The 144,179-nt window shown below is 42.8% G+C and overlaps 1 protein-coding gene across 1 annotated transcript; it reads right to left on the bottom strand.

Annotated features, from left to right (window-relative positions):
* Window positions 1–33,463: 33,463 nt before the first annotated feature.
* On the bottom strand, window positions 33,464–99,582 carry LOC133969518 (cadherin-22-like). The gene is made up of 12 exons (XM_062406055.1): window positions 99,190–99,582; window positions 90,283–90,577; window positions 77,379–77,498; window positions 73,935–74,102; window positions 71,834–72,015; window positions 70,646–70,902; window positions 67,673–67,809; window positions 57,961–58,082; window positions 44,175–44,292; window positions 41,118–41,267; window positions 40,650–40,751; window positions 33,464–35,110 (listed from the first exon to the last, which is right to left on the bottom strand). Exons 1-12 carry the CDS (start codon window positions 99,424–99,426, stop codon window positions 34,569–34,571), a joined length of 2,430 nt encoding a protein of 809 aa, XP_062262039.1. The 5' UTR covers window positions 99,427–99,582; the 3' UTR covers window positions 33,464–34,568.
* Window positions 99,583–144,179: the final 44,597 nt, after the last annotated feature.

Genomic DNA, 144,179 nt, shown 5'->3' with positions numbered 1-144,179 from the left:
CTGGGTAAAACTGCTTTAGCTGAAGGAATAAGATGGAATGGTGTCCCTCATCTATTTCACGGCTGGATAGTATGACAGGTAACTAGTGAATGGTATGATTGATTGCCACTTTGTTAAACATAGAAATTAAGCAGGAGAGTAGAGAAGTTGTTGCTGTGGAACGCAGACTGGCTTAAATAACAGCAACCACTGGAAAGACCTGAAACAGGCACTAATTAAAATGGATGATGGAAGAATTTGTCTCAAAGATTTTGACTTGTATAATGCTTGCATGCAATATGCACAAAAGGTATTTGTAGACAAAGGAGGCAGCGTTATATACCTTGGTGCACGCTATTTGAAACATATTTTAACAGAAAACGATATGTAGAATATAAGAGTCAGTGTTTGTAGTTTTTAACCTCCCTATTTCCCGTCAATTAATTTCATTCACCCGAGAGGTACTCTGAAATGAGCTCTGTAATTCGTTCTCTTCAGTAATGTGTAAGGGGACTAAAGCGAAGCCAACTAATTGGGCCAGGGCACCGAGGGGGAGGAACAAAAGCATCATGAGGTCACTAGTTCGTGCTGAGGTGGACACATGGAACCTTTTCTTTTGTTGTCAACATTGACACAAACAAAAGCCACGGCACTGAAAGAGCACATAACCTTCAATCAGGACAAGCTTACACGCTAAACAAAAGCTCTACCATAAAAAAAAGACCACCTACATCCCACTGTAAATGGGTTGTTATTCAATACTGTGGTCTAATCACTGTAGCCACAGCCGGCTGCACTGCACTGCACTTATTTTTACAATTGCAACATGGTTTTAATAGAGTTCAGAAGCTGTCGCTTAATGTGGAGTTTGGCTTCAAAGGAAACAAATGAAATCTGATCAATCATAGGGGGTGATGTCCAAAAGCCTGCGACCACTTCAAATACAGGAGGTGGGTGGTCGCTATGAATCAGACACTCAACTGAAACCTTCAAATGGAGACCTGTGCGGTTATTGTTACAAAAACAAAAGTGTGTTGGCAGGCTAATCATGGCCGCTGTCATACGATAATACACAGGTGGTTAAAGTTATGGATGGTTTTAGGTTTTAGACACCAAAACTATCTGAGTTAGGAAAAGTAAATGGCCATTCAAAGCGCTTTAAAGTACAGTTTTACATTCACCCATTCACGAACACATTCATACAGTGCATCTATTAGTAGCACTTTGTTATTCTATGGGGGGCCATTCTGGGTTCAGCATCTTGCCTAAGGACACTTCGGCATGCAGATGGGTCAGACTGGGGATCGAACTGTCGACCTTCAGTTTGGAGGACGACCACTCTGCCCCTCAGCCACAGCCACCCCTAGTGGAGGGGTTTGGTTAAATAAATACAAATCTTTGAGGTTAGAGGACTTAAAAGTAATCCACAGAAGTCTCTGTCACTTTGCACATGTGTTGTAGACCAAGTAGGTGCAGTGCTGAATTTGTTGTGACGTTTATATGCAAGTGGAGACCGGGACTCATCAATGTGAGTGACGTAGATCACAACAGCAGCATGTTCGCAACAACTAGTTCTCCGGTTCGGGTTCTGTGTTCTGAGTCGAGCTTCACTGAGCTTTGAATTGAAGGGAGAACAGCTTTTTGTGCAGCAGCGGTGAAGCAGCTTCAGGTTTCTGTCGACCCAGTCTTTATTTGCCGCGGTTCAATTACCGCAGGTCACTTCTGCAGTTTCAGAAAGAAAAGCTGCAACCAGCATCACCACAGGTCAAAAAGAATAAACCATTCCAAACAAACAGGTTTATCACGGGCAATACAGTAGTTACTAAGAATGACAGCTATTTATATCAAACAGGAACCACCTCAACCTCCTCCGCCTCTGAACGCAGACAGTCGCTATCAACTACATCCCCTTACCTCCTCTTTTCTCCCCTTTCTCCCCCGATCCACCACCTGACAATAGAATCTAGCTATGGATTCGCTTTAACTATGTCGATAATGTGTTTTTTTGGTTTCACAGGACGGTCTCTAAAGAGGCTGAGCCGAAGGTCCGCTGGTGATTGGAAACTACAGAAATGTGGTTTTATGAATGGGAAATATTCTTGAGTCTTGTTTGACTCCTGCAAAACTCTTAGGTGACAAAATCAGTGCAGTTTTGAATTTGAACATGTAATTCTTGGGAGGGGTCTTAACCTATGGGAAGTTTAAAGTAGATCAACTCACCACACACAGACACACACACACACTAACACACACACACACACACACACACACACATGCACAAGGTGAGAGAGGGGAAGTACCACTCCATTAGACACGTGATAGACTAATAGTGAGAACCATCACGTTTGTCCCCTGACATTACTTGAGCACAACACTAGATAGACCTTGTTAGCTCCCCTCGCTTGAAGGTATTGATTTGATTTTACCTTTGGGTCCCCCCCACCCTCCTCCCCCTCTGCACACACCCAGCTAGCCTAGTGCTCTTGTAGTAAGTGACATAGAAATTGCATAATGGAGGGAGTTTAATGAAGGCTCCCAGTCGACTTCCGAGGCTGACGTTACTTAATTAAACAGACAGGGTTAGGGTGTCCGCAGAGACAATGGGAATACAGGAAGATAAAAATGACAAACTATAAGAGGTTCCCCCGTTGAGATGACGGGATCTGATTTCGACGAGTTAAGAAAGGGTGAGAATTTATGTGCTGCTATTAAGGCCTAAGTGCGGAATGTATAACTGAAGATAAGAAATTATCTACGTAATATTCCATGCTGCTGAAACACGACACAAAAAAGCATGATGTATTGGGAATCCTTTCCGGGCCTACATGTAGAGGTATCTGGATTATTTTTGGAAATCCCTATTCCCTCCCCATTCACATGCTCTTACCAGGTGTTTTTTTACATGTAGTATCTGTACAGCAGGAAATGTGCAGTATTTATACTTATAATTGGTCTTTCATATTGACTTTTCTGAAGTTGTGGGAGGCAGAGATTACAGGCTTAGCAAGGTCTCAAACCTTTCCAGGAGCACAGGGGATTATGAAGCAAAGATTTGTCTTGTCTTAAATAAAAATCGCCTCCCTTCTTCCTATTTTTACATCTGCAGGGTGAAATTGGTCGACTTTTCAGGACAGCTTTGCTGGGTTTAATGAATAACATGCGCCGCAGAGTGGATGAAATGCAAATGAAAATTCACCAAAAAACCTCATCCAAGTGTTGCAATGATTTATTGGAGGTCAAAAATAATTATGCCTTGGAAGTATATGACTCTGTCAAACAGAGGACCTGATAAACTGTTGAAGCAAATATTTAGAATTTTTAAAATGACATTAAAAATGCAGATGATAAATATATCATCTCTTATCCGTCTCTACCATATTTGTCAGTCTGTGGAATTTGAGAAGCTATTTTATTTTCCAGTATTTTCCATGTTTTAAGGATTTCACTGTGGGCGTGAAAGAAGCTGTGATCATTCAAGGTATTGATATCGTTCACAGGTTATTATGTTTTAATGATATTAAAGGGGAAATTATGTACTGGGAATAATAAAACGAAATGTATTTGTTCTACTTTACCGCATTAATCCAACAGAATTTGTTCAGGTCAAACTCAAACGCTTCAGTGCCTAAATCTGCAGAGTAACGTTCTGCAAAAACAATCTTTGAAATTCAATGGTGGACATTTCACCAAAAAAAAAACCCTGGTCAGTGCACATATCACCCTGATTCACCCAAATAATATTCTGTGGAAAAATGCTTGGAGAGATTCAGTCATTCCGAATCAAAACCTCATTAAATACGGCTGCTGATGGATTTGCATTGCCATGTGAGGGGCACACATGTCATGAAGAGGCTCATATTAAAAAGGGAATTTTTTTATGCATTACAATGCCTCTGACATGGTAACCTTCTGCAGCTCACCACCCACAGCCCGAAGCCCAAAGCCAGTGATTCAGACTTGGCTGTTTCATCAGTCATCGTGTCCAACAGCCCCATTGTAAGGGGGCCCACGCTGTCACAGGAAATATTGTGTGGAAGCAGAAGCGAGGGTGAGGGCAGGAATACCATTGTGCCCTTAATGCATTTCTTTGATAAGACAAGAAAAACAGACGGGGGGGGGGGGAGCTCCACAGACCCATCCATGTCCCCGTAGGAGCTGGTTTAAACACGGAGAGGAAAATACGACGAAAAGGGTTGATGAGGAAAAAAACGTACAACCCACGGACAGAGACAGAAGACAGAGGTTCGTCCTCAAAGTCATTAATTGCCTGTGTGGATGGCTGCAGCCAAACGCACACTCCCCCCCCCCCCTTGTTCTCACCCATCCTTCTCTGAAAACACTTAGCCAAAGGTTTAGCTGGAATCTAAAAACTATTACAACTGCGAGGACGTCAGCGAGTAGCCAGACTAAAGACAAGTGACAACACTGTCTCCGGGGAAGGTTGACAACAGAGGACAAAGGGAGTTAGAGAGACGGGGAGAGAAACGCAGAAAAAGAAAAAAGATGAGAGAGAGAGGATAGAAAAAAAAAGCAGATGGAATATAGCAAGATGGAAGGAGGGATTAAAGTGACATGAGATGGAGAAGATTGTGAAATAAGACTACAGGAGAGATAACACAGATGCGTGGTTGGGGGTTAGGGCAGCAGACAAATGCTAAAGGGATGGCCACTTATTGCTTTCCTTCCCTGTGGTCATACACGCTATTTAGGAGACTTAAATCTCTTCTCCTGGAGATGTTTCATCCCTTTTTATCCCCGCTGTTACTGAGGCTACTGAGCGCTGCCTACGGCACATCGCCCTGAAAAACTCATGTTACTCAAATCAACAAGTCGTCCAAATTACATAAAACAATCATTCTTGGTCTATTCTCTCCAGAAGTACACATGTGTCTCTGCTGAAAAAATAAATCAGTTCAATTATATGATACTGTCTAGGGTTGCAAAGGGGTGGACAATTTCCGGTAAATGTCCGGAAACTTTTCTGAAACTTTCCATGGGAATTTTGAGCTCGGGAATTTGGGGAATTTTGAAAAAAAGCAATAAAACCATAATTCAAAACTCTATTTTAAAGATGAATGGAGTGCCGCACACGCTGCCTATTGAATTTCACAATACAGCAGGGCTATTGAGGCCTGTTGTAGTGTGCAGGACTAGTCTGTTCATCTAGCCCATTGGTGGGCAAACTTTTTGACTTGCGGGCCACAATGGGTTCTAAAATTTGACAGAGTGGCCGGGCCAGTACCAGATGGATGGAGTGTTTTTGTGAACTAATATAGATGAAATGGAAAAACCCTTGCATGAAATGATTTGGCCTTTAACAAGTAGCAAAGCATTTATTTGCAAGGCAATTTAACATAACCCGCCTTGGTAGTTGACTCTTGAATCGCAGTTTGTCAGTGAAAAAAAATGTTGCTGATTCTGTAAACTAGCCGCCAACCTCTGAGGCGTAGCCGCCCGTTTCTCGGCATATCAGGCATACAGCCTTCGATTGGACTTCAGTGAAAAAGTATTTTGTTGTCCACTCCGTGTTAAACACTCGGCACTCATTGTCCACTTTCCGCTCATTTTACAGAAGGGCTCACAGGGCAACGCGATAAAGTGAAGGGAGATCATGTGCCCTTTCGAGCCCTATACACAACACTCCCGGTCAAATTGAATTTAGCTGACGCTTTTATCCAAAGCAACTTACAATAAGTGCATTCAACAGCGAGGGTACAAACCCAGAACCACAAGAAATAAGAAAGTACGATTTCCTCAAAAATTAAGTAAAACTACAAAGTGCTATAAGTAAGTGCCATTTACGTGCTACTAAATTGTTAGTATTTTTTTTTTTTTTTTTTTTATTTCTCATGTGTGGAGACATTTCACCCCAGCCAATGTAGAAGGAAAGGCTGTGTACATTTGCAAATACTGTGCAAAGACCTATGTTAAGAATGACACAAGGATGCAGAAGCATATAGTCAAGTGCCCAAAGTTTCCTCAGGGCTCAAATGAGCCTATTGCAAAACAAAATGTTTATATATATGTCTGTATATTCAAGGTAAATACAGTTAGTATAAATTACCCACAAAATATCCAGTTTATTTCCGTTAATTCCCGTTAATTCCCGTAATTTTGCAACCCTAATACTGTCTGAGGGTTAAAAAAAGTCTAGCTGAAAGAATTAACTGACACTGTTTTTAAAGTTGTTTTTTATGCCCATTGTATAACTTTCCGAACTTCGGATGTATTTGTTAAGCCACAGTCAGTGTCAACTCTGCTGCACGGATTGCTGCATATTCTTAGTTTTCTCACCACCAAAATACCTTGTTATGCAAAAGGTGTTCGTCAGACCTTTCATCTGGCACATAATGAAATAAGATGTTTTCCTTGAGTTGCGTTGCTTTAGTGCTTTTTTTTACCCAGAGCCTCAAAATAAATTAAATTAAACAATAAAACACGCTGTTTATCCATAACGTAACAGAGCTTATTTTTTTCTGATCGCACTTTCTGCAGGACATCATGTCTTCCTTGGTATAAGGCTTGGGGATGATTAATTGCATTTTATTTATTTATCCTCTATAACCAGAAAGCACACACCTCTTTTGTCAGGCAGTCCTGGTGAAATAAAAGTGAAATAAAAAAAGGTTTCATACGTAATTATCATTGAGTAATAACACACAAAACACACCTAAACACAGACAATAGGCACACAAACTTATGGGAATTGATCAAAAAAATCTAAGTTCCTAAAAAAATATTGTTGCCATGATCAAAGAATCCACAGTTTTGGAACTGGAAATAATGAATTATTGATAAAAAAAACAGCAACAATTGTGAACTTTATTTCCAATAACTCACCTGATTACATCTGAAATTAAATTATGTATAATCTCTATATAATAACATTTATTAATCTGGCAACGGACAAGTTTTTACTTTAAATTATCATTGATGTTGATATCACATTTCACCATGCATTTCTCAAAAAAAAAGAAAAGATGGTAGATATTTGCCCCAAAGGAAGTGTGTCTGCTGTAGTGCACCCAGAGCAGGAAGAGGAGAGGACTTTTGTTTTAACTGGTAGTAGTTAGTTATTGGTCAATGGTTATTGATAGCTTTCCCCAGGTAGTAGAAACAATGGTGGAACAACTGGAGTAACTCTACCTGACAAAAGAAAACGTTGAGTAGCCCTCAGGTATAGGTTGTTGGTAGCTTTAGCAGAAACAAGAGTGGAACAACTGTAGAAACTCAAAAAGAAAAAAAGGGTCCTGTTGTCCCAGAGCTCCGGGACTTGAGTGGGCTCAGAACCAGCATTCAGTCGGCATTAGAACTGACATAAAACCGACATTTAGTTGGCAGTTTTCTCTCCCCTTACAAAATCGGACAACTTCCAACCAGGTGTTTGCACTCTGTTTCTATCACAGCACTGAGAACTGAAGGTGATCCGGTCTCTGCCGCTGCATCGGCAACAAATGTACCACTTAGAAACACTCAGGGAGAAAAGGTTGAAGAGTTTTCTGTGGGTTGCGTTCATGAGAAATGCGTTTTGTGTTTGTCTCTGCAGGCGAATCCTTGGAGATGTAGAGTTGGGTCACGATTATGCAGAACGAGACGCCTGATGGCTCTGAGATCACACCTGCAAAGTGTTTTCATGTTCTACACTACTCTATTAATGTGTATTAAAACCATCACACAACAGCACCTGTGCACACTTCAGCAACACACTCTCCTCCGCTCACACACAAAGCCAAACACTACAATTCACCAGGCCTGCACGGTAGCTCAACAGTTTGTCTCTTCCAAAGTTAGTGCAGGTCTGCTAGGCATTATGGAGAGTGTTCGTTATGAACTCTTCCAACCTGTCATCCTGATATGAGCTAAGGATCTCGTTGTGGAAGATCGGACGGACCCATGTTCAGACACGGCTCTCGATTGTTTTCAGAATCACCTCGAGCTTGCAGCCATGTGCAGTTAGACATTGGATACATGTTGGCTGTTTTCATAGCTAAAACAAAAAGCATCATCTTCGGGTTTCAATGTCGTTATCTTTGTCAGGTGCCATGAGAATCTCATTCTTTGTTGCCACAAACAAAACACAGCGGAAATATGATATTTCCAAGGGACAATCAGATGGTCCTGATATGGTCTGGGTGACAATCTGAGGTGGTGAACTGCGACGTGAAGAAATAAAAGACTTTGGAAACAGGTCGTTTTATATCAGTTTGATTTTAGAGGGAAAAGAGGGAAATTATGGTATCCCAAGGGCTTTTACTTTGAAATTCTACATCAGAATTGCCTGAGACTCTTTGGTGGTGAACTGTCGGTGGGAACTGAAATTGGTCTGCGGAAACAGGTAGTTTCTCAAAGACAGTCTGTTATTTTGTTGCTTTTATTAAAAACTTTTTAATTCTATTATAAAGTTTTACCAATTATTCACACAGTGGTAATGAGAAATCCAAAATGTTTTTGTTCCCTCGATTTTTCTCTGAAAGTTTCACGGTTACCTCGGTTGCCAGATAAGGGGATTTGAAAGGTCCGTCTACTAATTGCTGCTCAATTTATCAGTTCAAGCCCGAAAAGAGCATCAGGCCAGAGGGAAATGTCGCGGCGCTCCAGATGTGCAGAGCCGCCGCTGCTGCACTCATCACATCACCTGAACAATCCCTCCCACAGACACAACAATGATCCTTTGCTGTTTACAAGCACGTCTCATTAAATTGACACGACCTTGCCCTCTGCAAAGTAATTGCAGCGAAGATTAATGTAACCCACAAGGTGCCGTATCTGGTCCGCAGACGGATGACTCGAATCCTATCAATCACTCCTGAAAGTGGCGTGAAGCAGGGAGAGGTGTGAGATTGGCAGACAGTTAACCATGAAATTCACTTTGGCGGACATTTAGAGGGATGCAATTTTCCAGGGGGGGGGGAATTGAGTTGAATCCTTAACACTCATGTCACATACAGTCTGTATGAGTTTTCTCTCTTTTTAATCCGAGTGTGCAAACTTTCCCTGTAACAAAATTTGTTTGCCTTGTGTAGGAGCATGATCACACACAAACACACACACACATACACACACGTACGAGAAGTGATGTTTAAAAATTTGCACTTCGTCAGTTTTTGGGCTCTGAAGTGAAAAAAAAAGAGCAAGTTTTGCCCAGAGTACATTTTACCTCCGCAGTATTTGACTTGGTAAATAGAAACATAATGTCACACTGCTAATGAGTAGAATGTCCCACTGGCTCGTGGCGCAGCTCACGGCAGCAGAACCACACTGTCACACATCGTGGTGATAACAAGCTTTACAAAAGTCCATATCAGTATTTCATTTTTTTTTCTTCTGTTCCCAATTAGGATGTTTCCCTCTGCATATTAATGACTTTTGACAACCGCCGCCTGAATCTCCGGAACCCTCTCATCGGCCAAAAGGTTGTGTCATTAGCTGGTGCGGAGTTTGGATATGTTCAGTAAATCATATGGGGATTTTCATTGATGTCAACTGGGAGCGCTTCGAGGGGTTCTGGGTCATCAGTCTGGCCGGCAGTCAGGGAGGAGGGGAGCGGATCGGGCGGGGGCGGCCTCCGAGCAAACAGGAAACGCATCAGACAGGGATAAAGAACATAAACTACCATGATAGGAGAGCAACGAGTCACTTATGACTCGTTGGGAGAGAGACATGGCGATGAAATAAGAGAGCGAGTGAGTGAGAGAGAGAGAGATGATGGTAATAGCATTGCTCTTTTACCCAGTTCTAGATTCCCTGCAGCATGAATTAACATTTTATATTCAGCGCAGAATGTGAGTCGCTCTGGCCCTGCTGAGGGCTCAGTGAACTCTCATAAACTTGGCAAGCTCTGTGGGCTTCTACACTGGCATTTATAATTAGCCATCCACATCCACACACAGCCTGTGGGACGCTGACTATCTATTTTATCATTATCCTCCATCAAGACATCCATCCCTTTCTCTTTCTCACTGTGTACGTTTTTATTTGGAATAATGACTGGGATGTGAGTGTGTGTGTGTGAGCGTGTATGAAGATGGGATATGAAGGAGGAATACATGTGTAAACATTCATGACTCTTATCGAAGCTTCTTATCGAAGTGTTTTTATATTAATTTTATTAATATTTTTTTCAATATCCCGTTATTGAATTATCCTTACATGTCAAGCACAGCAGATGTGTGAGCGAAAAAACAATTATTTGTCCCTGTTATTCACGTTATTCCTTGAAATTGGTAAGTAACAAGTTTTCACATGGAGGCCGACTTTCAAACGGTCCCTCGTGAAGCCTCATTATTTTTGCACTGAATTACCATGTGTGGAGCGTTATGTCTTTTGACCGAGAGTTAATTGATACTGTGCGTTGATAGCAGAGTGTGCATGCGGTTGTTGAAGTGCCTGAGGTTAAAGCAGTGGGTTGGTTCTGCAAAGCAGGGAGCGGGGGGAGGGGTTGGGGGGTGGGGGGGGGCACAGAGGTGACGAAAGGGTGTGTTCACTCGCTCAATATCGCAAAACAATGTCGTCGGGAACAAACAAGTCCTGCCTCCTCCATCATTGATGGGGGAGATAATTGTTCCCCGATTTGCATAAGAACCGATTGGTGTCTCGAGCAAATACGCGTGAACATAATGCCACTGATGCGTGATTAAAGGTGAAGAGTTACCGATAATGAACCAATGACCTTCTCAAAATGTCAATCAAAGTGGTATCTTCTGATCAGGGAGCAAAGGGGACGGAGGCGACAGGGACAGAGCGGTTAAGGAACCTCATCCCTGTACGATCTAATGTGTTACCCCCTTCAACGATTCATATTATCATTAGTGAGTAGGTAAATAGATCAGGGGCTCTTTAAAGATGCAGCGACTTCCAATGAGATGGAGCAGTGACCTTTGGAATGCATATTTTGTTGTGTCGCGGCAAAGTCAAGCAAATACAATCGGTTCTCGCCCGCCAGGTCTCCGGGTTCGAGGGTGAACACAGGTTCGATCGAATTACCAGTAAAAATTTAAAAAAAAAAGACCCCCCCCCCCCGTGTTTTTAACTCTTTTCAATTTCATGAACTCACCTTAATTGATTCAGGACTGCCTCTCTCCAGCTGGCATCAATCCATCAGCAGTGCTGCCAGCGCGGAATGTAATACAGCCACCAGTTAGGCCGGCTGCATACCTGCTCCCCCCCGCTCCCCTCCCCGTGTCATTTCCTGTTTGAAAGACAGATTATATTGGCCTTCTCTCCACACACAGAGCCCCACACCCCTGCGCCGCATCATTACAAGCTGTAAATGAACTCAAACGCTGCCGTCAACCGAAGAGCAAACTGGAAACGGACATGGGCGGGTTCCCTCTGTCTTCCCCTGTCTTTTTTTTTTTTTTTTTCCTTCCACCACGGGCGAATAGTTGGATTTACTGTTTTAATAAAAGTGCCATAATTCTTCTTTCTCTATATCCACCAGGCACACATTTATGGCACCATGAATTATTCTACCAAACATTGTGCCAGTACGGCCAGAGTTATGGGGACATCATCTCACATCACCGCGGATGTATCAGTGTAATGAGAAATGGCCACGGCTTGGATAAAGTGTCGGCGGCTCGCAGTACAGAGATCGGGGAGCTCTTTCTGCTCATTGCTGTACATACAACAGCAGACTCCCACATCCGTCATCGCTGTTGTAGCTTCCTCTCTTCAGCCTCCCAGAGGCGGCAACAGGTCCTCAATAACAACAAATGCCTAAAGCAGGTGGTTTTACAATGGCTCATTTCAAAGAAAAGTCGATCGCCATTTCCTTGTCCTCGTGTCATCTGGCCGAACAGGACCTTTAAAACAAAGGTCCAGCGGCAGCCTCGTGTCTGATTAAGCCTCTGTCAGAGCCGCGGCCATTAGGAGTCCAAAGAGAAAGGTATTCTTTTATAGAGGATACGCTGCAGTGAAATCCCAGCGTTGTGGAGATCTGGGTTTTTCAACACCCAGGAAGGCATAAACACGAGAGTTATCTAAACACATTTACATTGCATCTCAGGGGAGAGTCTGCCCAGCTGCTTCCGGGGAACTCGAGAACCAACGTGCGTTTTTCCTGCAGGAAATCAGCCATTGTAGCCTTTTCTAAAAGAGTATTGTCAATATTGAATAGAAGAAAGATAATCTATTTTGCCGAAGCAATTCTTTAGAGCCATCCCAAGACATCTTAGAGCCCTTTTATATATTTTCATCTGTGCTTTTCCCTGAAGTAAATTGCTGCTTTGCACTGCTCTTACAAACAGGGTGATAAAGGACGGCATGATGACCCCATTGGATACACACAAACGCAACATTGCTGCATTTTTCATGATTAATATTTTTTTCATCGATGCTTTGTCTTCATCTGCTGGTGTTTGTGATCACATCTGACATTAAATACATGTTCTGTGTGTCTAATTCAAAATATGCAAAGAAGGAGATAATAGGTAACAGTCTCCTTCTCTGTAAAAATGTTTTATCTTCATTAGACATACATGCACCTGTACCTGCATACTTGTACCTTTATACCTGTATCCCCTATTTCTCTTCTTCTGCTCTGGTCATCCTTCATTCGCACAAAGGGAGAAGGTTGGATGTGTTCTTGAAGATGATGTGTCTACGAAACATGACGTCTGGTTTGGAGCTGCACAAAAGAAGACTTACCTTGGTCCATTTTCATTTATAAACACTGCCACTTGGTGTCATTTAAAAAAAAGTGCAAGGGAATAAATTGTACATCTCTGCTGAGCTAAGTGATGCTGCAGCCATGATCAGAATTGCAGTCTTTTGGTAATTAATGCTCTGATAGATGTTTTTATAAATGTGGCTTAATAATCTGTTGCACATGTAAAAGGTGGTGAGAGAGTCATTTAACCACAACCAAAAGGAGAGAACACATTCATTTTAGTTGCTCTACATTAGCTCTTTGTACAATTGTAAATCAACTTTAAGATTCTCCTCCTTAAAAATAATATAAAATATAATATGATATAAAAAGCTCTTAATGAGGGAGAAATGGTAAACTACATTAACTCCCAGCTGCCAAAAGAAAATCGTTGATGAAGCCTTTCTATGCCCCAAAGCTATGGAACTAACTATTTGTATATCATGTATATCAGGAAAGACAGTTCACCAAATATTTAATATATCTAAATAAAAAAACTAACATATTTTCATCCTTGTGAAGTGAGCAGATGAGGTTTTTAAATAATTCATATGGCTAAACTACCAGATTTTCCTGATGCAAGCTTCACTTTGGAATTATGCTGCACTTGTATTTTATACTTTTTATTATTAACATTATTGTCATTCAGAGTATTATATTACTTGTGTTTTATCTATATTACTCAGTTTCATTTTCTGTTGTCATTCATCAGCTTTTTTGATTTAGGGGGATTTATTTTCCATCTTAAGTCACATAAATGATGGTGTTTTATCCCTGATTTTATATTCATTCTATTTCTATTTCCATCTGAATATCTCGCTGCCTGTTGTTCCTCCAGCGCTTAACAAATGGTTAGTTAGTAACAGAAAACACTCAGACAGCTTTTGGATACTGTGCCTGGAGGCTTTTTTTTTTAATAAGCCTATGCTGGTGTTCTTAAATATTTTTACACCGTTTATTTGTGATTCAACAAAAACAGTAAAGCTCTGGGATTAAGAAGCATTCACACAGCTTTTGTTGTGTTTTGTTGTGATTTTGAAATACAGTTTATTTTTCAATCTCGCTTTTAAAGAGAGACACATTTCTTCCTCTGTGCCACGACTCAAAGCCATGAATATAATCCAGTGCATAGTCAGAAGATGACGCATCATACAAACTGTACATCACATCCCGAATTTCCCTCTAAGCTGTTTGACATACAGATGATCTGTGGCTCCGCAGCCAACAGAATGACCAGACAGCTGAGGGATCACTGTTCACCCGGTGAACCTTTCAGCCTCATCTTTCTTGGCGGTGGCATTTCTCCCAGCTTTCGCTCCTTACTCACTCCATCATAATGCTAGACATGTCAATCAGAGCTCAGAGACAGACCACTCATCTCCCAGGGAGATTATATGTCATCAGAGGATGGAGGAACTTGCAAATCCCCCCTTCCTTTCATTGCTCCTGCAGAGGGCCCGAGGAGTAGCCTGCCTCCTCCTCGGTGATTAAAGTGGGAGCTGGAGTGGATTTGCGCTGCACAGAGAGAGGCTCATTACGATGCACTAGCATGTTGTTGGAAATAGCCCTGGCCAGAAGCTGTAATCCAGAATGTGCTTAATGAGGGGCCACCCAGCCTCTTCATGGGCCCAAGGAGTCAGTCAGACCTGGAGGGGAGAATAAGAAGGAGCAGGGAGAGACAGAAGCAGCTTCTCCACACACATATCAATCATCACTGATTGAAAAATTATAATAATAGAGCTCAGTGATGATATTTCAGCCTCTCTGTCCTACGCCGCCTGTGCTTTAATGAGATTCATGTCAGATGGCTGTTCAAGGGAGAAAATGAAAAAGTGCAGAGAGTGATGCAGGAGTGTCCCGGCCACTTGTAAACAAAGACAATGCAGGAGGAGGTCTGATGAGATCTTCTGTTGATTAAGTGAATATCGAAGAGGCAATTGGAATCATTACGCCTGTGTCAAGCACCATACATGGGGCGGATTCTTTATGTCTGTGTGAAATAGAAGTACTTTTTCTTTTATTTCAAAACACAATAAAAAAAGTTCACTTTCTTGTACATCTCTGGAACCCCCCCTCCACCCAAACCATACTCCATCAGCACTCAGACAAATAACAGCTGACAAGGATTGACGTCTGTGAAAGGGGACGTTCGTTTTAGCCGTGAATGCAGCTGCTCACAACGAAGGTCACGGTTCCGGTGGTAGAAAGTAGCCGTCAGGAAACTCGCTCTTATAAACCAAGAAAGCTATGTGCATGATTTTATTTACCTTGAGGCAGGAAAGCGTGTCTTCCAACTCAGATTTTTGCTATAGTCGACCTCAAGACGTCTATTTGTCTGATCAATTTGTCATTTTTTGTTCAACTTCACTGCTGTTGCTGCTGTTTCCACACTCCATACTGGCCTCACTGTGATTGGTGCAACCCAACTCGCTGGCCCCGGCCCACTGAACATCTGCCCACAATAATCAGCATGCAACAAATCACCCTTTTTCATTATTGATAAGCCACTTTCAAAGTAAAAGCGGAATTGAGGCCCGCTCATAGGTCTGCAGAGAGACACAGCCTGACATAACAATGCATCTAATGCAATTATTCCAGCTGGAATGTCCAATAAGTGGTAGTGGTGCCGCTTGAACTATTGGAAACAGTATGAGCATAATGGACCAGTCGGTTGTATTGTACATCCAACAAGGTATAACACTCCTTGGTGGCCGGGCTACATTAAGAATGTTATACATTATTGATTGCCGATTATTAATTAACTATTACCCATACTATATATAATGTATTTGGAGGTGTTCTAATGTAGTTTGAAATAAAATAATAATAACGATCATGACGATAATAATAATATACCCCACCAAAACGAAATTGTCTTTCAGTGCGACATTAATGAGCAGAATAATACTTTCAGTCAAACAAGCCTGATTTAAAGAGATTCCACGAATAAGCGAGTCCCAAGCTCCCGATGTTACATGAAACTGCTTGGAACAATGGCCTGATACATAATTGAGAGAAAATTAGTTTTTCCTGTCCCTTGTTTTCTCGATGCATCTCCCCACAGGAGGGCCTGCACACATATCTCACAATCCGGTGTTTTTTGGGGTCTTTTCAATTCATTTACTTAATATATTTCCCTCCCTCGGCTTCCGTCTAGTCAAAGGGAGCTGCCTGCCTGCTTGATGCCGGGAGACCGGCTGTATTATCTCGGTCATTCATCCTCGCTGAGCTCTCCTGGGTCAGTATGTGACCAGAGTACTGTGGATGGAGCTTGTTGAGTAGCGACATGCAGTTTGTCCTTTTCGAGTCCCAAATTACCCGAATCATTTTATCCAAATAAATACAGCTTTTTACAAAGAATCAGAACGTGAAAGACGATTTGCAGCTGGAAAGGTTTGGTGTATGTGCATCTGTTTTTAAACCTCAGCAAGTCGTTACCACATTCATCTTGAGTCAAGGGGGTTCAGCAATCAACAGGAGCAGGAGTCTTGCCGTGTTTGCCGGGCTCCACCGCTCCTGTTGCTCCCGCTGCTCTCAGGGGGAAATCACCTCCAGCATGGGTGTTCTATCCTGTTGAACAAGGAGGGGGGGGGGGGGGGGTGAACTATCACACCTGTGAGGAGGTGGTAGTAGGAGCTGAAACATGCGTGTGCACATGTGTGTATCCACTCTACACATGTGCTGATGTGTTACTTTGCTCAGTGCTGATGAAATTCTGGAAGAGACAGAGAATAATCCAACCTGATGTCAAACTTGATGTCAGGATATTGAATGACATTTGATTTCACATCTGCGAGTTGTAGCTAATGCTCCCTGTGACTGTTGTGTTCTGTTGGAGCAGAGGCCGAGTTCAGCATCATCAGTCACTTACAATTAGATGTGTTTTCTGTGTATAAAAAAAAATCAGGTTTCAGATTTCGAGAGACACTAAACCAGGTTTGCACACATGTTACAATAAGTCCATATAGTCCCGGTGCAAGTTTTAATATTTCAACTTGAATGGAAATTTGCGTGACGTGATGTTGCCAAAGCCAATCAGTGTTGAGAATAAAACTTGCCACGGACAAGTCCAGGCGATGGCCCATGTTGCAGGTCATCAAACCAGCCAATGGTAGCACTGGACATGGCAGTCATCCAGTGGGAGCTCTGGGAGAACACTTGTTGTTGACCCACACACAAGGACGCTGCCTCCTCCAGTGTTTCCACGACAGGTACGATGGAGCAACTGCAGTCTCTTCATCCAGATCCTCTCCTCTCTCCCGGAGGAGAACGGGGGAATATTTGTTACCTCGAAAAACTCTGCTTTTAAACAGTTCAATTTTTGTTCTTTCAACTTCTGCTCCCTTAGTTAAATCAATTATTATTATAAGTACTTAATTACTTATATATTTGCATTAATTGTCACTTCCATAATAAATAACTCTTATTTAAGCCAACCTCTGATTTGTTTTATTTATTTATTTATTTTGTCTGTTAAAAACTAAGATTATCACAGGGTTTGACAAATCAGTCCCATCTTTCTATCACACGTCCTGACTCGCTCTATTAAATTCACGATTTGTGTCACGATATTTGAGACGAGTTGCGTTTTCATTTCCACGTCTTTTGCACGTCATCAGCATCATTCTGGGTAATTTCCACATTATAAACCTCATCGTATGATGGATGTCGTGTGGGATGAACGTGTCAAACCCTTTCCTGCCTGTCTTCTCGTCTCAATGAGCTCGCTGGCTGAACGACAGGTCGCTCAGTCGCGCGGCGTCTTCTCTGAAGCTGTTGTGCTGTTTTCTCCGAAATGCTCAGAAATCTGTCTCGGTCCCTTTGGGTCAATCGCAGCTACAGTAACATTTTCTTTTTCTCTTGCTGCTCATTCATGAAGGAACATCTATGAAATTCCATGCAATCCCATACAAAACCAATGCAATTTAAACCTTGGACTTAATACAGTTTTTTTTTACTTTTGATAGTGTTGCACTTGTTGCACTGGATTGCAAAGTCTGATTTTTCAATATTTGTACACAAGGCTTTTTATAGTTCAAAATTAATAAACTGTGGATTGAAGAAGCTAATATATTTGAAGACATATTAGTCAACAGCTTCCTACTGATCATTTCCAGTTTGACACTTTAGTAATTACTTAACAAACATAGTGTTAAATCTTGTTTGCTGACATAATGGAAACCGGAGCGTTGGAGTATTTGTTGCCACACACGGTAAATCAGTAAAACACAATCACCTAGGATAACATCCCCTCAACCACAAACTTCATTCCTCATGACCCCTTCGGAGGCCCGCCCCACAGTATAACACAGTGCTGCTTTAGAGACGGACAGAGATTATCTCTGCGCCACAGAATAATAAAAACCCAGCGAGGGGGGGAGGGAGACGCAAAGTTGCTGGTGGCCGGATGCCAGGTGAGGCTCTCCAGAGAGGACCATGGGCACGGCGGCAGAAAGACCCAGCCAAAGAGCTTTGTTGTGATAAATCAGATTCACAACACTATTTTTACTCTTCCATAAATCTCATTGGATCGGGGGGGACATGGCGAAGGAGCCAGGCAGCCGGCGGAGGCTTTCGTGGAGGCAGGAAATGAGCAAGTTTCATCCCGGTGCTGCGTTGGTCGAACACACACTAATGACTATTATTTATTTCTGCTGTCGTCCCGGGTCCCAGATTTTCTCATCTGCAGCAGATCTGTCCACAGAAATGAGAGGATCATTAGGGAGGGGAGAGAGGGAGACGGACAGGAGATGTGAGGCAATTACTCTGCTTTGTTAATTGCGCTTCTCATGGCAATTACAGTTCCCTGAGAATACAAATGCAACAATGGCCGTCCCGAATGCTGGGGGTGCATCTCTGGTGGGTTGTTGTGGCAACAGAAGACTTTGGCAGCATTTCATAAACCAGTGGTTGTAACGCAATTATTCAAAAGGATTTAATCTTGGCTGTACCTCCGATGCCACGCCGCAATGAATTCCTGCTCTGCTGCAGATGATCCATCAGCGCACCATAAAGAAATCCATTTACATTATAAAGCAACAGCTTCTCTTCCAGTTTTTTACGAGAACAGTAGTAAAGCAGGGATGTGTTGTCAGTGTGTAAGTGGTCAACTTGTTTCAGGCTGGAAATCACAGGCCCCCAGTTTGACTTTATTACTCACAGACAGAGAGACGGTTGATTGTGGTCGTACATCTCTCCGGCGAGACGGGCTCCCTCACGCGAGATACTTCTGTCGGGGGCATTTTAAATTAATGAAATGATATGGAGGATACTTGCTAATGCTAATGAACCACACAGTTTGTGGTAATGATCGGTGCTTGTCCATAATTTAACCGGCCCTTTCTGATTTGACAAGCAGGTTATTGATTGCCTTGTGCTGAAGTCCACTCTGTTCGGAGTCGGGGGTTCATTATTTCATTTTTGTTCATTCCTTTTTTTGCAACCATCTACTTTTTCTTGTCTTTAAAAAAAAGCCTAATGATTTGTTTATCTGTTTCATCAGTGCGTGGCGAGCGCCTCCTCACTCACACTCGCAGTTGGCTTTAATACAAATTAATGATGTACAAACACTTTTTTAATTAATTGTGTGGCATATCTGCCTCCCGCGCTTACTCAGCAAAGGGCAAGTACTATATGCGGGTTGTGTCTGTAACGCAAATACCTTCTTGAAAATATACTGATTTGAAGAGCAAGTTCTGAGGTTGTTGATACAGCACAAGGGATATACAAACTGAGAAAAAAAGTAAATAAAACTCAATTAAAATCATTTTCCTCTGCTTCATTAGAATAAAGTTAGTTAGTTTGCACATTTTGAATCCTCGTAAACCAACGATTGAACGATGTATCAGGTTAGGGCCGAGCGGGGAACTGTTTCCTCATCAAGGACCTTTTTGTTTTTTATAACATCCTTCACTGGCCATACAGAATGACTGGACACAAATCACACTAATCTCTTTAATGGGATGTCTGCAACCGATTGTCTTGATGGAGTGGCTGATGTCAGATGGTAGTGAAGGTGCTGATGCGACTCACAACTGGTTTTAGTCAGAAATACTTGCTCAAAGAAGTTCTTCCTAATTCTTCCCTCGTACCATCACACAACAATGACTAGGCGGCTGTCTTCTTTCATCACAGGCCACAGAGAGAGTCAATTTTTTCTGGCAGGGCCGCCAATGTTTTTTCCAGTATCTTGTGCGATATGAGTAATGCGCCTTGCAATTGTTCTTTGAGTGACACTGGAAAAATTACCAGTTGCCTGATGCAAGCAGCAACATGGAGGCATATATTGTTGTTCAAATTAGTTTTAATCTTCTTAGCAGTACGTTCCCTCACTAATGAAACTTCCCTGTGTAACGTGGAATGCAGTCTTGTGAAAACTGAAGCTCCTGAGTGTTAACTTTATCCATGTGCATTTGTCCTTGAAACTCCACCTGTTTAATGTCTTTCCAACAATCAAGATCCACGATGTTGGCCTTTTTGATTACTACGTGCCTCTATAAAACCAGGCACACTGCGTAACGTGTTCACTACCCATCAAACATATAACAGAAGCACAGACGTGGTGCACTTCACACGTCTTCTCTTCAGGAAACTATTTAACCTGGATAGAAATACGTCCAAATTAATAAATATGATCGAGTTAATCTCATTTTGACTTCGCTTTCAGTGAGAGAGCGTCTCAGTGATGTAGCACGTTAAGATGAAAAATCAGGCTGCAGCACAACAGCTAGCGGTTTAAATCATGTGTTAGGAGCATTTATTTATTCATCTATAAAAAATCGGTATAAATCCAAATGTCAGAAGGGCAGCAATCCCCCCGTCTCCTACCCTCTTCACTTAATACACTCTCCAGGTATAATTTCATGCTAATAGGGTTAATAAAATGGGTTGTATATGGAGTGTGTTGTGCATATTAATTCATGTTCAACATCTTGTGAAGGCTGTAATTGAAAAAGGCATTGAACAGATGTGTCGACTAGCTGAGAGGAACCTTGGCTTCTACCTGTTGGTAGGACAACAGCAGCTGCATGAGGCTGGTGAATATGAGTTCATTCTCACTCAGAGGCGGCTGTTCTGTTGACATCAGCATTACACGGAGGCACTATGCAGATGCTGTCAAGGGGCCGCAGAGGCTGTAACATCATTCTTCACCGAGCCATCCTGACTGGGCAGCTTTGGTTACTTTGACATCGGGAGCCATTTTTCATGACTAATGAGAAATAAAAAAAAGCCCCTCTGCATATCTGGAGCTGCGGTATATGAAAATATTTGAGAACTAGGAAATTAGTTTTTCCAGCTATCCAACTTCTCTTAATTTAAACAAATTTGTGAAGGAGGTTTGATTCATTTTTAGAAACATTTAACATTGATTTGTTTTCTTTTGATTTTACACGTTTATGTGGTGCACTTGTACGTCTGTTGGTCAATAGTGTCCTGTATAGTCCTCCTATACAAGTGCTGCTAAAAGTTAGCATCTGTTAGTGAGGACGGGTACATGCGTAACTCATCCATGGGTCAATGGTTATGACCACAGTCCTTGTATGTTCTCCCTGTGCCTGTTCGTGTTTTCTACTGCAGGTTGTTCTCACAGCCCAGAGACATTAAGATGAGGTATATTGGTGATAAACTTCTTTACTAAGGGAAGGGGTGAGGTTGATTCTGTTGCTATGGAAAGTATTTTATTTTAGGAACTCCATGTGTCTACACTGATTGTTGACAGGGACTCTAATTTGGCAGTGAAAGTGAATCATCCATCTATTTCTTCTGGTTGATGAATGTATCTCTTTGATGGGATTGAAATGAATGTCAGTGATTGAAATTACACCAACTGCACTGATTTATCTGATATTTCACTCAAATCAACTTTATATAAATTCCCAAGTCGTTAATTGTCAGATGAAAACCTCTTGATTTTGAAGATCACGCTCAGTTTGTTGAATAATTGAAGGACAGGCTAAATATTACATGAACATGAGTATTTTCTATTTCTAGATATTTTTTATGTTGATAAATGTATTTTCTTTTTTAATGCAAAGTGTATTTTTCCTATCAGCAGGTACAGACAATTAAAAAAAAAACATAGTTGCATTTTAATGTGTTTAATCTTCTATCTGATAAGTTTGCTCTCACATTAAAACCATATTATATTGTGAATTGAATAAAGCAGTGCAATTAATAATAAAGCACATAATTTATATTATATGTCTAATATGAGCAACAGTAACAATTATTAGCAGCACTATCATAAGTTGAGGGTGTTTTTAATGTTCTTTTATTCTAGATAGAGACACATGAAAATTAAATATATTTCCAGCTGTTTTTATCAGCAAGTTATTTTGCACCATTTCCCACAGATATATAGCTTTTTTATCTCAGTTCCTGGCTATGAAGCCTGGTCTGGCCGTATATACAACAGTCAACAAGATCACACAAGCATCTAAACCAAATATACTACACATGTCCGATCCACAGAGACCCAACGCTGAGCACAACATCCTACTTTGGAAAATATGACTTGAAAGCCTTGAGCAGAAAAAGCTTGTCAACTGCAACCCGAGAAACAGGAGCTGGCAGCGTTTGTTCTTGGCTGAAACTGAGGCCAAAGACGCCATAAACACACTTCATGTACAATATGTCTGAGCGGCAAACCACTGGGTGCGTTATAAGTCAAACAGCATTTTTAATCAGCGTTAAGGTGACTCGGCACAGACGAGACAAGTGGAACCTCAGACGACTCTGCTTCCTCCGTTTATTGCACAACTGGTGTTCACCTTTATTTTCAAAGCGTGTCCTGACAATATCTGATTGTTGTTGCTGTGGGTTGATGCAGCTCAGAAGTCATTTTGGAAGTGTGTGAGCCTGACTGAGATGTGTAGGGACGAATGGGTGAATGCTAAATGTCGGCTGTAAGTTTGCCCTTATACGTAACACAAATACACAAAAATCCTCCCACATCCCTAACGATGATGTCGGATCTATTTGATGTGTCTGCAATGACCTCATTATTTTTCGTACCAAAAGAGAATAGATCAAAAACACAGAGAAGAGAGGGGACGCATGAGACTGAGTTATAACCTTGCCAATGGCATTCATTGTCTGTGTGTGTGTGTGTGTGTGTGTGTGTGTGTGTGTGTGTGTGTGTGTGTGTGTGTGTGTATGTGTGTGTGTGTTTGTCTGCTCAGGCAAGCACTTGATGTGTGTGGGAAGGGACTGGCCAGCTGAGACAGCTTGTGTACACCCCAGCGTCTTCCCGGCCCCATGCAGGCACACTAAGAACACACACACACACACACACACACACACACAAACACTTGAACATACCAACACATCAAAGTGGGCACACACCCTCGTCGGAAGGTTCCACGTGAAGCGGAAGGGCAGCCTCCTCACCATGGGGTCTGTCCCGTGGCCTTCACATCACTAAGCAAACTGCTCCATGAACTCTCTGGTAATTGTAATTAAATTTGTCAAGGGTGGAGTAGACAGACACGTTTTTAGAGGAAACACACGCCAGACTGTGTGTGAGCTGGTTTCTTCAAAAGCCATATTTAGGATAAAGTCACCGTTCTATCTGCGTGCTGCTGGATGAATATTTCTTGTCACAGTGGAGCTGTGACCACTTTTGATGCAGAGCAGCACAGAGAATGTAAGACAATAATTGTATTATTTCCACATCACAATCTGAGGGACTTCAAGGTTCAGTGTGTACAAATTTGGTAAAAGGGATCTTTTTACAGAAGATAACCATGTTTTAACGAGAGTGTTTCATCCAAATTGTACAAATTCTTTACCCCAGAATGGGCCCTTTGTATTTAAATACTTTATATTTACATCTGTAGCGAGTCCTCTCTACGGAGGCCGCCATTGTTTCTTAGTTTTTTACAGTAGCCCAGACTGGACAAACTAAACACCTTTTGAGTTTTTATGACAACTGAAGGCTGCCACAGGTTCTCTGTCATGTTGGGAAGGTGAGGGGGAGGTGAGGTGGTATCCAGCTGCAACATTCAACGTCACCACTGGATGTCACTAAATTCTACACACTGAACCTTTAAAGGCATTGCAAACCCATGATATCGCGGTAAATTTAACACGAGCCAGGTCATTGAGAAAGTAATTGGCTTTTAGAGTTGGCTGATACTGCTCCACCGTCTTCCTCCAAGATTTATCATGTTGACTTACTGTACAAGACAGGGGGGGGGGGGGGGGGTAATCACGGAGACAGTTTATCCCAAAGCTCCATCTGTCTCTCACCCTCTGACATTGAGTGCAATCGCTTTTGGGGCAAAACAGGTGTCACCCTAAATCAACTTGGAATGCTTCACGGATAAAAAGGGCCGAACAGGAAATTAGATCAAGTGAGAATATAATGCTTCATTTCGGAGGCATTTTGTTGTACTTCCTTCTCATCTTTTCAAAATTCATCTTCCTCTCTCGCCAAGTCTCTCTCGCTCACTAACTGGCTCTCTCTCCAGGTTTTAGCTGAAATTAAATTGATTTGCATAAGGAGGGAGATCAAATTTTCTGTACAGAAGTGAAAGAGAATATAAAAGGGACTCTTCTCTTCGGGAGGGGGGGAGTGGATGGGGTATGAGCCACAAGAGGAAGGGAGAGGTGAAAGAATGAAACAATAAAATGCAATTATACAGCTTCAATAAACCCATAATTCTAGCACATACAAGGAGAAAAAGGATAGGCGCTTCTCATTATTTTATTCGACAAAGCCATGAAGGCTCATTCAAAGGCGCCGGGAGCCCGACAACGACACAAATTGTCTAATCGCTGCCGTTAAAAAAAAAACGAAGAGGGAAAAAAGGAAATTAGAATGTCGCTAACCCTGGTGACAGCCTTCACTTTCTAGGTGTTATTACTAATTACATTTCTATTATCATGGTAATGCTTTGCAGCCATCAATAAAGAATCCTGTAATTGTTTTGGTTGCATCTCTCTTTTATGGATGCCACTGTGAGGCGCCGGATCAACTGTGGTTCTGACACATCTGGGCCCGACTTCTCCCAAATGTTGATATTAATATCAGACGAGGGCAATAGGTACACAAATCCATGTTCATTCGTGAAACTCAAATTGTTTTTTTGCCGGTAAACTGGGTTTTCGGAATTTGAATCCCACTACTGCGGTGTGTGCTCTGAACACGTCTGTTTGCATGGACTGGGATGTTTACTTTGCCTGTGGTGATGCTGGTTGCGGCTTTCTTTTCGGAAAAAAGGGACCTGCAGCAGTTGAGCCGTGGCGAGTAAAGACGCCTGCTGCACCACCGCTGCTGCACATTGAGCTGTTCACCTGTTTGTTCAAAGTTCAGTGAAGCTCAACTAAGTAGAACCTCAAACTGGATGTTGTTGCTGATGAGTTCCAGTCTCCGCCACCACACAGCGCTGGTCACCTGTTCTGTAATGAATGTATATGTAATTTTGACACTGCACTTCCCTCGGCCCTTAACAACACAGGCCCAGCGGGAAGCTGATGAGAACAGTTCTCAAGATCTGTAAGTCATGGAATTGTGGAATCATTACCTCCATGAATATTGATATTAATGCATTGTTGTACAAATTGTATACATGAGTTTGATGACCTTTATCAAATCCTCACATTCGATATAACAAATCAGACTCACATTTTTTCTCCTCCAAAATGTCTGAGAAATCTACTGCAGCTCAGCCCGGTGAGTAAAGATGTGTCTCAGAGGATTGATATCCGCAACCCTGCTGCAGTTTCTGTCCATTAGCCCCCCCCCCCCCCCCCCCCCACACCCTTCCCTGCCACGCAGTTAGAAATGTATGAAGGCTGCGTCGTGTCTGCTTCCTCTCCTCATCGCTGAAATGTCAGAGATAAGTAGAGGACCAAAAAACAAATTCCCAATAGCTCACCCTTTGAGAAAGCAATGCAAGCGTCAAACACACAGACACACACTCAAACATGCATTTTTGTGAAGTTATTTCCCAAAGCTGGAATTTTTCTCTTTGCTTTGCTCCTTTGTGTGTACGATCGCTCGATGGCCAGAATGCAGCAATCTAATACTGTGACATTCTCCGTGTTATAAAATACATCTCAGGGAAAATGATTTTTGTAGTGTCTGCATGTTTGGAGGGATGAGAACATGGGCGCAGGGTCCCATTCGCTCGACTATGTTTTCTGCATTGTTCACGCCACATTCATGATGGTTCACCTGAGACCTGCTACTGGTTTGTGAGTACTTCAGGCAAAACATGCAAAGGCAGTATCCGACGTGTGTGTCTTTGAGCTTTGTGTTCGCCAGGGACAACACAACTTCATCACAGCAACACTTCCGCTAAGAGGCGGCAGCGCTCTCCACCGAGCTCCTGCTCAGCCCTTTCATATTACTATTTATTTTTATTACCCACGATCCCTTCCTGCTTTTAATTAGACGCCACGTCCGCGGATCAGCCACGGGAATGACCGTACCTAGATTAGCTCGTCTCTTATTAATGCAGGCCCATGTGAGTTCTAATGAAAAGAGCCAGGCTGAGGCAGACTGTGCCTCTCTTATGTCTCTTCTTCAAGTGGCCCCTTCACTGCCTTTTTTACTGGATGACCTTATAACATCTCCCGCTCATGAATGGCGACGAATCGTGACAGCACTGATGACATTTATATTTACGTCATGGCACATTTTCTTCGACAAGGAGCCGCTCGTTGAAGTGGAACCCCGAAGTGAGTGACGGACGCCCGTACGTTAGATTCCCCTTCGTCTCCGCAGCATCTGTTGTGCCAAATGTTGTTTTATGGACAATTTTACCGCGAGTGTGAAAACAAAGTGGCGGCGAGTGTTTCCGACCGGCAGCACAGGCCCGTTTATCGCTGTTCACTTACCATTTACTGGAGTTACTCTTGCATTGTTATTGTATAGCGACTGCCAAGTCAAGTGATTAGTCATTTTAGTTTGGTGGCTTGGGTTCGCGGGGGGCCACCATAAATGTTTGAATAGCCAATCAAGAGGAACCGTGTGTTAAATGCTCTTTAGTATCAACACTCAAAAAAAAAAACGCAACCGAGGAATTGAATCAAAAACAACAAAAACAGCACAATTTAGAGAGTCATTCGACAACCCCCAAATTCAACAACAAATGCCTTGAAGACGTATTTTGAGAAATAGGACACTGCTACCCTTGCCCTTGAGGGGTTTGGTACTTTGTCAATCCTGAGCTGAATTACGGGCTCTATTTAGAGGACAATTGATCCAGGGAATTGTGGAGGATAGTAGTGGTCGCACAACTCTGCATGCAGTGATGTATTCTCCCTGCGTGTCCTCCCACTGTTATGGGGGCTAATGCAGTGCGGCTCGAGGCGTGAGAGACCCCGTCCACCTCCCTGAGGGACAAGAGGTTCATGCATGAAACACCTCCCAGCAGAGAGATCAGCTGGCTGCACAGCCATTAAAACATCCATACATCTTAAATGTGAACACCACTGATGAAGTGCTGCGCGTTCAATAAGACAACATTTGACAGGAAGGTGTGGACCTATACAGTCCGTCTCCTCTGAGCCGTGCTGGATTAAATGGTATTAGTATGCACACTGTGTTGCAGATTCCAGAGCAGGATCTGCAGGGGTCTTCTGCTGCTTGAAGGGCAAAGAAAAGTATGAGTCTTTCATCGCATGTGAACAGGACGACACGAAACATTGATTGTCTTCGGCTTTTTTAATGTGATATCTGGTGTCATTTAATTTTGAGAAGCTTATCGTCACAATGGGACTCCTGTTGAGTGACATGGACGATTTAAAAGACTAAATTATGGAGGCGATGACGGTCGACGTCAGCTCAGGTGGACTGATCAACTAGAGGAGGGAGGCATCATCATCTCGGGGGCGTTCAAGGCCACAGGAGTAGGGTCTGTGAGAGCCTCTCCGAGGAGATATGAGAGTGCATCAATCCACTTTATCATCATTTGTCCTCACGCTGGAAAGGGTTTTGCTGGTTCACCGAGAGGAAGTGAAATTAAAAGGTTTCTTACAGACCCAAATACCAGCGTTAATATGGGGGTTTGCAATTCTCGGGCAAAGGCGTCCGTTCCAAATCGTGTTCTGAAAGTCAACAATAAGGAACCTGTAATATAATCAAATGAAATCAGTAGAAATTATACAGGAGGCTTATGCTTAGAAACTGCAGAACGAAAACCAGCTTCTAACTATAACTCATGAGAACATATATGATATAGCTATAATGATGGAGAGCTACACCGGCTACTGTATACAGCGATATGTCGAGAGTTATGCACACAACACAATTGTTATTATCATTTATCCTCAGGCCTGTGCTCTTCAGCCTCATATATTTCCATGTTAACGATATATACAAAAAAATATTATAAAACACGTCGTCCCTCGTGCATCCGAAGCTGTGAAAGAACCACTCCGCTGCACCCACACAGGCTGCGAGTCAAGAGGCCACGCAGCACAATGGTGTTCTTCAGTTGGTGCAGCCGGGCCTCAGTGAGATGTCCTCCGTTATTTAAAGTGACAGAGATGCTGCAGCGGCAGACTCCAGAGCAGTAACACAGACAGCGTCAAATCAATTGTCTGCTACACTGGCAATGTGCACTGAGTCACCGCTGACCTCTAAATCAGGTGCACACGCTTTCAATTGACTGCAGCCCACCGACGAGCAGGAGCTGCTTCTATCTGAACCGGATCGTTTTATTTCTTACATGTGTGTAGTTCCTTTAAGACCTGTTGATGGTGGATGGGATTGACAAAACACCATGAGGGCGACAGGTTTAATCCCAGTAAACCCTAAAGTGATGTGCTTTATTGTTGTAATGACCAAACCTTTAAAGTGCCAAGGTTCCTGTGATGCCGTGTTTATTTTCTTCTTCTCAGGAGCTGCACGTCCGGGAGCTTTGAAGCATCAAAACTAAGACCAATAATCCAGAAACATAAAGGTCTGGTGAGTCATTCTGCTTCCTCGTCTCAGCAAAGTTACAACTGAACAAAGAAACACACACACACACACACACACACACACACACACACACACACACACACACACACACAAACAGGGACAGACAGGGACATAAAGGGTTGTCTCAACCCGGAGACAAAATCCTCGATTTGGGAAATAGCAGGTTTAAATACTCGACCACATTAAAATCTTCATAGAGGTTATGAGTGAATGTGCAGTTACTCTCCAACATCACATCCAGACTGGAGGTAACTTCACTGGGCTGGGAGTATAAAAAGGAAAAAGGGAAATCATAGATGGAGAGAAAGAAAGCTACAGCTTCATCCCTCCCTGAGATCTCACTTGGTAAAGTCCTCATTGGCAACACCTGGTCCAGACCCTGCTGGTCATCCGTCTATACCTTCGTCCACCGAGACAGATTCCTCATGAACAAACATTTAAATCAGATGGATCCGTTTTTTTATTTATTTTTATCTGCACCAAATTTAAAACACTCATTACTATCAATCCCCTAAATAAGCCAGAGAAAATATCTTTTCACCAAGATCAACAAATTATTACCTTAGAAATGATCTCCCACTGTTAAAGAAGTCTATAGAAAAGTCAAAATCCACATTGAATCAGCTCAAATTATCAATCAAGTGGCGCCTAATTACACACCCCCATTGATATCAGTCTACTTATCATGCCTGGTTTTTATTCATGGGTTATTCCCGGGGAAAAGGAATATTGAAAAACGGTGTCAAAGAATAAATGGATAAATGGATCCGGCCCTTGATGCGGATCCAGACCCAACTGAATGAGTTCTTTCCCGACCCACGAGTTCTATGGAGATCTGGTGAGTTGTTTTTGTGTATTCATTCTTACACACAAGCCAAATAACTGACAAACAGTCAGGGCTGAAAACATAACGTCTTTGGACGAGGTAATTAAGAAATAAAACTTATAACTGCACCAAAGTATCACAATAGGATATATATATATATATAAGGGGTGATTACAGCTCCTTTCCTTAAATTCAAACTAATTTAATAAAGCAATTTTATTACATAAATAAAGCTCACAGCTGCAGGAAAGGAGATTCGTGGTGGTTTTGCGTCATCACACTTGCGTCACTCCGCCGCCCCATTCAATCTCGTGCACAGCAGTAACATGTGCATGAGAATGAATGATGGACATGAATTTGTGCTCGACGGCACAATGAGGAGCGCTCTGACAGCGGCACGAGGATCAGCTGAACCAGACATCAAGGACAATGACAAAGCAGCAAGGTCGAGCGTTCAGGCACAATGTCCCCGTCTGATTCCTCTGCAGGGCGCTCCAACCCATTACATAACACGGGGACCGCTCCAGATGTTGGTTTTCAGGCCCTTTCCTCTGTCAGACCAGCAATTTGTCACTGACTCTGGAAAAAAAAAAACAAGCCACGCACTGTCTATGTGTGGGAGGACTCTTTTTTTTTTAAATAGGAGAATTTAAATAAGCCTCTACGATCATCTTAATAACTTCCCTCACATTGACAGTTTCTACACGTCCGGCAGGAACAGGTAACACGTCCCTGCAGGAGTCCCTCGGTTCCACTGGTGGTTAATCCCACACCTGCACAGAATATCTGAGGCTTTTTTTTAACTCTCCTCTCTCGTCCAGGCCACTGCTACTTTGGCTCGCTGCCATTTTTGAGTAGTTTGGGGAACTTCTGGACTGAAAGTGACTGAATGGCGAGGTCTTATACGGGGGGAGTCGTAATAGCCGGAGGGATTTCAGAAGTCCACGCCGACCACAAGAGGAAAGCAGCCGCCAGAGGAAACCTGCAAAGGGCTTTGGCTTTCAAGTGCAATCAGCAGAACTTGAAACTCTTCGTGATTTCTAAGAATAAAGCTTGATGGATTTTTATTGAAACACATTTATCATCTTTCAGACTCCTGAAAATAAATCAAATCATCTTTCCTTACTTATCGCTATTAAAGTCTGGTTACGTCTGCCCCTGCACACACTTTGTCCTTGCAGCGTCTCATCCTCCACCGGGGCCCACATCCAACATTTAGAATTAAAGAAAGGAGCGGCCGCCCCTTCTCCATCAGGGCTTCTGTGACTTTGAACAACCTTCCCGAGGAGGCAGCAACTGGATCAATATCATCTTAACGTCATAAACCCTTATTTTTTGAAGAAGTGTTGATATTTGATGCTGGCACTTTCACCTCAAAGCCCAAAAAGTTCAATTTTCCTCCCTGTTCCGGTGTCGGGTTCCTCCCACAGGCCTCAGCCTTGGTTGAGCTCCTAATTGCCCATGGGTCTGTGTGTGTTAGTCCTGTGATAGACTGGTGAGAGTGGGGCCTGCCTCTTTTCCAATGCATGCTGGGAAACTCTCCTGTCCTGCTGCGACAGGATAAATGGTTCAGATAATGGATGCATGTGGGTAGTTGATGTGTTTGTGCTTTTTTTCATACACAAGATGGACGACATGAACGCTCCCCAGACAATCAAGCCAAATTGTCTTGATGGCCCCCTCGTGGCTGGTTGCACTACAGGTCATAAAACCCCGCCTGCTCCATGTCAGTAGATGGGACATGAGCCAACCCATAAAAGTCAGAATAAACGTGACACAAATGAAAGAGAAAGATGATTTCTGTCATTTTAAATATTCTTATGACACTGCTGCCCCATTTAAGACATACTCAGGCTCTAAATGACATGTACATTATAAAATGGAAGTACATTTATCTGGGACATTTTAGCTTCAAGAAGTGGAGACATGTTAACACAGTCTTACACCTCACAAGTTTTTTTATTATTTAATTCCTAAATCCTGATTTATTAACAGATTCAAGAAATAAATGCTACCGTTGTTTTTTATATATTTGTGTATCACATTTTTGTGTGAAATAAATGTAACGACCGTTACAGGCCTGAGCAGTCACACTTTCAAAAGAAACATTATCTTCATCATCATTATACAAGCTTTGAGTGAAGTGCGTGTCTGGGCGTAAGTGACACTTTGAGAATAAACAGCAACACCGTTCTCTAGCTAAGTGCAGTTTTTTGTAAAAAAGTCAATGGCCATCTAAACCACAACAGTGATCCCACTTAATTAATTCAGATTCTGCAAAGTGCCGCATTTGCATTTGTTGTGGCAGAGCTGGATTCACTCGTGTGGCGTATTTCAGCTAAATGGATTTGTTGTTCCTGGTGAAGGTGACAGTTTTTGTTTTGTGTGCGTCTGGAAACTAAATAACGACAGTTTTTCAGCCATGAGGCTTTATATACATATATATATGATTGATATTTTATGAAGCGCAAATTCATATTTCCCTTCCAATGTTGAATCAATTGTCATTACCCAGCCGGGGCCGGAGAGAAGAGACGAGGACCGATCCCCCTGAAGAAGTGTCAATCACAAAACATCCATCTGCATAAATAAGTATGACTCTCGTGTTGCCCCTTAGAGTTTCGGGGGAGTGGGTGCAGGTCACCACTTACAGACAGCATTTACTCTGTAGAAGATGGAACATAAGAAAAAACAAAGCTCGTTTGCAGGGGGTGACCTGAGGAGCTCTCCCCCCCCCCCCCCTCCCCCCTGAACATGTGCTTCCTCATTTAACCTCAGCTTTTCACAGCATTAGTCACATGAGCCGTGGTCATCGCGGTGACATTGACTTGTACGGAGTTTCTTCCGAGGCGGACACGTAAACCCCCCCCCGTGTGCTGACCTATTTGTGTACATCCTCCCTAACACTGACATTTGTATTTCAATTTGTAAAGGCTGTCGGGCTAAAGGCAGTGATTAATAAGAGATGGCATATTCGTAGAGTTACGTGAATAAACACACACACGGCAGCAGTACATGGCTCAGTACAGTAAACTGCCGCAGACTGGGATTCAAATTATGAAATCAATTTAAGTTTAAACTTTAACCTTGTTAAATTACTCTCCACATTTTCCCGGGATGTTCATCTTTAGGCAATTACTGTTTTAAAACGGTCATTTACATAATTGATGATAACAAGTAAGAGCCTGAAACGCAGCAACACTGTGAAGTCCAGCTCTGCCGCTGATCGGATAATTCTTGCAACACTCCTGAAAAAAAATAATCTGCAGATAACTTTTCAATTTCTTCAACTCGCTGCCACTTCAGCTCGATCTGACGAAGCCCAAAGTCTGGAATCGGCTTCTCTTTGCTCCGCAGTGATCGATAATCATTGTTTGAAACACAGTTCAATGTCGACTCCCAGCAAACAATTAGTGGACACAGCAGACCCACTGGTGACAACAAAAAGAGCTGACATTTTCTCTGGAACCCGAGTTATGAAAGCGATTGAACGTGAACGCCAGACACCGTCTGACTGGCCACTTCCGCAGCAGATCATAAAGATGAAAGCAGCTTCATATGCCTCGGCGTCCTCCGGTGACCAGCACAATTACAGTCGTTTGGCAGGAGGGAGACAGGAGGGAGCCACACTGAGAGCCCAGCCTTTGTTTGGCTCTGGCCTGTCATATGGTCTGTTTGCTTCCATCCAGGACTGTTCTGTCAATCTACCCCCCCGTGTAAACACAAACCAGCTCCACCACTATTCATAATTCACGGGGACAATCTTCAGCAAACAAGTGGCAAACAATGGCCGGGCAGATGGATGCTCTGCTTACTTCACCCGGGTATATTTCACACACAATGAGATGTAAGTTTGTAGCGCAAAAAAATTAAATATTTATTCGTTGGAATCTTTTCTTTAATTTCCGATACATTTTTGCAAGTTAAGGTCGACATTGAACAGGTTGTGGAGAACAGGTGGATGTAGACCAGTCCATTGATCCCGGTATCAGCCTTGAACCTCTAGTTTTTTAATAAGACACAACCGATGTGCTGTCACCGGTGCCCCCCCCCCCCCCCCCCCCCCCACCCCCCACAAAAAAAAGGAAACAAAATATCAAAAGCATAACAAAACGTCTCAGGATATAAAATTAACGGAACATATTGAACAAATTCACACACAATTTCTGGAAATGAAGATTGGCTCCCTGTGGGACGAAGGCGGCCACCAGCCAATTCCAGGAAACAGTCATTTTGATTAGTCTTAAATCACTGCTGCGGGTTGTGCCTTATTGCCTTACAACTGGCTGGGAACGGGATAAGAAAAAGAAATTGTTGACACACAATTGTCTTCAGTTTTTGTGACCTTCAAACAACCCCCCCCCCCATAATAAATCACTTAAATACGGCAAAAAAGTATGTCAGGCTCAAGCGTTCAGAGTGAACTGGCTGCTCTCAGAGTTTTCTTTCAAAGCGTCCTTTTCCCTCTTTCTGTTGGCCATTTATTTTTCTCCTCTTAAATCGGTTATTTTACAAAAGCGGTCATAGAAAATAAATACAAATATTTTCCAGACTGTAATTTTGATATGACCCGGTCGCCGTCTCTGCACCGGCATTGTGTCGAGTCCTCTGCCGTGTCGTGTCTGTCGTTCTCCTCGTTTCCCCGGTGTCTTCAGCACTTCGGCAGAGTTCGGGGTCTCAGTTTTTCACGACGGCAATAATGATGTAAAATAAATAAATAAATACATACAAACAAATAAATACATAAATATTTCCTCCTTAAATAAATACTTGTTTCTCAGACAGTTTGCCTTGACGTTTTTTTTTTTTTCTTTTTCTCTCTGAATTCTGAAAACAGTCTCATAGCTTAAAATAAGGATTTTCATTTACGGTTAGGGAGAGACAAGAAGTCGTCCCTTCACACGTGACTCAATGTGGGCGTCTCTCTTTTGTTCCTCCTCTCTCAAAACATCGCCAGAGCTTTTCATGTTGAAAAAATCTCGAGTTCAAACTTTGACGCCGGGGAACTTTCTTTCAAAGAGATAAAGAAGCTGTGCTCTGTTTCAAGGAGTACACAGTGCTGGCTCTGATGATCTCCAAAGAGGGCCAGAGGGTGAGAAGAGGAGGCAGAGAAGGAGAAGAAGGAGGAAGAAGGACGAGGAGAGGGAGTTTGAATGTCTCTCTGCAGAGGAGGAGCTGTGCTAGGATCCTTCCTCCTCTGGGTTTCCCGGGGCGTAGTAGCCCGCCAGTTGCCTGAAGCGCGGCCCCCACTCGCTGAGGTAGGAGAAATCCTGCTCCGAGGTGGTGGACAGCGTGTGGATGGAGCTGAGCGACAGCGCCGGGGAACTGGAGCCCTCGAAGGCGTACGTCTGGAAGGAGTCGTACGGCGGGACCGACAGGTCAGCGTCGGCCGCCTCCACCTTCTTACGGATGTAGCCTTTGAATAGGGAGAAGTCTGCCGCCGCCGCAGCCGCCGCCGCCGCTGTTCCCTCTGCACCCCCGGTTGCTCGACTCGCCTGTATCCACTGCGGCAGTGAGCGAATGTCCGGGCCGGAGTCACAGCTCTTGGCCTCCGGGAAGTCGTAGAGGTTCCTCAGGGCGCTCATGTCGTACGCCTGAGTGTCCTGCTCCCCTCCGCCCTCGTCATTGTACTTGATGACGTTATCCCTCATGTCCTCCTCGTCCTCCGCCATCCTCTGGCCCTTCCTGTGGCGTTTCAGGGTCAGGATCAGCAGGACGAGAACTGATGGAAAAGGGACACAGAATAAGATTCAGTGAGAGATGACGACCAAGCTGCATTCCACATTAATACTAAACATGTAGAAGTTCATACAGAAAACATTGCTTTTCTCCAGCGTCGGGACATGTTGCACCATAATGTTTTCTTCTCAAAACAACACGGAGGTTGGGATTTGTCTGATGAAGCCGAACAGCAGGATGAGATAAAGGCAGGGGGAGAGACAGGTTCCTATTTAAAGGATTTTATAAACTGTCATTACAGCAAGTCATTTGAAATCTGCAGCTTTAACTCTCTGCACAGTCGACAAGGATTAAGATCTGTCAGGCTGAGTTTAAAGAGCTTCCATGCAAAATGCTACCCCTCTTCATGCTGCTAGACATACTAATTCAGAACTACCAACTTTTCTTAAAGAAAATAATTGTTCTAAATGTGCACACACACAACACACGGTGTTGGAAATGAAACGTGCACTGTGCATGATGGATTTGCACGTAATCTTCCATTTAAAAAAAATTAAATAAATCCAAATGTCATTGTAGCTTGGTTTCCCCTCTCAGGGCAAAGGCACGGCCGGGGAAGATAATATATTATTAAGTTTTACATTACCTATGCATGGACATTGATTTTTTTTCACAACACTGATTGCATTGCTCAGAAATATGATTCAAATGGCCTAATGGAGGCCAATCTGAACATCAATACTCATCCAAGTTGAATGAAACTTATTCTCTGTGGTTCCATCACCTGAGTTAAAACAGAGAAGAGACAACCACCTCCAGAAAGAGTAAAGAAAGAACCTCAGAAGAGGAAGACAATGGAGATGGATCACTGACGTGGACTAATGAGAGGGAAACAAAGGCCGCACCGAGGATGAATCAATAGGAGTTGGATTTCAGCTTTGTTTTTTTAATTACTGCCCGTGTTTCTGATAAGAGAAGTCTCACTTATAGACTTGTAGCTTCATCATCTCTCATCGGGGCTGGTAAACCTCCGAATGAATCCTGGTGGAGCTTCTCCAATGTCACCCAATGTCATTTCAGAGGCCGTTGAAAAAAAAACATATGGATGAATTCTGCACACCGGAGAAAAATGGCAACGAACAAGTTTGGTTTCATGGATAAGCAGCGATCGTCTCTTTTTGATCGAGGAAGTGATTCTCAAAGAAAAACGTGGGCATGGGGTTGATTTACAAAACATGGTGAATTTGTATCAAATAGAACCATGCATCCCGATTAGAGATAATAACTCTAATAATAAATTACCAGGTTGATACTATCGTTAAAACCGCGCAGGGACCAATTTTTACATAGATGATTATTTATTATCTGGTGTTGACTGCTGCAGCTGGTGGAACGGACCCGATTCATTTCTTTACGTCTCTATAATGGAGAACTGATCAGAATGAATGTGATGGTTTCCAGAAGATGTTAATGGCCTCCCACTTTACAATCACTTCAATTAGTGGCGTTAATTGAAATGTGCTTTTTTTTAAACCGACTGTGAGGAATCGTCCTGCATGCAGGGAAATGCCGGCTCCTGGTGATTGTAATGAAGGAGTTTCAGCGATGGAAAAAAGAGAAGGATAGAAGCCACGTAAAGAGGTGAAGAGGTGGAGCTGCTGGGCTTTGACTGGCAGCAGGATGTGTTTCTTGTGGCCAGTCAGCTGTGGACTGTGTCTCCACAGACAGACTCCCCTTTCCTTTCTCCAGCTACTCCCCTCAAAGGGATGCCAGTGAGGGGACATTTATATATAGATCATTAACCGGTAGGCACCGTGCAGCTTCTGGAACAGACGGCCTGTTGCCTAAAACAAATGCCTACAAGCCCACAGAGATATAAAGACCATCAATTACACAGGCGTCGTTTGATGCTCCGGATCCCCACCGGTAAAGTCAAACTACATCAATGTCAGGACCTCACACAGGCTGTGCACAGGAAATGTACACGTTCAAGCACGTGTATTAATATGCATGAAGAAATGGCCCGCGGACAAATGTGTTCTCACAAAGTGACCTTCAGAGTCAGGATGTGACAGTAAAACACCATATTTCACCTCCGCTATCCTTTTTCCTGCTCTTTTCTTTCTCCGGAGCAAAAAGCAACAGTTTCAAGCATATGAGGATCACAAATGATCCTGTAAATGCTCTGAAAAATAACTTCATGCAGGATCTCCGCCTGATAGCGTGCAGGCGTTCCTCTCTTACATTGTTAGCCGGGCTCCGTCGGGAGAGAGGTCTCTCTAACTGTTGTGCTTATTCTTCTCCGCCGTGAACGGTGTGAAGTAATTGCCACTGGGTCGGAGGAAACAGTCATGGTTTGTGGCGCTGCCGTTCATGCCAAAGGAGCGCTAAGACAATCACTCTTAATTCAGTCTAATGAGGAGGGTAACAGGAGGGAGAAAACTGGATGTTATGAACTCCCTCATATGTGCAGATCAGCTGTTTCTTCAGTAATCGCTGTTAAAAGGAGTCGGTGGCAGATCTGTGGGACGCAAAAGACGATCAGATAACCTCGCTGCCTCACTGATAACAGGCGGCTACCTGCTATGTGTACGGCTGCTTGAACCGTACGCCTCTGAAAAAGCTATTTAACTTGGAGATTAGCCCGCCTCAGGCAATCTCAACACAACGCCGCGCACAGATCTTACCTTTGTAGGAAGCACGTGTAGGCATGTGTGTTTAGCTGCCTCCTATACGTACAAAGCCGGTCCCCCTTGTGTACAGATGTTGCGGGGAGTGTTCCTGACAAGACGGTTAATTTACCCTTGGGCTGCGCTGGTCGCCCCCACCCAGGAGTTCATTGCAAGCAGATGGGAGGTAATTGGAACGGATGCATGCAGATGCTGCGGCGCGGTGGAATGGATTCATCACATCAGGCCTATAAACGAGCTGATGGAGGGACTGTTTGTTTGTAAGGTAATTAGGCAGAAATTTGTTTTCATTTTTCTCATCATCCAACAATTGGTGTAATAGAGGTGGTCCAGTCTCACGAGAGAGGCAGTGCGGGCCGGCTGGTTAGGCAGTCGCCGCGTGTGGTTTGTGTGTGTGTGTGTGTGTGTGTGTGTGCGAGGAGACGAGGTGCATGCAGTAATGAAGCTAAGAGAGAATGGATTGCATTGCACTGAATAGGTGAAGGCTGATTTAGTGTGTGGATGATGTGCTTAGCATTCGTGAGTGGACACGTACTGAATGTGTTAGTTTGTGTGTGTCTGTGTGTGTGTGTGGGTGTGTGTACAGGGTTAGGTAAAGGGGGGACAGGAAGCTACCGGGCAACGTGTGAGCGGAATGATGAGATTGCCCCCCCGCTCCCGTCTGTTTTTCACACCGGGCGACACCGGTGAACACACGGCTCGACCCGGCCGCCGCCTGCAGCCCTGAGATCTCACAATCAACGTGATGACTGGCAGAAGCCAAGTGCTCGGACTCAGCCTGCACTTCAGAGTGTTGATGAGGCCCGTTCGGTCCATTTCTAACCAATCAGTCACTGAGAGTGGCATGGGCTTAGCACCGATTAGAGTCCCTGGCTGTTGGAATCAACATGGCACCGTCGACCAAATGTCGGCCTGTCTGTCTCTCTGTCTGTCTGTATGTGGGATGCATCTATCAGGAGCCATCTTATCAGCTTCACACGGAACAAAGCGTTCGGTGGAATTCAGAAATGCGATATATTCAATATCAATGAAAATTCAATCAACAGCTTTTTGTTGCAGTCAGTGGGGGGGGGGGGGGCAGCGTGTTAACAAAATATAAAATGATTTCTTCTAGGTCCTTGGATAAACTGCAGCAGTGGAATCCAACCGTGGCTCAAAATTGCCACCTGATCATTTTGATAATTTGCTTATTTTCATTTCATCACATTGGACCGAGACACAGACACACGGCACAGGAGCTGATCTCTGTCACGGAAACATCACTTATAGAATCACTTCCTGTTTGTCTTCAAAGAAAATAATTGACTATACAACCTTCAATGCACATAAACCAGGTAGGATGAACACAATGTTTCCTAACCTCAATCTAGATGGTTCCTTAAAAGCTCTGCAGACAAAAACCTCCATGCAAACAATAAGAAAGTGACAGCATGTTACAGAACTAATTCTGAATTAGGCACAGGAGCATTCACACAGGCCGAGCATCAGCCTTTTTCCGAACAGACCGGTTTAGAACTGGCACCACACTAGATTCATTAATGGAATCAAAATGGCTCATGAACTCATAACAATTTTTTTTTAAAGTGTTTGGCATAAGTGTGATTCTTCTGCTTCTGTCCCCTGCACGTCCCTGCACAGGGTCGAGCTCTTAAACTTCAAATAACAGTTTTTTACTCAGGCCTCCGAGAGGATGTCATCTGTCCCAGGATACCAAAACCACCGCACACTGCAAACACTGTTTTTTTTCCTGTTTTTTTTTTTATAGCCAACAGAGGTTGCCGTTAGATTTGAACATAACATTTTGTTGAGGCTCTAAAAGCCACGATAAATATATTATGCCCGGCTTTTGAAGTTCACCACAGTGGATGGTTTGGTCAATGGAGACAGAGGTTTAACAGCCCTCATTAGCGAGCTCTCAAACAAAACACAAAGCAAAGTCAAGCCTCGCTAACTGCTGCCTCCTGTCACGTCGTCCATCATTCACTGCCTGCGCGCTGTAAAAATGTGTAGAGGCAGGAGCGGGGGAGACAAAACAACATGACAGCCATGTCGTTCCTCGCTGTCACCGACGAGTGGGATGCAGAGATGTGCAGTACGGGGGGGGGGGGGGAGAGGGAGAAGCCAACTCATAAAATTTTCAGATATGACAATACCAAACCTCTTCAGTCCCTGAGAGGGTGAGCATGTGCGTGCGTGTGTGTGTCATGTGCATGTGTATGCCTGTGTATATATATATATATATATAAATAAATAAAAATATATCAAAGAATGTCTGGAAAGCATTTCTTACTTAAAGCCCTACTGTTCCAGGGGGATACAACTGCTGAGGCAGCTCTTTCGCCTGTTTGCTCCCCCCCCCCCCCCCCCCCCCCCCCCACACACTCTACTCCCATTCATTCCATCTGTGTTCGGAGGATCAAAGTCGTCTCGGTATCATTCATACACCCAGACATCGTGTTTGCCCGGCTCCTCAAACGAAAGCGTTTCTTATAACTGAAGCAAACAAAATATCAAACGTGAGGAGCCACTCGTGGAAGAGAGATGAAAAATTGATTGTTTTTTATTTATGTCATTCGTCTTAGTTTTCTTTTCTGCCAGTGCAATGCGCAAATTTCATCCATGAAATATAGATAGCTTCTAAATCTGGTCAATCCATTAAAAGACACATGTTCTCCTGCATGAATTTATGAGCAGAAGACATGAAGTCATCATACACAGTCCTCTCCCTCAGACAGGCCTCTTTTACTGGAACCTCTCACTGGTGCTCCTGCTGGACCTGCTCGAGTAGTTGACCCCAGAAAAAGCTATTCTTATCAATTGTGGTCATCCATCCATCAATCCATCCATCCATCCATCCATATGTACTATACATGAGTACATCCGTGTGCTTACCTATGAGGATGAGCATGCAGACCAGCAGTGCTATAAGCGCCCCAGGGCTGAGAGCAGCACTCATTACATAGGCTGTGGCATTGCAGGACTGGATGGCTCCCTCTGTGTTGACAGAAAAAAAAACACAGTATATATTTCTGAACATATTCAACACAGGTTCTGAATCTTGATTACTGGAAAAGGATTAATCACAGTTTTATCAAGAGAGAGGAAAATAACTGCGTGTTATCATGCATGCACTATTATCTCCATCCAGACGAATTTCACTCAAAGGCCATTCGTCTGCAGATTTACGGCCGTGTGATATTTTATTTTCCCGCAAACATGAGCTGATAAGAACTGTTTGCTGACCAAAACAATGTCATGTAGATGACCTTTCTTCCGCTGTGCTGCTGCTGCTGCCGCTGCAGAAAGGTGACAGTGATGATAATGTTAGTAATGGTGCAGCTCCCACAGTCTCGCTCTCACCAGTGTCGCAGCCGCAGACGTGGATGGTCAGGGTGCCCGTGGAGCTCAGGGAGGGCGGCCCGCTGTCCACCACCAGGATGGGCAGGAAGTACACATTCTGCTCGTGGCGGTTGAAGCCCGACCGCTGGGTCCGGATGCCTGCTGTGTTGTCTGGGGGGGGGGGGGCGGGAGTGCATTGGGGTCGGGGGAAGGATCAGAGACAAGGTACAGCAGAGGATTGCACATGAGTGATTCAGTGTTTGAAGAACAAAACCTTTTCGTCTGCTCGCTGATGTGTTTTTTTTCTTTTAGCTCGCTGCTTTAAAATTTATGATCTCAATCCAGTGAGTGCTTTTATGACCCTGGTTGTTTTTTTTTTTACTCCCCTCAACTCCAGACTGTACTTACTGATCGAAGAGATTTAAAAAAAAAAAGAAAAAACAGTTCATCGTTACTAAGATATCAAGGCCAATCATACTTTTCAGAAATGTAAGATGTTTGACATTTGATTCAAGAGCAACAATGAAAACAACTTCAAGAAAATGATCGAGAGCCGGAGAACAAACACTGACTAAATCGTTTTTCAAACAGCCACAGTTCACGGACTCCACAAGGAGGGGCCGTCGAGTCAACCCGGGGTTAAATGACTTCACTGTGAGAAGCATCCGGGCAGTTCATTTCATCTAGCAAGCATAAAAATAAAAAAAAATAAACGGGGGGAAAATGAGTGAGCCACTGTTTGAAATTAAACTTCTCTGCCAGAGACATAGATAAATGTTACGTGGAATCCAGGAGGAGGCTTTGACAAATAGAGTGGGAGCCGCTTTGTGGGTAGAGTTGCATCGAGGATACCGAGCAATCCATCTCCAGAACATATATCACCATTATCCACGTCGGCCCCTGAGCTCCTCTGGCACATGTAGAACAATCTTCATATTACCGTTTATGTGCGGGAAAGTTACACCGCTGACTTTGTCATTTGGACTTTTACACAGCGTTCTCTTCCAGGGCTGAACACACGCAGCAGTGGCATCTGGTGCAGTCTCCAATCAAAACCTTCAATAGCCATATTTCACATAGATATGTCAAGTAAATTTCTATAAAATATCACGTTACATTGCTTTTTTTTAAGCAGGGAGTTTAGGGACGTGAGCACAGGTAGCGTTTCGAAAAACATAGGTGGAAAAAGAATGGCTGTGTCAAGGCTTAGAGACAGAACACGATGTGAGGCCATGATAAGGAAAAGAAGAAGTGACAGATTGAAAGTGACGGGTTGACAAATGTGTCCATGAAAAGAGACACCGGAGTGGAAAAAAGAGGGCGGGAGGATGAAAAAGTCTGTGTGGGGTTCGGTGTCTTTCAAAAATAAATCTATAAAACAGGATCAGAAATAGTGTTTGTCCTGGTATATAAGGTATATTAAAGAATACATATATGTTGTTTTACAACTGTGTGTGAATGAGTCTCTGAGGACATTTAGGTCATTACACGCTAATTCAATCCGTTTGATGTTTAGACTTGGTTTTAACGTTCATATTTTACTATTTTAGGTTCGGCACTACTATATAGAGTTTCCTCAATATGTGGTTGAGGAGAGCAACTGAAATGCTATTGCATATAAATGCACATCAACACACATCACATAACTGGCTGAAGTGGAAAAAGATCATGCTGTTTGTGCATGTGCACATTATATACGTCGTTTGTGCGTTTGCTCTTTGTGTGAAGGGGAGAAAGAAAAAATAAGCAGCGTGTTTACTTTAAATAGAATAGTGTTTATCCGTTATACAAGGCTTGGGTTGTTCTTTCATCCCTTCACGTGCATGTGAGCGTCACGACTTCAGCAGAAAACGCCGCAGCCTCCGCACTGTGACATTTCCCAAGCTCAGGCTGCTCCCCTGACATTTTTCTGGTGTCAGATCAATCTTGATTTAACCAGATGTCACATTCACTTAGGTACACACTGCTAAACGTGGGATCTGCAAGCATGTTTGCAGAAACAGACGAGCATGGAACAAAAAAAAAAAACCCTGACAAAGCCGAGTCATCACAGGGGAAAAGTGATTTTAATGTTTTCCTACGCTGTGCAGACAACTGACATAAAGCTGTGTGTGTTTTCACCGAATAACATTTTGAGGACACTTCAGAAAATTACATAAGCAGTTGACACCGTGTTTAAGAGGAATCGAGAGAAACTTGTGTGTAGTGCTTTGTAATTTATTTCAAGGATAATGACATTCAGATCAAATCCCCCTACTGTGTGGAAACAATGCTCGGTGAAGCGTTTAACCTCACATACCGAGGCAAACTTATAACAAGAACAACTGTCAAAATTGTCTTGTCTGCAAGTACCGAGTTTCACACATGCAGGGGCATGTGATCAGATGAAGCAGTGTCAGTCTGCTGGCAGCACCAGAACAGGTGGTGTTTTATACGAAATTAAATAATTTAAAAAATCCGCCTGATAACGAGGTGACCTCTAAATCGCAGACTCTGAAAAGTCTCCTGAAATTGTCTAAAAAAGCTTCCCACAGTGTTCTCTATGATGTGTTCCGTGTTAAAATGTCAAGCAGCTGGCGCCTGAGTGAGGAAACTGAGACGTTGGAATTACAAGTGAGTTTTCAGACAGTGCGTTTTTGAAGTCTTGGAAGCAGAAGTCTTTTAAACTAACTCAACGCTGCCTTAAGGTCTACGTTGGCAGAACCACCTCCAGCACTTCACCAGACTCTCAGACTGCCACTCACTGGGGGGAATGCAGAAATCCCTTTAAACTCTTCTGTCTCGACCAGCTTTATCGTGATCTCCAACAGTGGAGTCAGGGAAAAAGTGTTGCTGTAGTCGCGCACATTTAAAAATTAGCATTCACTCGTGTACTAATGAAAACGTGAGAATGGAACCGGACAAGGAGAGGATTCTGAGACCGAATGAATAATCCAGAAAGGGTGGGACGGACAAGACGTCCACTGTACCACACTGGGCTGGAATTCCATATATACATGTTATTATTATACATTATATTGTGCCGATAACGCCGCGGGCTTCTCAAATATCTACCTACACCCAGATATGGCCTCTCACCTTTAACATCCCACAGGGTGAAGTGTCGATTGCTGGCAGCCTCGGGCGCCAGGGTGAAGAAGAAGCGATGTCCGGCCTGTGGCTCGTCTCTATCCGTCACACTGATGGTGTGAATTAGCTAAAGACAGAGGGGCGACCAGAGTGGAAAAGGACAGACAAGGACAAGGACAAGAAGAAGAAGAAGAAGAAGAAGAAAAACACAGGTTAGATTTTCCATCAGATCCACTCAACAGGGAACAAGGAAATGAATACGAAGAGCACTCAAACTTTACATTTCAAATGCCTCTCTCATGAGGGGGGGGGAGTGAGGTGGAGTGAATGTGCTTGGATGCAGAAGACACAGAAGGTTTTCCCATGAAAGTGCAGTTCAAAGGCTGGCACAGTCTCAAAGAGGTAAAACGTCTTTGTCCAGGAAGTTGACACAGTGATACAAAAATGTCTTGATGTTAGAAATACAAAACCGTTATAAAGTACCTTCCTGAAAAGCCTCTTTTTGAACCCAGGAGGACGGAGATAGTGAGTGAGGCTGCGAGGGAGCAGAGGGAAAATGCTAATGTTCCGGGGGAACAGAAGACACCGGCACTCGGCGAGGGTGTCGTCCTCCTATCTAATGCAATAGTAGTAATCCACATTCACAGATAAAACTCAAAAAAGATCCAATTTCCAGAACTTTGTGTGGACACAATAAGGGGAGATAGGATTCAGAGGGAGCTGAACAGCTTCTAACAGTCCCCGGAGATCCTTTCACCCAAACACAGGCCTCTCAGTGACGATTCATCCTCCACTCGTCCCGTTACTGCGCAGCCGGCATCAAACCACCGACTGATAAATGATATTTTCACTCCGCAGCCTTCGTCCGCATTTTACTTATTATTTAGATCTTTCCTCACCTTCGTTTACTGCACACGCTCATGAAAAAGAAGCAAATATTGACTCCTGATAAAAATAAACAGTTTTTGAAGTAACTTAAAGCTAGGGTGTATGTTTTTTAAATATTGACTTGTATTGATTTTTATACAATGACAGAGACATTTAAGGAGAAAACGATGGGGAGAGAAATAAGCAAAAACAAACCAATCATACATCCCAACAAGGAGAAATACGAATAACACATATTGTTTGTTATATACAGAAAAATAAGTAATTATTATGACAATGTAATTATTGATTGGTGTCTGATTTACTGATGAGTTTGTATGTAATTTGCTCTAGTTGGACATTTTCCAAAAAAACATTTGCTACAACACTTATTTAGGAAAGATAAAGTTATTTTAATATCAAAATGTAGTCAGTATAAGACACTGTTCAACTCAAACTTACAGAAAAAAAAGAATCTCGATTTCCCACATGAATCTTTGCCAGAAGGAGTAAATATATTGAACAGTTCTAAAGCATATAGACAAATGTGCAGGTTCATTATTTGCTTCGGCCAACGAGAGACACTAGAACTTCAACTTGTAGAAAGAAGAATCACTGGAGGCAAACAACATGACATTCATCTTGTTCAAACATGAAATGTATAGAACAGTTTCCTCAAAGATACAGAATATATCTCAGAATGTAGCCGTGCAGTCAGAGGATCCTGTGACCCCGACTCATTGAACTGCCCGGCTGCACAGACGCTTCAGGCGGCGACGTCACTGTGGCTGACTCACCGATTCCTGCATTAGCTGAGACAGCGGACACAACAATGATGAGGTAGGTGATGGGCTGTAAAGCAGGAAGCAGAAACTCCCCCCCCCCCCCCCCCCCCGCGCCTGTGCTGTTCGGCTGCATTTTATCACAGTGTCTTAAAAGTTTAATCTTGTAAAGTGTGTGTGAACCTCGGAAGAGAAACCCAATAATATTTTTAATTGTAAGTCGATTTCCCCCCCCCAAAAAATACAGCATGTTGTTGCAAAATCTTTAAAAGTCTCAAATCAGTCTCTTGTTTGCTCGGAGCTGAGGAAAACTTTTGTATTTCTAAGTGTAAAAAAATTGTATTTCACAGAGAGGCTGTAATTTTGCCTCATACATTAACAAAAATGGGTACTATTTTAGTAAACATATTTTATTACTAACATCTCTTCATACAGGTATCTAAAAATGACTAGAAGTATATGATTTGTTGTTGTGTTGTATTTATAATATCCAGAATGTTTCCAACAATGTTTAAACCAAGAGAAATCCCCAATTCTAAAGACGATTCATGTACGACTTTTGACTTTAAGGAAAAAACACACTGCTAGCTAGTTGTAAGTTGGCTGTTCTCATACATCCCTTGTAATGGATCAGGATTATTCTTGGCTGGCTGCAACGTTATGTGAATAAAACATTAATACTTGACCTCCAGCGTGAACATGATTTGCGACTGATTGCACCCCATGATCCCAAGCCTCTTCACAACATCCTATAATTATGTTTTTTGTTATTGTTTTGATTGAGATACCCCTAGTGGCCAAAGTTACATATTCTTTGTTTAAATAACATGTTGACTCCTTTTGTCTAGTTATTTTTCTACTACCAACTACTGGCTACTGCTGTAAAGAGCTAACTGGTTCCCTACAGCTTCGTTCGCTGGACTGAGCTCCTCGTTCGATCTGTTCTCCTCCAGCTCGACGCCTCTTCAATCTGCTCCCTCTGTTTATCACTGAGATTTTCCTCCTGCTCAGCATTTATCTCCTCCTCTGTACCCGTCTTCTCCTTTCCAGAAAAATGTGTCGCTCATTCATCATTCGACCGCGAACTGATGATTCAAGCAACCACAGTGTAGGTACACCTCTCACCTTTCATCTGCTTTATTTTCAGTTTATTTTTCCTGTCTCGGTGCGTGTCAGCCTCGTTCACCTTTACTTTACACAAAACTCTGGATTGTGAGTCTGAGCCGTGTCTCTGTGCGTTACTGTGACTAAGAAACTGCCGAGCGCACACTTCCGGGCCCGGTGCGCCTTCACAATAAACCACTTCACAGACACGGAACAGGCTTAGTCATACCCTCAGCTCCGAGGGGCCAGGCAGCCTGTTTGGGATAATATGGCTTACTTTGTAATTACAAAACGCTGTGGCATGATTTCAGGGTAAATCACACGCTTCTTCCTCGGCAGGCTGCGCAATCCACACAAAAGAAAGACACAAGAACATGGAAACGTCCGTGAGGAGCTGCAGCCTCTGTTCCTCAAAATCAACACGTGACCTCACAAACCAATCGTTTCAAATTATTAAATTGAAAATGCAAAGATGACCCCATGAAGGACATTATTATTATTATTATATTACTATAAAACGGAATAAATTGACCTATATTTAAAGTTCTAGACATTTTTAAGCACTGACAATCCAGCTCTGTATAACTGGATCAAAAAATTGTTTTGTTGACATACGCATTAATCTTTCCTCTTATACAAAGATTATATTTGGGGTCGGCTCATGTGGACTTAGCCTTAGACTGCGGGGGGAACTCCCATGATGCACTGGGCCCCTCTCTCTCTCTCTCTCACTACTGGGGAATTCTTCCTGTTAAAAGGTTGTTTATTTTTCTCTCCACTCTTCGCCTCCTGCTCGCTCATCGCAGGAACCGCCGGGCTCCTCTCTCTATAATATTGAAAGGTCTTGACCTACTACGAGAAATGCCTTGAGATAATTCCTGCTGTGATTTGGCGCTGAACGAACAAAACTGAATGGGATTGGATAGCTCGGGATGAACCAGCGTCGTGTTTGCGAGGCGTCAGTGCTCCAGAAAAATTAGCAAATTCATCACATTTCTTTGGGACGAATAATAAACCTGATCTGAATGTGAGTGGCAGTCTGTGCAATTGGGGTCAAAGGATGTGGTCGGTGTGGGGTCTGCTCATCATAGTTCGGGTTCAACGTGCTACTTTTTTGCATTGGATCAGAGTATAACCTGTAATGAGGAGTCCGAACCTGCCACACTACTGTGTGTACCTCATATTACTCATTGTACACCAGGAGGACTGCTTTACTGCAATGCAATTTAATGTTAAAGGTGAATTTATAGTCGATAAGGAAAAGGTTTTACCAGGTCAGGGATTAGTTTTATTTTATTATTGTTTTTACAGTTAACCTCTTAACCCTAGATTACTTTTACATTCTTTTGGGGCTTTTGCGACACGTCTGCATAGGAGACAACTGCCATGCAATAAATGTGTTTAAATGTATTATAATGTATGAATATAAATGTATGAAGTGACTTTCCCAGATGTGTGGATAAATACAAGTTATATCTATCTGTCTGTTTGTCTGTCTGTCTGTCTGTCTGTCTATCTATTTATCAGTATATCTATTAATTCACACAGGACAGTACTCATCATTAACAATGGGTCTGCATTGTGAAGTGGTTTCTCTAGATGTGTCTTAATGGGGCTAACAACCTTTTAATTCCGAGACATGTACAAGTCCTTTGTTCTACTCAGCCATTTTCCACTGCATCAGCCATAAGCGCAGACCCACTGAGCAGGAAGCAGAGGAATGCTCAGTCCTGAGTGATCCGTGGAACATGTGAGCTGTACACCGAACCCAGGCCTGGTCTCTTATCCTCTCATCACTCTCTCCCTCTCAGGTTTATGTCTGAAGGTGAGAGAATAACGAGCAAAGAGACGAAGCCATAAGCAAAAGCTCTATTATCAGCCCATTTCTTTGAAGCAATATGAACAGCAGTGAAGATGTAATAAGTGAGCCGTGATCCGCGTTCTGCGACTGTGCCCTCAGCGGGGGGGGACTCTCAGGCGGCCACGACTTGAAGTGAGCACAAACTGCTGTGGGAGAGAGAGAGAGAGAGAGAGGGGGGGATGGGAGAGGAGGAGAGCGAGCGTGTGGGAGTTTATTGAGCAGCTATGGAGCGAAGCTCCCTGTAGCACAATCACCTAATTAGATTTCTATCAAGCAGTCGCCTTTCCTGACCCCCTTAAATCTCTTGCATCTAAGAGGGGTGTGTGTGTGTGTGTGTGGGGGGGGGGGGGGGGGGAACGCTCCCAAAAGTACAGCCCATCCGTGCTCGAGGAGCCGGCAAGGTCAAGGTCGCGAGAGGGAGACAGCTTCCTCGTTCCCCGCAGAAATCTGAAGTCATGAATAAATAAGAAAAATACACAACAGCTTCACAAAGCCGAGCAAAAGTCACATCTGAAGTTATTTCAAAGCGGACACCCCATGTGGAGAAGTATTGATTTCTCTGAACTGGATTCAACTTGCATGGCTGGTACTATTATTATAGGGGTAGAGTCAAATTAAACACCAACATGTTTATTTCCAATGATCATCCTGATGTTCACATTAGCTGCAGAGATTCTCTAATTTGTAAATAAGATTAAGATTAAGATAAAATGCATTTATTAGTCCCAAACACATGCACAGACATGCACAGGCACACTCATGCAGGTAGGAAACTTTAACTTCTGCTTTTGACCCATCTGGTGCAGGACACACAGAGCAGTGAGCGACCATGTACGGTGCCCGGGGAGCAGATGTTGGGCGAGTAAGGTGCCTTGCTCAGGGGCACTAGACAGGGTAGGGAGACTCTTGGATTTTTGGACAGATCAATCCAGGTTAATCTTTTGTTGTCTCTCCGTGGAGTCGAACCAGAGACGAACGAGAGACCTTCTGCCCATAGTCCAAGTTTCTACCACTAGACCACCGCCTCTGTGGAGGATATATATTAAATTAAACTTGTGTGTGCTTAGGTCGTCGAGCTGGATGTTTATTGGATCGACACAAGTTTTACATTAAAGTGTCTATTTCATATATTGTCTGTAATCTGTTGGTGGTGATAGCAGCCATCATTCACACTGAAAGTCTGAGACAAATCCACACTAGAGTAACTTTACAATGAGTCGCCATCTTCTCGTCCTTCCAATAAAAACGTGCTCTCCAGGAAAATGAGAGAAATGGTGATTGGTTAAAACCCATATAATATAAATCACAAGCAGCCGGGTGTTCGTAGTGTGCCAAAAGAGTTTGGAGTCATTTAACTGAAAAGCAACAAGCAATGTTTTCTCAACCTTGACAAGAACATTTTATTTACCGATACTCAACCACCAGACTTGTTTTTAATCATAATTTTATAATTAGGAGCAGGAAATCCATCCTGGGGACATTTTTGATTTCGCCCGACAAACATTAATTAAGCTTGAGGGCTTTGCACCAGCAGAGAGCCACCGAAGCACCAGAAGAACTGCAGAACAGGACACGTGTCAGACATTGAAAGCACCTAGACCGCTCTGCTGTAAACATTGGGATGACAAAGACTACTGATGGATACTGAACATACCCCGCCTGTCTGGTCTGATGCTTCGGTCAATACAACGTTAATAATTAAACGACTGACGGGGAAAGGCATCAGGTAGAGTAGAATAAACGACTCACGATGTCTTCTCTGTCAAAACACCATACGTCTGTCTGGGGTTTATCTTCCATTCACTTCCGTTGTGTTTTCTCTTTTTGCACCACATTTCTCTGATGTGCATGGAGTGAGTAAGTGTTGGGCTCCTGTGTGTGCGCGTGTGTGTGTGTGTGTGAAGGGAGAGTGTGTGTTTCAGATGGGCTTAACAGTTTCAAACCGACTCTCCCAGGGGTCTGGAGGCTGGCGGTGCCGTGGCCGAACCGAGGTGATCTGTCGCAGTGACCCACTCAGCCGGCTGTGAGACAGCGAGGCAGAGCTGACAGGCCTGCGGTACCCCCGGGCCATACTTAGTATTTGGCTTCCTACCCTGCCTTTTTTTTTCTCCTACACACATGGCAACAATAGGATATCTGTCCCTTCGCATCTAGTCAGATAAATACCATGAGGTGGGCGAGGGACGGCCTGAGAGGCGCAGATTGTGTTCACGTGTCGTTCGGCGCGGCGCAGCAGATTGTGGACGTGGATGCAAGATGGTCGAGATGGATTTACAGCTTGTGAAGATTAATAAGAATAACATCACAAAGCCAAGATATCTATTTTTTGGTCTGATACTAGACATGGCTGAGATAGTTAAACTGCATCATATCTTAAAATCTTTAAAAGAAATTGGTGCCCCAGGTAGAGGCTACGGTTCAGACAGCATGTTCTGAGTGCTGACCCCAAAGCTCGAACCAAGACGCTTGCAGCACCCCCACCCCCCCCCATATCTCTCTACTGCATTCCTATCCTTCTAGCAAAAAATTAATTGAGGCACAAAATAAATTATGTAAAAAAAAGAAATTAGGAATATTCAGCATAGCGATCACCACGGCAATTATTTTTCCTCCACGGCTGGCTTTGTTTATATAAATTTACAGGCAATGAGATAATATGAGGAAAATGATTTACATTTGCATTCTATGGATTTACATACCACCATTATCCAGAGTAACTTGCAATTAACCGAAACAGCAGAACATAATTTGTATGAATATAAATGGGAATAGAAGTTAAAGTGTGTGTGTGTGTGTGTGTGTGTGTGTGTGTGTAAGGAGGGAGGGAGGGAGGGAGGGAGGGAGAGAGAGAAACAGAGAGTTTGAGGCCGAGGGCAGAACCCACTAGGACATCCCTCTATGTCCTGTTTTTTCACATTCGCTGCTAATGAGACAAGAACTCGCTTCCAGTCAAATCCTAAATACAGTTAAAGAAACAACAAATATCTGCTGAAGCATCATGGAGTGAAATATGTTCATAACTAGTTTTGGAATGTATTATTTATCATCGCATGCATAATATTTTATTCAACTCTATTGATATCAAAATGAACTAATACAGTCTCTATATACTGAGAGAATAATTTGCTCCTGAAGACCAAGCTATACGAAACAGCTGTTGTGAAGCTTCCGAACTGAAGAATTAGTCTCGAACAAGAAAACAATTGAAAATACTTTTCTAACTTATAAACATTAAAAGAGTTCAATTCAATCTCTAATGGGAAGTCACGACTACATTGGAATTTGCCAAAACAAAAACTTCTGAGGAAAAATAACACTTTTTCTCAACAAGTTTTTGCACCCATCAGTGTTCTCTAAAGCTCTCACAACATGTCATTGTTGCTTCCTGACAATTTACTAGAAGTGTGTCTCTTCTGACACAAAACACCACAATGCAATAGCTGTGTTGCCCTATTTAGTTTTGGGGTCTTTAAAGCAGGATAAAGGCATGAAACTGTAACTGGCGGCAAAACAAAAAAATGCGGCATTCACAGAGGGAGAGGAAAAAGAAACAACATCGCTCGCTTGAAAAAACATTATTATTACAGACAGCGGGGTGCCAGCCCCAGCTCAAGGACATGCAATGCAATAAAAAGAAAAAAACTTCACATCCAATAGGTAAATAGAGACATATTTACTGTGCAGAAGAACCAGAAAGTGATGTGCTAGAAATGGATTAATCATGCCTTCCATTCCCCCTTATTCCTGCTTACTGTAAAGCTACTTCTTTTGCTATCTCTTTCCATCAGGACATGGACCTGCATAACACCCCGGCCCCGTGGATAGAAGGTGACAAGCTATTTAACACTTTGTGTCATGGCCCTGCCTTGAACTGTGTCCTCAGGCGAAAAGCTGCTTAGCCATTTTTTCTTATTTACTTCTCAGCCAACCCTCCCCCCCCTCCCTCCACTTGCATTCTCCCTCCAAACACAAACAAAATAAGGTTGTGTTGCCAACTCTCAAATGCGATCAAACCCAACCGCGGTTAAAAGGCTTAGGTTAATCTGATTTTCTCTGTGGTTCCACGGAAAGCCCGACCCGAGCCAGGGAGGCTGACACTCCATAAAAGAGACTGGGTGATAACACGGCGCACAACCGGAGACAATGGAGCGCTCCTCATTAGCTCCGTAAACCGGGGGTTGATCTGACATATTAAGAGCGTGTCAGTGGAGGCTACGCGTGAGCAGCATGTGTGTGGGTGTGTGTATACATGTCTTCGTTTCATTGTAGCGACTGCGAGAACAGCGACGCACGGCTGTGTTCATGATATGATCTGAGCAGGGAAAGCAAATGCATAATGTATCTGTATTTTAGACGGCTAGATAGATGGATGGATGGATAGATAGATTACACATTCATGGATTGATAGATACATGATAGATGGATGGATAGATAGATAGATAGATAGATAGATAGATAGATAGATAGATAGATAGATAGATAGATAGATAGATAGATAGATAGATAGATAGATAGATAGATAGATAGACAGATAAATAGATGTGAAACTTAAAATAGCAGCAATAACAATTTTCCCACTTCAGATTTCCGTTCAACAACATAAAGATAAAGTGAGCAAAGTGCACACACACACACAGACACACACGCAAAGGAGGGCAGGCCCACCACTGCTTGACGTCTATTGCAGGGGAAAGCAAAATGGACTTAATTATACCTATTTCCGAGAGCCTTTGCCCTGTATCCAAGTTTCCAAATTGATGAAAAACATTCTGGTGAGACTAAATTGAAACAAAATTGAAGCTCATTTAACAAGCAAACATCTGTTGGCCGATGCTCGTGCCTCTGGTTTGCTCCTTTGGCTGCTTATTTGACTGAATAAATAAGTGCATCCTGGGAAGCAGAAGACATCAAAGTGCTTTAACATGTCAGGCAACGTTCCTCTGCATCAACAGATCCCACTGCTTTTGACTTCTGCCTTTATATTGTAATCTAACAGATCATTTCAGTTTAGTCTTCGCTGCTTTTAGACTATTTCCAGTTCCATTCCGCTCGTGAAAAGGAATAGTTTAAACATATAAAAAACAATAATTGGTTGCACCAGTATTTGTTCGTTGAAGATATTCTTTCACTGTGATCTGACGTTGGCATCATCTTCTGCTTTACCCTGATTTCAGATTGTTTTTCACTGTCTGATGCTTTTACAAATTGCACTGTTCATTGTAACCAAACAAATATATTGTTGGTTATAAACAAGTAACGTGTGATAAGCCTGTAGCTCAGGATCGGTCTCATGAGAAACCTAAAAACAGTTTCTCTTCAAAAAAATATCCTCTGCAAATAACTTTATATTACTTTCATAGTAAACATATGAAGGATGTGCTTGCTGGTGTGTGTGTGTGTGTGTGTGTGTGTGTGTGTGTGTGTGTGTATGACTAAAGCTACAGATCAACTTTGTGCTGTAGAAAATATTCAAATCTCTCTGTTGATGTATCAATGACATTGATTCCTAATGACTGTGGGATATCGTCTACTTTCTGTCACCCTCCTCCAACACGTGTCGTTCCGAAAATAATTGTGTGCTTCTGATTTCAAGACAAAGAAACAAGCCAAACGCTCGGTTGAATATCTGATGTGGCCAAATTGCTCTGATTGGGCAGTAGCCAGGCAACTCAATTACCCCTCAGGAGACCTGGGGTATTAGACGAGTGCTGAGTGACAGCACCTTTTGTATTGTGAATAAAGATCTCAGGTATTGACAGGGAGCAATTCAGCGGCGTTACACTTTCTTCTGATTGCAAAGCAATTTTTTGGTCCAGTGCGGCTAAAGTTGTCAGTGTTTAAATGTAATATTACTCTCTCTGCAATGGAGAATAACATATATCATGTACAAGTAAAGTATTATTATTATTATATATACTGTTGCTGCTATTATTACTATAAACTGCTATTATATTGGTATAATTGCTATCATATATAAATATACATTATATACTATATATACTGTACTATTTTTTATATACTGTCTAACAATAACATTTACCATCATATCATCAGTACTATTACCATCATCTGCCACTGCACCTTATCTACCTATTTATCTTGTGTTTCTGTTCTTATTCTTTCTACTGCAATATTTTATATTTTATATTTTATTGTATTGTATTGTATTTTATTGTATTCAAATGTACCGGCTGCTATGACGACTTAATTTCCCTTCGGGGATGAATAAAGTAATCTATCTATCTATCTATCTATCTATCTATCATTAGTCAATTGATGCACGTGGAAGGCCAAGGTCTCATGAAAAGCCCTTTCCTGTTAATCAGTGGAGAAATGCTACAAATACCAGCTCGACGCACTGAATCCTCCGATTCAAAACATTTTCTACACAACTCACACTCACAGTTTTCAAAGGTAAAGAAGCAGCAACTGAAAGCAACAAGTCGAAACCCGTTTTAAAGATGTTATTCTGAAAACAACATGGAGGAGAAATCTGTTTCCCTTCATGCCCTCCCAGTGGTTACCCCTCCAGGCTGAAAGTGAGCGTTGGAAAGCCTTTGACCCGGGGCTAACCCTTTTTCATTCAATCTCAGCAGGCGTCCCAGACAGCCCTCCGACCAACAACATACAAACAAAGGAGAGTCGATAGAGAAGAGACGAGACTCGAGCTCCAAAGTTCAAGAGCAGTCGAGAGAGAAAGAGAAAGAATGAAAATGAACCGATTATGTACAGATGTTCTTTTCTCTTGTTGACCCCCCCCCCCCCCCCGCTCATGAAAACAGAACACAGGGAAGGATGGAGACAGACACACAGACAGCAAAACTCTTATATTGCCATGCAGGAACTTTGAAATGTCTTCCTTTGGTTTCTAACTGAAGTCTGAAATATTTCACGGCTAATGAGAGCGTTGAGAAAAAAAAAACCGTTCTGTTACATTGCCGCGAGTCAGCAGTGATCTTTCTGCTGGGAGACTAATCATCTGCGTGTGATTAGGAGCTGAAGGTTAATGTGAGCTCCTGCAGATGGGAGAGCGAATGAAGTGAGAGAGATAAGACCAGTCAATGTTGGAGAGTGGCACCGGTGGGCGGCGTTGGAGAGGCACAGGGGGGCAATAAGTGGTTAAGAGTCTGGAAGGGGGGGGGGGGGGGGGGGGGGGCTCGTTACACATGTAAATGCAGCTTCCAGCATGGAGGCCCTCACTTTAAAGCCTCACTTTTTCTAATTATTCCTTTGCTTTGCACATGATAATAGCGTCTAACTTCGCTCAGGGCCGGCTGAATATGTAAGAAGAATAAAACACCCTAATGACTTTGCTCATTTTTAATGGTGATCTTTTGTCCTGAAATTGATTAAACGTATAATGCCCATTGTTTATTTGGTGCGGACTATTGATGGACGATTTAATGTTGATTAATTAATTGAATCCACGACACTCTGTTGCGGATTGACTTTTTGATAAGATAAGATAATATAACATGAGACTTTATTGATCCACATGCTACAGCAGAATGAGATCGACAAATGAATGCAAATTGTAAAAAAAGGCATTGGAATAAAAATGAATAGATATAAAAATACAAAATATGCGCATATTATAAGCCTTTCACTACAAGAATATTGCTTGTATTGACATGTTATTGACAGTGGCAGAGGATGGTGGCACCATTATGTAAAACTGTATTTGTATAATGTAGTATATTGTATAAGAAGATATTGAGATGGACGTGTCAATATATGTGCAGATTAGACTGTATTTATCGGGAGATATTGTAAAGAAAAAGAGTGATTTTTGTGTTCCATTGTTGAAAAGGTACTAAACCACCTGAAATGGAACTTCATTTCTCTGACTCAGAAATGCAGAGACAAAGATGCATTTGACAGTGAAATGGCATCCAGAGAAGAAAACGCTGCCTCCATTCAAATGTAAAATTGAGTTTCAAAAAACAAAATTGTAGTTTAGCACATAATAACCCTGCTTACGTTGAGTACTTTACTCCTCAGTCCTTCCATGTGTGTGATATTATAGATTCACCTCTTCCAGGGTATTTAGTTGTACTCTCATGATTCTTAATGATGAATGTGTCGCAGGGTGAAGTCGATCTTATGAAAAATAATGCAGAAGAAAAAAAGAAACTGAACAGTCGACGTCATTCAACTTGTAATATATCCATGCAGGTTATAAGTAAATCAATAAGTGCCACTCATCTAAAGAAAGGAATGGACACACACTGCTAACTGGGACTCGTCAGTCTAAGTCACAAGTGGTCACAGGAGAAAGGACACTGAGCCCAGTTTCTTATTATCATTGATCTCAACCGTTTCTAAATAACATTTCCAGTGACAACAGACGTCAGATTGAAGTTTGCTCCTTGATTGAGTGACTCACTGAAGATTCATTATTTTTATAGAATATATAGGATCACATTGTTGATGTTGATTTATCATATAAACCTCCCTTCCTTTATATCTGGGTGTGAGGGGCATTAGGAGATATTTGTATGCCCAGTATGATCAGGAGAAGTGATTATAGCGAGCAAGAACTGTGATGTACTTTAGGTAACCTGACTATTGCTTTTATTAACAGTAATTTTACTCTTTCAAATGGAGGCACAATAAAACCATCAAATATATTTACATTACTCTCCGCGAACTTTTTAATGTATGGATACTCAAACAATGTGTAAATAGATTTGCAAATGATCTCCTCAAATGCCTTGTTTGTGATAATGATTTAACGTGTAACGTGCATTAACTGCGTGTTAATCTACTGCTGTGATTAATGTTTACAACTCAAATACAAAATTATCGAATAGATTTCAGCTCTCTTCATATCCATAATAAGCATTGTTTTTTTATATATATATATATATTTCTAAATGTGCTGTGCTCAGTGCAGTGTAGGCTGTGTGCTGTTTTCGTTACTGGCCTTTGAAACAGAAGTAATATCTGTTTTTCAGCATCATAACCAGTCGGTCATTTTTTCATTATGTCCAAAAAACATGTTGTGTAACATCTTAATGTGTCCTCTGGTACAACAGTGATTTCAAGTGCCCTGACTATTGTATCATGAAAAACTGGGCAACCACAGGAACTTGATCACCGCGTTTATCTTTACCTTGTTGCTCAACAGGTAATTTCAAGTTTGACTTCATAGATGTATATATCACATAGAAAACCTTACCTGTCCCGGTTTGGCGTCCTCACATATCGAGGCCTCGTATGGTGTGGCCAGCTCGGGAGGATTGTCGTTGACGTCCAGGATCCGAATGCTCACTGCCGAGTGGGAGGCCATGGTGTGGTTATCTGCAGGAGGGACACAATAAAAAAAACACTTACAATTTGTCTTTAATTCAATTAAGTGTGACGAACTGTGGCAGATGCACAGTGTTTGTTAAGGAATCCCTTCCAAGACTGGATTTTGTGCTTCAAAACCAGTGAGTTTCTGACAAGGTGGACTGAAAAAAATCAGAGTGTAGTTTATCTGGAGTATAGTGGTTAGATAAAGTAGGGGTACGACACTTGTACACTAGTGCTCGACAACTGAAATGACTGAGGGTTCTGAAGTCACAGCCTGTACACACTCAACAGATATATATATATATATATTTACTTCAATCTGTACCACTCTCTACACAGGCTTAAAAAACGAGCCGTGCTTCATTCGTTATTTACACACACGACCGCCTCATGTGGATTTTTTAAATTTCGAGCCAATTTTCTGCAGATTAACTGTATGTACGTAACCACAGGGATCGAGTAATAAGCTTCGAGCTCTGCCAAGATGCAAATGACCGCCCAGCAGCCCGAGAGCCGGACAGATCAGGTGTGGACGTGCACGGCAGCTGCTGCTCGCCTGCCGCTGACCTGCTGGTTTAGCCATTAGCGGCCGGGGGCTTACACGAGGCGTTAGAGGCGCCATCCTCTGCCTTCCTTATGAGTGAGGGGCGAACCGCTGATGGATGCCATTTTTTCCACGAGGACACAGACGCCGCTGACGGGTTTTAATGTAATGTCTCCTCAAAATTGCGCCAATTTCCTGAATAACACTTTCTGGCAGCAGTGGGCGACGTGGAAATGGCAGCGAGGAATCCATTTCTGTCTCCGGGTTCTCACAAGCTGATAATGACACTACAGTGTAGGACTGTTTAATAGTCGGGGAGCAAGAGGCACACCTCAGCAGGGTGATAATCACAAAAAACAGCTTTTGAACAAAATTGCAAAGGCAGTGCTGTAATTTGACGTCTCGCAGCCGCTTCTAAACGGATAAAACAGGAGGAATAACACCGCGATGCACTCTCAAGACATTTCCTTAATGTGCCAGAATGTAAACGTGGGAGTGGAAGAGAAGATTATATAATTAGTACAATGAGAAAACCACTTTAACTTAGCTCGACTTCTTGAATCTTAATCCGCCATTCTTAATCGTGTGATAATGTCTGACTTACTTTCCATTTTATTCATAAAACACTATGTACAGAGCAGACGGGAGCCCGAGGCCCCGAGTGTATCTTTCTATGTGTCTGCACCAATGTGATGTAGAGAGAGGGATAGAAAAGAGAGAGAGAGAGAGAGAGAGAGAGCATTATCACAGTGTTCAATGTGTGATGTGGTGGCTTCAAGTGTTGGTCTGGATATCCTGGTTAATTAGAGTACACAGCTTATGAATAAATGAGTACCCGCATCTGTCACCACCCAGTTTACACATCGGAGTGGCACCCTACAGAAGAGGCAGCAACATGCAGCCGCTCGCCAACACCCACCGACGAGGGGAAAAAAACACACTTAAATCCTCGCAGTTAAAGAGAACTCCCACTGAAGGATGGAAATTGTTGTAATTATGTAAACATAGCGGACAGGTAAGTTAAATCACTCTTCAGAATGAGCACCGTCACATCGACTGACACACGGCCACTACCTATTAAACAATCTGGATGTTAAGGGACGCCAGGTTAGAATTTGCAATTCTTAACGAATTGTGGAAAAGCCTTGAATCTATTGAATCGACAGACCTTTGTAAACAAACTTTAACGGACTGGGTAAAATGATCAATGTCGGGTTCTAGTGTCAATGTGTCACGTTCTAATTAAACTGTTATTGAAGTTACAGAGTCCCCTAGGACGTCAGTAAAACGTGGTACAACCCTGTCAGTTGTCTCAGCGACCCTATGACAGTGAATTGTGTGAGTCAGCATAACTGTGATGGGCAGAATAGAGGACAGTTGTTAGTGTCCCTGCTGGTTCGTGAGCAGATGTTACCCTGCAGCTGGATGGTAGCACGGAGTTCACACAGTAACCAGGCAGGATCTGGTGTTTTGGCATTGGCTTAAAGAAGAGTCGGCGAATGTGGTTGACGCCTGTGACTGAGGGACGCTACAATATTTCATCTGAACCGAAAAGTTCAAAGCCCAAATAACCACGGTGCGTCTGAGCTAAATGCCCAAACAACAAATTAATACAAGTCAACAAAAAACAGACTGGATGTGGGCTGTCCCAGTCACAAAGGAATGAATACATGTAGGCAACTGCAATACAGCTACTTGGAAAGTTTAGAGAAACATATATTACAGTTAACATTGGGAAAAGAAAAAGTTCATTGTTGAAATACACAAATAATTACTTGTTTGAACAGTTGAATACTTCTGGTTTGCCAATAAGCTAATTTTAAATAAACCAGCAACCTTCAGAAAATCACCTGCATCATTGTAAGAAGTCACTAAACTCCCAGCTGATACTTTACATTGGTCCTGGAGACTGGTCCCTCATGAGTTCTGAATTATTTAGCTCACCAATGTCACAAATGTGTATCAATAATTACTTTTCCTCCTATTTGTCCTCACAGCATTTTTCTTTTTTTATATTTCTATCCTATAACGTAGATCTCAAGACCCGAGGAGGTGATGAGTTGGCTTGAATTGATTGACTTCCCCCTGCACACTCATTCATGCCCATAAGGCACCATTTCTATGATTTTCTTCCCTTTATGAGCAGAACTGACGGCAGATGTCGACAGCTGACAGAGGTGGGCCACAGGCGGGAGAGAAGAACAAGTCGAGGTTTACCAGAGAGAGCAATTCAAAGCGATGATCATCAGACTGTGGCAGACGAGCTCTCTCTCCCTCGCCCACCACACAGCTCCGTCCAGCAGTGGCACAGCCGCTAATGAGAATACCGGTCTCAACTAATAGCATAATCCTCACATCAATGCTGGGTTTTAATTGACTGCTTTTTTGCTGGAGCAGCAAGAACATAAATGTACAGAGAGCTTCACAGCAGCCAGATATCTCTCTTCTTCTTCTTCTTCTTCTAATTCCGTCTTCACATTATGCCGCCGTCCCCGCTGTGCCAGAATGAGAACCAGCAATCACGAGAATGCTGCACATTTCTACATTTCAATTCCCCGAATTGAAAACAGATGAAACAATGTGAGGATGCTCCCCCTCCCCCCCTCCCACCCACCCGCCCTTCCTACCCCATTGAAAAACTCTCTCCATGGGGAAAAAAAGGAGTTATTCAGTGAGACAGGTTCAATCATCTGGACCAAGTGGCGCTGTTCTAAATCTGTCTTCAGATAGAGAAGGAGAATAAAAAGGATTTCAACAGATTATTGGCACGCTCGGCATCTGTGAGGCGCACACCAGCTGTTGCAAATCCTTCAGAATGACTAGAGTAGATCTTCCAGGCACTGAATTACACTGACACAACTTCAGGGAAGACACAGAGAGAGAGCGGCTGCGAGAGCGTGCACGCATGTCTTTGCATGCATCCGCGTGTGGGTCGGTTTTTGTCAGGGGTGTCATGCTGCTTGTGACCGAACGGCTCATCCTCTTTCGCTGGAGGAAAGAGTTTGGTATAAAATGTCACTTTTGGCAGGAGGGGGGGGAATGGAAACACAGCTGTAGTCAACAGTGTCTGCTTCGGGCCTCCTTCCTGAGCTGGAGGCCCAGCCATGAAGTCGCAGGGGCTCCGAAGTGTTACGCCCGTTTGTCTTCAACTGCATATTGTTCCAAAATTACACAGATTTACCAGCGTCTGAACAAAATGACTTTCATTGTACTTTGTGTGTTTAAGAAGCAAGAGGCTGTAAACGACCAGCACAGAGAGTTTCAAGTGTTTTCACTCTGAGTTGTTAATGTAACATTCTGGAAATTGGGCAAATTATATGGTGCGTGCTTTATGAAAGAATAAACTTGATACATTTCAACAATTACCCTTTTATCCAAGACAAAAAATGTCCACAAAAGCTCAAAGGAGCTGCTGCTGATTTATGCTCTTATCTGTTGCTGCCCTCAAACAAGGTAACAGAGGAGAAAAGAGCTCAGTCCCCCGGCTTCCATGCACAATGAGAGCCACTCATTTTCATGACAATAGTCAGCCAGCACATGTAACAAAAAATAATATTCACCACTATAAAGATTGAACAAGCTTATCTGATAAACCAAGGATTATATAATCGAAATACGCTTCAAAACAGATTCTCTGTGTCAGCTGCTTTACATTTATTTCCATGACAAAAAAAGCAACAACCTTGTAGGACAAAACTGATGCAAACAACAATCTTGACAAAGCCATCAGGGCAGATAGGTGATGTTTGCTCTGTGATAACACTTTTGCAGAGAAATTATGCACACTTATTTATTAATTCACATTCGACCTCATCCGAATGCATATAAAGTTGTGAAATTGTGTGATATAGACTTCACTGTGTGACATGATTTAGTTTTGTGTCATTTCTTTAGTGGCTGTAATCCTTAAACAGAAACCTTCTGCATTAGCTTCAGGGACAGTTCAGGTACAAAAGTGGCAAGTTTTGATGATTCTGGCGACGAGACTCTTACGCCATTTTCAGATATTCCTTTTACATTTAAGAGCATTTAGGTGAGGATTGGACATCACGTTTAACATTCTCCAACAGCTTAACCAGTGTCCTCTGTGTGTACAGCCTTCTTCTTTCATCCTGAGATATTTATATTCTTCTTTTTTTCAGTTTCATGTCCGTTGTGTGTTAGAAACATGATCAACAACCCCAACACACTCATTGGGAACTCTCCAGAAATTATCCTGTTACATCCACACATGGGCTCACTAGATAAAACTAAATTCTTGAGTCCAGTGCAGGTCTGTAAACTGCATTAATCTATCTGCTCCTCTATGATGTCCACACAGTCTCGATAAGTCACGAGTGAGAATGCGTTTTGTTCACTGTAATGGCATCTCGTAAGAAGAGTCTGTTTCTTGTCAACTCCACTCCCGTAAAGCGTGTTTGAAGCCGTCAGAGCCGCCCTCTTCAGAGAGGATATTAACAACGCACTTTGTTTGAAAACTGAGAAATGTGTCACGGTGACACTTTTCCCGTGACTACATTTCCCAAACCTCTAGAATCAGACTCTGTTTCGAATTCCTGCTGACTCCACTTCTTTGCTAACTGGAGGACGACATGGCCGACTGCCTGTGGAGGAGTTCTCTGAGAAAAACTCCAAATTAATCTGAGCTCCTCAAAAACGTTTCTTCATTCTTCGCTGCCTCTTCTTTTTTTTTAGTTCTCTAGTGTTTTTGGAAACTATTCGAGTGAGGAATTAGAACCACTTTCAATTATGTCAAGGGGAAGTTTGATTCACTCCTATCATCAATGTAATCAAGAGATGTTATTTCTTAAGATTTAAGTAAGTCTTTGTCTCCCCCGTTAGCCAATAGATATCCTCTTAACCTGCCAGGGAGAATCTTTAAGTGCCGACACATTGGAGCAACGCACAATCTGTCAAATGAGTATTGAGGGTAACCGGTGTTATTATGAATATGGTGGTGGATTTGTCGAGTTTGTGTTTCATTAAAATTCACCGAGTCGGGTTTGAATCATCAATGAACAGGTAATGAAGCAAGCAACCAAAAAGTAGACTTTATATCTATCCCAGCGGAGGCTACGAATCTATAAAAAACATCAATAAAAAACACACACAAAAAAAGTTGAAATAACCCTGATGACAGTTGAGTGTGTCTGAGGATCCATTTACACAATAATTTGGGACCAATACAACAACTTAACAATTTAAGTGCCAGGAATTTCCCACCAGCACTTAGTACCAAACACGATGAACGACTGCTATTTGACTGATTAGTTATAAACTCTCCGAGTGTAGGAAAACACATCAGTGTTCAGGATCTCCTCCTGCTCCACAACTAGAGCCAACGGAGCCCAACAGTGGCCGCTCACTTTTTAGAATGGCTCTGGTTCACGGAAGAAAATATCCTGTTTATTTTTCTCTTTTGTTGTTTCAGAAGATCCTAAGAAAGATAGTTTGAGGCCTGGAAGACGGCCGACCAGCAACTAGACAAATCGTGACAATAAAATGTTGATTTGGAACAAAACATATTAGAACACTGAAATAAGGGCAAAGGTAACGCTACATATGAGGCCTTTCCAAGCCTCTTCTGAAATACTATTGGGTAGTAATATTGCGTTGCAACAGTTTGTGTCTTGTACAAATTAAAGGAAAGCCCAACAGGAAGTGAGTATTCAGGTATTGGGACACCATGATGTCATCAGTGAGCCGTGGTATAGATTCTACAGGTCTCCTGGCTCTGCTGGAGGGAAATGACCTGACTCTTTTAAACAATTGTAACCGCAATTCTATTTGTCAGAGACATTGGCTCGACACATGAGGATTGTGGGTAGTGCAGTTCTTCTCCTTGACACATTTTTCTTTCAGTCTCGTGGCTTCTACAGGAGAATATGAGACTGTTTCACAATGTCGCTGCTTGTGGTTAGTCTACCTTGGATAGTTGCACTGTTGTAACCATAATCCAAATCTCTATTCAGTAGGCGAATGGGATTTCTACTTCTACAAACACGCAGTAGAGCTCAATGTTCACTGGTGAGAGATTCAGGAAAACAGAAAAATGTCAGCCAGGTCACAAACTCTGCTCCTTGATTACACATTATTATGTTTCCCTGGCCTCATTGACATTTGAACTGCGCTTGCATCTAAATTATCCTTCTGAGCAGAGCACTGTGGACCCTCTGTGGTGCAGGATTTGAGAAAAAATAATAATTGCATCCTCTGAGCTAGATTTTGTTGGCAACTGTCCTCCCATTTTGACTTCTAGCCTAACACGACACATCCCTTACTCCACAAACGGGTCTGGCCTTTCTTCATCTGCTCTTTGGTGTGCATTTGTTTGTCATAGAAAACGTATTCTGTGGAAAATGTCGTCCCTAACAACATTGCAAGAGATAAGGACTTTTCGAACTTCTTCGGTATCTTTTTGCCCTCAGGGTGATGCGTCCCCCGCCCCCCCCCCCCCCCCACCCACACCTGTCTGGGTAAAAAAAAGGTGATATCATACTTGCTATCAGTTCTCGAAAATTATGTGTCACTCCGACTTACCCTGATATGTTTCTATGGAGAAGCCTGTCAGGAAGTACGAGTACCCTGGCTAGTGAGGGGGCAGTTAAATACTTCTCCTGTACTATGGAGCTTATGTGTTCTCTGGAAAGGAGACGAATACTACTTGAATTTGAAAACGCGCTGTGTGTGCATGTGCGTGTATCATCCTCGCGGAGCCCACAAACACACGGGCAGAACGTGTTGTGTGTTTCTTGCAGTTTTGTGTCTGCGGTTAATCCCAGGGCGCCGACATGAAGAGCTGTCGGGGAAGCTGTTGTCACTTGTCCGCTGCTGATGCGCTGCGGCAACGCAGCAGTTCAGAGGTCGGTAATGGACTCGGGGAATGATTAAGGTTTGTGCTGCAAAACTCTGGGTTTTCACAATGTGCTCAGACAAGTTGACCTTGTGGCTCTCCAGCCGTAATGAGCACAGAGACCCGACAAAATAAATAAATAATATCCAAACCATTGTGGAGAAAATGAGGTTCTTTCTCAAAATAGTCCAGCAAGCTTCTTCACAATATGCATCCTAACCGCACCCCCGCTCCCACCTCTCTCTCGGCCCTTTTTTCCTCCTTTTCTTTTCTATCTCCGCCTCCTGTCTGTGCATCTGCAGCTCTCGGGACTCCGGGAGCTACCAGGTGATAAAGAACCACCGCGGATGGGAATCCTGACGGTGCTGACCACGGACTCTGTCAGTGCGGATGCTTTAACTGGAAGGCAATGTGAGAGGCTTTATCTGTCAAGTCCAGGCATGTGTTTATGTCTGATATTGGAAGGGGGGAGGGGGGGGGGGGGAGTAGGGACGCTTTAAATGTTCAATTAACATTAAAATGTGCCTATGACATCATGCCAAGCACAAAGACGGCGAGCACAAAAGCGCCCGAATTGCTCTGGGAATTACAGCTTGAAGGAAAAAAAAAAAAAAGAGAAAGACTCCGAAAGTCTAATTTTGTCTTGATGTTTGTGTTGGGTGAGACTGCTTACTATTCAGTTTAGGCCATATTGATTATTGCAGTAATCACAGTCTGTGGCTTTATGAGAGGGAAACAAATATGAAGACATTTTAAAATCGGCTTTGTTTATGTGCTCTGTTTTTCTGCTTCCGTCTCGTGTGCGATGGTGGCTACCAGTTAGATGCAGAATGCAATCTCCCATGCTTTCACTGCAATCCCAGACCCACTTCATCTGTGTAAGATTGAAAAAGTGTGCAATAGGCCTCCTCCCTTCTCAAGTTTACTTCTAATGATATTGTAATAACTTCCCCCCCCCCACCAGTTTCCCCAAGTTATTACATTCTCCGTGTTCTTTGCTGTGACAACAGAAGCCAAAGAGATAGAAAATATATAAGTTCTGTAAGCTCGTCATTCATTCTCAGTTATGTGTTTGTCTGCTCACCCACTTTTACAAGATTGGTGATAAAATTGTATTCGGATGGTATTTCCCAACCTGGTATCGGAGAAATGACGAATCAGGAGCATTGACGACTACTACTCAAGACCATAATGGCCGTGATGGGTTGACAGAATAAATAAAAACTGGCTCAGTGATCAGATTTTCCACAGACGAGCTATCTTGCGTGTTGATAGATGGAGATTCAAGAAAAGATGACTCAATCTGAAGAACAAAAAATCATCTTCACTTTCAGATCAAGTAAAAGATCTGCATATATATAGTTGGAAGTTTTTTCAATGGTTGGTTCACAGACAAACAACCACAAGTACATCCTGAAAAATCTATATCCTGATTACATTTCACTGCAATACAGAATATTTTACAATGAACCTTCTCCTTAGTTAGTTTAATCAGATTTCACCCCATGACTCTTCCTGTATCTTGGTCTCAGTTGCAGCTACCGACAAAAGACCTTTTTCTATAATTAGCGTTACATCCCTAGTCTCTGTCTTAGTCAATGCTAAAAGCCACAACACTCCGCTGCTGGAAAATGTGCCAAAAGCTTCAGTGGCTAAAGATCAGTTTAGGTTTGTCTGCCACATCTTATCATCCCCAGTGACATAGTGCGTCAGTCGGCAGAGCCATTTTAACTTTGTTGTTTTGAACGCTGTAAAGAGTTCAAACAAAGGCAAGTAGTTTCAATTTGAACAATTTCATTCGTCATTATCGAGGTTTGCTTGTTGTGTTTGTTGGCAAATACCTGATACATTAACAGTTATTGTACATAATCAAAATAAAAATCAACTATTTGTTAATTCTATCCCTTTTATATTAGTGTAATCACAATTATGTGTTTCTGTGAGGGTTTGTTTTGACTTGTCGCGTACAGTGAACATTTCAAAACAGAACTTTGAGACACATTTCCTTCAGATTTAATCAAATTGAAGAACCAACATATTTACAGCTACTAACAGAAATTCCATTGAGCAAAAAAAAATGTCGCACTAGGATAATTTAGCGCACACTCATTCTCGGCAGTGTCAAGATGTGGAAACCAGCGTGATGAGCTCAATTTGAAACGGGGGGGGGGGGGGGGGGGGGGGGGGGGGGCGACTCACCTGCTTCCACAGCCTTCACAGTGATATTGTGCCAGCCTGCCGTCTCCCTGTCCAGAATCTTGCCCAGTGTGAGGGCCCCCGAGTCCGGATCAATATGGAAGATCATCTCCTGGTCTGTGGTCCGATCGATGGAGAACCTATTACAACAGACAAGAAAAAGTGAGACATACTATAGATGTTGAGAGAGGGCGAAATATTAAGTGACAGGCAGGTGAGGGAGTGTAGAGGAATTTCAATTTTGACGTAAATTGAGTTTCTTTTTTTCATTTTGGCTTTGCAAGGACTGTAACTAATTCAACTAGGGGCTGCACTAAAGACCAACAACCTATACAGAAGGGACCTGGCTAAAGTAATTATGTTTTAGAGGCATTTAAAGGAGACTTGTCACAGGTTCTGTGACTTATTAGCGCAGAGTCCCTTAACTGCAAGTAGCTGCATACTGACTCTTTCTTTGCCTATTCAGAGTAGGAAAACAAACATTAAATTTTCATTGTGTACTTTAGAGAGTAACCCACAAAAGCAGCATTCCTTCTATTGGGTACTCGGTGCTCTCAAAAGATTGGTGAGTCAACAAAAATCTGCTGAGAGGTTTCTTTGTTCTTAGTTCCTCATCACACGCGCAGCTGGCTTATTCATGCACACATGACTGTAAAGAGATAAAAAAAAAAAGACCACGGGCATCATCAGCCTCTCTGACAAACTCGCCAGCCGGCGCTCCTCCGGTCTCATGAGACTACTGGTCACATGATATAGATATAAAAGGTAACGTTAGGTGAACCATATGATTAACTGGTGGGTTATAGAAAGCACTACATGGCTGGTTTCTTCATATATTTGTGTTTACATTTGGGTTTTTATTTATTTATGAATCTAAATAATTCAGTCTGTTTATGAATTACCTTTTGTTCTGTTTATATGTCGTTCAGTGACTAGATTTGGATGAACTGCCCTGAAGATAATCTGGGTTTGAAACAAATTTCTGCCTGTTTGCATGAGAATCAAAGGATCCAACAACCCGTGCTGTGTCTAAGACCCTGACGTGAGGTGACACACCTCCACACAGACACACATGCATCCACCATGTAACGTGGTGTAATAATTTACTCAATCAAATTAAAGCTCCCACAATAAACTTTTAGTTTTTGTTGATTTAGGCGCGTCTATGGAAACTCGTCCTATTTATTGACTTTTTCAGCCTGACTGACGAAAATGGTTGATCTTGCCTCCCAGGTTATACGTCCCAACCACAGACATTAAGAACAGTTTATAGAAAAAGAAGCCTTGATTGTCTCAATTGCTGTTGCAGCTCATAAAGAGGCAGCAATATTCAAATCTCATCGTTTCATAACCAAATAAAAGCTCTGTGTCGGGGTTTTACATGTTACCATTTAGGGCAGTTACTGGATTTGACTGGTTCATATTTACACCTGCCACTGAAACTTTCTTTCAATATATTAGCTGCAAAGAAAATGTATCTTCCCTGCACCAAACCTAAAATTGTTCTGTACAGCCTCTTGTGCCAGCTCTCCTTCTTTCCTAGATATTGGATTAAGACAACAGCCACAATAAATAATAAATAAAGGACAAAAATAAACCATCGCTTTCCAGTACAGTACATGTCAGGTTTTATAGACTGGGAGTGGAGGTTGGCATCATCCCCGTGGTTTCAGTCTTTCTCTAGTTCTTTCTCTGGTTAACACAAAAAATCTCCCACCGTCAGAATCAAACCACTTCCATCTGTGGCGCAGACCCACAAACTTGGCTGCTTCACACATGATTTTGCCACATTGACATAATGAAGGCAAAACAGAATTGACTGTGTATTCTTTAAAACTGACAATAACCTCCTGTTGTGTATTCAACAGCACATTTTGTCAAGTGCTTCCAAATGAAAGCTCGGTTGAATCCTTGTCTTCTGTCAGGTTTGGTGTTTATTTCATGACAAGATCTGTTTTCAGTTTGCTTGAGCTGTCGTACAAAGTGACATTGGAGATCAGATCCATAACGCACACACTACGTATCATTACACATATCTCACACAATAGCCTTACCCTGCAGGGGGCTAATTATGTGGACTTTAAAGTGCTATGTATTGTCAGAAGTCATGAGCTTGCTAATTTCGCTCTGTAGGTGGCTCCTCGCCAGCCGCTCAGCCTCCCTCGCTTCCCCTCCCTCACACGTTCACACACTCAAACGCACACACACACACACTCTCAGTCATATATGCGGCCGCACGTATCGCACACACTTCCAGCTCTGGGCTGCCAAGACTTAGATGAACAACAGCGCTGCCACTGTGTTGTGCTTTATTACACCTGGATCTCTGAGCCTCATGCATTTTTAATCAAGGTAATTTGCACAGGCCCTGCGTGTGTCGGCGTGTACTCCGTCAGATAGGCCGTCTCGGGCCTTATCTGTATTCCCCTCTCACACCGCAATTGCTCTTCTGGAGACGTATAAACCGCAGACCTTGGTACAGAAGATTATCAGATGATACTGTTTTTATCACACACAGTGATCTGAGAGAAAAAAAGAGACGTACTGCACGGCTGCATTCATTGTGCCAGTCCCACTGGTCTCTGTTCTCTTGGGCTTTCACTGCACCAAGCTATTGTTTCAAGAATTCATTACAAATCGGTTTATAACTATCACCAGTGTTTTGGCTGATATTTAGTTTTATCAGGTTAGCTGCTGGTGTAAAAAGCAGATTAGTACTGAAATTATCTAATTATTGTTTTTGTCTATTTTACATCAATTTGAATTAGAAGTACAAAGTCAGTACTGAGGGGTCATTGAGTCTTTATCTATTACAATTTGAATGGTAGTGGTTTAAATTCCAATGTGGGTCATAATCTTAACATTGTCCGGTGTTATCAGCATGCACAGTATACATCAATTTAATGTTAACTGCCCTGAGTCTGATTCAATGTGACAGTCGACCAATTAGATACTTTTTCACATCCTTCCTCTTACCTGACGGGTGTATCCTTCACATCCGGATCTCTGGCAGTGACGACGCCGACCAGTGCGCCTACTTTGGCATCCTCCTGCACCTCCATGATAGTGCCCTCTGCAGGCTGAAAGATGGGCGGCTCATCGATGTCCGACACACTGACCCGCACGATGGTCTGGTCCCGGAAGGTGCCCAGGTCCACGAAGCGGGGGTCAACGTGCTTGTTTACCGCCTCCACCACCACATTGTGTGTGCGCTTGCTCTCAAAGTCCAGTTGCTGGAAGATAGGACGGATGGCCAGAGGGTATAACTACAATAATACTAAAGAATATAAGTGATGCAGTACAGATTCCAGTGAGAACAAACATCCCATGATCAAGATGATGGTTCGCCTCAAGTTATCATGATGACAGAAGCAGCAGCAAAAGTCATCACTGCTGTTGGCTGTGATGGTTAAGATTAGCATTTGTAGAAAACTGAACAAATTATTATTTTTTTTACACACAATGGAAATGTAAAATGAAATGTGGCTAGAACCGATGGTAATGGTATAGTGGCTGATTTGTTGGAGGCCATTTTCTAGCACAAAGTAGCCATTTCTTCATTCTCCTTTTATGTTAAGCTGTAATTGCATGTAGTGCTGAAATAAAACAACAGAAAAATCATCTAGCATCATGTTTGCGTGGAGTTATGAATGAATTTGCAATAGGAGTTTTTGTCCTCACATTTTCAACCCTGTTTGTTTGTTGGGTGATTAGTTTGTTTGTTTGTCAGCAGATTTACACAGAGCCTACTTAACAAGTTTCCATAAAACTTGATGTGGCCCGTACAGAGTCCAATCACTTTTGGTGCAGTCCCGGGCGATGGTTGTCAATTTTCCATTCATGGATTTTGATCAGGCATATTAAGGTGACTGATCTGTAGGAGTGTGTGCAATTTGTTATTGATCCAAATAAAAGATCTGGAGAACCAATAGATTTAAATGTTGTTTCATAGCAAAGTTCAAAGCCAAGATCACGTGGATTCCAATCTTCAACAGTTTTAGAACTATGTCTAAATGAACATGCAGTATCTAAGGGTAACTTTGTGCATTAGAAAAGCTATGTGCTCTTCTAAGTCTTATTTATTTTGTCAACATTCTGTTGGTGTCCATTGGTATGACTTTGCCTCCGTGGTGCTAAAAACAAAGACCTGTAAATGGACTCTACCTTCTTGATGGAGACAACAGCTTCCTGGGTCTCCACATCAGTGGTGACCTTGAAGAGATCACCTCCCTCTATGATCAGGTAGCTCATGTCTGTGTTATCTCCCATGTCCGCGTCCGTGGCTATGATGCGTCCAACCGGTGTCCCCAGAGCCGCCCCCTCCGACACAGAAAACTGGTACATCTCTGGTGTGTGGAGGACAGAGGCATATGGACAGAGAAAAAACGAATCAATAACAGTTAGATTTGCCGAAGCCACAGCAGAATGAGGTGGGGGGGGGGGGGGGACACTGTGTATGTTTATGTGCAGAAAAACAGCACAGCAGAAGAAGAATGAGAGACATAGGTTACATGGAGAAAAGTAGGAAAAACACCAGTGGAGGGAGGAGGAAGAAAGACAGATGCTTGGCCGTAGGTAGAAAAAGGGAGAACGGGAGGCGAGGATATTGGTAGAGGAGATTGATAGGGACTAGAAACAGAAACGTGGGATGAGGAAGGGAATGAGATCGGGACAGAGAAATAAAGACATAAAGAGAGAAGAGGACAGGTAATGGGAAAAAAGGAGGACGACTCCAGGAAACTGCTGAGAGTCGGATCATTACATTTACACATACAGACATTCACAGACTCACATTATCATTTCGACGCTTTTCTACAATCTAAAGATATCGTATATCCCGTTTTGTCGTGTTGTGCTCTAACCCACGACACCAGCCTTATGTCTCACTGACACATTGCATTTAATAACAGTACACTCTTGTTAAAATGTAATTTGATTAATATGATTATAAAACGTAAAACATTTAAATCAATTAAATGTCAATTCGATTCAGATTCAATTTCAAATTGTAATTTTTTATTGTATTGGGATTATGAAATGCATGTGTTAAATTGAAGCCATGTGGTGTGCACGAGCACGAACATAGCGTTTACTTATCCTAGATCCTGAATGTGAAGTCACATTTCAATTGACATAAAAGGGCCGGGGGTAAACGTCTGCTCGAGTTCATCATGGAGAAAATAAAAAGGAGAAAGAGTAAGACGATACGGTAAAACTTTAGTCTCCCCCAGAGGCATATTATGTGAAAAAGAACTCTTTACATATACAGAGTGCCATCTTCTTTTTGCATCCTATTTATGACTCTGCCTTCCAAAGTGTATCTATCCCCAGAAGCATTCAGTGGAGATGCTATAATCCTGCCGGGTTTATCCCTCTGACTGGGTAAATATGATTTACTCAGATGAAAAAGGGATTTATACAGGAATAAGATAACGGTGAGGAAACATATCGAACACAATCAACCACACTGTCAGTCGCTGTTCCTCCCGCTGTAACACAAACTAACAGTTTGACTCGTGAAAAAAGGTAGACAAAATAAACAGTTATAATGAAAAGCAAGAAAAAAATAAATGATTATTCAGCTACTAACATGATTATGTGGCTTAAATAGTTTACTTTAAAAAGGTTGAAAGAAAACAAAGTGCCCTTACTTTTATTATGTGGTGCTGTGAGTCAGAAATGAAAAAGCCACTTGCTGCTTACGTAAAGAAGGCTCCAGTTCATCGTGGTGATGTGAGGCCGACTGTATTTTGAATGCGATGATTCAGTCCTACCTGTTGGGCCCCGTGTGCACTGAGAGCCACATGAGCGCCATTAGGACCGGAAAGCACCTGACCATCATAAATCCTTAACATTACAACGAGGGAACAATCAGCAACAGTGATTCAATCCTTTCTTGAGTCTCGCATAAAAAGAGCAAGCATCAGTTCCCCCCCGCAGTTGATGGACTGCTACACTGCTCTGCGCGGCGGGTCTGACTGGCCCATAAATTTAAGTTAGGTGACTTTCCCCGACTACATGCAGACCATTCTGTCCAGCCACTGAGAGCTGCCATCGCTTACTGGTGTCGGCGGCCTGCAGGTCGCAAATTATAATGTGTGTCTTTTGTCATGTTTCCATGTCCTGGCTTTCGCTTTTCTCGATATTTTTTTCCAACTCTCGCTCTTTTCTCTGCACCATCAAATCTCTTTCTCTCTCGCCCCCCCCCCCCGCCTGTCTCGCTCCCTCCGTCTGAGAGAAAGCAAAACGTGTTGGACCCACTCACTCTGCGGGAAGCGCGGCGGGTTGTCATTAACATCTGTGATCACGATGGTCACCGTGGTGGAGCCGGAGAGTCCGCCCATTTGTCCGGCCATGTCCGTTGCCTTGACGACCAGCTCATACCGGTCCTGCGTCTCGCGATCCAGATCTGCCACCGCCGTCGTGATGAGCCCTAAGGATGGAGGGATGGAGGGAGGGAGGAGAGAGACAGAGACAGGGCGGGAAGAGAGGAACAAGTGAGTGAGGCCGGTGGAGAGGTTGCATTAGTGGTTCGCACTTAAGCGATAACTACATTCCCCCCCCCCCCTCACTTTGAATATCAACTTCCGCTAAGCACTGTATTACGGAGGCACAAGTGCGGCACACTCTATTTCATCTCCTCAGACACGCCGGATGGAAGAGATTGTGGCACACCGCACCTCTGCCCATACACCATTTTATGGCTCAGCTGTATTAAAATGAATAATATATAGGGGCAGAATGAAGGCATGGCTCGGCCGGCCTGCACAGCATTACAACTCCTCCATGCTGGATCAAGCTGCACTCAAGCCTGAGAAGTGGCTTTCCAAAGAGAAAGCGAGTGACACAGAGAGTGATATTACGTCGGGAGGGAGAGGGGGAGAGGGAGAGAGAGAGAGAGATAGAGAGAGAGAGAGAGAAAGGTAGACTTTCACTCCACAGTCGACATTCTGATAAATAAATAAAAGGTCTTTTAATAGAACGAACTATTAAATAAAAATCCATTTCTTTGACTTTGAGGCAGAACAATAAAGAACTGAAAAACCATTTATTCAACCTAGTGAACATTTTTGGAAACAAATCTGTTCATTCCACTTTGTCCAAACACTCACAACCTGACCATACATATGTAATGTGTGATTTCTGGGCCACTGTTGGGATATGAATATATGACATTCCCTCTGTGGAGGTTAAATAAAGCTGTATCGAGTTGCCCTCTCTTTTATTTTCTATATTTGTCGCCCAGTCTAGCACATGGTCCTCCTCGGTTTAAAAGAGACATTCCCCTTATTGGCCCAGCAGCAGTGGCATCAGGCGCTGGCTGGTTTGCTGTGCAGTAGTAATATAATTTCACTTTACCCCTCGGGATTTTCCACATCAGAATCTATTGATGCATTTCCCGGGCTCGGTGCGCTGTCTCGCTCCCAAAGGTTTGCTCTGCGTTGGGTACACAACTCACTGATTCCAGTCACATTTAGCCCAGGGCCGGTTCTGTGAGTCGCCGGAATACAGTACATTCAGCAAGAGGAGTTAAGGAGCGAGGCAGATGACATGCTCCTCTTTCATCCACCAAACACCAGAGGGGATGGATCTAAATTAGGAAGAGTGCAGCACCAATCTGCAGCTAGCATGGCACCGTGGCACATCGTTTTTAAGATCTAACCACCAACTGTGAAGTTTTGCCTCAATATGATGCATTACATTAGTATAAAATAAATAACAATGTTTTCACAATGCTGCTCATATCCCTTGCATCAGTTCATCTGAATGGGCAATAAACATCCATCTCTTACGATCTGTCCTTCAATGGGACCACCGTAAAAATGACATAGAGGTAGTTTTGCAGGGCCGTGGGGTTAGTATGTCTTTTGTACCCGTTGAGGTTTACATTTCATGTCAGCAACAGCTGATCTGCATATCTACTGCTGTCATTGCACACACATCTGAACTTGTTTTACTCCATTGGCCACAGAGATATGGAAGCTTCTATTCTCCCTGATTGTTTTGGAAGGAGGCGGAGGAGGAAGAAGGTGGTTCTGTGTTAGCGCCATAGACTGTTGATTAAGATGGATGACGCTTCTCCACTTCTTCCTGTTGTGCAAAAATGAAGCTAAAATAACCCCAGGTACGGCTGCAGCCATCCTGGGGTCCTTGAAATCACTTTGCACAAACACAACAGTGACTGATACACAGGCTCGGCCATTTTGCTGTAGATCATGATGTTTTATGGCATAAAATGGCATAAAACCAAATTAACATCAAAACTCAAATTAAATCTTAAGTAAACATCACTGTTATACAAATTGAAATTACAAAATTCTTAGAGAATAATTTCCATTGCTCCTTAATGAAGGATAGGTGAATGCAACGTCTATTTCCAAGTAATAACAGTAACAGATTAATATAATAATAATTGGTGGAACAGCCTAGCCCAACATTAACACATCCAATGGGATGTGTTAATGTTGGTATTACTTCTAAAATGTGATCTTATTACTATTTCATAGATTTTTATTTTACAATATTATGATCTAGTTTATATTGAAAAAACTTAAGAAATATAATTTTATAGCTGTATAGTTTATAGTTATATTATTCAACCCTATGTGCATTATATGTTTCACCCTTTTGACTCAGATCCTCAAAAACCTGCAGAGATAATTCTAACCTGGTGACACCAACATATAACACAAAACAAAAGTGACTTGCTGTTCAGATTGTTGTCAGGGTGAGAGAGAGTGATATTAATGACGCAGATTTCACAGCTGCCTTGTCTCCTCTTCATCTCTGACCTTCTTGACTCGCACCTATTAGGCCGGCCCGTCCGCCTACAAACTGGGGAGCGGGTGGAGTGGGTGGAATGGGGGTCGCGAGACAGAAGCTGGAATGAAGCATCCAGTCTCCTCGCTGGTCCCACCAAGGCAGAGCCATTTATCATCCAGGCACCGAGGCTGACCGAATCAAAGTGGTGCACACCAAAAAAGGAATCATTAAAACTTTAGTGCTTTTCCCTCGGGGGGGCCTCCGTAGGCAGCAGTGATGCTAAGCTACTCCTGAAAGACGGGTGGGTCAGGCCATATCACTTCTATAAGCTCCACACCGGGGGGGAAATGGGCAGTTTTCCATTATAAAGCTGAGGAACATTCTTCTTAGTGCAAATCTTGATGTGTTGCCACAGTCACCCAAGGATTCTTGATATATAACGGTTGGAGATAACTTATAAAAATGTATTATTCTTAGATCCTAAGCGTGAGTGGGGCAAAATCATTTCACTTTTATGTTATATTTTAGTGTGGATTAGGAGCAACGGATACCAGCCGAGTCTCAAACAGGTGGTATTAATAAAAGCCAAAAAAACATTTACTCTATGAATTGAATATCCAGGCCATATAAGCTGTCCACGCTTATTTTTGCCTGTTGCTACTTCTTCCCAGATAGGCTTGAAGGTGGCACTAAACACGGAGCAATTTGTGCCATATGGTATTTGAGCACTTGCTATGATCAGCCTGCAGTTATTGGCAAAAACTGTTATAAAGTTTCTTCTTTTTGGCCGATTGATTTTATGTTTTTTGGCAAGAGAATGTTGATTGATACGGGAGTTATGGTCTCTGAGCTTGAGATTACTGAAGGAGCACCAACACAGTCTTGTCAGGGGGAAAAAATGGCAAGTGCATTGAATACCGAACTCTGGGTTATTTATCGCTCTTACCCGTTTGTCTATCAACAGCAAAGAACTTCTCTCCATCCAGCACGCTGTACACCACTCTGGCACTGCTCCCGTATGCAGGGTCGTCGGCATCCGATGCAGTAACCTTCATAACAGATGTTCCTGTGGAAGAGAGACAACAAAATGTCAAGAAGGAGAAGGAACATGTTCAGGCCGGGGGGGTCACAGGGGAAGTGTTGGAATCTGAAAATGTGAGTTAAAATCAGACTCAGAGAGGAGAGTTATTGCACTTTGTACATAACAGGGCAGTTGTGTTCCTGTGTGTGTTTCCTTGTCAGTGTGTGTGGAAACGCTGTTGCATCTATCTTTGCCCGGTGTGAGTTTTTAAGACCTTGACAGTGAGGACATTTGTACTAAGGTTTGACGTACTGTCTTTCACAGAGGTGTTTGAAGCCTATTTGTTATGTTTCAGAGGATATGTTGGTTTGGAGTGGGGTTATTTGCAATGGTTGTGGTTTTGAGCTCGGGAAAATGCAACGGGGACTCGCAAGTATAGCAACGGCAATCTGTCTGTGAGTTTGTGCAGACACCTGGGCGTGTGCGTTCAAGCGCACTTGTCTGACTATTCTTGAGAGAGGAGGGTAAATGCAATTGGGGTAACGCTGCGCCAGGTAACATTTCATCTCCAAGCACATAATTTTCCAAGCAGATTTTTTTTTGATGTTTCCAATTACCTTCTCACCACACCGATCCTCCGAGCTGCTCCCACCTCCCATTGGCAGAGGAGTTGTGCTCGGAGATGAAAGGCAGCGAGCAGCCGCGAAGTCAACGTTACATCTTCAAAGGCCGTCGGCGGCTCCAAAAAAAAATCGACAGCAAACAATTACTCATGATTACGGCCACTTGCGCAGAGAATGGAGTCACTTCCACATGAAACCTCAAAATGTGAGATTGAAGGAGCCACTGTGTTTAAGTCATTATTTCCCACTCTGCGTTGTATATTTGTCAACCGCTCGCACACACACACACACACACACACACACACACACACACACACACACACACACACACACACAAGCCTCTGGCGGCAAAAACCCAGTCGCATCTCTTCATTTAGTCACACGTTTTAGTTAAAGCTCTGCCTGGAGCCGGTGAAACTTTACGCTTTTTCATTTGTAAGGTTAAAAACCGCACACTTGCAGGTGAGCACATTTCTTTCTATAAATAATTGCGCTCGCGGGCCAAAGGGAGATTAAAAGGGAGACGTTTCCCGGTGCCATAGGTTGTCAAGGACAAGGAGTCAGTCTTTGTCCCCGTCCCTCTGGCCAATGCTATGGGTAATTAGTGACAGCTGGTGTTGTCCACCAAAGGTCACCGCCGTAGCCTTTCTCCGAGCCCTGTCATGCTACTGTCCGGCCACATAATGGCCGTATGCTAATGATGCTAATTAGCGGGAAGTGTCAGAGCACTGTTTGTTTCCTGTCATCCAACGGGGCTCCTGAGGGGGGGAGAGGGGGAGGGAGGGAGAAGCCAGTGGATTACCATTAAAGTCGCCAGGCCATTAAATCAGACTGCTCAGATCACTCCCCCCGCGAACGTCACCTTATAGCTTCCCCCTTTGTTCTTCATATCTGTGGCTGGGGGCCGGTCTGATGCACAGCTCTACCTGGGCCGTGATACTAACGGAACAAACAAGGGTTTGCTACTCTGCAGCAATTCTGAAGGACGTGTCTTCGTGATTAATTAGCACAGCAGTGAATTATCCTAAGAAGCAAAGCACATAATGGACGGATAAATGGACGGACCGGTGTTCCTCCAACGTGTGCAGCGCCATCGGATCATCAATTCTGGTACCGTCTCTAACCTTGCCCGGTTCTCAGTTAAATCCTGATATATTGCGGCTCCCAGTGGATTCAGAGCGCTGCATACTAACGAGGACGGAATGAGCTTTTAATTTATACACAGTCATTAACTCAAAACCAATATGCAACAGTACACACCGGGCTGATCCTTGGCTGATGGGGACATGCGACATCCCAGTTGAGTGAGATATCATTATTAATGTGTTAAAAACTTCAGGCAGTGTGGAGGTTGTGCATTTTTCATTCCCAGTTATATACGGGGGTTTGTTAATTCTGCCTACCTGGTCGGCTCTGCTGCTGTGGGCCTAACGAAGCCATTTTCGTCCGCGGGATTACTCCCTTATCTTAATTTTCCCCAGGTAACAATCAGGCCAACGCTCAGCTGTTTTTTGGGGCGACTGGCCGGCAGCAATGTCAGATGGCTTGGAAGAACTATATAAATGCAAATGCTTCCTTATTGTGTTTATATTAAAAGGAGAAGTGAGGCAGTCAGTTTGGCACTTGGGTTCTTATTAAAGCTCTGGCTTGTGTCCGTGTTTTCTGTCGGAGAAGTCATTACTTACATTTTCTGTTGGCCAGGCCAGCGTCTCACTTAGGCAGATTCTACTGTTGATGGACATTTGGGAATTCAATAAAGAAATCATTGACTTTTGCAGATTGGAATGTAATGCATATTACAGTAATAGGAGAAGTATCTGATAATACATTTCCAGAGAGTTCCAATCTGACCTCTACATTTCTACAACGTGGCAAAAGACGTCCTGTTGCAATGATATTTCAAATGAACAGGTTTGTTTGTCTTGATTCCCTCTCAAAGCCACTTTTGTTCAGCTACATATATAATTTTTATATTTGTGTATCTGTTTTTGATAGCACAGTGAAGGGCAGACAGGAAACAGGGTGAGAGAGTATAGGGGAACCAGGTGTGTGCAACCAACATCATATGTTTCTCACATATCTTTGCAGTCACAAGACAAAATCAAATTGAGCGATACCTCCTGGTCACAGATAGACAAGAATAGATTATGTATTTTGCTGACACCCAGTATTTAAAGTTGCTTTCTTGTTCAAATATTGCAGAGAGGTATATTTTTACCACAGAAACTTTGATATCAGTGTTCTGTGTGATTTCAGGTTCAACAGAGCCGCATGCTTCTTGCCACATCCGGTCAGAAATGAGGGAAACTCTACTTTTCAGAGTTATTCTAAAATTACTTGTGACCTTAGTTTTGCCAGTAGTCAACAAATAAATATTTAGTCAAGCTTATTGCTCACGCTTTCAGTGGCTCTACTTAGTGGGAAACTAATGTATTCAGCCTGAAGATATTTACATTGTGTGTCGCAGTATTAAAACAATATTAAAAGAGACAAAAAAACGAATGCATCATGCAGATGTTCATATTCCGACCTTCAGTATAATAATTAAATGATGCAACGGCAAATTATACTGAGCTGTTTTCTCATCATTCATGAGATCAACTCTGTTTAGCAATGTTTGTCCCAGAGACGTTCATCTTCTGACGGAGCGAATAATTGTTTATTACACATTTCCATCTTTTCAGTAATAGCTTTTTATTAGTATAACTTTTATTGCTATAATATGGAAACTCCTCCACAAGACGCTTACACTGTATACACAATATTGGTGACTATATGACTTGATATATTATATATATTTATTAAATGGCAGCAACACTTGATCTACCTCTGAAATTATGATTTGCTTCTTGTGCTGTATTGTTATTATAACATTGTCATGGTAGGACGGACATGCAACAGTCATTCCAAGATAATAATGATATGTCATATAAGCTTGTGCACAATATCCCTTGAAGGAGAATATAAACAACACTCAGAAGAAAACTAGACCCGGTGAAATGGAGCACGGAGGAGGAATGTTTGTTGGGGGGGGTGGAGGATTCAGGGGAGGGAGGGTGACGATGGCTATATAGTTAGATTTATGCATGAGTTTGGTTTAATGGTATCAACACAGGCTGTTGGAATGGCTTCCCACACCACTTCAGCACTCTGGGAGAGATGGTTCAATTACTGCGAGGGGAGCTGGAGGAGGGAGCCACGTGTGAGACACTAGACTGACAGCTATTTAAGAGGCAGCCTCGTAAAAGAGATTTGTGCCCGTCTCAGCTGGTGCCGTGCTGGTGAGAGCTTCAGTGGAGGGGTCTAACGGCTGAGGCACAGAGCCCCTCTCCCGCTCCGACCCGCCTTAATCTGCAGGACTGAGTGCTCCCTGCCCGCATTATGGATCATTTAGTAAAGCCATAAAAGCTGAGGTGTTTTCACATGAAAAGTTATTTCTTCACTACTTCCACTGTGATTCATTCCCATCTCATCCACATAAATGCCTTGGGAGAGACAGAGAGGGGTGGAGAGAGTGATGGAGAGAAAGGAGGGCGAGAAAGAAAGGAGTATAAAGGGAAGAAAAATCTGCCGTGTCATAAAAGCCAACGGCGTGCTTCCATTGATCCTCCTCAAGATCTGCGACAAGGATTTAGGGATGTCTCGCACCGCTCCCGACAAAGATCATAAATCCAACCTTTATGAGACGTCGCACCGGCACTTTTTTTTTTAATAGATCGGATCATTATTTGTTTTGTAGACAGCATTGTAGGCCGAAGTGGCGTGTCAGTTTTAAATCTCAACCTCTCATCACTTTCATGCATTCTCCAGTCAAATAGTTACATAGGCGATCAGAACAGGGACGTCCCTTTCAAAACTCAAGAGTCATCTCTTCTCCTCGTCTCCTCTCACCCCAGACAGCCTGACATCCCCTCTGTGTGCATTTCATTACCTGAATTTAATGTCAATATCTACTTATTCCAGGAATGTCTGTCGATCTGTCTGTCTGTAATAATGCATGTCTTGAGAACCAATCATCTTACTGGCTTCACGCTTGGCATGTGGATATGTGGGCCATAAAAGATAATTTTCATATATTCATTATTTGTATTTCACTACATTGGACTGACACAGACATTTACAAGTGTCGTGGATGCCGATCTCCATCATGTCAACATTTATAGAATAGCCTCATTAGATTTGTGGTCACAGTGCAGTATATCCAACCAAATTACAGAGCTTTTATTTTGAAAAGATGTGATTTGGGTCTGAAGACCTGTAGTGCTGTATGTACTATGAAAAATAAGAGCTGTTAAGAAAATCCATCAAACGCATATATGCCATGGATGTGAATAGTAACAAAGCTAATCTGTTTAATTTTATGAAAAACATTGACTGTAAAGTTGTTGGGGGAAAAAATGAAACTGATTGATGCTCAATGGCTTGTAACGGAGATAAACCTGGTAGGATGAAACTTTTTCCAACTTCCCTCTGTCCCATAGACCTTTAAAGCTTGCACACAATTCCAGCGTTCAAACAATAAAAATGTGACGGCATCTTGTAGAACTGTTTGAGGAGACAGGGACAAGAAAAACAGGGCATTTCAACCAGGCAGAATTCTTTTTAAATACTGTAAAATAAACGTGAGAAAAAAAAGAGACATCAATCAAGTTTATTGAGCCACATTAGTAGAATGATTACATTTAAATACCCCTCGCCCACCCCCCTCCTATCTGCAGCGCCCATGCTTCTCTGCCTGATTCAGATTGTCTACAATAATGACAAAATGGAGCCTTAATCAATTTCACAATTGTGACTAAATGGTGCTGCTATTGTCACAAGCATCTCCCATGCCTCTTCACACACACACACTCTCTCTCCCTCTCTCCGTCCAACCTCCGCCCACGCATAGACACTGATTCATACACATGACCACACACACACACACACACACACACACACACACACACACACACACACACACACACACACACAGCTCAGCCAAAATCAATTATGTCAGGCACTGTGGCTGAGAGCATAATGGTGGATGTTACTGGTCGTATACATAAAGGTGGCTGGCGGAGAATATTGATTGCACGTGGCCCCTGCCTTGTTGCATCGCTCTCCCCTGTGATCTCGCCGCTCCGAATGCCTCATCTACTGTTAGCATGACAGGCCCCAGCTGTCCTAATGGGGACTGCGGCAATTTGAAGCCTCCTGGGCAACCTCTCTGGACCAAAGCAACGGGGAGGGTGATTATTACTTTAATCCCCTCGTGGAGTTCTCACATTACGTGCAAAAGGAGCGGGGGATTTATCTTGACGGCGTGAAGTGTGTGTGTGTGTGTGTGTGAGTGAGAGAGAGGGAGAATGACACAAAGGGAGAGAGAGAGATCAAATGTGTAAGAGGACAGAACCAAAGGAAATATGATCCGCTGCTTGTTTTGAACAACTTCTCCACAAAGGAACCTCAAAGGTTTATTTTGTTGCAGTATAACTTATCCCTTCTAAAAGCCATTTTACGTCTCTGGTTAAATCTCTGTTTTCCCAGTCGGTAAAAAGTCTTGTTGACAACATGGAAAAATGATTTTGCTATTTACCAAACAGATTAAAGAATGTAGGTCAAAAGAAAAGTTTATTGACCAGGTTTGTTGTTGCTGCTTTATTCCGCCAGGTGCTATTCTGTGTCCGTCACCAAACATTCCCATCAAATACCAGTTACTCTGTGGATTGTGTGTCTCGTTTGACATCAGTGTTACACCTTTGTATGCAGGGATTTAAGGCAGCGACCTTCGACTAAAAACACGTTCTACAATTCTTCTTTCTTCTCTCTAGGCTTTCATTCCTGTCACTCTCTTTGCATGACTTCAGGTTTTAATGAAGTTGCTACATCCCTCGTAGATAATGTATCTTTGGGAGAAGCTGATCTTTCCATATGATCCTCCACAAAGGAGACAGAGTCATGCATCGGTCAGCCATTTTTTTTAGCTAATACTATCACATCACAAATAAATCAGTATCATCATGTATGTTGTTACAATATGCACCCATGTATTTTTTTGTACTACATTGTGCAGAATATAATGCAATATATGCACCATGGGTAAATCAATACATTTGTAAATGTGTTTAATTGTTTTCCAGCAGATCCCAATCTGAGTTTTGTAGTTATTTGGTCAAGTAGTTGAATTGTGAATTCCATTGTTGTGCAAACAAACAATTCCACCAATTCCCCCTGCTGCATATACATTTATGTGTATTTATACAAGCATGTATATAAAGACTATCAGCCAATACAGATATCAGATTATTCCCATATCTGGAATTGGCATTGTCCCAAATAAAAATTATCCGGCTAATCCAACACTATATTTGAATTGTTAGTAACTGCTATAATTATGATGTATTGAACCTTAGTATTCCACACATACCACGAAATTACCATGTTTTGATGTGCTACAGCAACAAAACTAAATGAAAATGAACATTGTTGTAGCGACGGAGGACATAATGTGGCTGAGGTGTCAGAAATGCACGGAGGAATGTGGGCAATTTGTGGTTTTGTCGATTTCTCCGACCTGACTGACTGATCAGATCTCGTCTCTGATGAAATGATAAATGTCAGTTTAAAGTTACTGTTGTGCTTCATTGAACTTTGGTTGTTGCCTCCTGTGTTTGCTGATTCTACACGACATCAGCTTGTGTCATTAGGGGATAAAAGCTGTGGATGGTGGTCGGCTTAATCTCCATTATCAGTCGTCCTGATCGCTGTTCTGTGGGACGCTGGGAGTTTTCAGTCAGTGCTACCGGAGCTTTAGAATCTGCGGCGCGGACGTTGTGTCGTGCCTCATCCCTGCCACTCGGAGGTCCCGAGGTTCGCTCTAATGGAACCACATCAATCACAGGATTAACGCTGTGGAAACGTTTCACCCCCGCTGTGACTCTGCCACCAAGAGCTCTCCCTCCCAGCCACATTTCCAGCAGGCTCGCTCGCTGTCACTCGACCTATGAGTGGTAGTGGAGGATGTCCGCCTCAGTGACTAAATGGTTTTTCGAACTCGACAAACTGTGCTACTTTGTCAGTCAGCTTGCATGAAGGCTGAGCAGGAAAGAAAAGAGTGACAGATGTCTTAGTATGCATGTTGTAACCCGGTGTAATACTGATTTCAAATTGGGAAAGGCCTGTCTTTATTTCATCAATATTAACCGGGCGTGTGGAGCATAAGCATCAGCTCGGAGTCGTGCCGTGCTGTGCTGTGGCCAATAATGTGTGCAGCATGTTTGCTCGATATCGAGTCTACAACCTCGGTCCATCCAATGCTAAACTGTAGAAGATGCCACAGCAGTTTGACATTACTTTAGCCTCTGGCTTCTTTAAACCTTTTGAAGCGTAGCTCAAAGCCACATAAATATTTAAGCACTGGGTATGGTCGGGGAAAACCACAGGAATAAAAGGGATTGGATCCAATTCAAATATTAATGATGAGGCTTTCCAAAACATATACATTAGCACAATGTCATCCTGCGCCAGCCACCTGGTATAAATATGCAATGGTGAATGTGCTCTGTTTTAGAAAAGGGAGAAGTCAGTTCCTAGATTATTGTTGACGTCTCTTAATGCTAGAAGAAGTTTGCGATCATTGCCGTAAATATTCAGTCAAACTGAACCCTAAACTGCACTGATCCATTTAAGGTGACTTTCACATCATCATTATCCATTTCATAAACTACTCGAAAAGCTCTAATCTTTGCAGCAAATGTTTAAATATTGAAATGTGCCTTTCTCCAATATTAGTTCGGGCAAAGCGGCACTCCCGGGAAAAATAATATAATATTTGATTATCACACGGAACTAAAAAGTTAATTGGCAATATGAAACTAAATAATCCGAAAACAACAGGGGAGGTTAAGCGACAGAGAAAACACAGAATGACCCGAGAGACACACAAAATATTTGTCTTCTTAATGAAAGAAATATGAAAATGCAATTCCGAATGGACTTACAGATCAGATCTGTTTTTAAACAGTAACAAAATCGAAAAAATACTAGTAATATTTGTTTCGGTTTTGTAGTAGAAATATCTCCATGGACACTATGTAAGATATTCAAAGGAATTACTTGTACTTTTATTGAACAAAGCACAACTTGAATTGACCTGCTGCAACACATCACTGCCTGAAGTCAAGCTGCATAGAACATTTTGCTTACGACCACTTCCCCGCTGATTCCTTCACACATTACTTAACTTGTGTTTCTGCTTTTCACAAGTTTCGTAAGACAAGACAAGCCTGTCAGTTTGAGCAAAGCCTTGGCATCTATTAATTAATCAGATTCGATCATTAATCCCTTTTACTGGGGGTAATACACGTTATATATACTTGTAAGTTATCCATGACCACCTAACGCTCGATGTAAAATCTGCATTTATGTAGATGAGAAGTTGCTCTTTCTATTAAGCCCTTTCTTGTCTCTGCACGAAACCATCAGACGGAAATTCATGGGGCCATCGTTCACTTTCACAGTGTTTATCATCAGAGGCCACTGCGGGCGTTCAGCAGGGCGACTCCATCCATGTTCCCTCCTCTGTATCAGCATAACGACAAGCAGGCTTCTCAAAGCAAAGTCCACTGCACTACAGATTTGATTTAAGAATTAAATTTCATTAGCCACACACTTTCCACAGGACAACACAGGCTACGGCCACGCGTATATACGTTTTCAATTCAAACCTGCATTTAAAAAAACAAAAAGGATCCCCATCCAGACAGCTGCTTTAGCTTTGTGTCAGAAATAATAAGGTGTATGCTAAATCACCTGAAAACGCATATCACATGTGCAGGTCGGTGTTAAAGGTGGTCTTCTCGTGTTGTAGAAACTGTAGCAAGGGCAATATGTTTTAAAAGTACAACCTATTAGGGGGGATGTAGACACAGAGCTCAGGCCCTCACACTTCATCATTGTCTTTTTGGGACTGCTCTTTTATCTGCCCTCTCTTCTCCTTTCTAGAGTCAACCAACCCTGAAAAAACAAACAGACGATGTACAAGAGTGTTATTTTTAGCAGCAAATAGCGAGCAGACAGACCGACTGAGGACAGACAGTCAGGGAGTCTCTGCAGAAAGAAGGGGGAGGCAGGGGAGGAGGCTGTAAAGCTATGGCAAAGATGTGGACTGGGCGACTTGACAGGAGTGATAAGTAAAAAATGAAAAAGCCTCCGGCAGTGGACTACTGATTACTTTCTTACTATTATGGCCTCACGCTTTCCCAGGCAGTTTGCTATATGGTTAGCCGTAAAACAGCACAGCGAGCATACCAATGGTTCGGCTAATGCTCGCAACCTGCTTCCATCACAGCATAAAACACAACCATGGTTTAGATCCCGGCCTGCTGTATCCAAACGACATAAAACGTACTGATCCTAACCCGGCTTTGAGTATATAGTGCCCTCGGAAAGGAGAAGTGACACAATTAAGCACATAGTATTAAATATGTCAACAGGCTTATGTAATCACAATCATTTTTCGCTGTGTTAACGAACACCACAAAGTACAGGAGAAGTAGAGGAGCCTCTCACTGCAGGAACAAATTAAAACAAATTGTCTCAGGTGATAAAACAGCTAGGGACACACGGCTAAAGCAAAACAAATGAAGAAATGAAATATTAAACCTTTGGAGAAACATTTGTCTTTTTTCGAATAAGGCTGGTGCTTCTATAGCTTCCCTAATAAATTGAACGAGAGTCCGATACAAACAACGCTCCAGGACTCCGCACGTCTGACTTGCCTGCTCCGTCCAGAGCACTCAGCCCAAACCCATTTGTTCCCAGTGATGACGTAAATCACCTGGCCATTTCAACAGATTTTAACAGTGCCGGGGATTATTTTTAGCTGTGGATGAATACACATGTTTGATCCCACAGCCACTATCCACAGCATCCAGCATACAGCTCCCATGTTATTATAATCATGATTAAGAAACATGACATCCAGGTGGAGACTCCTACACACAGTCAGTAACAATGAGGAACCAAAACAAATGGTATGATTTTGTTTTCCTGGTCGGCCACAAGGACTTGTTTTTATTGTGAAACAGGCTCAACTAACTGTCTCTATAATGACAGTGGACTAGCGAGTACATCAAAATGGATCACGTAAAGACAAAACTATCCAGTGGTGAACACGTGGCCTTGCTGCTTGTAAAAAGTGACACAAGTATTAGCTTTTAAAAGCTTTAAGCCAGGCGGGTTGTCACTGAGGAGATGCTTCGGAAACCGAAAGAGCACAAGACTGACGACAATTGAAAGATACTTTTCCAAGAATACAAGACATAAAGACGAGGGGGCCGTTAACCATTTAATGCAAGTGGTCAGGTCAAAGATGACAGGTCAGGTTTTTGCTAAAATCTTAATCTCTAGTCTATGCATGTGCGTATTTGACTTGGTTGTTGCAGGTTTATAAAAAGGACCCATGCAAGACTGTGCAGTTCTTTGGTCAGTTTATGGTTGGTGTCAACAGTAAAGATGATTACGTTATCAGGCTCTGTTGACACATGCAGTGTTTCTTAGTACAGTCGATTCTCGGTGGTTTGGGGTTTTTTTGCAATAAGAAAAACACGGAACATGACAAGCCGTATGCTCTGATAACAAATTCAAATTCAACTTGTGAAATTCTCCCCCTATCTGAGCCAAGCTTCACACAGATAGCAGGAGAGCAACGAGCGGCACAAACCCACGAGCTGGTGAGTTATTGTCATTGCTCTTGTGACCTTATCACTGACATGTCAAAAAATACTGCTTGGCTTAGCTGATGTTCCACAGGAGAGCGGCTGAAAGAGAAAGAAACATGTGTGACTAAGCAGTGGCTGTTACCTCATTAGGGCCAGTGTTCCACGACTATGTTTAAAACATGAACCGCACTTTCCTTTAGTGCGTAATGTGACTGAGGTGCGACAGGGTCAAACCAGGGAGGGCGGCATTCAGCGCGGAAGGGTGTTGATCGTATGGATTAAATTAACAGCTCGGTTTTATGGCTCCACTGCTCTTTCTGTTGAGGAGATAAAAGACCTCCTCTTCTTCCCAAGGTTTTGCATTTTCTTATTTTTAAAAACTCTGCATTATTTCTCTTTTCTTCATCTTGAATCGCTCTGTCCCATAACTCCCGCTGTGAGGCTCTCACCCACACATGCACACACGCTTCGTTTCAGTTCCTGAGGGCACTGTGGGCACAGATGCCCGCGGTTTGGATGAGGCTGAGGGAGCAGGAATTAATTCAAATCATGCTCGAACAGGAAAGAGCTATTCCACTCTTCAGCTCTGCTGGAGTCGCACAAACAAGCAGGTAGACCCACCTCTACTACCTGTGCAGAGTCCTCCACACACACACACACACACACACGCACACAAATGCACATACAGAACCAACCCCGACAGTCTGAGCACACAGGGTATTGTGATATCCCTTTGGCGGCACCACACAATTGTGTTTATGAAACATCAGCTGCGTCTTTGACATTGATACCATGCTAATGAAGCCCCCGACACCCTCATTCACCTGCCTTTTCCATTTCACTGAGGATTTGAAGCAACCATGCTAACGCTCACAATTAAAACAAGTTTGTCAAGATTAAAAGCGTTGTGGTTTTCAATGTCAAAAAGCCCGGACAAAAGTGTCTCGCTATTATCGACTCCTCTGAAGAGCCTGCTCCTCTCCTCTCCTCCCTTATTCCCCCTTTTATCATTTGCCTCATAACAGTGTGTCACAACACAGCCACAAAGCTCATCTGGGAGTAAGGCAATCCGTCTGCCTCTCCTTTCTATGTATGCCTACACAGTTGCCTTCCTTTCCCATCTCACCGCTTCCTATGGATAATGGCTCTGACACCGTCCATGTGGGGATCCTCCTCAAACGTCCGTGTCCCTACTCAACTTACTCCTCATCCGCAGTGGATTTACTGACTCCACATCTATTTCCATCTTCCACTTCCTGTCTGCTTTTCCCATCTCCATCTCCTCAATGGGGGGAGAATTTCAGCATATTGCTCTTTTTGGCACTTTTTTCTCTCCCCTGAGCCCCGGACAAACCATTATGTTATAGACCCTACTTATGCATCATGGAAATGGCTCTAATGTAGCTGGTAACTCCCGACAGTGCAGCTCTCGGTCATCCTGAGTTCAACGCCTCCAACCCAGTTGGCTCCTGTCAGGTTGCACTATACGTTTTGTCCTCTTACCTATGGGTGACAGCTCCGCCACGCTGCCGATGTAGGGACCCTCCGTGAACTTGGGCTCACTGTCGTTTATGTCCTGGACCTTGATGACAAACTCGGACTCGGGTTCCAGAGGGTCGCTGGAGAGCTCGTCCCGGGCCTGAGCCCTCAGTGTGTAGAAAGCCTTCTGCTCGCGGTCCAGTCTCTCGGTGGCATGGATGTCTCCCGTTTGCTCATCGATGATGAAGATGGTGCCTGCCCCTTCTCCGGAGATGGTGTACTTGATGTTGCCGTCCCCGTCATCTGAGTCTGTATGGATCTGTAAAGTGAAACAATATAAGGTTAAAATTCAGGTAATATTTTGCAGTAGGTTATGTAAAATAAAGAAAAACGGATTACACCACTGTATTGGAGTCAGTACAAGGTCAGAAATATAACAGCTTAATTGTTAGCGTTCCAAGTATTACACGTGTTACTCGCATATTCCCCTAGAGGGCACAACACATGACCGTCCAGATCTGAAGTTTGTAGATAAAAAAAAAATACCTGGTGCCGTTGGAAGAGTTTGACTTAAGTTACCTCTGAGATCACAGTAAAAAAAGTGATCGTCAATATAGATGTGAAGCCCTTTAACAAACTGCAACTTGTTAATAGAGAGTATGAACCCCGACCCTACACCTACCACGATGTAGGGTTATGTATTAATATGTATTATGTAATATGTTATGTATTTTTTATGTATTTGGGCAATACATAAAAAAGCAACATATTTAGATATTTACAAGATACTTGATACAGGAAAAAATCCTTCTAAAAATACCTTATAATTTCACAGTGAGTTGTTGTTGGCCTTGACACTAATGACAACACTTGTTTTTTGTGTTAACTTCCCCAGAAAGTGTGTACGATGACCCATTTAATCTCCTGGATGCTTTTCTGCAATTGATTTTGTCGCCATGCAGGAAACAGATTTCTGATGACAGAATATTAGGTGAAAGCATTATAATGTTTTACTGTAGAAACTGACCCCGGGACAGTCATTTGTCAACCAGCCAAGAATTCGGCTGTCACATGAAGTCACAATGAGACGCTCATTAAGACAGTTTGACAAATTACAGTAAGAAAAAAAATCTTCCTATTTGCTTTGAGAGTCTGACCGGCAATGTGTGGACGACTGCAGGATTTATTCTCTTTCATTTCATGTTTCACGTTTTGCAAGATAAACTGTTTCTTAAGTTTGAACTCTTTTGGGAAACTCTCCCACCAGGAGTAATGCTTCGTATATACTCGATATTGTTTTATATACGGGCCAAAATGGTCTTTAGTGTGGATCCATTAGAAGACTAGGACAAAACACGGGACTATAAAGGTGCAGAGGACTTCAGCGGACCAGAACTGGCCACTTGGGAAGAGGTAATTGACCAGGAGTCAGAGGGCGGCTGGAAAAAAATCAACTCCTTTCACATCTGCTCTCAAAGGCTATCATTGAACCATGACAGAGGTGATGATCTTCCCATTATATACAACCACTTGTTGTCAACTGACCCACAGCCACACTTGATGAGACCTTAGCCTGATCCATTTGCCGATGTCTAGTGCATGGACCTCCGAGTCGAGGGTTATTTGTCACACATTTTCCACGTGAGGTTCTTTTTAGATTCAACCTCTATGAAAACCGATGATTTTTGAGATTGATAGTTTGGTTTGGTTCAGAAAATGACGCTTGGTCGCCAGCCGTGTCCAAAAAGAATTTAGTTAAATTTCTTCCATCCATTCCCCTTATCTGATTCCCCAAATAGCTAACGGAGGTCAGACCCTCTTAAGCTCCCTGCAGACCAGCCATCACCATTGTCGTGAAAAAAAAAAGCCACACTTCCAGTGATGATTTACACCTTTTCTGCACATTGTGCCCTTCACAGGATGACGCCCAAATTAGGAGATCAAAGTCATTTCAAAGATTGTTAAAGGTAGAGACATAGAGGTGGCGTGGCTGGAGAGTGAACTTAAAAGAGTCCTTATAAATCAGAGCTATATTTCCCCCCCGTAATGTGATTAGAAGACATTCCAGCGGCAGCAATAGGAGAAGTATCGGTCCCCCATCCCAACCTCCCCTTTGGCTCTTTAGTGGGCACTAGACCTGCTCTCTCGCTCGCTCTCTCTCTCTCTCTCTCTCTCTCTCTCTCTCTCTCTCTCTCGCCCGCGCACCTTCCATCTGAAATTATAATTCAGAGCTGTCTATGCTGTGTAAGTGTGGTTCAATCTACTGCGCAGACCAGGGGAGAGGGGAAATCGCCCTGGCCTCCCTGGTTAATATTTTATTAAAGCTTAATTAAATACAGGCTCCTATCACCCTCACGGGGGTTTTCATTAAGTATTTGTCGTAAAACTGTGGAATAATGCAAGCCAGTGCCTTGATATTGCTTCCCTCATCCATTTTCCCCTCCCTCTTTATCTATCTGCCTTTGCCTCTTCTTGCCATTCTGAATCATCCTGAAGACAAATACACGAAGAGTCGGAGAAAATATACTGCCGGATGCTTTGGCGATATCAATATTTCAGTTATAATAAAAAAAGTTTCATCGGTCCGCGGCTGTGAGAGTTATCCAATAAAAGTGCACACTCATGCGGCACTAGATATGATTCCCCTCTCTCAACCGCTCCTCTGGATTTCCTGAATCCGATTCTGCAGACGAGCACGCATGTGAGCCGCCGTCGCCGTGCGTTGAGTAAATTGCACAAATGCATGCGGGTTCATACCTGCAGTACACGTGCACATGGCCACACGCATCTGCTTAATGTGTGTGTTTGGATATACACACACATTAATGTATGTGTGTTTTTGGATATACACACACATGCACATGCAAACACACAGACACAAGCGTGGAGAGTGAGTTCATCATTCTGCTGGGATGATGCTATTTCTCCCCCCCCCTCCAGCTAGATATACCCATCCGTCAGTCTATCCTCACTGGAGTGATTCAAGTTGGCAGCTTGAAAAAAAATACACAGACTACGCTTAGTTAAGATGATGCCTGCAAACTAAAAAGGTCAAAGCCAGGACTCCTCTCGTGGAGCAGGAGAAGTAACCAGGAGTGAAAATGTGTCGTAAAAATGTATACGATAAGAAGACGGAGAAAAACTCGAACCCTCTGATGGGCGTAGACAAGAATCATTGCTGCTCCATCGGTCGAATCCCTGAAGCCTCGTTCTGAGCTCTCCGTGTGTCCCATTATGCTGCTGCGTCATTAGATCAATACAATAATATGATGCTGGTAATATATTGTATATCCCCCTTTTGGATTCAGCCGATATATATATATATATATATATATCAGTACTAATGACAGAGGGGTATAACCGCCACCAACATATATATATATATATACGTGCACCTACAAAAACACTGTTAATATTTAATAGACACTCCACAAATCTATCATTTGATGTTCAAACAGTCCCTGGAAAGAGGATGGTAACAAGTTTTCCCACTGACGGGTAGCAGCAGCTTCGTTCAGCTCAAGTACAGTCACCAACCGATTCCAGTGGACACATAAAACACACACAGGACCACAGGAGACCACTCTAGAAGCCCCATTCACTTCCACCAGTGAGAACAAAGCTAGCACAACCATCTGTGTGTGTGTGTTGGGGGGGATGGACTGCAGCTGCAGAGAGGTGCATTATACTGGAGCAAATTTAGTTTGGAGACATTTTGTACGGACATGGTGAAACATTATTCAGTGGAATAGTAATATTAACCAAACACACTCTTGTTAAACATTAACCAACACGTTTGACATGGATTTCTTGGATCTACTTATTATTGCGTTATTTAGCTCACTCAAAAAGCCGTTAATAGACATAAACTTCTAGGAAATTGGGTCATTGGACATTTTCTGTAGTTTGTCTTTCACATGAGAAAGACGCAGCACAAGACTGTTGAGTCAGATGAGTTCACAACCATCAGGAGTGAGGAGTGGCGCACGCAAGGACGCAGGACATGATGAATAAATTCCACTGACAAAATCGGTTTTGTTTACAGCGCGTCGACACCCGTGAGGACCCCTGTCACAAAAACCTCTCGAATCTCGTTGTCCTTCCAAGTTGACGTCTTCATCTTCTACTTGTGTCACCTCTGTCTAATCCTCAGATATTTATTTTGTTTTTAATCATTTTTGAGTCTGTTGTTTGATATAAATCTTTTCTAGACATTTTCCTGCTTTCTATTTCCTGGACATTTTGACTCTGGGTCCTGCATTAGAGGTTTCTGACTCTGACATTCTCACACACAGCCACATACAGAGCGTGTGGACCTGAACACATGTCTGAAAGCAGCGAGAGACGCGAGGTGAGATACTGCACAAGGTGAAAAGGACAGTTGCATACTGGTGATATTAAATAATGGGAAGTTGTTTATTGTCGTTTGGGCCGTGGATTCGTCCCATTGATCAACACAGTCGGCAGTCGGCTTGTCCAGCTCCAGATTTATACCGTTTATAAATTAATACATTTAAAACCACAGCTGCATACTAAATTTAGCTTATTTTAACAAGACATGACAGTTCATATTTGATCATATACTGTAATTGTGCCATCACTGCAACAGCATCATCACTTTCATTAGATAAAGATAGTGGTTACTCACTCATAACAATATCTAATCACAGCTAAACAAATAGCTTAGATACAGTTTTAATTGTTTTTATTTTAAATGTTTAGTACAAATAGCTAACACAGTACTTGTATTTGTTATTCAGCTCAAACTGTTGAAGTTGAACTTTGGCATTTTTGCACAAAGCGAAAAATGTTGGATTTCTTAGCACTAAAACATTTATAAGAACAATCTGTAACATGGGATAGTGTTATATGAGTGATACTCCGATACCCAGCAGACTTATACTCGGCATACCTATTGCTAAAAATGTGAATTTGTCGCAGTAACTTCGCAGTTGATGTGATTCAGTGTCGGGCTTGAGTTCAACTTGGAGCTCGTACCAGTTAAAAAGGCCTCAGGGTTTACAGTGCAGGGCTGTGGGGTGACTCAGGGGAGAGCGGGGTTGTTGATGCCCTGTCAGGTTCACCTCAGGGTCATAACAAAGTGTCAGGGCTGTCACTGTAGCCGAACTTGCTGAAGGGGACGACATATGACTCAGATGCAATGACGGGAAGTTTCCTTCCGATTTGGCAGTCAGCTCTTTTTGAGCGTTTACACTAAAAGTGAGTCAAAGCGCCGGCCTAATGGTTTTGGATAACGCGGCGTTAGGAGTACAGACTTTTTACACTATAAAAAGGAGTACGTTGCTCCTAGTTAAAGGACGAGCTAATGAGAATAGGAGAGCGAGGCATTCAAGGAGCAGGATTTGTACGTTCGCGGTGGAGATGGCAGAACGTGGCGCTGAATCCTCGGGTGTATTGAGGGGGTTTCAAAGCAGGAGCAAATTGGCTGTCTTATATTTAAGTCTGTGTAATCAGGAGAAGGCCTGCCACATTTCACTGCAGCTTGTCAAGCTCTCTGATCTTAACAGCTTCAAAGTGTTAACAAGGTGACTGTATCAGAGACAGCCTAGGTGGAGACAGCTACCGGGGAAGGAAGGGTACGGACTATAGGAGACGGATTCAGAGAGGAAAGGGGGAGACTCGGCGAAGGGGGGGGGGGGGGGGGAAACAAGACGAGAGTGAGACGGACCAGAGGAATTAAAATAGGTGGGTGTTGGAGCTAAGGATGCGGCGGGACGAGACCCACATTTGCATTAGCTCAGACAGATGACATCCATCCATTATCCATCCATCCATCCAAAAGCAAAAAAAAAAAGCAGAATACAAAAAAAGGCTTTATCATCCAAAAACAACGTGTCCAAGAGCTCCGCAGTGTGCTTGTTTTTATTCCATCCCTCCGATCATAAGCTGTTCGGCTCCTCTTTGATGACAGCCTTGTGATGTCGTTACAATTGGACCTAGATCTGACTAATTATAGCTCGGATCATTACAACAAGGAGAATTGCTGTAACGGGCATAGTGTGCACATTTTCGGTCCTTTGATCGACTGTGTCCGTGGAGAAACACTTTTTTCCTGCTCATTCATAAACACACACACACACTGGCACACACCACATTAACATAATGCCATCCAACATTACTGTATCATTTTCTCCAAATGCTACCTCTTATTTATTTAACAACTTTGTTTTTTTCCCTATTAAAACTTCACAACACAACACAGCCAATCATCAACTACCTTATTACCTTACTTCAGAATTCAATGAGAATCGTTCAACCGTACACCAAACACACGCTGCAGCCGAAGTCAGACAAATCAGCCATAAATCAAACAGATTTTGGTGAGCAGAGAGGATGAGGCCATCTGTTCAGTTTGGCTTCAAGTGGAATGCAGAGATGTATAAAAGGACAGAGAAGTGTCTTGGAAGTGGACTGTTCACTGTCTATGCCGAGGCGGTGTGAGGAAGGCCAATGCCAGATTCATCCATACAGATCAGCTGGAGTTGGATGTTTACAAAACCCCTTGAACTGCACTCGTTGTGTTGAACGGAGATACAAAAAAACCTGTGCACATTATACACAACTCACACAAACACACACACGCAAACACACACACACGCAACAGGCTTATTTCTGACACCTTTTGTCAAACTAGAGGCGTGGAAAACATGGCACAAGAAAAGACGAATGTGTCGTTTATTTTTTCCCTCCGTCACTTATTTCAACAACAGCCATTAAGGATTATCTGTGCTCAGCAGCAGCTCCATCTTGCACAATCGGGGGAAGCTCCACTTCTATTGTGTTCCTAATAACCAGCCTTCCATTAAAACACCGCTTTGAAAAGCAGTTGGCAAGAAAACATGATATAGTTGTCAGATCATTGAAGTCCACGAGGATTCATTGCCTAAATGTACTGACCAGAGCTGCCAGTTAAATGTCGTGCGAGTGACCATTTTATAGGTAGATCTGATTTCATTAGCAGAGTAGTGGCTGCCACGGAGGGAGATGGGGGGAGCTTGGCTAGTTTGCCGAGTTGGGTTAAATTAACATAAAGAAAAAAAAAAGGCTTGTAGCAATTGTCCGGTACTGAACCCCCTGCTGCTTGGCTTTAATCCTCCACTGCTCAAATGAAAGTGTTGATACCAGAAATCCAGCTGAGTCTATCTGCACACACACACACATGCATATTCACACACACACTGATGGACACTCACACACCATTAATAGAACTGATAGCACTGGGCAGTGCCCTGTGAAGTGCAATAACTTTACTTTTTTATTAATAAAACCATCTCTCTTCTCCCTCCTGCTGTGTCACTCCCTGGAGCTCCCCTCAACCCTTTTATATCAGTTCACTGGCTTCTCTGGCCCCCTGTCCTGTAATGAATCACAAGTCAGCGCATGGAGCCTCTCGCTTCCTACAGGCTCCCTTTGCCCTCTTCCCTCTCCCTTCATTCCTTTCCTCTTGTATCACTGGGTTGCCCTGCGTCTGTCTCTCCGTCTCGCAGCAGACAGACAGCTCCGCCTGTCGGCTTTGTTGTCGGTCTTGCCGGCAGGGATGCAGCAAAATCGTGATGGCGGAAAAGTAACAGCCAAAAGAAAAATGATTCTTCAGCATCCGGCGCTGCTGTGGAGAACATCTGTATATTTCTTTAATTTGTGCGAATAGAGACATCAACCCAAGCAGATGCAATAGCTGGTCAATTATCACGTCTAAATGAGTAGAAACAAGGGGATCACATGATTGATGTGCGTGACTCATTAGGGAGTCTGATGCCGTCTGCGTTATTCCATCTTTTCATATCATGTCCTATGTGAGGCAATCAAATCGTACATGCTGTCCACTCTCATCAGCTCACCGAGGATTGGTCGGAGAAGCAGCTGACGGATAGGATGAGACCCAGGAGAAGGGGAGGCTATCCCCCGACCACGCGTGGCGCAGAGATGATTTGCAAACAGATTTGATTTGACGTATATTCATTGTCGATCATTACGTTAGAGAAATACAATTCAATCAGCGCATTTCTGGTGCCAGGACGTTGTCCTAGACATTAAAGAGAAGGGCATATGTTGTCATCACTGATTAATGTCGCTTTGTCCCAAATGGTGCCAGAAACTACGGAGGCTAAACCTTTAACGAGGGGTCACTAGATCAGATTGTGTCTCTTGCATCTAAAGCACTGTGAAGAATATTTGAAATCACACACACGGTTTTCAAACATAAACAAACAGGCTTCATTTAATGACTCGATACAAAGAGATGAAAAGACTTTCAGAGGATGAGACGTAAAACTGCCAAGCTGTGGTATAGTTGTGATCTAAGAGTTTAGGGCTAGTTATGTTAAGTTTAGTTGGAACCTGTTTTTGTAGTACGAGACCAGAGGCTTGTAAAGTCTAGACCAATAGCTCCTCAGTGATCAGAAACTACTGACCCCCCCCATTAGTGACATACATGCCTGGGGTACACTGGAGAGGACTAACGTGTTGGGGTCAATTAAATAGATAAAGGAATTAAATAAAGGCCATCTTTTCTCCGACGTGTTTGCAAAACAAGATCTTCAGTTCAAAACAAAATAGAATTACTACTTTTAAATTGAATAGGGTATAACTTCAGTTACTGTTTGACAAAGTGATACAGAGCGTTCTTCAGTTCATGCTATAGAAGTTCTGCACAGTTCAACAGGTACATCAGATAAATGATGTCTTATTGTTATAATGAGAACTTGTGATTCAGGCCCACTGCCAAATATGAATGGTAGAAAGGCAGCTGATGTAAATGATGGGTCGGAGGTAGGAAGTGCTTCCTGGCTCATTTGTCTTCAAGTGAACCTGCAGACCATGCATAGAGCACTTGAGCTTTAACTTTACGTTTATCTCCTTGCAGTAAAGACATCAACATCCATTCACAAAGATTTGACATTTCAGTCTTACCTTGCCAACGTATAGTGGCTCCGTGCCGGTGTACTCCTCCACCACGAAGAACTGATTCCACACCCAGCCCCTCTTGACTCGCTCCGGCAACGAGGGATCTTGCTCCTGTCTATTCCCTGCTGGTGTTGAACCACTAGTCCTTGAGGCCTCACACGAGCCCAAGCTACAGCAGCTGAGGAGACTCAAAGCTGCCAACAGCGCCCGAGGTCCGCTTGTCCGAGAAGGAGCCATTTTCATCGTAAAAAATAGGAGGAAAAAAAGAGAAAGATATCCAACCTGGGTCTACATGTAATATAAAAGATACATGAAGCCGGAGAGAGTTTTTCAGTTGCAGTTTTTACATCAAATAAAACTCCATCAGGGAAAACTTAAAAGGTCTTTGTTTGAGATCTTGAAAGTTAATCCATGGGATCACAAATCAATCTGAAGTTATCTGCTGAATGCAAGGCAGGTCATAGAGCATATTGGATTTCTACCACCTGCTCAGTACCTGTGTGTATTCTAACACAGTCAGTCATTCTGATTCTGGTACAGTTTCTGCCCCACCCTATGGAGTTTCTGATATTAAGCGTGACCTAAAGTAACAGGTAAACAACCCCCTGCAAGCTCACTTCTGTTATAGAGGAAAAAACAGATTTTAGACGATCGGAACAGCCATCAGTGGGGGAGCTGGGGGGAAACGGGGATACGCTGGCATTGAGGAGCACGCCTCTGAAGAGGGTTGTTTTCTGTTCATTTATCCCTCTGTCGCTCGCCGGCAGAGCTTCCCATCTCACTTCGGGGCAGATCTCTTCAAATGGCCGTTCCCCCTTTTAAATACTAAGTTGTCCAAAAGTTACTCTGTGGAACTGTTTTTGCACATAATCTTCTGTAGTCCCAGAGAAGTCATGACTGGTTTTGCCTCCTGAAGCAGAATCCTTGAACTGAGAAAAGGCCAGCAGATTTTACTGCTGGTGAGATTGTTTGATCTTCAACAGCTTTTCCCTCCAGAACAAACCAGCGGTTTGGAAAGTTCATTCTTCAAAGGTTCCACGGTATTTCTTCGACCATCGTGACAGCTTCATCAGGGACTCAAAGGCAGGGAAAGGACAAACCTGTAATGCAGAAAAGAAAATTGCTGTTATCATAATTGCAATTTGGACTGAATCTGGAAGTGTTTTCTACTTGATACTTTCAAAGGTCATTTGAGCATCGAAATCAGTCTGGCTTTGCAAAGACACCGTTTTTACTTGAAGCTATTACTCTCTTTAAGCTCTTTCAAAACATTCTTGACATAATGAATGAATTTGTTGCAATTAACAAATGAGGCAAAGAAACCCTCCGTCAACTTTCAGTTCATCTTAGCCTTCCTTTCACCTTTGTGTGCTCTGAGACACAAAATCCATAATGTGTCGGTTCCGTTAGGATTATCCGGAGGAAACTGTTTTCTGCCAGTGATTCTTGTGTTCAGCAAGATTCTAACAATGTGCTGTGAGCTGGAGAGCAATGGAAAAACAGTGAAAAGAGGAGAAGAAACCAGGTGTGCGGAAAATAGGAAGGAGAGAGACAGAGGGAGAGAGAGACAGAGGGAGAGAGAGAGGTCATTGTTCATCACACACCAGACCCAGAGCATCTGTCTACCTTTCGTCCGACTGATGGAGCGGCCCTAACCTCAGTCAGCTGATTAATTGCATGAGGGAGCACTAATTGGATAAAAGTATTAATTAATTAATTCTCTCCAATGAGGCAACAACACCCTAATACTTCAGACAAACATTGGGAAGTAGACAGGGTGGGGGGGGGGCAGACACAGTTCTTGGCTGCTGTGAAACATTCAACGAGGCGGAAGGAGACAGGCAGAAGTGACGGTGCAGAGACAGAGGGGAAGGAGGAAAAAAGGAGGCGTCGACAAGATAAAGAGCCAGACAAAAAAATAACTAATAGGAAAAATGAAATAATGACTGAAAGACTAAAAGAGGGAATGAGGCAGACATTTTTGTTTGCTGTAGGTGTGATTAATCGCCTCCTTGAAACATTCCAAACGCAAGTTGTACTACCAACAGGAGGAGAAATCATATCATTTAGTCTGTGGCCTTACAACCCAGGAACGGCTACAACACCAGTTGAAGGAAAAACTCCTCGGGCCTGCAGGTGGTTTAAACTATTGCCTTTCTGCCGGCTTGGAGTCGGCTTCTAATCTCACTCGCCTGCTTCCCGGCGGCGAGCTCGGAGCTTCCGGAAATAATTCCTTCTCAGGCTGTTGGTCAAGGCAATGTCCGTGGTATTGGAAACCAACTGCTCTGGGGTGGAGGGTTCCAATCTCCAGAGCAAACACTTCAACAACAACTTAAACAGCTTAGAGCTCTTCATTCACTCGGTTGTTAACGGTCTGAAGATCTATATATGGGTTGTTGTATGGGTCAACATCACTGTGAAGCTCCGGTAAAAGAGAGACAGATTATCACCCCAGTTGATAGATTTAAACTCCTGGGAATTGAATTGATTAAATGACGATTAATTGAATAGTTTTATCCCACACTGATATTTCAGTCTGGACCTAAGTGTTGGGCCAGCTGACCCAGAGGGAGGTTGGTGTCTGAAAGGAGAACTTTTGCCCAAGTTGAGATCTTGATTTTGAGATTTTAATATAGGTCAAGCACCAACAGACACCAAAAAAAACTGTTTTAATTAGGCAGCATCTTTGAAATGTCACGTCTCCAGTGCATCGCAGGCACTCCGTTTAAAAAGGCAAAGCAGCGACTGTGTTCACAAACCAGGCGACTCCCCCAAGACAACAAATGTCTTGGTGGACTGCTGCAGAACTAATCACTGATTGAATCTTGCGCGGAATTACTCCATCTGCTAGACTCCATCACCAGCTCATTTTCAAATCTGCCCACAAGTAGGTCAATGATATCCAATCCTCCCCCAAAAGAAGTCTGCTGACAACACTTGAACCCACTCCGACCCAGTAACCCACACACTTCTCTTCAGGACTCCACTCAGCGACACTGAGTCCAGGTAAACTCTGTCTCTCAGCGGTGGCCCTCTGTGCCCTGGACAGTTTGTCCAGACGGACATCAGTGGCGCGCTGTGTGAGCATTCTGCCGCCTGCGCTCACTAACAGCAGGAGGGCTCTCCTCCAAGCGATATTTCTCTGACAGCAGTGTCTTCTGACTCTGCCCTGTGCCCCTCTGTTAGATCCACCACTTGCCCCCGCAGAGGCTGTTGGACCGGTCCGTGCTGCCTGGCACCGGGGATGACACGCTATTATCACCGGCTGCCCAGGCTGGAGCTGTGCTGCTCTCCAACCAAGCTCCGCTGTGTTATTAAAAGAGCAACATTTTGTTTTTTTGTCTCCGGTTCCAAACTCGCTGTAAGGTTGTGGCAGTCGGCGAAAGTCTCCCAGTCGGTTTACCCGGCTGCTGCTTAGCCTCGAACCTGAGATACAAAGCGATATCTCGCGGTTATGAGCGATGTCCTGCTCCTCCACCATCTGCTCAGGTACAGGAAGTGGGCGGCTGGAAAACGTTTTTGGGAAAACCAAAGATCTTCCCTTGAAAGCCTCTGGGATACTATTTCCTGGCATCTATTTATTTGTAAAACTATCGCTCACCTAATTAACCACGACTACAACAAAGCAAACCGAGACCTGGTATGTTCAGGTACAGAACTCTGGTCCATCCGGCCACTTATTCAGGACCTCATGTGCACGGTGCTGGGCGATCAACGAGGGGGCCCTGCATCAGCATCGACGAGCAGGACGCTGAACCTGAGCAGCGTGAGGGAACTCGAGGACAAATTTAAATGGATGTATTTTTTATTACAGATTAGTATTGAAGCAGTCCCCGGCTGCTCGCTAATGTTCCTCGCGAACCGACTTTACCGGCGCGACCTTCTTTGTGTTTAAGTAAATTAGCCAAAGCGGACATTTAGACAGCATGACATAAGCAGAGCAAAGTAACACTGCACGGCGTTCTGCAGAAAAAAGTGGATAAATATGTAAAAGCAAAAGGCACAGCTCAACCATGGAAACATGTAAAGCCCCTGAAAACAGGATCTCTATGTTTTACAGTTTACCTTTTTATTTTAAATTATTTCTCAACATGTTACCAATGCTTTTTGTCAAGCCATGAACTATAGACATTAATGACCAAGTAAAGAACCGCTATTTTTCATTTGGGGATGATTTACAATCACTTTGGGATGATGACAATTAGGGCTGCTCGATTAATCAAAATTTTATCGTGATTATGAGGATTATGGGGTCAAACGATCTCCAAACTACTATAATGGAGTTGAAACGATTATTTGGCATTTTTTTTCACGGAGGAATAAGACACGCAGCCGCCATCGGTGTTTACCGGAACCGGACGTGATTAAAAAAAATTAAGCAAAGACTTCAGAAAAAGGGCACATATTAATAATCGTGATTTTGATATTGTCCAAAATAATCGTGATTATGATTTTTTCCATAATCAGGCAGCCCTAATGACAATTCTTTGTCTGAACGATTCCATGATGGTATCTGCAGCAGAAGAGGAGCAGCTCATCTGTGGCAGAGCAGCTTCTGATGGCGGCACACTCTTCAGCTGCAATCAGAGGACCTATGTTTCTCAATGCAATGCAGCATCATCAGGTGGCTTCCTGCATGTACCAATCAAATGCATGCGGATTACAAGTAAGCTTTCGTGTGAATGGTGCCAGTTCTACTTTTTCCCCTTGCAATCATTAAAAGGGATCAGTAAAACCACTGCTGCCATGAGAGTTCCTGCGTCTTATTTTATTTCCTCTGTGCTCTCTGTAGCAACATGCCCACGCTGCTGTTTCAGGGTTTGAACCAACAATAAACAAACAGAAGCCTAGTGATCTGACTGGTTCTTGCAGAACGCTGTGGATGGTGATTGTTTGTTGCTTTTATTGCTGTAAATAATATATATAAATATATCTAAAAAAAAACCCAGCTAGAACAAGTGTCTTTGTATTCCCTGTTTAGTACACACAGGATCAGAAGTAGTGAACTACCACACAAGTTCAAATAAAAGTTCAGGTTTTTGAAAAACTTACACAGGTACAATACTTTTAATGAGATGACAAAGGAGTGACTCTGTTGTTGCCCTTTGAATGAAAGTCAGTCAAAAAAGGGAAAGAAAAATCTCTCTCGACTTAAATTGATCACAAGTGTCTCTCTTCTAGTTTCCAATTAGATATGTTTGAGCTGCTGAACAACAACTTCAAAGAAACACAAATATACACTGTATCTCCCTGCGCCTCAAAGGCAAACAGCATCGGGTGGAAAGAATTAATTCATTTTCGCCTATCTCCCCTCTCCCTGTTTCCTTACAGTAGATGACTTAACAGTGCGCCAGGCGGTTTGTATGAGTTTAATTAAAGGCATTTGTCTCAAGTCTTTTTCTTTTAACAGCACAGGATTTGCTTTGCAAACCGAAACATTTGCAGCACCAACTGCTCGGCATCTGAAAACAAAATCCACACTCCTCCGATGAATCTCCCTCTCCTTCTGTTCTGCCTCCCCACTTAGAGAATTCCATTAAGTGTGTACACATTTACTCATAATTAGGTCTAAAACTAGGAAACTCTAATGAGTTAGAGAGGGAGGCTGAAAGAGAGAAGAGGGGTTTATGACAGTGCGTTTTATTTTTACTCCAAGTTGCAGATCACGACAGTCAAGTCCGGAACTGTCGCCCCAGGCCACAAATTAGCGACATGTCACCCACTGTCCTTTTTTTTTATTTTTAACGCCCGCTCGCAAAACGCGTTGATGATGGTAAAAAATATAGCTGACATATATTCTCCCTGTCCCTTATCTCTCTCTTTCCTCTGTCTCTGTCCACCCCCTCCTCCACTCATTCTCCAGTCCTAAGCTATTGGCAAAGCACTGTGCAGCCGTTCGTGACCTATTAGAGTGCTGGATTGATTCTAGAGCACGGCTGCAGCCTCTCATCAGTGGGCATGCCCGGAGCAGGCCCTTTGACAGCTGGCAGCCGACAGACGACAGCCAGGCAAGACTGATCACTGCAAACTGATAGGCGCGGGGCCAATGGGTGACAGACAGCCTTGTAATGTGGCAGCGCATGTGTGTTTGTTTAGCAATGCATTCAGGCAGAGAAATGCAGGGGCACCATATAGAGGCTCAATTCATTGGCCTTTTGCCCTCGTTTGAATACAAATACAAATAAAATATAAAGATACATAAATTAGCAGGAATATCCTCAATAGAAAGAGGTAAAAATGTATAAATAAAATTTACAAAAATGTCTTATTTTGAAAATAAAGATTATTATTACTATTTGAATATGATACTATTATTATTATTAACATGGCTGTTATATAACAACCAATGAAATCATTGTCACAGTGTGCCACCATGAAAAGTTAGTTGTACTCCATAACTATTTTATAACTTAATTCGGGCCGGCTGTGACTCAGGAGGGAGAGTGGGTCGTCCACTAACCAGAGGGTCAGTGGTTCGACCCCAGTCTCCTTCATCCCGGCACGTGCCCAAGTGTTCTTGGGCAAGAGACCCTGATGGCTGCGCCGCTGGTGTGTGAGTGACGTGCTGGTGAATGTGCCGCACATAGATGCACTGTATGAATGTGTTTTAATGGAATGAGTCATTGAGACAAAAGCGTTATATAAATACAGAAACAACTTTTTTATTGAGGAATTAGCAGCAACTATGGTTCTAGTTTGTCACTGTTGTGTTCTTAATTATCAGAGTGTGAGTGATGATGAGTTTGTGTGTTTTAAACCCATACGGAGCTCAGGCAAGTGTCATTGTTTACAGACGTTTATGACTTTCATCATATTACATTAGATGCTGTGTCTTCCAGCTTATACTTCCCTCACACTAATGGGCTAACTGTTGATATCATTTAACTGTAACTGCCGACTGCGGCGCGGGTTTAAGGTTAATGCAGTTTCACAAATGAAGCTTCTATAAATTAATAAATAAATGTGGTTTTTAATTACATCACGCAGCACGGTGCACGGGATGGAAACTCCGCGGAGGAAGGTTCACAGAGTTCACAGCTCTAGTTGTCCTGCAGCTGTCCGATGTTCCAGCATTGAGGATCATTTGCTGAGATGTGTCATGAGGATGTTGACATGTCTGCCGATTGGTCAGTATATTCGGATTCGTCTGCAAAACAAGTTCTCGCTCACATATATTTTTTTCCCCTCGCTGTGATAGTCTTGTTATCTCTTCCTCTCTCTGCTCTCCTCTCTTATTGTGCCTTTCCTGATTAGATGCCACTTCACAGAGTTTCATCGAGTGCATGAGCACTGTGAATTAACGAGCACAAAAATACAAGGCTGTTTCTTTTCTGCTTGTTTTCTTTTTTCTCCCTCCAACAGAAAAACTTTTTAACCACGGTTGAAGATGATGATTCAGTCTCGGTAACGATTTGTACCGTTTGTCAGTGATGTCAGAGCGAAGCAAACAAGTCGGCTTGTTTTTCTTTAAGGTGCCACCATTTACTGTAAACAGGCGCCGAGAGGCTGCGGCAACAGCCGGCAAAGCAGGTAGCGTAACATCTCATCAGATTCCTTAATGGACTGGCATCGTGCTGCTTATGTTATTTACAGATTTAAAAAGTAAATAGATAAATAGATAGATGATGGAAATAGTACTGATGATATGATGGTAATGTTATTGTTAGACAGTATATAAAAATAGTACAGTATATATAGTATATAATATAACATAACATAATGATATTGATATTGATGTGATTATACCAATAGAATAGCAGTATATAGTAGTAATGGCAGCAACAGTATATATAATAATAATAGTAAATATAATAATAATAATAACATGTACACATGTATAAATATGTGTATATAGACTTATATATACAAAGAATATACAAAGAGTATGATATAATATGATATGATATATAGTAGAGGTATAAATATAAGTATTTGACTATACAATAGATAATATAATATACTATGAGTGTAAGAATATGTAGACAGAGTGTGCAAAGGACAATATTATTGTATAAAATTATATATAGTATCAATATGGTTTATATTAACACATAGCACATATGATGTGGAGTAAGTGTTCCAGTATATGGAGCGGAGTGTTGTACAGGGTACACAGTAAAAGGAGACAGGAATATTTAGTGACTCTAAAGCCACCAAACTGATCAAAACTGATGGCGTTGTTTAAAGGCGTCCATTATCCTGAAGCCCTCTGACCTCGGCAATTCCAAGAAGAATAAAAAAAAAACATCATGAGGTTGACAAGTTAGGTTTTGTGCAAGACATCTCAAAAAGCTTTGGAGCGAACGGCCGTGACATCTCCTGTTAAATTTCTCATCTAGCGCTGACAGTTTAATCACTGCCACGATGCATTGAATCATTTATCCGAGTATTTAACTTTGAAAAGAATATTTCTGAATTTAGCTGGTCTGACTTTCACTTTGTGAAATTTTCAATAGCCACTTTCAAGTTGTGCAAATTTCCTAACTTTCCCTATTATATGTTCAGTTCAGGGTTGTCAAGTCCAAATTGAAAACACGCAGTAAGTTTCCGTCTGTGCGAGCCACTGGGAGCCCACCGAACACAATCACTGGAAGAGGAGTGTATATATTTCTGCAAAACAACTCTTTTCATATTCAGAATTTGACCTTTTCAGTTGGGTAACATTTGGAGGGTCTAAAAGAGCCATATGATTGTATTATCTCCTCCCATTGGAGTGTGCGGGTGGCCATCAGGAAGTCAGTCTGTGGAAGTCTCTGGTGAGCAGCTCTCACTTGGCTTGACTGGAAAAGGACATTGGAGCAAAGCCTCATTGGCCCAAAAGTGCAGAAGTATAAGGAAGCCCACAGCACCATGGTGGACTCACTCCGCGTACTCATATGGGACTTTTTCTATCTGAATTTGACGACATAAGATAAATACATTTTTATCGAATTTGCTTAATTAAAACTGGGCAATGACAATGGAGCAAAGTGGGAGTAAGAAAAAAAATATTCAGAAGTTTTCAGTGCAACTAACTTTAAATATCCAAACTTTTTTTATCTGTGGTCTGTGCTGTAAAGTTGTGAATAAGTGATTCTGCCACTGCAAAGCAAACCCATCGTGTGTTGTAACAATTTCCGTGAATCGCGGGTGTGGCAACAAAAGCACAGGGTCTGTCGGACGCTCCTTCCGTCAGAGGTAGGAGGAGGAGGACTGGGTTCCACCATGACAGTCACCACTAGCTCAGCTGGTCTGGTTGAAGAGTGTAAACGCAGCTGTGAATTATAGTCGAGAAGAAAATGCTGTGTTTTGTGGCGGCAGAATTAAAAAAGCCTCATTGCATGGAATTGGCAAATTAGGGGAAAATGTTATGCTTTAATTGATAATTAATGTCGACATAAGTGTGTGTGTGTGCGTGTGTGTGTGCGTGTGTGTGTGTGTGTGTGTGTGTGTGTGTGTGTGTTGGAGGAGCTGGTCAAAATGTAGTTGTCTCCTGCAGGGGGTCAAACTGATTTTCTTTCCTGGGAGGTTGGTACGATCGAAAATGTGACGCATGGAGAGAGAGATACACAAATATACACACTCACTCACTCACCCACTGCACAGACACACACTTTAACATATATGGACAGAGAATGTATGCAAACTTACGCATTTGATTTGTATGCAAATACAACGCACTCTTTCTCTCTCTCTTTCTCACTCACCCTCTCCCTCCATCACTAATCCTATTCATTCTCTCCCTCACTTATTCTATATTCCATGCATCTCGCTGCCGTCTCTGTCTTTGTCTTTGCGTCTAACCCACTGTCAACATCTTCCTGAAATCTATTGCTCCTCTGCCTTCCTTCCTCTCATCTTTCTCCGTGTCACTTTGTTTTGTTGTCTTTTTTTGGGGCTTTGGGCTTTTACTCACCCTTTTTTTTCCTCCGTCACTCTGCCTCCACACCTTTCCTCTCTTTCCCTTGCGCTGTCTGCTCATCCGCACCATCTTTCTCACTCATTCCTCCTTTGCACTCCACCATCACCTTCATTTGCTCTTTTATTGCCATTCCACCCCCCTCCTGTTGTCTGTTTACCAGTCCGGGCATCGCCTTCTCTGCATGTTTGCAGTTTTTCTGTTTTTATCTCCTTTCATTCGCTCCCAATTCAATGCTTGATCACTTCAAAACACCACTTTTTCGTTCATGTGTTTCTGCACACCCTTCTCATATGCAGACACACAAACCAACAATCTGCACCCACACGGACTCTAACGTGCAGTGGGGAAACTTCGTTAAACCCGGTATCGTTAGAGGAAATCGCTGTGTCTCTCGCTCCCTGTGATAACAACTTCTCATTCCAGGGTCCACCGTGACAAAAATGGCACAAGTGAATACAATCTGAGGCAAGAGTTGGAGTTTATATTTGGAAGTTAATAGCCTGAGGTTAACACATGGCCACATTTACTCCCCCTGGGCCCACTCGCCCGCCACAGTATATCTCTGCCTCGGCTTGATGTGTGCACTGATTTTTGCATTTACTCAAACCATTCCTGTGCACACAGAGATGAGCATGCACAGCTTAACACACACACACACACACACACACAGACACACTGTAGATAGCGAAACCAACCCGGCTCCATCTTCCATTGCCAGAATCTCCCCATCAGATGGATGAAAGCTGCCATCAAAGCCGGGCCCAGGAGGAGTTCAGGCAGTCTGCGTATTCGAGTGAACCCGACACCAGAGTCCAATCCCCTCCGCCATGCTTATTAAATAGTCTATTTTGTCATTTCCAATCCTAATTTGTCACAGTCACTTGGCTCAGCGGCCCTGTGCCATGTCACAGAGGGGTGGAAGAAAAAAAAAAAGAAGAAAAAAAAACGGAGGCACAACAGAAAACATGTCTCTTTCTTTAAAGTGTTTATGTTGCAATGCTAAAGTTTTAATGGGCCATTTGCTTTGGGTTGCCATGAAAAAGTACATCGGCTTCAGGAAGTTTGGGATATATACAGACATGGGCAGAAATGATGAGGCTGCTACTCGGGCGAGCATTCAATAATGACAGATGTGTGCATTCGGTGCATAGTCGTCCAAAGCGATTCGTAGACTGAACCAGCATGGTGTTTCTTTCCTATTAAATTCAACTTCAAAGTTTCATATCGTATTGTGTATACTGTACAAGCAGACGGGTAAAAAAAAAACTGCTGAAAAAGTCGTAGCAGGTTCAACTTGCAATCATACAACAGCGTCTATGAAAGTGTCTGATGACATGTTGGAGAAAATCACCTACAGCTTCAAAGCACGACTCGGTTCACAGCCAATAATTGTCAAAAAGCATCATTTTCAACGGACCACAAAAATATCATCCTCCTTTCAAAGCAACCAGACATCTAACACATTGCGTCTCTTTTGAATGAATCAATCCCACTGTAGTTTAACATGGACGCGGTCTCTGATTGGCTGCCAAACATCCTGTACTCCAGCAACATGCTAGTTGGACCTTGCCCATTGTTCTGGCCTCTCTCTCTCTCTATCTCTCTCTCTCTCTCTGTCTCCCCTGACTGAACTCTATATTCTGAATCCAGAAGCCCGTTTTGTATTGGCAAGTCAATGATATGCAGCCGAGCATGACTGGGGAGAACAAAATCTGCATTGACACAGGGAACTGTCTGGAGAATGGGTGCTGCCTTGCATTAGGCCGCTGTGTTTGCTTATGGATTATAATGAGAGGTGACATATTGTCAGTGCCTTGCTAAAGCTGGTCTCCTAATTACACTAATTGCTGCTTTTCCACCCCCGCCCCGCTCTCCCTCCCGTTCTCTTCGAGTCGCTGCCCTTCCCTTCTTCACATCCTTCCTTGTTCCCTCGCTCTCATGCCAATGCCGCTGCTACTCTGCAAGACTCCAAAGCTTCCTCCCACATAACAAGATGTACGAGCACCCCCCCCACCACCACCTCTCTCTCTCTCTTCTCTCTTACTCAGTTAACATCCATTTATTTTTCTTACAACCCTTTTTTCAAGAACTACCCCAATTTCATTCCATACTGAGTCTCTCTGCCTGTTTTTTCCCTGTCTCGTCCTCTCTTCTCTCCCCATTGGACTAGTCTTAGCACCCATACATGCCACAGAGTCCACTGGTGCCGCACAGGTCCCCTTGCCGGGGCTGCCAGCTACACATTCACTAAATCGCTCATCTCACGGGTGGTTGGCACTCTGTATCCGCAGCTTTGGCTGCGAAAGAGAGAGAACGGAGGCTCAGACTCGGAGAGAGAGAGGAGGAGAGAGAGGTAGCACGTGAATGGCTCCAACAAAAAGTAAAGGGCAGCGGGATCTAAAGGGAGGATCGGACCGAGCTCCCGAAGCCAAGCGCTTGCTCCTCTGTGACTCTGTGTGTGTCTGTTTACATGTGTGCGAAGGCAACACTATGCGAGTCAGTGCGTGTGTCCATGCATGCATGTAGGCATGTGTGTGTCTCTCTGAAAGACAGGTGATGGCCAAGGTAGTTGACAGCTGTCAGCACACATGGGGCCAGGATAGTAGAAGAGCACTGGTGTCTGTCAACACACTGCTCTGACTCTGCCCTTTGCTTCAGGCCGACTATACCTAGGACAACCGGAGACCACTGGTGTCTTTCACAGCTGCTCTGAGCCGATTGCAAATGCAGAAACCTGGAGTGCTGGATGGACCTCCACACTGTCAACAAGTTGAATATCTCCCACAGCAAGTACGACAGGTTTCTCTGCTGTGGAGGGGTCTCGAACAGATGGTTTTGCATCATACGTTGAGCAATTTAGAGCAATGTAATCAAACTATTACAAACATGGCTTTGGTTCAGTTGGCAGGGAGTCCTTGTGTCTATGAATATGGTCGACTGAGCCATGGGCACTGGTGTCCTGTGCAGCCTCCTCGGTGTGAGGCTGTAACACTGAGCAGCAAGTATGCCAAAAAACACAACTTAACATTATACACTCTAATTTACTAATTATTACACAGCAGGAAGTGCTCAACCATGTTCCTGGAGTTATCACAGTTCCCTGGAGAGTGACCCCTCTGGAATCCAGCCGACATAAATCCATCATAACGCTGAAGTTTAATCCCTGATACTCACAACGAGTAACTAATTAAAAAACAATAAAAAAAGACAACTACACCTCCTGAAATCTGCAGAACTATAGGAAGACGACTTAACAGTAGAACGAGTTTGCTTGGGCACTTGAGCTCAGATGTCGTCATTACATTGCATGGACATTTGAACCTAATCTCACTAGATGCTTTACACACTGCCTGTGTAACCCTAAATTCTTAAAGGAAAGACAAATATCTACTAAAAGAAAAACAAGGCTCTTAATTATAGTTGACCAAGCGAATCATGCTTTGAGCCCGTAGGAGAAAACACGTCTCGTCACGATCCCTACGGATGTTAATTAAGTAGATGTCTCATAAAACTCACCAGCGAGATATAAACAAGTGTCAAAGTTTTCTCTCAATGTGTCTTCGATCGCAAAGTGCATTGCTGTTATGTTTTCATTAATTAAAAAAAAAACCTCATTCTGCAGTAATCTCTTAATCCGTCTCATAATTTCGGTTTATCCCTCACCTCATCCGTCTCCGGTGCATGTGTCTGCGAGTGTAAGTGTGTGTGTTTACCCCCCCCCCCCCCCCCTTGATCGCACTTCAGCTGCTTTGTTCGTAATCATGCTACATACGATCTCTAATCCTTTAATATCAGAGGAGTAAACATTTCCACGCGGCTTCCGAGGCTGCAGCTTGTTTATTTAACTCTCCTCCTTATCGCCGTGTGAATCCGGCGACGCGATATGTTGTGACAACAGCCAATCTCCCAACTCCAAGAGAAGAGCAAATATGTACAAAGTAAAAACACTGTGAGCGGCTTCGCCTCTGTTATGTACCGAGGCTTCCTCTGCCGGAGAATTAATCATGTGCACTGGATGCATGCGCAGGAGTCAGTCTATTACAGACAATTATTGTCCGTAACTGTAAAAAAGAAGAAAAAAAATGAAATAAATGGCGTGATCTCATAAAGAGGAGATGTTGTTCACCTCTTTATCGCCAACCCTGATGTTGTATCTGCCCATCTCCATCTCCCCCCCCCATTATATAGCCTTCCTCCTCTCTCCTCAGCGTAGTTCATCTATCTGGCTGGAATACTTTCAACTGGATGGCAATACATCCTCACTGCGTCTGCCCGGGTGGTGCACTCAGCCATAAGATTCCCATTAGGCCAGATTGTGGTCAGAAAGTGCCGAACCCGACTGTGTGTTTCCTCTCCCTCTCCACACTCTGTGCCAGTCGGCTGTTTGTGACAGTGCTCGGGAACACGTGCACAAATGTCTCTTTCCGAGTCTCGTGTAGCTCTGCTCCACTCAAGGCTAAACCATCATTATAGACTGGGAAAGGAAAAAGAAAGAATGCAAAAGAAGTATAAAGAAATATATAAGAATTGCATTTTGGAATTCCAAACCACACACACACACACACACACACACGTGCATTGACACACACCGTGCATTTAATGTAAGGAGAACATCTGGGTTTTTGCAAAGGCAAAACACAACAGGAAATGAAATCCGTGTTTTCACTTTAAGCAAAATTAACGTGTTATTTGCTGAAAGGTCAGGCCTCCGGGCCCGAGGACAGGGTTGTATAACTGCAGTAATTATCATGTGGCTGCTCACAAATCAGGGAAGATGTCAAATGTCAACAGGCAGGACATACGCTGCTCCCCTCCCCATCCTATTCGCAAATGTCAGTTCGGAGGAAGTCGTTGGAGAAAAATAATAGATTATTGATAACTCAGTTTGATACTTTATTCACTTTCTTAAACCCAAACCAGTATTTTTCAAATATATATATTTGTCTATGTTTTTCCGTAGTTTTTCCTCCGGTTGAGGGTTAGAGGATGTCGCACCTTGTTAAGCCCCATCGGCAAATTGTGATTTGTGAATATGAGCCATACAAATAATGTGATTTGAATTGATCTTTCTGTCGAGATTTTATTCAAAATGCAGTGCAACGTGTTTCATCATGCAAATAACTGTAATAAAACCACGAAAGAAAAATCAAGACAAAATGTGTTACTAGGAAAACAAATTTACCATAGCACATTACTTTCAATGCCAGTTATTATGTTTTTATCTGATCAGCTGGAGTTTAAAATGCAGAATGTAATACTCTAAATCATAATCGGAGAAAGAAAAACATCCTCCTACTCGGTACTTGAAGGCAGCAGCTGTTCTATATTAGCACACAGACTTTCTTTGAAGAATTCAACTTCATGGAGTTGGTGGATTTCAATATATATGAACCTAAAATCTTCCGAAAGGCTAAGAGAGGCCAGGCAGTCGATTAATTCTGCTTAGAACTGGAACCATTACGGTGCATGCACCTGCACACCATGTTTAGGCGTCGCTCTGTTCTCCAGAATGGGAGAATCTGAATGAAACGGGCCGCGTCCTAACGGGATTCAGCCTAAGCTGTTTGGGAGAAATAGAAGCAATGAATATAAAGCGCAAAGAATCAGCCAACAGCAACTGATTTCACATAATAGCCACTTCACAGGACACACCTCCTCATCATCTCAGTGAGAGCCTTCTCCCAAAATCAATAGTTGGCTGAACATTCACTTCTTCATAGTTACACACACGTACAAAAACAAATGGCTCCCTCCCTCTCGCTCCATCTGCAGCATCCACACACACAAACGAACACACAACACACACACAGACACACACACACATACAGGAAGAATAGCACCATTATCTGAAAAAACACCTTTAAAAGTGTCCTGAATTTTATGGCAGCTTTTCTGAAAGACCTATAAATATTTCAAGTTGTTCCCCCGGATTTCTAACAACTCTCTAAGGAAGTGATGAGATCCATGAAGAGATATGAGGACAAACAGTGAGGCGCACGGTGGAGAAACTTACTGGTTCTCCACCTGGTTGGAGATAAACAGAGCGAACGTTCTCGGATAAATGCCCCAAAAAAAATAAAACACTGCCGGAGAAGGTCAGGACGCAGACCATTTGTTTTCTCTTCTGGGTTGGGAGGCGGGAACCGAAGTTGACAGTTTATGGAGCGAGAAGTCAAACAAAACAAATTGCTCGGCTTCTGATGCAGTTTGTTCTCGAGGCCCGGCAGCGAAACAAATGCGGCGACGTGGAGGAGGTTTCTTCTCCTCTTTAGTTTCTAACGCCCTCGTTCACACTGGCACTTCGAGCCGTCGCATGTGTGATGCTGCACATGTGGCTTTTCGGGACTTGCATTTGCAGCGGTAAGTAGTTTACCCATTTGAAATGTGATGATTGATATCACCTTGGAAAGGCCACTGCTATGTGACCCTTGACCTTTGGATTAGTTCACTTCCCAGACACCGCCGGACGGAGCACTGCTGCACAGGCTGACTTATAATGATGTGTGCAAATCCACTGATTGTGCTTTTCCTACCTTTCAGTTTATTGCCGGTAAATAATGATATTGCACACACACACAAAAACAAACACACTATGCCTACTATCTACTAGCAAAGTAATTCTGCTGCCCCGGGTGTATTTTCTCTGTCAGACACTGTCCACTGTATGACTGACAGGCTCATTACCCCATCCCCATTACGATATTGCCTAATCAATCCATTCATTGTATTTTTCCTCGAGACAGAAAAAGAGGCAATCTTTTGCATGGAAATGTGCAGGAGGGATTGCACTGCCGAGTCGCGGGGGGGGGGGGGGGGTGGATGAGTGTCGCGCGGTTCAATTTGCGGCCGAGCAACGAAGTGGCATTTACTGGCGAGCTGATCAATTCGATGTCAAGGCGAGATCTGTGTAACTTTCCTTCTCCGTCGGACGCAGCTGGCACCGCAGTGCACGGCCGGGATCGGAGCTGCTTCTAATTAGATCGACCATCTACAGAAAAACGTACTACACGAAGGTGGGAGTCAAATCTACGCGTGACCTGAGACCACCGCCGTCTTTCTCTCGGCCTTCAAGGGGCCGAGCAGCTGAGCAGCTCCAGCACCGAGCCGCAGGATCAAACAGGGGGAAGTTCAGCCAGTAGATGACAGACGCCTACACTGCGATGCCCTGGACTCCACTGGGAGGTAAATCACACCTTTGAAGTCAGCTCGCTCGCTCCCTGCTGAGGTTGCCGCATGGCTATCAACACGCCATCGGGAGAGTGAGTTCCCGGCATTATCACTATCATTAGGACAACATTGAGGTTATTATTACCAACAGGAAGATAATAATGTCCATCAGAAGTCAATCAGAATCCCAGCGTGTGGCCCCGGGTGGACCGGCAGCAGGGGGGTGGCTGTGTTAGTTGGTGCGTCAGGGTTAAGTTCAGTCAAGATGGCTTTATGGACTTCATCGTAGAGTGAAGATATTCCATTTGCACTCTTGTGTAAAGCTGGGTATGCCTCTAAAGATTCCCCACGTATTGTTCTGCAGGCTTTAAAAGAGAGACCTACTGGACTGCCATTGATTGAATGAGCTTTTGCTTCAGTTACACAGGGAACAGGCTGCCGTCGAGGATGAAGCGGAGATGAAGAGGAGTGGATGTGTGACAGATGGAGACGATGAAGACTATTTAGCAGAGAATTGAAAATTGTTTAAATTACTTGTCTGATTAAATATTGAGCTTGCAAATGGAAGCGCATCCGGCAAAATTGCACACTAATACCCAGACATTTATAAACTGCGACAAAATTAAGATGTCAAAATAATGTTAATCAGCGTTAAAACTTGAGGTCAATATCTACACATCCCATTGACTTAATCACGTCTGTAAAATCACTTTTAAATAAATAAAGAACAATTTAAAAAAAAGATCCCCCCCCGGGATATAATAATGTGTTCATGATTGAATTAAATATTAATTGCTTTCATTACCCAACCAGTAATAGCATCTATTTCTCTGTGACACACTTCCTTTTAAATCCTTCAAATTAAGATATACAACATATTAACGAGCAAACAGTCAGCATAACTGTAATCGGGTTATTAGGGTAATCTTTGTCTAATAGACTATAGTTATAATGCACATTTTATAAGTCACAACTGAATGTAAATGTCTGGTTGGAGGAATTCTGTATTTTCAAGTCGAAGAGCAATCAAGACATCTTCGTAAATGTGGAGCTGTCTGTCGTCTCTTGATGGCTCCAGAGAATAAGCATCAACTGCCTGTCGATTCAAACAAACCCTGTTAACAGGGCATCTCAATACAAATCCGCATTTTCAAGGACAAACTCACTAAAATTGTTAAAAATGCTTGAAACGTAAAAAAATTACCATAAGGCATTACAGATGTATTGACCCTGGTGTTAGCAGACCTGGGTAATGAGAAGAACTCGGAGGTACATCCCCTCTTCCTGATGAAGGTCATGGTAAGCTGAGGAAATCCCTTACAAGCTTTCATAAGCCTGTGGCGGACTCTTAATGTAAAGTTTCCGATTAGGAGCGGAGGAAAAAAAAGAAATTGCCAGCAGTTAAACACGCGTGATCCCACTCAATTTATAGCTCTTATTTCTGCACGTTCTCTGAATTAAGACCTGTGTCATCCCAGGTTGAGACGTGTTTGTGACCAATCGAAAGTGGAGCACATGTAATGGGCGCCCAGCGATGTCGGGAGACGGTGTGAAAACCTGTTACCTGTGGGGTCCGCTCGGTGAAAGTCGATTCTGAAGTGTTTCTTCAAGACGTCCAGCTGTGCTCTCGACAGGAGTGAGGCAGCTGCATGTGCACGAGCAGCTGAGCTGAAGCCTTTACATTCAGTGCTGGATCACCTCCGCAGCATACCACTGATCATTCACAGGTTCAAGGAGATGATTTGATGCAAAAGCTCTAATCCCAGTGGCCTGTTTGGTATTTACTGAAATACCTGAGATAATGTGAATTGCCCTTTAAGCAAACCTAAAGTGATAAAAACATTCAAACACAACACACGCTCTCTGTGTTGGCTACATTTTTTAACCTCAGCTCCTCAACTCATTGACAGACGCAAAAGATAAATGGGAAACTTGACGACTGGGGCGGGAAGCAGAGGGAGCGACTGTGAGCCTGACAGATCTGAGGGCCGCACAGAGCGAAGAGCTAATGAGACTTGAATTAAGGAGAGTGTACTGGCAAAGTATAGCCTGCGCCACACTCCCACGTCAAGGAGAGGACAATTATAGTGTGCATCCATGTCGCCTTTCAAACTCCGCTTCCTTTCATTTTTCTTAATTACCAGGCAAATATTCTCCCCTCTTCTGCTTCATTAGCTACTTTGTTGAGCATTGAGTGATGTCAAAGAGATGATGGAGGGACAGAGCAGCGAAGCGAGGGGAGGGAAAATGATATCACCAAGAGCCCCTTGTCTTTAGTCTGAGATTAGGTCCCTTAAGAGGGGGGGCCTTCTGAGCGCCGCCAGCTTCTATAACTCAACCAACAACTCTGACAACCAAATGACTATAGATTATGGTTTTTGATGGGTGACCCACTCCTGTCTGGCAAAGTTAAAGGGATGCTCGGGCATTATGAATTTCACTGGGTTATCTCTCTGCACCAGGCGCCTTCCCCATTGTGGGAGGGAAGTGTCTTTATATTGGTACTAAGCCATTGTTTTGGATGAGGAATGTAAACGGTACAAACAAAGCTTGATATAAGACAAATGAGGCAAACACACACAAGCACGAACACACAAACACACACACATTAGGGAACGGAAAGATATGGTCAGCAATCAGCTGCACTCGTATCAACGGGCATGAAGGAAAATAACTGTTTTAGTTCATCAGTTCTACCTGTCGGAAAAAACACAAACCTTTATCTTTTCCTGCAAACCCACAGGGATTCAGACCGTTTTCTCCAATTTGGAAACGTGTTGTTAAGTCGGGCCGCCCCTGGAATCAGTTCACTTATGTCTGCTTCTCTTCCTCCGTCCCCTCTGTCTTTGAGACCTCCTTTTGTCTCCTCGCTCTCTCTAACTCTCTCTCTCTCTCTTTCCAGCGCCTTCCCAGACGGCGCAGCGAAAATTGTTATTCCCAAGTCATTATCTTATTTGTGCGTCTCCACTCAGCTGTAAATCCTCTAGGTATTCCTCTCTATTCTCTATTAACTCTACGGCAGTCAAGCTTCAGCTGCCAATCACAAAACATTGCCGAGGGAGAACAGAGGAATAAAGACAAAGGCGAGGTGAGAGGAAGGAGATGGTTGTGGGGGGTGAGGGGGTAGGAAGGTAGAGAGAGAGAGAGAGAGAGAGAGAGAGAGAGAGAGAGAGAGAGAGAGAGAGAGAGACAGGGACACAGAAATGTGGGGAAGAAAACCAGCAAAACGGTGACACTGTGAAAGGATAACTCACTGCAGATACAGGAGGAGGGAGAGAGAAGAGATGCAAAAAGGAAGGAGAATAAGAGGTGGAGGGAAGCGAGAGTCTTTTAGGGCTAATAGGGGCTATAGGGCCGAGCAGGAGTCCAAATGACGGGTCAGGGAATCAAGTTTACAGTCTGCTATGGAAACGACAAGAAGGGGAAGATAACTCCATCTCCTTTTTCATTTTCCATATTTCTGTTGTGAAGATAAGGCTCGGCGCGGTGGAAGCACAAAAAATATTCTACACTAATTGGAGTTGGGATAAACGCGGACATTAGAGTGTCTGAGAGAAGGATGGAGGCTTGAAAACTAAGACCGCGCGGGGGGGGTTATGTGCACCAGAGACATGATAGGTGGACTACACTGCAGTCTGCTTTTTACAACTCAACATTTCTCTTCATCCTCTTGAGATAAGGCAGATGTTTGCATAGGTTTGAGGAGATAATGTATATAATGTGCTTGTTATTCTTCCCCTAAGTAATGACGCTAGAATATGGGACCAAGCTATTAGGAATGCACTTATTTCCATGTTGAATGTATATATGCAAAGCACCATGGAATATTAAAACTTTGGAAAATGGGGTTGCAATTAAAAGTTGCATACAATATACACAAAATCGGAACAAAATACAATACATGGAATTATGTTTTAAGAGTTAACTGTTTAAGCTGCCTCGTGTTGACAAGAGCGATCTGTGCTAACAAGAACTCAAGTCTAATTTAATCCAATCCAATTTGACACAAGATTTCAAGGTGCTCGTTAACATTTTTCTCAAAATCTCAAACTGAATCAACATCCCCTCCCTCCACATGTGAAAATAAAGCAGCAGCTTCTAAAAGCAAGGATATGATTTGGACTTAAATCATAAGAATCTATTCAAAATCAATAAGAAGAACAAAATAGTGTTAAACAGCTGTTCAATTATGTCTAAATTACGAAAATCTCAGAACTCCTTCAGTTATTTCCACATTTGAAAACACTGGAACTAGCTAAACCATTGAGTGGGTTTTTTCTGCAGGATCCTGAGAAGTGTTGCAGAAGCCAAACTCAGAGGAAATGTGCCCTCGCTGCCAACAGGATTACTACATTTACTGAACAGATTTGCACCGTTTAGAGCCGAGGATTTTGAAAAACTAATGACCTACATAAGAGTGAGTATGCACTCCTTTCTTTTTCTTTTTATATCACCTTACCACTACAGAATTCATCATTTACACAAGACACCCTGACCTTGCTTACTGCGGAATTACATAGTTCAGTATGTTCACTCTGAGCTCGGGAGCAAAGTATGTGGCTCCAAAACCGAACTGTTCCCTCGACATATTAATGCAGACTGGTGAACATCTTTCTTTCTGGTTTTGCCTGAATACAAATGGAGGATTATTGTAAAGACTGTATCAACACTTAAAGTATTAACTCCTGCTCAATTTGTGTTAGATTTGCTTACATGCGGCACACTACACATGCATATCACCGGGGCGCTCAGGTAGTGTGTATGACCGAGAAGATTAACACTACGAACCAAAACTGCATAGATTTCTAATAATAAACGTGGTTGTGTGCAGGCAGTGGGGAGGGTTGGTGGGAGAGAGATAATGCAGAAGGTGGGACGCGACACCGCGAGGAGACGATCAACATGAAGGACTCATGTTGCCTCAGCAACAGCTCTCTGAAGCAAAATGTTATTAATAATGATATAAATGGTTTTAATACATGCTGCTGTGAATGCACTTATGAATATGCTGTATTTGAAAAGGGGTGGTGACAGTGAAGCTTCCATATATCCTTGACACAGTGTGACAGTATTTTTGAAGTTGTGCCAATAAGTGATGGCGAAAGGTTAAAATCTAGAGTCCCTGTGAATAAAAATCTTCACATGTGCCTCTGAACAGACGCTCACTTTTCAAAAGCAGTAAAGAAAGAAAGAGCTGAGGGAGGCAGGTAACAGGAGCACAACTGGGGGGGGGAGGGAGAGAGAGAGAGAGAGAGAGAGAGAGAGAAAGAGAGAGAGAGAGAGAGAGAGAGAGAGAGGGTGAAGCCTCACGATAGAAATATCAAGCTGCAATTTCCGGCGAAACTAATCTTGTGTGTTTTTTTAAAGATGGACGTTATAAATAACTTAAAAGAAATTGATGATATTGATAATATATATATGCACAATATATCATATCTGTTTATGGCGACATGAATGAGTTTAGTCTTTAACATGATTTTAAAGTGATTCTTGTCGGGGACTTACCACAACACCTCCAGTTCAGAATGCACTGTTCAGAGTGGGGATCAGAAATGTTCAACAACTTGCATGTGATGTTTTGAATATCTTCTGTATTATAGTAATATTTTATGTAAGATAAATCCCACTCGCTGGAGTCGCTGCTTCAAGCTACTTTCCGCCTCACTCCCATGAAAATTCAGCTGGCTACTCTTAGTTGTTCTGGTAAGAGATTAGAGTTGACACTTCACTCGGATGTTTGGAATTTAAATGATTGGAATCGTTCAACCACAGGAGTATTAGGTACCTGCTATTTTAAATAATAGTTCTGGTTCTGCCCGAGCAATTTTGACAGACAAATGCTGCGGACAATGGTTAATTAATTCTGATTCAGAGAATTCAGTCTCAGAGAAAACCATTAGGCCCCTGACAACAGAGCGAGGGAGAGAGCTTCGAGGAAGTAACACAAATTAGGGACCAAACTTTACACCATTCAGGTACAAGCAGGCTGCAGTTGCCCCCTTTTTCAGGTTGGAGCAGCAGCCCTTCAAAATGTCTGTGCACACGCTTTCATGTATTTTATATAGGGCTAGTGGATTCTTTGAAAGATGGGGAATCCAGACTCCTCTTTCAGCTCCTTTGGGAAAGAACCAGTGTTCTGACACGAGAAGCCAAAGTAAAGAAACTGCTCCCTACTTTCACACATGCATTTGCAAACCTCAACTTTTCTCCACATTACCCAGAGAAGAGTTATTTTCACACGGACATCCTCTGATTACGTGCATTACCCAAATCCTACCCCCGGACAATCACCTGAATCTCGAAACTCTTTCTGGCTTGTGTCTCTGTAAAATAAAGTACACGTTATTTTCTATTTGCTCAACTGATGCCAGCCACCAAAATTGCATTTATGCTGAGAGCAGTTCAATTAGTGGATTAAGCCGAACAGCGACTGGAGTTGCCAACTTTGTGAGTGAAAGTAGAGGAGCTCGGCTGAAAAAAATGGGAGCAGCCATTTCAAGAAGGAAGAAGCAAACCATCACCACCAGCACAGACTGTGGTAAGAATAAGAGAATTCCAGTCGAAAACAGATTGAGGAAAAAACCCGTCGGTACCTTTTGTCTTCGCGGCTGCTGCCTGAGCCGACGGTCTTTTCACAGATCTCTGTAAAAAGCCCTCAGACAGCGAGCTGAGTCAGAGTGCTGCTGCTCCAATCTTCACAAAAGACAAAACAAGCTGAGCACATCACTCCGGCTCTTAATTGTCTGCTCTGGCTTCGGGGCCTGTGCTTGTGATTTAAGAATCAAAATGCATATTCGATCTCTCCAGTACGAGCCCGCCAGCTCCCGGCAGGTGAGACTAAAATCCAATCAATGTGAAGCTGCATTGAGCTTCTATGAGATGATAGAGAAAGAAATAGTTACTACTTTTGAATGAAGGCTGAAATTCTCATCACTATTCACCTATCATTGATTTTAATTAAACTTTGCGCTCCATTGAAATACACACAAAACCCGTAATATTTATTTCTGTTGTCTCCACCATTCCTCTTCTCCATCCACTTCATTCTGTTTCCGTCCCTTTATAAACAACTTTGAATTATCGTGTATTTGATTTTTCCGTACAAATAGAGTTGCCTTGGCTCGACTTTGCTTTTATATATTTGCAAAGCCTCGTCTACATGTGGTGGGCCGCTCTATCTTTGCTTCCACCGAATGTGCTATTACAGGTACCGCCTTCTGCTAAAGCTTAAATTCTGCTGGATTTGATTAGTGCTCAGAAGGCTTTTTCTAATGATTATAGTTTGTTTTATTGGAGTATCATTATGTGGCCCACTCAGCATCGCAGTTACTTTATTTACAAAAGCTTGTTGGATTTATTATTAGCTTTCTTGGCTTATTTGTTATCATTCTTTCTTGTTGCTGAGCTGAATGCAGTCAGTGTTTGCTTCCTGTCTTTAATAATGAGAGGGGATTGACCGGGATGAAAAGGAGAAGAATGCATGAATGACACTTAATTGGACTTTCTCGTTCAGGGCTTTTAGAGCCCACCTTAGTCACAGAACTTGTCCACAAGTTTGTCCCCAACTTGTAGACATGTTTGTCCTCGAGCTACAAGGTAAAATACTATTATCATTTTTATTCAGTTAATATAAACGCACAATTTATCCATACCACGATAATACTGATAATGATTATTTTGGATACAAACATTTTGATAGAACATTTCCATTTCATCTCTATGGCTGACACACAGTACACAGAGATCATGTGGGTTAAACCAACCCCAAATCCCAGTAACCCGAGTGAGGACATCATGGAAATGTTGGCAGACACGTTAGTGACTCTATGCCATTTTTAGGTTTATCCTTTGCAACTACTCATATGCATGAGGTATTGTGACACACACACGCACACACACACACACGCACACACATTCGTGCACAAAAAACAAACATCAATCCTATCCCTCCTGTCATCGGACGTGACACGCTGAGTCCAGTCCACACTGCTCTCCCCGTGCGAGGAGCTGGTACTCCTTGTTTGTTCTCCTCGTCTATCTCAGATTGGTAAACACCACCGTCGTCTGTGCTCTGCATGGGAATAAGACGGGGAGCCTGCTCAGCCCTGTCTGCTCGGATTAATGTTTAACAGTTCAAGGTCAGGCACATTACAACAATGCCAGCCCGGTAATAAGCATGTCTGAAGATTTCGCGAGCTCTAATTTAATTCCGAGAGCGCTGTGTGAAGCGGTTGAGGGACAGAGAAGGGGAGGGAGAGAGAGAGAGGGCGAGAGGCAAAGTGGGCGAGGAGGAGACGAGAGGTGAAACAACTCAGTGGCTGAATTAATGGCGGGCTGCTGCAGGAGCCCGTCGCCTGCCCCGCTAACAGTTTCCCTCTCGAACCTCCTCCGCATATCTGAATGTGGCAATCAGCTTCATTGGAGAATTAACAAGAGCATTAGAGTGGAGGACACAAGCAATCAGTGTCTCCTAAGTCTGCCGTGCCGCCTTGCCAAAATAAAGCATTAGGGCTCGTCTGATCCTGCTTCAGAGAAAACACATTTCACAGCAACGATACAAACAGTGGGAGCAAAGCTTCAAGAAAAATTATTTTTAAGCAGAGCGTGATGTTGATTTAACACAAGGAGACAGGACCATGCATTTGTTGTGAGTCTTATGGGACCTCTGTGCTGCCTTGTTTCTTGTTGTTACACTCAACAGTAATGGCCTTATATATCCTGGTAGGCCAGGATTGTTAGCAGAGATCGCTGCTGGAAATTGAAAATCTCTTCAGGGTTTCAGGGACTTTTTCGTTGAGGGAGGGAGCTCTGATGAAATGGTAAATGGTCTGTATTTATATTAAGCTTCCCTGCTCCTGATGACCACTCAGAGTGCTTCACAGCCCAGTTCTGCCAGTCGCACATACATTCAAACTCCATCACACATCGGCGGTGCACTTCCTGCACGGCCGTGATAAGTGAAAGTAGATTTCTCTTTTTGACTTCTTGTTCAGATGAGAACGTTTCTATTTAGAGCAAAGGGAAATATGCTTTTACCACACGCGGTTGAGTCCATAACATTTAATCAAACACTTTTAATTAAACTTTCATATCCGCGCTGTCCTTGAAAGCGAGGACAAAAAGTCCCGTGCTGAAGAAGAGACTTCCTCCGCCTGGAGAGAAACAAAATGACCGACTCAAACTATGAGAATCAGGCCTTGAAGGTGCTCAGTCAAAATGTAAGCAGAGTCAAGTGTGTGGGTTGAAGCAGGTTGAATCTGATGTCACGTTGAGCATAACTAGGCAAAGTGATGAGTTACAGACAGAGAAGTACAGTCAGTGGATAGAAGTGAATAAATCCCTCGTTTCTCTCACACACACACACACACACACACATCTATTCATGTCATGGTAATTGTGTTAAGGGTTAAAAAATCCTCTGATCGATTTATGTTGATGAAAAAGACAGGTAATTGATTGGTGTTCAGGTAAAAATCCATTACACAACATTACTGTGAGTAGCACTTCCGGAGTGAAGGGCAAACTGTCACCTGTAGCTCAGTGAGTTTCTTTACTGACGATTTGAGACACAAGCAACATGGCTTCAAAAAACGTTATGACACATCCTTATGGCCAAGGTCATTCCTCCAGTACACCAACAGTTATACCTAATTTTTTTTATAGCGAGGTTGTGAGCTTGTGATGATGAATAAGCTATATCATACTCATTTTTAAAAACTTAGAATTGGGATATTGGGGCCATAGAGTATTGCAAAAATAATTCTAGAGATTTCAAGATTAATGTTGTAATACTAAGGGAATAACGTTACAATTTAAGAGAAAAATAACTAATATTACTAGAATTAAAAAACAACCTTTCTTCAGGAGTAAGCCAACAGAACCTGTGACTCGTCCGTCTGAATCCAAAACCTTGAAAACAATCGTATTGTTTTTTTTCCAAAACCCTTTTACCAGCGATATCCTCAGAGTCGACCACCATCAAACCTTTTCCTCCACAAAATTTTCCTCAGAGTCTGTGTGGTTTCTGTTCTTCGTAACATATTCAGTCTTTTGCACAATGTTTTCAAAGTCCTGATATTTATGATAATGTGGAGCTGAGGAGCCAAAAGATTCTGTATTTCATTATTTGTCAAACAAAGAGTAAAACTTAACCGACAAGATGCTTTGTGTTCCTCATTTAAACACAGACGTAGGATCTTCTGATATTTCTCCTCGACAATTAGGACTTTATTCTCGATATATAACCTGATACTCTGTCGTAGTGACAGAGATTGAAGATTGTGATTCTTAAGACACAGAAACACGGTAGACAAAAAGAAGGCTGGATGGAATCATTTATTCTCTGAACTGCTGATCGTGTGATAAATGTATCTTTAGGGAAAATAAAACTTCTTGGCTAACATTTAAGAAATATTGACTCCATGCTTAAAAGAGATGCAAACCCCAATCTCTCCTTTCTGAATCTTTCTATGTCCATTCCTTCACCATTACCTTGTTCCCAAGATTTCCCCGGCTCCTGAATCAGTACTTTACGTTTTCTGGTCAGGGCAGTCGCAAATTACACTTCTTGAATGGTGATTCAGTCGGGCAAATAATTCAGCACGTGTCACGGGACTAATCTGTGGGAAAGCGCAGCTAATTGAAAAGAAAAACAGCACAACTAAAGAAAAAAGAAAAGAAACAACAAACAATCGATAGATCCATTCCAGTAATGATGTGTCTGAACACAGTGTGCACTGCTCCCGCAGGGGCCGGCCGACCATTTCATTCCAAGGCCACACATGCACCGCGGTACCGCACATTCATCATACAACAATGGGAGGCTATGGACCCGGGGAGAAAAGAGCATTGAAGATTACACACACACACACAAGGGTGATAAACACACACTCTTACATACCCACGCGCATGTATACATTCCTTCTCGTGCTCATACACACACAAACACAGCTGTGAAGACTGCGGTAACACAGGAAAAAAACAAATTGCCGCAGCTGCTAGCTATTTAATGACACCCTGTTGGGCTGCTGTGACAGTAATCGCCCTCCAAACAGCAGTGTGATATTATGGCGAGTCACACAACACTATCAGCAGAGACGTTTTCCACAGCCAGAGCCTGACACCGGCTGAACACTTGGAGGGGCCGTCTGCATTATTAAAGAGGTATCGGATATATATTTTCATCAGCTCGGATCAGTAAGATCAGCTCAGATATTTATCAATAAACAGTCTGCGTGGAACAGTTTTTATTTGAGATTGAACTGTACTTGACGCTGTAGCGTGACTGCAAACTCCAATGACTCTTGTGTTTTCTGTTGAACTACAGAGCTTTCTGCGTTTTGATTTGAATATTTCCTTCTGTTTATTTGTTCCTTCTTTTCTCACAACCAAAGTATACAACAGAGATGATTACACACCCTCATAAATATTGGTCCCTTTAACATGTCTGATGTTTGTCATCAAGTTCTATAAAATATTCTCTTAGAAAGAAAGCGTCAAATCTCGCCACATTAAAGAAGGTGAAAACAAATACCTGTATTGAGCCCCTGACATCCAGTGTGTTCCTCCCTCACACAAACCTTCTACCAAGTATCCTGATAATTGGTCACATAGTTTTTTCCGTGTAATCCTGACTAACTATGAAACAAACCGATGAAGACATAACCTTGTTGGCAGAGTTAATAAAAAGGGAATTAAATAAAAACACAAATTTCTACTCTTGTGGCAGTTCTATTCCAGATGAGATCTAAGTTAACGTCGAAAGGGACATTTTTATAAATTGTTCACAAAGAGCTGCACTTAAAATCTCCTTAAAAACGGTTTAAACAACCCCTCCTTTCTCCAGAGAGGAAAATAAAGCAAAGCTTTATTTTTAACTTCTAAAATTGATGTTTTTCTTCTCCACCTCACGCACAGACACTGATCCCTTTACACAAATCCATTTCGAGAGCACATTCGGCGTGTACACCTTGTAAAAAGTGCCAGCAGCTTGAGTAATACCTTGGCACATCTCTCTTATGACACAGAACAGGCGTTATAAAAGCTACTTGATAGGTATGGTAATTGCTGACAGCCCAAAGGCTTGAAGACGCCAGCCTTGATTCTTTAGACGGTGTACAGATAAATAAGCCTCTTTTAATGAGAATCTAAGTCATGCTGAGCTGGTACACTCCTGCTCGAGCAATGCAACCCATCCCCTGTAGGGATTAGATCTCGTGTAGCTCTGCAAACATCACCATTCAGCTCCAGCACTGTCTGTAGAACAAGTGACAAGAGGTTATCACGGTCCTGATGAAGGTCACTACAGTGGGGCTGACCCCCCCCCAAATGACGTGTATTTGCAGGCACTAATATACGGTAACGTCAGAATTTCCCTGAAATGCCCCGTGTGCTGTTCTGTGTTGATATTCCTCAAACAACAGGTCACAAATGAGGGTAATTAATCAGGTGCCATTACTTCTCTATGTTAACCTTGTCTCCTTCTCATTTATCTGCTTCGTAATTAGACATTATTAATGTTTTCTTCTCTTTATTTATCTTCCTCCCTGGTTTGTTCAATCATTCTTGTGGGTGAAAAGAAAAAAATAAACCTTTGAATTGAATCTGCATTGACCATAACTTTTGAAGAGAACCTATTAAATAGGCATCAGTTTCAGACGGTGGACGGAGATGTAGAAGAGTTGTGCTTGCACATATCCAGCCCTGCTAAGAGGAGCCATGAGTCAGTCGGCTGCCTGATGATGACTGACAAGAACAAATCAAAGCGACTCCACATTCCCGCAGAAACATGGCTGCAATTGTAAATAAGCACACAAACATACACAGCATGGTGAGTCAATATGCCCGTCTTCCTTATTCCCTATTATTTTAGACACTTCCTGCCCGCTGCCATTTTTAATGTGTCAGAAAATCAAAGCGGCACGAGTCAGGCTGCTCGGAGCAGATGACAAAAGAGCACAAAGATTTGTGGAAAATGAGGAGATGGAGGCATTTTCTTCCTAATTTGGAAACAAAAGAGGACTTGAACGGCACAGGCAGTGGCACTCGCAAAAGAGACAAAGAGAAGAAGAGGGAGAAAAAAGCACAAGTACAAGAGGGAGGAGGAATAATCCAGAGGCGCTGGCTGAGTGATCGTTTGAGTCTTATCCTTTACCCCAATGGCACAGGGCTCAATCAAATTCTCCTAATTCTTGACCATGCATTAGCTTAGCAAGCAGGGACCTTGTTTCACTCCCCCAATTAAATGCCCACCCGCACATAATTAACGACAGTTTTGTCCACAGATCAATAAAGGGCCTGTTCATTAAAAGTCACTTTGCTTCCTCAAAGATCCCCTTGCTCAGTTCTCTATTGCATCAGAGGAGGTGGCAGCGCCTGCTTCGAGTCTGTGGGTTTTCTCTCTCTCTCTCTCTCTCTCTCTCTCTCTCTCTCTCTCTCTCTCTCTCTCACTTTCAGCTGGTGCAAGATAGAGGAGGAAGTCAAAGAAGGACTGAAAGCTCACAGAATGTGAGGAAAGCTTTTGAAACCGAGAGACAAGACTTATGGGAACTTATTAGTGGAATGTAAGAATCACAGTAGAGGCCTTAACTTGGCTGCTCTCCACACTATGGTATCTTGTAGGAGCATGAATTATTATATTAAACAGTAATACAGAGGAAATGTGTGGAGGAAATATAAAACAATAATGGCTGCTTGGTTTATTTTGAGGTAGCCAGACTGTTGACAGAGGTCAACTGTCTGGATCCGCTCATTTGCCCCAACAGACTTTCGTATGTATGGATCAGGAAGAAATGGGACATGGGGGGGGGGGGGCAGCAACTTTAAAGGGGAACTTCCTCACATTTGTATGCACCGAACACATCTACACACCCTGCTGTATTCACTCACAATCAATGTCTACATCAACCCTCCCAGCCCACAGCCATCACCGGTGTTTACAGATGCAAAAAACAAAAGACCTGTCTGTTACTTCTTAAAAGATAAAAGATCAATAACCCCAACAGGAGCTGGATTTAACATGGAGCACGCCTGACTGCCAGCCAGCTGCCATAGCTAACACGGCGAATGATTAAACCAGCGGTTGCTTCAATCTCGAGGATACACACACACACACACGCAAACACGGTTTGCCGAAAGTAATGATCAATGTGCACTATGCTGTTGCTTCTCACCTCTTCCGTCTGCCATGAAATCACGGCATCTCCGGAGAAGGATAACAGGGTTTGAACACACAGCGGTCCCCAGTTCTTGGACGTGTTGTTATTGGGTTTATAAGATCAACCCCTTGGATCTCTGAATAACAGTTTGAAATCATCTAGTTTCATCGCTCGGTTTTAGCCAGAGAAAGTTGACCACTGATATCTTCGGCAGTAACTAAGTTATACCCACACTTTTGTTTTTGTTTAGAAATATTGATTCGGTTTCGGTCTCGTCGTGACAGTGTTCCCAGGAGATTTGATACCAACGACAAATGGAATGACCAGATGGCCTCCATGTTGGATATATGACTCAAGGGTTTGACCTATGTGACTTTTATATTATATACATCTTAAACACTCTATGTTGCCATTCTCGTCAATTCTAAGTTGCCAAAATACATATTCCACCTACCTACCCTGATCAGGTATTGTGTAGTACAATATACTACACAAATATTTTCTAACACAACTATAAAGCCATTTTTAAGTATGTCAAGTCTGCATGTTTCTCTTTATATTTCAATTTTTTTTGTTTGAACACATTTAAAAAGGGGAAGAGAACAGGACATGAATTAACCTAAATGCAGACGTTGATTGAAAAATAGACATTTTCAAAAAGGCTTTAATCTTAACTGATAATTTAATAATCTTAAGCGGGATCTGCACCAAAACCAAATCTTTCCCCAAACATGTTCAATATCTGTTGTCCAGTCTGCGAACATTACTGGGAAAGAAGCTGAATGGCGACCGATTTTCACTCTGTCCCCGAAACGTTCCCTTCATCTGTCTGTAACCGAGGACCCAATTTTTCAAAGCCAATTTAGAATCATTCCACCCTTGGTCAGTCGTGCTGTAGATAGATTCCCTCGTGCAACATCTGGCGGTCTCCAGGCGCTGTGCATCCTCTATTCACTCACTCGCACATAAGCTGCTGTAAAATTGCCCCTTTGAATATTCTCCACAGCAGATTCCTCATTCAGCGCGGATCCACAGTCAGAATCTGTCTTTATTTTGTGTAATATGCTAAACACAGCCCCATAAGTTCTCCCTGTCTGTGTCTTTAGACTGATGAATGTGGCAGAATGGCACTGAATTCCCCAGCTCCCAACGCTATGATGTGTGCCAGTCTACTGGATTATGAGACATATGGAGGCACATGAGAACACAAGCATGAGTAAACGAACTCAGGAACTCACTCACACACACACACACACAGTTACAAAATCAGCATACGCGTATGTGTAAACACCGATGTCACAAACTAATACAGTCGCGCGGCCTCACACACAGATGGACCCGCAAATATCCACATGTTTTTATCAAAGCTTTCCACGTCACAAAATTGACTAAACTGTGAGAATTTGAGATTTGGAAAAGCCTCTGAAAGCCCCGCACGGCAGACATGCAGACTTAACAGTCATATTTTCATTTGAGGCGGTTAATCCAAATCTTTAGTTGTTAAACCTCTGGGGCTGGAGCAACACACTCAAAAGAGCACCTCCCATCATCCCAGGGCCTCGGAGCTAAACCGTTCCCCAGCACTCCATCTGAATTTGAACTTATTGTTTCACCACTCACAGCCCTAGTGATTATTATGTGCCGTAAAACAACACGTAATAGTTGCCTGAGGGCTGAGTGATTGTACACGAGAAGAACTGAATCCCTGAGATCAAAATTAAGAATGTTTGGCCTTGTGGTGCTGATGCATTATTGATTAGAGAGCAGTTTTTAAAAAAGGAAAAAAATAAAGTCAGTACAGCAGCTACCCTTGTCACATGATCGTTGACTGGCATATGGCCTCATGTCCACGGAGTTTAGTGCTGTCTGTGCGATTGTTCAAGTTACTGTCACCAAAGCATGACTTCTCTGTGTGTGTGTGTGTGTGTGTGTGTGTGTGTGTGTGTGTGCGTACGCCAGGCCGTGTGTTGTTGGATGTCCCAGTTTTCTGTGTGTGTTTGTAAATCTGGTTTTGATCAGTGCTGAAGGATTTAAAGCTAGTAATACCTTATCCTGGCTTGGTACCAGTGACATACTTTTCACTCCTCTACCTCTTTGAACTGCGGATCCACCAGGGGGTGGGGGGAAAAAACACAAAAAAACACAACAAATCACACGGTACATCGTCTTTGTGTATTTCTCGAGAAGCTGCTTTGAAGTTTACTGTAGCTGTGGTGTTTTTTTTGGTGATGACAAATGCTGAAGCTGAGTAGAAACATATGAAATCCATTTACCTCCTGTTTGGAGCATTTCAGCAGCATATGCATGGATAATAGCAAATATTTTTCGATTTTAGTAGCAGATTTATTCACACAGCTCACAGACTTGGGGATTGAAACAGCTTGCATGGCTGTGTCCAGAGGTAAAACAAAAAAAAATTCATGAAACAACTTCATCTCATTTGTTAAGTTCCACTAGTTGCCTGGCAACCTGAACATTATAATGACCAAGGAAAGAAAAATAAGTTCAGCAGGTATTTCAATAAAAAGCCACAGTTTCCTTTGTGTGTAAAGCTGGAGATGTGCTTGTAGGTGGATCATTCACCCTGTAGGTTCACTGTGTCCCTCTGCTTGCAGGGATGAGCTTGGTTCATTATTACTTGGCTGAATCTAAATATCTAACACACTGACATGAGCATTTCATCCAACTCTCCAGCAAAGTGTATAAGATGTTTCCTTAAATGTCAAGCTATTCCTACAACAGAGGTCAAGGAAATATAAAACTCTGTTGATGTATTTCACATGCAAAAGGAAGGGCACTCCAAGAATGAACCTTCCATTTATCTGGTTCTGCTTCGGGTTCTTAATGAGTTCCTCTTTGAGTCATGCTCCACTCCCCCGCAAAATTTCAGGGAAATCTGATCAATAGATTTGAGTTTACATTTTTGACAGACAGACAGACAGACAGAGGGTAATGGGAAATGGGAAATGGTAAATGGTAAATGGTGTGGTATTTATAAAGCGCTTTTCTAATCCTGATGACCACTCAAAGCTCTTCACAGTACAGTTTTACATTCACCCATTCACACACACATTCATACAGTGCATCTATTCGCAGCACTTTGTTGTTCTATGAAGGGCCACTCAGGGTTTAGCATCTTGTCCAAGGACACTTCGGCATGCAGATGGGGAAGACTGGGGATCGAACCGCTGACCCTTCAGGTTGTAGAACGACCGCTCTATCCCTCAGCCACAGCCGCAATGACCTTGTGGTTGGAGGTAATAACCCAAAGATAATATGACCAAGTGAAGCTTATATCTTATGGTGGTCTATCAGCCACTTAGAGACACTTGGTTGTAACACAGCGATGATTTAATCACCTTGAATGCAAATGTGATCTTGTGCCCTGACGAGGTGCCCTTGAGCCAGACACTCATCCCTTTACTGTACCTGCTCACTGTGGCATCTATGGCAGCATTGGACCAAATGTCAAGTGTCATTACCTCAGGTTGTGGTAAATGACGAGTGACTAATAATCGAATAATTATCTAACAAAATTGGTAATTATTTAAAAACGTAAACTCTTATATCGGAGCTGCTGCCTTTTGACAGATATAACTACAGCCCCAGTCAGACAAGAAACTAATTTCTGGAAAAATTGATAAATTCCAACTTATTTTCATTAGATGTGGGGCATGCTGCAACACAAATTAAAAAATGAATTCTCTCATAAGTCTGGGATATTTTGAATTATTCCAAAGCATTTATGGGCTACAGTACTACACACACACAGACACACAAACACACACACCTCCACATGCAAAACGACAGCAGCAGCAAAACATCACCCCCGGATGTATCAGATTATACCATGCAGTACATTCAATTACATCTGATGGCAGATGGTGTAAACCAAATCAAACGCACATAATCTGGAAGATTGCATCCTTCAGTTAGATATTAACCCTGATATCCAAAGACCTGACACAGGACCAGACGTATTAAGACGAGGAGCGGCCCGTGTGACGGGCTCCCAACCAGCTGACTCAGCACTTTTTTTTTAGAAATGGGCTAATCCCTAAGTGTTGGAACACACACACCGTGCTCCAACACGCATGGGGACAGGATGCTGAGTGAAGCGCACGTAGACACACCGTATATCTCCCTGTTTAGAAGACTCAGCTTTAACTAAATGACTTCTTCTTTATTGGGATAATCAAGCGGTGATTATCCCAAATGCGACGCAGATGTTGGGTTTTGCTTGCTAAAAACGTGGTGAACGTATGAGATTTATTCACAATAATGGATCACGTTAATGTGTTTATTCAGCAGGTGATATTTCTGTGATTATATGCTGCGGAGATCTGCCGACAGCGTTATCGCCGCCTCTCGTGTGCTTTACAGTGGAATTATTTTTCTTTATTAGCCCAAAGTTCCTCAAACAAGACCTGCATTTTATGGCTTGTCATCCAATTGCTATATGTAACCCGAGAACAAAACGTTTTTACGGCTGTTACCGACATCAGCTGACGATAAAATTATACAGCGAGTAATTTTACTTTTTATTCTCCGCTCCCAAAAAAAAAGATGTGTAGGAATATCTTATCCAGGCCGAGGTAGATAACTAATGGTTGTCTTAACACTTTTTTAAGTGGAGAGGCTGCGCGGACCTTATTACCTCATGGCCGACGGCATATGCAAATAACAGACTCACCATCCTGTAATCAGATGACCCCGCTGCCACTCAGCGCCAATGGCGGCTCTCAGGCTCTACAAGTCGTCTCCACTGCGCCGGCCGAGACGAGGCTCTCTTGCTCTGTGGCTCCTCTCCAACTTCTGAAAAAATGAAATGAATCTTATTGTAGGTGTTATTTTTCGCCCACTTTGGAAAAAAATACAATCCCACAGTGAAATTTCTTCTGGGAAGGTCAGCGAGCAGGTGAGGAGGTGGAAACAAGGAGAGCAGGAGAAAGAGCATGGGGGTAATTTGCTAATGGAACCCAGACTAAAATGGTGTGGACTCGAGAGAGGATGAAAGAAGGCCGGAGGAAAAGAAAAAAAACAACTCTGCCTATCTGGAGAGAGAGAGCCATAGGGCAGGGGGCTTAAGTGGTTTAAAAAAAAAACACCATCATTAACTGTCATCTTCATCTCAGGTGCGAGGCTGGCGAGTGAGGGTTAGGGGGAGGCAATGGAGGGAGGAAGAGGAGCGGGCACTGTATTTGCCCAGGAGATCATTCAATAGTCTACAATCTTCATTTAATTACCTGCCTCATGCCTCTGAATGCCCCCTTCTCCACTTGCCTTTGGTGTAACAAGCAGGGGTCCCCGGAGATTGTGGTGCAGCTCTTTAACTATGTTAATTAAAGTCTAACCGGAATCCAATCACACAAAACTTTGTCCTGGCAATGGCATTACAAAAATGCTATCCCAAGAAACCCGCTTGCCCCTGTAAGTGTGTCCAGATTACAAGCTGCAGACTCTGTCAGCGAGATGAAGCTGCAGGATTTAGGGCTCTTAATTCAGTGGAACATTATTTACAATCTCGCTCGACTGGCAGGAATGGAGGTCATCCGAACCGGGGAGATGTTTGGCTGAGTGAAATGCAAGCGCATAACATCACATTTAATTCCAGGACCTCAGAGGAAGTTGAACATCCACTCGTGGGCCTGTGCAGTCGACTGCACGTTGCAGCTGAGACTCTTTTACAGGACACGTTGGAAATGAGGAGACTGAAACAACAAGTGCTGATGAGATCAGATATTATTCACTTCCAGTGTTTGAACTATTTTATCAAGCCGTTAAAGGATTCATTAACCTTTAAGAGAGCTGTAGGGTTTCTGAACTATGCGGCAAATGAAATGTGTATTTTATGTGTTTTTCATAAAAATTACGACAAAAAAACTAAAATCTCTTTGAATCACTTTACATGGTAATGCAATCAAAGGAGGCTGACCCAAAACGCTTGAGCGACAACAACTGTTAACTTTACGAATATTTCCAATTTCCGTCAGGGCATAGATGAATTGATCCCCCCATGAACCCTGGCATCTAAAATGTTTTAAACCGGTGCATTTGTTGTAATGAGAATATACAGCAGTGGATTTTTCTGCTTCTATCGTTCACACTTGCACACCTGCAGCAGAGGCTCGGTGCACGTGGCACAGAGCGGTGACCCAGGAGCAACCGCTGTTTACACCATCATTAAAGACGACTGCGGGCGATATCACACGCCTGGTTAGCCACGTCCTTCTAATGGCCTGTCATGTTATCTGAGAGAACAGGTGATTCTGATCAAGTGGGTAAATGGTGCGGGGGGATTGGAAGCAGCTAACGGGCCCGCAGGAAAAGACGCACCACATTTGTGACATCGACAAGACCCCTCGAGGGAAATTGGCGTAAGTGACTGAAGAGAGTTTCCTTGCTGCAATTGTTTTTACACTTTGATTTTTTATCACAAGACAACCGGCACGTTCAACATATGCTGTGAAGTCAGTATAAGAACGGAGATAAGACGAAAAATCAATCATCTTCTTCCCTGGGACTTGTTCTGACATGCGAGTATGAGTTCAAACTGTTTGTGGTGGGAAACAAAAGGAAGCTCGTCTAGATTACTGCCGAGCTGCTGCACGGGTCCTCGAGGAAGTGCTGAATCTCCGAGATTATCTCGATCACCCGTCGACACGGTGGTGATTTCTAACCGAGCCTGCCATGGTTTCATTGTTTTTTTCTTCTTCCTTTCTGCCACTCAATTCTCCCCTGATCTTTTTCTCTCCAATCTTTGCTTGTTGTTCGGTACCTTATCGTTAACACGTCCAATAACCTGTCCCCTTACCGGCAAATTGTTCTGTGCCTGTCACTGTGATGCAACGGTTGTTGATCCTCCCAAACGCATCACATCACAAACTTTTAACAAACAGCCCAGATCTGAGATCTCAATTCAAGAATCTCAAGAATGTTCAGACACAATTTAAGCATTAACTTAAATGTTAGTCAGTAAATTACATAATCATACGGAAAACACAGATTATTAGAGTAGAATAGTTGACTTTGCTTATAGAGGAATATCAATGTGCATAGTGAACCCAAAGCCAGCCACTAATATTGAGTCCTGTTTGGCACCCGCTCCACACGTTGCTGGGTTGATCTGTGGCTAATACTGGAGTGTTACAGGTTTATTGCAGGATTTCCAGAAATAGATTTGGGAAACACAAAATGACTCTATGTCCTGAGGGAACTATGTCACAAGATGGGAGAGCACAGAATATCTCACCAGCTAGAATTAGGGTAAATACGATTCTGAGCATGCAAAGCAATCTGCAAAAATTTATATTTGGTACATTAGTAAACCCTGTAAAATATAATCGACATGAAAAAGTTTGTGCATGTGTAGATTTGAATTTGTAACAAAGACACTGTGTGAACAAAACTTGTGAAGAAATGACATCAGTGGGGAAGCTAAAAATAGAAATTCCCACACTTCAGTGTCTCTGTCTCTTACACCTGAATCCACCTCGACAATAGCAATTCAATTACAACGAGTCTAGTCATACGGAAAGGGATTCCATTGCATGAAAGGTATTGAAGTTCAAGATGAATGATGTTGTTGATCGTAGTGCAACCACGGTGGTTTTGCATAGAGACATAATGTGTTATTTCCTAAAGCTCCGTATTAAACCCAGCAGCAGCAAAGAAGAACCAGCACTGCTGTCCATCCTGAAGATACACATGAACACACATGCACATGTGTGTTACTGGTTTATAAAGATGTATTTACTATTACAATGCTTTCTGTCCCCGGAGTCAAAACTAGACAAGGAAAAGCAGCGTTCAGTTTCTATGCTCCACATTGTGGTTCCGCTTGCAAATCTTAATTATTTTATATGAATGCTAAAATCTTTCCTGTTTTCCAATCACCTTTTAATAAAATCAAATAATTATTAATTTCTTACATCACACTAATATTTTCACTCAATCATTTGTCATCTTTTTTCCTTATTACATGTCTAACCCTTGTTTTCGTTTTTGTCTATATTTCTTTTACAATTTTGTTGTAATGCCTTTCACATTTCATGTAAAGCACTTTCAACTTTGTATTGACCTTAAATTGAACCCATTAAATGGTCTCAGTTGGGGCGTATTTTAAAAATACAAGAAAAAGTGGAGACTGTGAGTTTACATTATCAGTAAACCCCCAATATGAAATGTGACGGCTCCACACAAAGAAACCGATCTTCCACATCTTTATCCCGCCTGAGGCTCTTTACTTTTGTTGAATTAATCATTAATCATAGGCCCCCCTGAGAGCTCAGGAAGTGTGAAGCAGCCAACATAAATCCAGTGCAGCCTCTCCACCTACCAGCTTTTTTGCTGCATTCTCGGGCTCGGGGGAAGGTTTTACACCGATTCCCAGAGGGCGGCGGTGGTCTATTTATACAGGATCCTAAAACAGGGTGGTCATGCCCCCCCCCCCCTCCCTCTCCCCCTTCCAGCAGCAGCAGCTTTAGGTGACAATGCTGACACACAGCCACATGATAGTCCAATCTAATCTTTTAATCGCTCCGGTAACTTCATGTCTCCGGGTGGGTTGAGGCGAGCTAGCGGTGGGTAAGGGATATTGTCTGCAGCGATATGATATGATCCTTGAACACATAACAAAAAAAATACACACAAACTCACATAGAGTTTCAGACACACGGTCCCAACCCACCCCCAGAGGACTATGGCGAAGCCTTGTGTATCTGCGGGTATTAACAGATCAGTGCAGAGCAGCAGCCACCATGCTTTAAAGTCTTTTCCTGAGGTAGTGCTTCAGAAGCCTGCTGCAGAGGAGGATAAACGCGGAGCCATCCCCCAGGCCCGGCGCCTCCTCAGCTCCACTCAGCTCTCTCTTTGCTGGCCCCTCCCTCTCCTCCATCCCTCCCCTATCCCCACTTTTCTTCCATCCCTCATTATTTCTATCCCCCTTCTTTCCGTCAGCATCTCATGCTTTCTGTCCTACTCCCTGTCCCCTCCTTCCCTCCGGCCCTTCTTCTCTCAATGCCTCCTCAATCCTGCTCCCCCTCCTAGCTCGTGTCCCTCTCTCCATCGTTCGCCCTCATCTTGCTGTTTTTTGTCTGCAGGTTTGTGTAATGAACAAGGCTTGTGGCCATCGAGAGAGTAAGCAGGATTGTAACCTCAGTCCAATGAACACAAGCTTAGCCTTGTAATGGGAGTCAAGGCTACTTGTCTCACTGTCTTCATGTACTGAAAGGCTAAACTCTCCCGATTCCTCATCCATCAAGTCTTAAGTGACTAGTTGGAAAACTGGTTTGTGCTCGGTGAGCTTACAATCCTCGCTCCTGTACGTATTTACAAAACACAAACGTGTCCTCATTGGTGCGTTGATGCAGTTTTAAGAATTATAATAATTAATCAAAAGCTAACTGTCCCCGGAGCTGTTGTCACAACAAAATAAATGATAGTTAAGAACAGGGCACTCACTCAATGGTGAAAGTATGATGGAAAAAACATCTGTAGTGGTAGCTGTGCAGTGGGTGTGCATGCATGTTTGTGGGCGGGGTGGTTCTGTGCTGTCACCTCTGAGTGACAGGTACACTGATGGAGTATTAGTTTTTCCAAGGGCCTTGTGTCTGATGTGAGCTACAAGGCCACGACCAGGAGGAACACCGAGCCAGAACATGATGAGGGGGCCAAGTGGTTGAGGTGAGGGACGGCTGATCCATTGAGCTCTGCACATGTGGGTTTGAATCTTTTATATACATTATACATCTAATAAACCCAATATGAGACTTTAAATACCAATTATTATTGATTATTAGTTAAGTACTATGTCTGGCTGTGTAACTGCATGGGTTTTGCCTTTATTCCACTATAATCCATTGTGCTCAGCACGCAGGGGGGTTTCAATTTCATCCTTGTCATATTTGATTGGCAAATTACCCTAAAGTTAGATTAATGAGTTGATTATCTTTACACTCACAATGTTACGCTGAGTTGGGCTTTCCTGCCAGTTTGGGTAAAAGCTTAATGGACTGGCCAATGCTGAGAGAGAAACACTGGAGAGAGAAATAAAGTTAGATTTATGAACAGTACAACAGACTCATGTCCGGCTGCGCTAACCAGGGTTTTTGATTTCGTAATGGCAAACAGAGGGTGATTTTGTATTTGGGTGGGACAGCTGCTTTGAATACATTTGGATAGAAATAGTAAAATTTACCTAAATCGCTTCTGTATAGACTTGATGCTTGGCGCATATAAACAATTGATAAATAAAACTATCTTTTGTCATCTGCCTGAAGTGGAAGTGATTTAAAAACTGTATTCAATTCTTTATTTGCCGAAATGTTACCTTCTCTGGAAATGAAACATTTATCCAGGAAATTGACAATTGACTGACAACAGAATAACACATTACCTGTGTTATTTTATTGTGACTCTGTCTCTAAAGGGGCATCCTAAAGATTCTGCAATCCGAAAACACACGACTGCAGTCAATATACCACATTGACACGCTACCAAGTCATGGTGACAGAATGAGTTCATTACATGTAGTTCAAGAAAAAGTCACAAGAAAGCAAGTGTGTTTGTTTTCACAAATGCAATAATTATGTATCTGTTCACACTAAGTGGGGGGGGGGGGGGTGCTGGTGAGGTATGCAGTAGCTTGCTGGTGGTAATTCTTGTTAAAGACTTGACGGAGTGAGATCGTTAAACAAAGTGACACGAAGAGACGTAGAGGCAAATTACTTCACGTGGCCAGAATGACAGATGAAAATGCAGACTGACGGGCAGACCAGGGAGGGGTAAGCAGGCTGAATCCAAATTAAGCTGATCAGAGCTCACTGGGAGTTAATCTAGTTATGTGGATAAAGGACTTCCCTATGGCTAAAAACACACCAAGTTATGACCCAGTGTCTATGCGTGTATGTGTGTGTGTGTGTGTGTGTGTTTGTGTAGTCCTGGTTTTGCTACTGTTATTGGGACCTATATCTCAATGTTGCACATTATGAGGACTTGTCTTCCTTGTGTGGACAAAAAGTATTTTCAAGTCAAATCGTTGCTTTTTAAAGTGAAGAGGAGACAAGAAGGGTATATCACCCCCCAAAGGTGAAGCCAAATTATCTTGGTCGCCCCCTGGTGGCTGGCTGTTGTATAGGGCAGCAAGCCTGCCTTCTTCACGTTAGCAGATGGATAAAACAAAGAGGCAAAGAATGCGTTAGTTATTTTTTTCTAATAGATGAAATCTATCATTTTAGATAGCTCTTCTCACAATGATGTATTTTACAATGTTTTTATTTTTTTGGTAAAATTGGTTTTAATTACTAATTTGATTCTATAAAAACTATTTTTTTTTACGTTTGAAACTGACTCCCGATTGGTCGAGCGAGTGTTTCAACAGGACCTTGATACCGTGGCTCCAACCCAAAGCAAAACTGCTGGGTAGACTGTGACTCCAAATTATGTCAAAAGTGAAATATGGCAGCGCTCATGTCGATATTTTCATTCTAATGTATTGGAGATGTGTCCTTGCTTCAAGGTTAGAATAAGGTTAGGTCAGGTTTAAGGTTAATGTCAATTGTATTATTGTCCTCTGACTCTCCACAAGGGTTATGGTTTTGTGTGTGTGTGTGTATCTCTTTCTCTTTGTTGACTGTTTGTATATCTGTTTATCAATATTTAAATATTCCTGCAGACTCAGGAATCGTAGTTTTGTACTCCACTCGTTCACACTTTCAAATACACTGACTTCAACAAGTGATTGAAACAGACAGAAATGTATTGATTTGCAAGTCAAAACTATGCTAATGACAGACAGGCTGTCAACTCTGACAGGCCTGACAGAGCCCTTCAGTGATGCATTTTGTTTGTGTTGAAGTCTGAACATCGTGTGCATTGTAATTGCGTTAACTTGTGTGACTTTTGGTGTGCTTGTATGAAAGAATATCAGCGTACAGGGCTGTATACAGGGGGGCTGGGCAAGAGGAACTTTTGAGGATCATATCAGGCTAAATTAATAGACACAGGAAATTTCAGAGCAGGGGTTGGTAAGCATGCCCCCCTGATGTGTTTGCATCTTCAAACAGCAGTTACAAAGCCAAAAAATTATCCAAGTCGATCAGCCGCCACTTCTTCTTCTCTATCCTCCTGCAATCTTCTCCCCAAAAACATCAAAGGTAAGTGACTGCAGTGAAAGTTATCAACCATCAGAAATTCAGAAATTACATTTGATGAAATAAAGACGATTGAGAAAAATTTAATATAAATTCAATCAAGCTCTTTGTACAAAAGGCCAAGAGAGTTAAGTTCCGAACGGGCTCCGGCTTCAAACAGATCCGGATTTTCATAAAACGCTTTCAACACACTCTTGAGCTTGGCTACGTGTGCAATGAAAAAGCATTATTTACTACTGAGAAAAGGAATAAGGGAGCTGAACAGCGAGTCAAAAAGACAGAGAGAGAAAGGGGCAATTTCTCTTTCTCCCCTGTGCAGAGCAGTGGAATAAAACATGGGCTGAGAAACATGACAGTATGCAGCAGAAGTGAGAGTATATGTCTTTAAGATAACACGATCAGGGAAAGGAAAAAGTTCTCGCAGCTGCTCTGGGTTATTCTTATCTGTGTATGGAGCCAGACTGAAGTGAGGCGCCGGTAAATTGGTCCATCCGAAAAGTAAGACCCACGACTGAAATATTTGAAGGCTTGTTTTTTTCAAAACACTCGAATGGATGAGACAACTCTTATAAAGAAGTGAAATGAAGTGAGTTACGCAACATGTTTACATATTTCCAAAATAAAGCTGTGAAATATACTCAAAGACCAGACAATTTTGAAAAGCAAAGAAAAACAACTTTAAATTTGTCAAAACATTACGCTTATATCTAAGAGTTTTATTGCTGTTTTTATAAGGAACGTTTCAATGTTATTGTTTTTATGAAATATTGGAAATGCTTTCACAGTGAAAATATCAAAAGATGTGTAACTACTGCTTGTGTACACTGCACCATTTATAACTTTTGCCTACTCATCTTTCAGACCCCACTTTGTGCGCATGACACAAACTTTGACTGGAGAATGTACTCAACCTTTAACCCTGCGTACAAGTGGCAAGGCAGAGGAGGTGATGACTTGAAGCCACATTCATGATCGACTTCATCCTCAACATAAAAACCAACAGCGTTATTTGAGTAGAGGATGGAATGTGTGGCAGTTCCACATACCCACTGTTTTGTCAGCTGGAGAGTGAATTATAAAGGTTACATTTTATTCAGGGTGCATTGAGTAGGGTTTTACAAATCTGAATACTTTTTGCGAACGCCTTTTTTTCGGCCTTTGTGCCCGCTTAGACTTTTAGAATGAATCCTACGCACTGTTTTATAAATGAGGCCCCTGGGCAGTGGTATTCTATGTGAAAAGGCTCCAGCATATCCAACCTGTTATTTACTACTAATATCATTCTAATGTTTGGGGGGTCTAGGAACAGCCCGGGGCGGCAAAATATTGCTATATTCTGTTGGGAATGCTGAACATTTTATGATGGAGTGATTTGTGTGATGCTATTGTTGTAGATACAAGCCATGGCAGGTCAGGAAATCTCCGACCAGAGCACCTGCTGCCTGAGGTTGTCCTGATGCAACTTTATCACCATACTGGTCAGTAGCTCTGAAAGTCTTATGGCATAAAATCCGAGCATCAACTGTTCCAATCTCACTTTTTCACAGTATTAGTCATTGCATTTTGGAGCTGCTTGTCTGGAACACAAAGACAAGGAAAACCAATTATAAGCCCTTTTTT

Source organism: Platichthys flesus, chromosome 2 (assembly GCF_949316205.1).
Source record: "Platichthys flesus chromosome 2, fPlaFle2.1, whole genome shotgun sequence".
In the NCBI taxonomy this organism is placed as follows: Eukaryota; Metazoa; Chordata; class Actinopteri; order Pleuronectiformes; family Pleuronectidae; genus Platichthys; species Platichthys flesus.
This window is presented reverse-complemented; position numbering and strand designations above follow the sequence as displayed.

What these genes read in the sequence shown, in the direction of transcription:
- LOC133969518 (XM_062406055.1), bottom strand. Translation starts at nt 99,426, where the DNA reads ATGAAAATGGCTCCTTCTCGGACAAGCGGACCTCGGGCGCTGTTGGCA. An exon ending in GGCGGAGCTGTCACCCATAG is followed by an intron (nt 77,499 to 90,282) that starts GTAAGAGGACAA and finishes TCTCTTCCACAG; the next exon opens with GAACATCTGTTATGAAGGTT. An exon ending in TGCTGTTGATAGACAAACGG is followed by an intron (nt 74,103 to 77,378) that starts GTAAGAGCGATA and finishes CTCCATCCTTAG; the next exon opens with GGCTCATCACGACGGCGGTG.